The 144,179-nt window shown below is 36.1% G+C and overlaps 2 pseudogenes; one reads left to right on the top strand and one right to left on the bottom strand.

Moving 5' to 3' along the window:
• Positions 1-19,553: 19,553 nt before the first annotated feature.
• On the bottom strand, positions 19,554-111,688 carry LOC119053302 (THO complex subunit 1-like; annotated as a pseudogene).
• On the top strand, positions 91,141-92,425 carry LOC119053318 (keratin, type I cytoskeletal 18-like; annotated as a pseudogene).
• Positions 111,689-144,179: the final 32,491 nt, after the last annotated feature.

The raw sequence follows: 144,179 nt of genomic DNA on the forward strand, positions 1-144,179 counted from the left end.
ATATTTTATTCTGTTTTTGATATGAAGGTATTATTGTTTTTTTGAAGGTATTATTGTTATTAGTATGAAGGTAGTCCCTATTTTCAATTTTCTGGATGATGCATTTTGGGACTATTATTTATTACTCTAATATTTGGTAAAACTCACCCGTAAAGTCATCTGGGATTGGAATAGTCTTGTGGTAAGTTGTCTGATTGTTTTGTTTTTATTAATAATAAATTTTTATAATATTATAGGACAATTTAGGTTATTTCTTCTGAAATAAGCTTTAGTAGTTGTGTTGCTCAATGAATTTGTCCATTTTCTGTAAGTAGCTAAATTTATTGGTATAAATTTCTTTACATTAGACTTTTATTTTATTTTAATATCTGTAGATTTTATAGTGACTTTTCTATACAATTCCATGTTATTAACTTATGTCCTCACTCATTTTTTTACTACTCAGTATAAATAGAAACTTCTCAATTTTATTGATCATCTCAGAAGATTTCAGTTTCATTTATTTTCTTTACTATTTCTCAGAGTTGTGTTTAATTGATTTTGGCTTTTATTTATGTTTTTGCTTTTTTCTGCTTACCTTTTTTCAAGTTTATTGATTTAAGGTCATGGATTTAATATCTTTCTTTTATTTATGAGAGGTTATAAATTTCCAATTAAATAGTTATTTAGTGGCATCCCACAGCTTTGACTTGTATTTTTATTTTTGTTTTCCTTAGTAAATTATTTTTTAAACCATAGTTGATGTATGTGTGTGTTATTTATTTAGCTTAAGAATTTTTGATAGTTCTTCATATATCTGTTATCAATTTTTTAATTTAATTCCATTGTGGTCAGAAAACATACTTTCTATAAATTAAGACTTTTAACATGTATTGAGACTTTTGTTATGTTTCAGAATATGTTCTCTCTTGCTTTTCAAGTCCCAGGTGGACTTGAAAAAATTATGAATTCTACAGTTGTGCAAAGTATTTTATAAATTTCAATTAGGTCAAATTAATTGAAATTGTAATTCAGGTTGTTTGTGTTTTTACTAATTTTCTACTTGTTCTATCAATTTTTTAAGATGGATATTAAAATTGTATAATATTTTTAATAAAATGCTTTTACTTGTTATATTAGTAAATTACAAACTACATACACAATCAGAATAAATTTAAAATGTGTTTTGTTTTGTGAGTGAGCAAACATAATGAGTGGGCATGTGATACAATAAGTAGTTTAACTCTGAAATTTCTATTTTAATAGTATGAGGGGGGTAAAACTTGGTTTTGCTTTTGTTTTTCTACTGCTCTTTACAGTTCTGTAAGGGTTAGTTTCATGTATTGGAAGTTCTGTTAGTATTGCATAAATATTCAGTATTGCTATGATTTCTTGGTAATCACTCAGCACCTTTATTACTCTAAGAGTTCTGTTATCTCAGAATATATTTTTTACTTCAGAATGTACTTTGTATTATATTAATATAGGCACTCAACATTTATTTTATTGGTGCTAAGATGTATCATTCGCATTATTTTATTTTTTAACTTATTTGTATCTCTGTATTACAACTAAATTCCAATGTAAACAGTACTAACTGACCAACCAGAAAATTTCTAGCTCTTAGTTATATTTAATATGATAATCAGTATCAGTGGGAACCTCTCATTTAACTATTTGTTTTATATTTGTTAATCTCTTTTTTGTTTTTCCTCTTTTGGGGTCTTCTTATGGATTTAGTATTTTATTGTTTTAAAGTTCTGTTAACCTATGGACTACAACTCTTAGTGTTTCTCCTTGGAGAGTTACTTTGGAATTTATAATATACATCTTTATCTTATCAATATTGACCTTCAATTAACATGGTATAGATTAAATAAATAGTTAATAACCATACAATAATATACTTCCACGTTTCACCTTCTAGTCTGTATGTTCTTATTTATGCTATTATTGTCATAACTTTTATTCATACATGTGCTATAAACTCAAGTTCATTGTAATTTTTCAAAAAGTCAGTTATATATTTATGTGTCAACTGATCATCATTCGCACCATGGCAACACCAACAGGAATCCCTAATTTGGGTTATGGTGAAGAAGGGAACTTTATTCAGTGGAAAACAGCTCAGCTGTGACATAGCATAGCTATGGAACAGCTCAATCCTGATGCTGCACGGCCTTGAGTGCTGCCAGGATCCTCTGCAACTAGAATTACTTTGCTCTGCTCTGTTTTGATCCTATTTGCATAGCCCTGGTCTGCTCCAATATACACTGTTGTGCTATGGTCTGCATTGATCTATTCCAATCTGTTCCAGAGAGATAACTTTCTGTGCTTCAGCTCAGCCAGGAAAACACCCATGGAAAGGGCACTTTCACAGACAAGGGCGAGCTGGCTTTATATAGCCAGAAATTCCCACCCCTGGTCCCTAATTGGTCTATCTTCATGCAGATGAGGACTCTAAATCCTCACAGTTTGATTGGTCCAAAAGTTACTGTCCAGAACGATCAAAATAGAGCTGTTCTGGTTGGTCAGGGTTGGTCAGTTACTGTATCTGATTGGATAGGGGAAGCTTCAGTCCTATTGGTTGAAATAGGATTCCAATAACTTCTTTAAAGGGCTGACTCAGATGGAAGAAACACAGTGTAGTCAGACAGTTCAGTGTAGAGGCAGGTAGTTCAGTGCAGGTTTTTCTCTGAAGTGCATGTTTAGTAAAAAAAAAAACTGTGTTGAAATAGCTATACCTCCTTTCTTTCTCTCTCACTGTCCACAAAAAGTATTCATCCCCAAAGAAAAAATGATATCATATAAATATTCATATAGTTACCTTTATTCCTGGTACATTTTGTTCCATTTTTCATCTGGTAATGATTTCTCTTTGCCTGAATGACTTTCTTTAATATGCTTTGAAGTGTGAATTTGCTGCTAGCTTTTGTATGTCTGAAAATGTTTCTATTTTGCCTTTTAAGAAAATATTTTTGCAGGGTATAGCCTTACAGGTTTAGGGAGTATTTTTTTAATTCCAACATATTGTTCCACACTATTTTCAATTACTTTTTTGGACAGTATTTCTTTTGCAAAAAGAGGATTTCTTATTTCCAGCCTGACATATAAAGGGCTTGGAAGCCATCACTTTCATTTTCACAATGATAAGAAGAAAAGCTGAAAACTAAAGATCAACAATTTTTCTTAGACCTTTCAGAGAACTGGGGCCACAGAACCAGTGACTGAATCCTGGAGAGACAGGCAAATATGAAGCATTACATCCTAAGCAGAAACCTCCACTGGAGCCAGAGTAAAGTAAAAATACTTGAAGGGTAGTTGACTAACTGCTGGACACTGTGTATGGACTAGCTTGAAAAGTAAAAACTCCTGAATGCCCAACCTTGGTAGCATCCACACACTTTTATGAGTTTAATCTCCAGGTGCTCCAGCAGATTCTCACTGTGAATATTGAGGAATAATTCCTTCTTACTTACAGCAAGAAGAGAGGGAAAACAGCCATTATGAAATAAGTCTGGCTTTCTGTACTCCTTAACAAAAAATGTTCAGCCTCAAGGGAAGCTATTTTGTACAACTGAACCAATATAGAGAAAGGGAGATATTCACCTGCAGCACCTTCTGGATTTCCAGCGAGCTGATGGGTGCAATAGAAAGTTAAAGAGCACTCAGTCACAGCACAGGCAAACAGACTGGGCAAAGCAATGGGATTCAATCACAGAATGCTATTTCTCCCACCATATCTTACCATTGTGACAACAGGAACCCTGTGTAATAACAGGAGATTACAACTGAAAATAATTTCAAGACTCAGATCATATTTAAGCAGTCTCTAGGGAACACACAGATAGTGCAGGAGACAAACACAGCAGGTCACTAGTAGAAATTTTAGCTCTGACACCTGCACCTACAAGAAACAATAAACAGAGCCTAACCACCAGCATATAAACATAAAAACACACAAGAAAGACCTATTTCTCTTGTTTCCTTTGAGTTGCTATATCATGCCTAGCTTTCATCAAAAATTAACAAGTTATACTTAAAAGCAAAAAATAATAGTCTGCAGACACAGTGCATACATCAGAACTAGAGCCAGATATGATATAAATTTTAAATGTATCAAAACAAAACTTAAAATACCTATGACTAATATGTTAAGGGCTCTATCAGAAAAACTGGATAAGGTATAAGACAAATGACTAATGTAAGCAGAGAGAAGGAAATGCTAAGAGAGTATCACAAAAAACTGCTGAAAGTCCAAAATATTGTAACAGAAATAAAGAATGCCTTTTAATGTGTTCATCGGTAGATTGCATTGTATACAGGCCTGGAAAGAATCAGTGAGCTCAAGAATATAACAATAAACACTTCTCAAAGAAAAACACAAAGGGAAAAAAGAATTAAAAAGATGAAATTGAATATTTAAGAACTCTGGATAGTTTTTAAAGAGGTGTAACATACACATAATGAGAATACCAGAAGAAGAAAAATTAGAAAGAAACAGTAGAAATATTTAAAATAATAGTGGCTGAAAACTTTATAAAACTTTTATCATATACAAAGCTAAGAACTCACAGAACAACATGCAGGATAATATAAAAACATCCACAACTAGACATTTCAAAATGAAACTTCAGAACATCAAACACAAAGAGAAATCTTTAAAGAAGCTGGTGGGGAAGGTGGATGGTATACCTTGCCTATGTAGTAAGAAGATTGAGAATTATGTCAGTCTTCTCTTTAGACATTATAGAATAAACGAACAAAAAAGCTAGAATTCTAGATTGAGCAAAAGTTATCCTTCAAAAGTGAAAACAAAAACTTTCTCTGACAAAGAAAATTTGAAAAAAATGTGTTGCCATTAGACCTGACTTGCAAGAAATGTTAAAAGAAGATTTTTAGAGAGAAGGAAAATTGTGTCAGAAACACAGACATACTAAAAGGGAAGAAAGCCATGTGAGAAGAAATAAATGAAGGTAAAATAAACTATTTTTTCTATTATATTTTTGATTTAATCTTTATTGCATTTTTGTTACTATTGAGTCCCTTTATACACTTTTCCCCTCAGAAATTACCTCATTGTTGTCCATGTCCATGAGTCCTTTTTCCTTTTTGCTCAATCCTTCCACCCCCCTGACTTCCCTTCCCCCTTATCTGTCATCCTGCTCTCCAGGATGGACCTGGAGGACATTATGCTAAGTGAAATAAGCCAGTCAGAGAAAAACAGATATATGATTTCACTAATATGTGGAATCTAATGAACAAACTGAACTAACAAGGAAAATGTGAACTCTTTTTATTTTTCTTATTTTTAAATTTTCTAACAGATAGCAATTTCTTCAAAATAATAGCAATAACTCTTTGAATAATTAGTGAAATGTATTGGCAACTATGTTATAATGGATGAGAGGGAGGAATTTTGCATGAGGTAACTGAACTAATGATGAAGTGGTATAGTATTATATAATACTTCTTATTTACAACTAATAGACATTAGTTGTAAATGTCTATCGGAAACTCTATGGCTTCCACTAAAAATTGTTTGTATGTATATTTGATATGCTAAGAAAGGTGAGAAGATTGAGTCTTGAATTCTATAAAATATAAAATTAAAAAAATAAGAGTCAAAAAGAAACAAAGGGCAACAAATACAAAATAGTAACAAATACGGCATTTATTAAAGCAACTTTACAAATAATTAAGTTATTTTAAATATGGGCAGTCTTACCATATGAAGAGAGTCTATCGGAATGTCTTCCAAAAAACAGTGTGTTGTCAACAAGAAACTCATTTTAATTATAAACACAGATAAATTAAAGGTAAAGAGATGGATTCTTTCCTATATTAACATTAATCAAAAGCAAGCTAGAGTAGCTAGATTAATATTGGGCAAAGCAGATTTTAGTGCAAGGAAGTTCAGAAAATAAAGAGGGCCTCACATAAAGATAAAGCAGTCAATTCTTCCAGTAAACATATGGTCCTTAATGTGTATATACCCAGCAATTATAAATCAAAGTAAGTGTCAAATGCAATGATAGAACTGAAGGGAAATATAAACAAATCTACTATTATACTTGGACACTTTAAGCCCTAATATCAGTAACTGACAGATCCTGTAGGAAGAAAATCTAAAGAGCAGCAACATTCAATTGAATCTAATTGACATTTATAAAATACTTCACCCAATAACATTGAAATACATATTCTTTTAAGCTCACATGAAACAGTCCTCAGAATAGACTGTATCTTGAATCATAACACACATCTTCATACATTTAAAATAAATTATATAAAGTACATTCTTAGATGACAATAGAATTAAACTAGGGATCTATAACAGAAAGAAGCTAGATAGCCTCAAAATATTTGGGTATTTGGGTATTAAACAACATACTTTGAAGTAATACATGAGTAAAATAAAAAAACTAAAGGAAATTTTAAAAAATATTTTCAACAAAGTAAAAATAGAAATAAAATTGTTTAAATTTTATTTGGTGCAGCAGAAGTAGTGCTTAGGAAAATTATATAATATTAAATATGTGTATAAAAAGATGAAAACCTACAATTAATTATCCCAGCTTTAACATTAAGAAAAGAAGAAATAGATCAAATTGAATAAAGAAATAATAAAAATCAGACTAGAAATCAACAAAGTTCCAAAAAGAAAATTAAATTGATTTCATGGTCATGAAAATGACAATAAAATAATATTTTGAGCAACTTCTTGACTTAAAATTTTATAATTTAGATGAAATGGACCAAATTCTTGAAAGATATGATCAACCAAAAGAGACACAAACACAAAGAAATGATTCAAGTAGGCCCAAATACATCAGAGGAATTGAACAACAAGTAATAACCTTCCAAAAACAGAAAGAACCAGGCCCAAATTTGTTCACTGCAAATTTTATCTGAAAGGTAAACAAAAATACCAGTTCTCTACAATCTCATCCAGAAAACAGAAGCAGTGAGAGTACTACATGAGATGTTTTATTACTCTAATATCAAATTAAAACTAAGACAGTACTATGGAGAAAAAATATATACCAATATCTCACATAGGCACAGATATAAACATCTCTAATAAATATTAGCAATTAAATCCAACAATGTATAGAAAAAATTATCCACCATGTTCCAGAGGAAACATTCAAAATATGCTAGTCTAGTTTAACACTTGAAAATCCATTTTATAAGCCATCATCTCAATAAGTTAAATCAGAAAAATTGTATGGTCATATCAATGTGCAGAAACCGGCATTTGAGAAGTCTAATACTAACTCATGTTATAAACTTTCAGTGAGCAAAGAATGGATGAACTTCCTCAACTTGATACAGAACATCTGCAAAAGCACCTAGAGCTAACATCATAATTAATGGTAAGGAGCTAGTTATTTTTTGCCTAACATCAGGAGCAAGGTAAGAATATCCTGTCTCTCCACTTCTATTCAACATTATACTGGAAAACTTTGCAATTTCAATAAGACAAGAAAAAGAAGTAAAAGACAAACAGATCAGGAAAGAAGAAATAACTCTTGTCTTTAACCTAGGTGATGGGATTGTTTATGTAGAAAATTCCATAGATGTGGGTAAAAATAAACTCCCAGAACTAATAAGCAATAATACAATAGTTGCAGGATACAAGGTTAATATATAAAATTCAACTGGTATCTTACATGGAAGCAATGAGCAATTTGAATTTGAAATTAAAGACATGTTTAATTAGCAACATCAAAAATAAAGTAGGTAAAAGTATAACAAAATATGCACAGACTGAAGATCCTCATGAGAAAAACCTCAAAATGTTGATGAAATGAAATCAAATATCTAAAAAAATAGAAAGATACTCCATATATAATACATTGCTAAATCCATTGATAGATACGTTGTTAAGATGTAAATTCACCTAACTTGGTATGTAGATTTAATACTATCTCAGTCAAATTCTAGCAAATTTCTTTGTGGATATCAACAAACTAATTTCAAAGCTTACATGAAAAATCAGAAGACCTAAAACAACGAACACAATATTGATTACATGACTTTAAGGCTTGCTATAAAGCTGCAGTGATCAAGACTTTGTGGCAATGGTGAAATAATAGAAAAATAGAAAAAAATAGGGGTCCAGAAATAAGAATCACACACATATCAATTCATCTTTAATGAAGAAAAGGAAATTCTATGGGTAAAGGTTAATATATTCAACAAGTGGTATTAAAACAAGCAAATATGCATTTGTAACAACAATGGCAAAAATATTCTGGATATAGTCTTTACATCTTCACAAAAATTCACATAAATTTGACCATAAAAATAAATAATAAATTAAAAATATACAATTTCTGGTACATAACATAGGAAAAAATCTAGGTGACCTTGAATTGGCAGTGATTTTTTTACATACAATGATTTTTCCATACACTAAAAGTGTGTGATAAATATAAGAAAAAATGATAAAGGCAAACTGGTGTAGCTACTGTGGAAAACAATATAGAATTTCCTTGAAAGTTTAAAAATGGAACTGTCTTTTGACCCAGTAATTCCACTGCTGGAAATATACCCTAAGAAACTCGAAATACCAATTCAGAAGAACTTACCCACTCCTACATTCATAGCAGTACTATTTACAATAGCCAAGTGTTGGAAATAGGCTAAGTATCCATAAGTAGGTGAGTGAATTAAAAAAAAAAAACTGTGGTACACCCTGGCTAGTATAGCTCAGTAGATTGAGCTCAGGCCTGGGAACCAAAGGGTAGCCAGTTAGATTCCCAGTCAAGGCACATGCCTTGTTTGTGAGACAGGTGTCCAGTAGGGGGCATGCAACAGGCAACCACACACTGACGTTTCTTTTCCTCTCTCGTCCCCTTCCTCTCTCTCTAAAAATAAATAAATAAATAATCTTTTAAAAATCCCCCAAGAAACTGTGGTACACTTACACATTGGAATACCTTGCAGCACAAAGAAAGAAGGGAGTCCTACCGTTCACAACAGCATAGATGGAACTGAAGATTATTATTATACTAAGTGAAATAAGCCAGTCAGTGAGGAATCTTATGAGCAAAGAAACTAATGAGCCCTGGAAATAGGGCAACAGAGACATGGAAACAGTAACAGCTGCCAGAAGAAAGGAGGTGGGGAGGGAATGGCAGAAAAAAGAGAAAGGGATTAGTCAAAGAACATGTATGAATGAACTGTGGACATGGACACCAGTGTGGGGATGGATTGTAGGAGTGGGGGTTGGGCTGGATGGAGGAGGGGAAAGGGTGAAAATGGGGACTACTGTAATAGAATTAACAAGAATAAAAATGAATATAATTAAAACAATAGGCAATAGATCGGAACAAACATGTCACCAAAGAAAATATACGGATGGCATATGGTCATATGAAAGTGTGTTTAACATCAGTGTCGTTAGGGAAATTCAAATTAAAACTACATTGAGATACCTATTAGATGGCTAAAATTCAAAATACTGGCAATACCAAATGTTGGTGGTGATGGGGAGGAACAGGAACATTCATTCACTGCTGGTGCTCATGCCAAATGGTATACCCACCTTAGAAGACAGTTTGGAAATTCCTTATAAAACAAAATATTGGCTTATAATATGATCCAGAAATCACATTCTTAGATATTTACCCAAATAAGTTAAAAACTTATGTCCACACAAAAATCTACAGATGAATGTTTATAGCAGCTTTATTCATAATTGGGAAAAACTTGGAAGAAGTGAACTGTAAAGCTTTGAAAAAAAACATGGTGGAAATTTAAATGCTAAGTAAAAGAAGCCAGTCTGGAAAGTGATATACTGTATAATTCCAACTATATGACATTCTGGAAAAGGCAGAACTGTAAATACACTGACATTCACTGGTTCCAGGAGTTCAGAACTAAGAGAGTTGAGAGGAATAAGTAAAGCAAAGGCATTTTTAGTGCAGTGAAACTATTCTCTATTATGCTATCAAGAGAATATTATGCATTTGTCAAAACCCTAAATGTAAATTATGTACTTTATTTACTAATAATATATCAAATTGCGTCATGGAAAGCTACACATGCGTCACACTATGACAATATGTTTAACAATGGAGAAACTGCGTTGGGGGAAGGAGAGAAGCAGTATAGGCAAATCAGTTCTTTTTGTGTGAGATTTTGTACCTAAAAGTGCTCCTTAAAAAAAGCTTAAAATTTTTAAATTATTATTAAAATAAATGAATTTATTAATTACAACAGATGACTTTTTTATTACTTTATGTTACAAAATAAACCTTGTTAATTAGGTTTTTAAAGAGCTGCCTATACAATTTCATGGATAAATTGATAATGTTAAAATCAATTTATGTATGACTTTGCTTGTGTAGCCTGAAGGATAAAGCATACAAAAGCAAAATAAAAATTCTTGTTACTTATGCACGTTATCATTGTACCACATTCTCCCCCTTTGGTCCCCCTATCCTCGCAAATTTTGTTTACTATATTTTATGTACCTAATAGTTGGTAGGTATGTAGCCATCATCTCACCCCCTTTCCAGTAGAAATTCCATTACAATGATGAGTTAATAAAATGTTAGAACAAGTTTTAGCAATAAGGAGGTCAAATGAGTACTTGGAACAAGGATTTGATTAATTTTCAACATCTAATTAATGTGCAATTGTTTGCTTTCTCTTTAAAATCCTTTAAGAATTTAACATTAGAACCCCATAAGATTAAACAAAAATACTATAAATTTTCCAATCAATAGTTTTAAGAGATACCAAAAGAAGAATATTTAAATATTGATTTACTTTTTTCCAATAAGAAAAGACATATTTTGAATATAATTCCAATTCATCATTTAGGTCGGAGATATGGTGATGTCATGTATTGCTCTCATGAAGGGACTTGGACTCCAAAGTTCATGAGAGCAAAACTGGCCTGGGTTGGCGTGTTTGCTGCTCTATAAATAAACTGAACTTCTAGAAGTGGTCCTTAAACTGGTATTAATCTCCCTGGTCCTTAATTCTTGCAGGTGAAGCAGCTACTTGTTTACATTGTATGTGTGAACACAAATGGCTCACCCTGTAGACAAGTAACAGAGTTCAGAGCCTTTGGCATTCAATGTAGTGCTGTATTAAAATAAGCATATTTTAACTCCAAATGTTTAAGCACTAACCCATAAGCAATCAAAATGATAATAATGTCTACTATATATCATGTCTTATGTTTCATAGATTATGTTCACGATTGACATGCATTGTCTCACTTAATAGTCATAAAAATTCCATGGGGTAGATGTCATGGAATTGATTTTTTTTCTATCTGGAACTCTAAGTCTCATGCAGGTTAAAGTCCCACAGGGAATAACAGGCAGAGGAACAAGAATTTGAACATAGATTATTTGACTTATGGTCAGTGCTCACAATCACTACTATAATCAATGAGAGAAAATCCCATTAGAAGAAAGCTATTAAAAATAAATGCATATAATCACATTAGCTATTTTCAAAATAATGCTGCATAATAAAAACTCCACAAAATGTAGCAATATACAACAACAATCACTTCACACATGTGTCTGTGGTCAGCTGGAGTGTAGCTGATTTAAGCAGAGCTGTGCTAGTTTCCAAGCTGTGTGTTGAATCACAATCTGCTTTATGTGACTCTTATCCTCATCAGAGCAGTCCTCATTTGAAGGATGTTCTTCTTATGGTGAAATGCAGGTGCCTGAAAAGCAAGCGCAGCACACATTTTGAGCTTTTGCTTATTCTATATTCCATTTTCTAAAACCCAACATAAAATGCAAAGAAAAGAATGTCTTACACTGCACTCAACTGGGAAGTAGTGAATGTTTGCTATACACTCACTAATCTAATGCACATCACCGCCACCACCACTGCCGCCTTAATCCTATAGGTACACATTGCATATGCATGCCAGTTTCTTTCCAAGCAAAAATTTCTGTCATTGTTCAGCTCAAATCATTCAATCTTCTACTTTCTCTCTGGCATTTACTTGAGTTCTTTGAATTTGTTAGTCCAGTTCCAAAAACAATCAAGTATTTATTTATTCATCTAGTTTTTATTATTATTTCTTTAATCCTCACCAGAGGATATGTTTATTGATTTTAGAGAAAGAGGAAGGGAGAGAGAAAAATATTGATGTAAGAGAGAAACATCAATCAGTTGCTTTCTGTACGCTCTCCGACCAGGGACTGAAACTGCAACCTAGGTATGTGCCCTGACCTGGTGTTGAACCCACAACCTTTTAGTGGATGGGACAACATTCCAACCAACTGAGTCACCGAGCCAGAGCCAAAAACCATCATATTTTTAATTATTTATTTTTAAAGAAATAATTAATGCCTCCTTCTGGTCTTAAGTGCCCACCTATATATTTGAAGGAGAAAAAATTCAATATTGCTGGGGAGATATTAAGACGCTAATGACTTAGTCTTACTACTTGAATGGGAAAAAAAGAAGTGGGGGTGAAGAAAGGTTTGCCCTGGAGTTGGAGTTATTATTTCAAGTCAGATATATGTCATAATATTTTTGACCATTTAGATACCAAACACTTCTGCTCATAAGTACATTTCACAGATAAGAATTGCCATATATGCTAATCTAATAGAGTCTATGAAGTTTGACAATTTGATTATTTCTCTTGCAAGATACTGGCTTTTTGGTATTATGCTAAGAGATTTATGGGTGTGGAGTTATTCAAACCAAGAGGTGATATAGACCTTTACTTATTTAAGGCCTTTAAAATGGACTTTTAAATTAATATATTGTACCACACCTGTACGTGTTCTCAGTACCCTAATCCAGGAGGGGAAGAGGAATTGGAGGAGATTATACATTCAGGGTCATAGCATGGTGAGCAACCTTTCTTCAATAATAAAAATACTTGTTTCATAAAATCATTGAATGATTTTAAAAGTCATGTGGCAAAAAAAATTTGTCTTATGCAAGTGAGAATCAATCTAGAAAAATGTTTGTGCCTTCTTCTCCACCACGTGTTCAGCCTTACAAACTTTTTTTAGTACTCAAAACACACATTTGGGAAGATTCTGAGATTAGGAAACAAATTCTCCTCATTTTGCATGGCTACATTGCCATCTGGATGCAAAATCCAAAGTAGCACCAATTCTTTATAAAAAAAATTCTCGGAAGCAGAGAGCTATGGTTGATTAAATACTTTGTCTGAATTCTAACTAATTTCGTCAGAATTCTAACAAATTTCAGGCAGGTAAAATAGGTATCTATTCCATGATCTCAGAACTCACTCCAAGTTTAGTAATTTTTAACTACATGATATGGTATATATTTAACTTATATATTTTTTTGTCATTCAAGACAAGAAAGTTACTGAGGACACTTGTCACCAGGTCTGCCATTGTCAGGCGCTACTTGTATGTAAGACCATAACAAGAGCACATAAAAATAGAGAATCCTGGAATGAGGTTATTATGATAAAGACTGAAAAGATTTTCACTTAACAACAGACTGAAAACTTGTTACTATTCATTTTGCGAAGGAAACATTAAAGTTTATACAATTATAAAACAAATGAGCATGGATCTAACCTTATCCAAGCCTAAAAAATATGTTAGGGAGTTAGAGAAAGGAATGCATGGCTATTAATGGTTAAAAAATATAGGTCTTATGTAAATTATATGCTCTTACAAAAGGCAGTTACATATTTAACATTTATCATAAAGTAAGTATAGTCTTGTACTGTAAATTTTTAAAAATAGCTTTCATTGGCCTGTAGCTATTTTACAATTTCTATTGTACATTTGTTTCCCTCACATCAAGCTAGATGCTTTAGTATGTATTTCCCATTGGCCCTTTTCTACCCCCATACCACCATACCTGTATCTGTGAAATAGATCAGGTAGTAATAATCTGAAATCCTTATTACGATTGAATATTATACCTTAATCTTTTCTTAATTGACATTACAAACAATTTAATAGTGTTTTCCACTCCATAGACTCTGTACCTGGGGGAGAACCATCAATGTTAAAATGCGTATCTAAGTATCTAAGATACTCCAAACATAAAAGAAAACAGGAAGGTACAAACACAATGTGAATGAATTCATGACTTGGTTGGGAAAAAAGTTATGGGAGTCAGGAAGATGGCAATATAAGGATTTTAACTACCACTCATCCCTCCTAGAAACAAACCCAGTCATCCCTGCACAGAGTGAGGCATGTTTCATGCAATGACACCGCAAAACCCAGCCCCAGGCTTGCACCAGTGCCACCAGCTCCTGTGTTCACCAACTCCCTCTCCACCTCACCATCAGGAAGCCCCCCACCGCCACAGGTCCAGGTCGGTTTCCACAGTCTCAGGTTTCCAGTCTGCCTCAGTGCCAATCAGCAGCTGTGGACTCAGGCTTCCAGCCTTTCTCAATAGCCAGCCTGGCCCACCCTGTAGACCAAGATTCCACACCATCTCCCGAGGCTGCAGGCTCCAGGTCTGCCCCAGTAGCAGGCTATGGTCAATGGTCCCAAACTTCAGGCTGGCTTTAAACAACCCAGTCTCACAGTCTGCCCTTACACCGGCCCCACCTCATGGACCCAGATGCGAGGCCCACCCATGCAGTCCTAGAGTACTATAATCAAAACAGTATGGTACTGGCATAAAGAACAGATACATAGACCACTGGAACAGAAACTGAGGTCTCAGAAACAAACCAATGCACATACACAAGGTCTGTCCAGAAAGTACCCAGCCATGCACTATGAGAAATAGAGACATTTACTGAAGAAGCCACAGATACAAGAAATATTGTACATAGGGCAATGCCACCTCGGTCCCCTTCAAAGTAGGCACCTTGGGACTTCACGCAGTTCTCTTAGGAGTCATCAGCTACCCTGTTGTGTTTTTCTGAATCTTGTCAATGGTCTGAAATCTCCTCCCTTTCAAAGGTGATTTCAGTTGTGGGAAAAGCCAGAAGTTGAAGGACGCCAAATCTGGGCTGTGGCAGAGCTGGGTCGCCTGGGTGGTTTGATGTTTCACCACAAAACTTTACTAAAATGATGCATGAGTCAGCACTTTGTCACAATCACCAGTTGCTCATAGCTGTGGTCTTCTGAATCATCCTAATAGTTTCCACAGAGGAATGATCAAGCTTAATGCAAAGTTTCATAAAGATGTGTTGCTCTACTCACTCACTCATTTTGAATGTGAGGGCCACACAGAACACATGCTCGCTGATTGGTGTCTACTGCCCACACTGGTTAATATAGTGAAATCATCATTGTTCATGCGTGAACATTCCAGTCTGGTCTCCTTGGCCTCCAAGTTACAGTGATATTCTCCTTATATTAACAATGGCTGGAATTTTTCTGGACTATCTCTCTCTCTCTCTCTCTCTCTCTCTCTCTCTCTCTCTCTATATATATATATATATATATATATATATATATAATATATATAGTATATATATTCAATTAATTTTTAACAAAGGAGCTAGGAGTATACAATGGGGAAAGTCTAGTCACTTCAATAAAGGAAAAATATTGAGAAAATTAGATAAGTTCCAAAAAATGAAACTGGGCTCTTATCTTACATCACTTATAAAAATTAACTCAACTTGGATTAAAAACTTAAATGTAGCCTTGGCTGGTGTGGCTCACTGGACTGAGTCCCAGCCTGTGAACCAAACAGTCACTTGTTTGATTCTCAGTCAGGGCACATGACTGGGTTGTAGGCCAGGTCCCCTGTGGGCGTGTACAAGAAGCAACCACACATCAATGTTTCTCTCCCTTTCTTTCTTTCTTTCTCCCTTCTCCTCTCTCTAAATATAAGTAAATAAAAACTTTAACAAAACTTAAATATAAAACCTAGAAATGTAAAACTCCAAGAAGAAAAGTTCTTAATTAGTCTGAGCGACATTTTGGGGGGTGATGCATCACAAAAAAAAACAAGCAAGAAAAGCAAAAATGAACAAATGAGGCTATATCAGACTCAAAGTTTTCTGAACAGCAAAGGAAACAATCAACAGAATTAAGAGGCAATCTACCAAATGAGAGAAAATATTTGCAAACCATATATCTGATAAGAGGTTGATATCCAAAATATATAAGTAACTTACATAAGTCAGTATTAGAAAAAAATAAATTAATCCAATTAAAAATGGGTAGAGCACTTGAATAGACACTTTTTTTCAAAGAAAACATACATTGGACATATGAAAAAGTGCTCATCACTGGTAATTAGGGAAATGCAAATGAAAACCACAATGAAATATCACCTCACACATGTTAGAAAGTCATTATCAAAATAATACGAGATAGCAAATGTTGGAAAGGAAGTGGAGAAAAGAGAACCCTGTTGCACTGTTGTGGAAGTAAATTGTTACAGCCAGTCTAGAAAGAAATATGGGGGTTCCTCAAAAAACTAAATATAGAACTACTATATGATCCAGCAATCCTGCTTCTGGGTATAAATGCAAAAGAAATGAAATCAGAATCTCAGAAAGATGTCTGCACTTCCTTGTTCAATGCAGCACTGTTCACAATATGAAAGATACAGAATTGACCTGAGTGCCCAGGGATGAATGAATGAAAAAAATGTCACACACACACACACACACACACACACGCACAGAGGCACATTTCACATTATGCTGTCATAAAAACAAATAAATATTGCCTTTTTGTGACAATGTGGATGCACCTTGGGGTATTAAACTAAGCAAAATAAGTCAGACAGAGAAAAACAAATACTATTTGACTTTATACATAGAATCTAAAAAAGCTAAACACATAGAAATAGAAAGTGGACTGGTAGTTGTTATGGTCTTATGGGTGGGAAAAATGGGAAGATATTGATAAAAAGGACAAACTTCCAGTTATAAGAGAAATAAGTTCTGGGGATGTAAAGTACAGCATGGTGACTTATTTAATAATGGGGTATTATATACTTGAAGGTTGAAAGTGGCTAAAAGATTATATATTAAATGCTCTCACCCACCAGAAATAAATATTATAAGATTTTAACTAATCTTACTGTGGTGATTATTTCACTATACACACACACACGTATATATGTTATCAAATTATCATGTTGTACAACTTAAATGCATGGAATGTTATATATTAATTATCTTTGTGAAACTGGAAAAACAAAGTTTTGGTGTCCCTATAAGGCATAATCAACTAAAAACATCTGTCTATGGACTTTTTACTAACTCAAAAAATACTAGAAAACTGGACCCTAGATATTTATACCAGCCACTTCAATTTGACCCAAAGAAAATGATTTTCCAAAACAAACACCACTGCATTCTGTATGAAAGTCACAATGGCAAGTTAACTTCCATCTTTCCTAAATATGTGTCCAGTCTCTGAGGTCCTAGACTCTCCTGGTCTTGCCCCAGGGTCAAAAGTGTGAATTACTCACACACATATCAAGGCAAGGCTTGAAATGAAATTGTCATGAGAGAAAATGCTTCATTATTTTTTTCTTTTTTGAGTAATCCTTGTTCAGAATGTCCAATTTTGAGCTACAGAAAATTTTTCTTTCCTTTTCTGTGCTGTCCAGACATCTATTAAGATGGACAAAAGTGGTTTCTGATTAATATTTAAATAATAGACAGTCCTACCATAACATTCCTGGTTCCAACTCAGAGCTCTTAATCTTTCTAAGCATAACTTTCTGGGACTTCCTTCCTCCAAATATTCCTCTCCCATTATTATTTTCATAGCTGCAAAATGAGCCTCTAGCCAATAAATGTTTCCTTACTATGGAATGAATTTCCTGTTCCTGGTGTTTTCTATCAAAGTCTGTCTTTTTCCTTTCTTTTACTTTTTTTCATTTACCAATAGAGGTAGCAGAGAGCTTCCTGAAATTTGAAGAAAAAAACTTGGAGTGACTCTTACACGCTACGCATCCTAAGGAAAACACTTCATGTCTTCTATCTTTTAAGGAGGAGAATACCTGATCATTTTACCTTATAATTTGTTATATGAGTCCAAAGAATTAGCCAACACCATATTTTGCATTTTCTACAGTAACTATTTATTTGTTTGTTTGTTTGTTTGTTTATCCTGAGGATATGCATACATTGATTTTAGAGAGAAAGGGAGGCAGGAAGAGAGACAGAGAAAGACAGACATCAATGTGAGAGAGAAACACTGATTGGCTCCCTCCCATATGTGCCTCGACCAGTGATGGAACCCACCCCTACACATGTGCCCTGACAGGGAATCAAACTGGCAATCTTTAGGTGCCTGGAAGGACGCTGAGCCACGTGGCCAGGCTGCGGTAAGTATTTATTAACTGATGATGAGATAAAGTGTTTGTAAAAACTTGGAGACTAGCTCAAATGCAATCCCCGCTCAGGAGACATCTCTAAACTTTCCAACACATACTTAATCCCAGATATTTCCTCATTGAGATTTGGAGGTTGGATAATTACAAGCACTTAATTCTCTTCAACCCTACATTTTCCTCCTATTCCACAGGACCCACTCCTGGACCCGGGATAAAGAATCCAGTACAGTAAATGGGCATGCAGAACAAAAAGTACACTTGCCTAGTTTAAATGCACCCAAGATGCTTTTTCTGAGTTTTAAGCAGCACTTGTGACTTGGTCCATTCTAGTTTCAGGTTCAAAGGTATCAGGTCAGTCCTGTGTGTTAGCACCAAACATATCCTTAGAAGGTGCTCATTCTCCTCAGACATGTCAGTTACACATTTCTGGGCGACATTCAAGTCATCTGTGGGTTTTCTAGCTGTGTGTCACTATCAGGGGCACTCTCAGCCAGGTCCCCAGCAGTTTCTTCTTGGTCTCAGTCAATAAAAGAGATTCTTTCTATCATTGCCCTGACGAAAACGCCCAGGGAAAAAATGTTGGCTGTGCAGTGTCCCTCCCACATTTCAGGGGCAGTGTAGAAGTCTGAGCCATGAGCTGAGGGCAGCCTCTGTTTATTTACATTCACATTTTTGTTGTTTTGATAGGCCTCTCTGCCTGGCAGCTAAGAAGGAAAGGGGAGAGTGAATGAAGGGTGGCGACAGTGAAGCCCACACTATGGTCCTTGCTTAGTCCAAAGTCTACATCCTACCCCTTGCAACAGCATGGATGCAAGTGGAGAGCATTATGCTAAGTGAAATAAGCAGGTGGTGAACCACAAATACCATATGATCTCAGCTATAAACGGAACCTAATCAACAGAACAAACAAGCAAGCAAAATATAACCACAGACATTGAAATTAAGAATAGACAGTAACCAGAGTGGAGGTGGGAGAGGATAATAAGAGGAAAAGAGGAAAGGGTTTTCAGGAACGACCATAAAGGACACATGGACAAAACCAAGGTGGGGCAGGATCAGGGGTGGGAGGTGGGGATGGCTGGGGTTGGAGGAGATGGGGGGAGGAGAAATGGAGACAACTGTACTTGAACAACACCAAAAGTCTGCATCCTTAAGGATGGCTCTTCCTGAACATTCCTTGATGAGGATACTGTCTGGCTTTAGGTCTCTGTGCACGATGTGGTTTTGTGCAGGAAGGCAGTAGTGCTCCTGAGCTCTAGCATAATGATTTCCCTTGACAGCCAGCTCTGACCTCTGAAATAGGTTGCTCAGACTTCAATCAATCTGACTGAAGTCTCCACTTTAATTGAACTGCGACAAACCAGAGATAGCTGGACTGTTCCACATAACCCAGGATTCTTTTTCCTTTGAGCAAGGTCTCCACCAGGTAAAGCGAAGGAGCTCTTGTGGCTGAGCTTCATGTGCCAGGTTAGCTGGCCAGGCTGCCAGATGCTCTCCTCCAAGTGTGTGACTTTCTGGTGGTGCCACAGAAAGCTGGTCAGGGCCTGGAGTCCCACCAGTGCAGCCCCATGTTCTTTAGAGTCCCCAGATCCTTGACCACCACAGGGCCAGCAACATCCTGCCACTGCCACATTCCGTAGCTGTCGTGCTGGCTCTCTGCCCACAGACTGGGATGCTGCAGCGTAGTCCTGCCTGGCTGCTGCGTCAGGTAGGCCTCTCACTGTTGGCCTCAACTCCACTGGAAGTGAAGTTTCAAGAAAAATGATAAATATGTTAAATTTATGATAAAAGATTTTTGTTTTGAAATGCACCCTTTGTTATTTATAGCTTTCATGAGTGTGAATGCAATTTTAATATGAATTACAAAAATGAGCTGTAGCTCTGCAAAGATAATAAACATGTTTCCATTTGCTTCTATCTATGTCCTGCTGTAACAAGAAGAATCCCACCTGCCTCATTCTCTGTTACTTGAACAGATGGATCATAAACATATGGGCTCGCCCAGGAACATTTAGTCTCATCCCATTACACCTGCTGGCCAAGGAAAAGTCACACAACAGCCGCTCTCCCATCCATATACTTACAGCCATCCAAGAGAATGGTTGTGCAGGCCTTGCTGGCCAACTGGGTTTGTCCTGGCTTGTTACCAATAACAAAAAAAAAGTTAAATCAAAGTAATTGCTGACCATTAGATATCATATGTATGCAGACCTTAAGAACTATATGACTTTAAGAGTAGGTAAAGAAAATGTACCCTTATTACATGCAGAATGTGAGGAATTAATTTTTTTAATTCTTTGTTTGAAGAAATGGGCCTTTTTCAAAGGGCCACCAATAAATGATATCTTTGATGTTGGCACACTCATTTTCAGGAGTCTTCTGTAATGGACCCTGGGGAACATCATATGCATGTGAAAATATGTATTTTTAAGTATGAGAATGGGGGATTACCATTTATCATCAAAATTTGTAACCAAAATTAGTATTTATGATGGACTGCATGAAGAAACTATAAAATCTGCACGCAATGAAAACCTAGATATACATCAATTATAGAGTAAAAGTTATTGAGATGTATGTTTTGTCCATGAAAAGGCATATTATATATTGTATATTATAATACAATTAAGTTGGGATATTTCTACCTTTTCAACTGCAGCTATGTTTAGAATGATTGAATGAAACTTGTACATTGCCTAATTTATTCTTTATCTTTCCACTCATCCAACAGCCAGTTCACTTATTTTCCCTAAATTGTTCAAGCCCATGAGAAAAAAATCAGTCAAAATTATTAATAGTTATTCAAAATAGAAATAATAGAAAAATTTGTCAAACTAAAAATTGGTATAGACTTACATTTCTTTCTCTAGGGTTTCAATGATAGAAAGGGACATAGACATAACCTAACTGTTTTTCCCCCATCAACTGAGAGATTTATCATTCTGCTTTTTATCACTTACATTTTATTTTCCATTTCTATGTTAAAGTTCATATGCAAATGATCATATCTACATATATTTTTTAGCTATTGGATTGCTGGTCTGTAAATTGCCATTTCATTTTTTTTTGTATTTCTTAAAAAATTTTATTTAATTATTTTTCAAGCACAGTGTTCTGTTTGTTTTAATGTGGCCATGAAAATATGTGTTGACACTCACTTGTTTGGAAGCCCCTTTATTCGAGTCAGGTTGTATATGAGACTTCATCCTTGGAGAACCCTCCAAAAGAATATTCAAAGAATATATAGTTTAATCAACTAAAGAGAAGAGAGAGCCATCTGTCCCAGCTGATCTAGAATCTCACCAGTATGCAGCCAAAAAGAAGGACCAGGTAATGTCTTCAGACAACCATTAGCCCAGGTGTGCAGGAATCAAAACCATGTGTTCCATTTGGATTACAGTCATCACAGACCCCTGTTCTTTACCTGAAATATCCCTATTTCACCAGAGTGCACAGTGTAAATTCAAAAGTAAAGGTGAACTAATGAAAGACAATGGCACCTGAAAGTTTAAATGTGACAACAGATTATATGGAACTCATTAAGACCTTACTAAAAGAGTGCTTTTGTTTGCAGTCCTCCACTTAGCAAAATTCTGTCAGAAGTGTCTTTAATCTGTTTTGGCAGGTATGTGGATAACATTATCAGTTTTCTATTAGCATATGTTTTACTCCTTGGATGCCTGTTTATGGGGAAAATTAGTATAGAAAGCAATTTGCAATTAGTTTTTATACTGTTAATAACAGGTTTCCATAAAACACCTTTCACTGAAATATGGAGAGCAATGGCATTAATAAGGCATATAAATGTTTATACTCAGATCTGAAAAAGGAAGCCACTCAACTGAGTTTACTGAAAACAAATTTGAGTCATATGACAGATCTCCAGGAATTTTGTAATGGGTAACCTACTTAGTAATTTGAATATTAAGGAATTATTTATGGCCAAAGTCCTGATATAATTTGGTTTTGGTGGTTAAATAATGATCAAGATACTCATTTTTACTTGTCCATGTGTATATCAGATTATGATGAGTGCTTTAGGTCATATTCTGTTGAAAAACTTCTCTGGACATGGTTTGAAAGAGAAGCAAATGAGTAAAGTATGGTCCTTGCCCTCCAGAGACTGGTTATAGGAATGATTCCAATACATCTATCACTGTACTTTAAAGACACCGAAAAACATTTTCAGAAGTAGAGACTCCCAGGACCCTCCTATCAGGATTTCTTCCATAGGTTGTCACTCATCAACTGGAGTTAAATCTAAGCAGCTGTATATTTTTTAAACTTCCCATATCTGGGGTAACAATTCAGCTAACTAAAAACTGAGAGTGTGCCCTGGCTGGGGTAGCTCAGTGGATTGAGCTCGGGCCTGCAGATCACAGGATCACGGTTCAATTCCCAGTCAGGGCACGTGCCTGGGTTGCAGGCCAGTTCCCAGCAGGGGACTCACGAGAAGCAACCACACATTGATATTTCTCTCCTTCTCTCCTTCCTTTCCTCTCTAAAGATAAATAAATAAAATCTTTATAAAAAGGCAGGAAATACAACTAACTAAAGTAACTTCAAAAAAACTGAGAGTGTACTTTGAGTATATGTTATCTCCATCAGAAATGTTTCCCTCTATTAATTTTCCATAGCATACACAACTTAAAAAATTATGTAACATTTCTCCATGAGACTGTTTATTTCCAAATCTTTGACAATGACTATTATTGATCATTGTCTAATTCTCTGGTGATAAAAAGACAGTATACAAATAATTAGTCCTTTCCATACATTTCTCTATTCTGTGCACTTTATAAAACTGGAACTGCATACAACACATCCTGCTTTATCTGGCTTCTGTCACTGTGCATAAATTTTTAAAGGATCATCCATGTTATAGGATGAGTCAGTACTTTATTCTCCTTTGTAGCTGAATACTATTTTGTGTAGCTGAGTGATAACTCTGTCATATGGATATACCACATGCGTTTAGCCTTTCAGCAGTTGATGAATATTTGTATTGTTTCCTCCTTTTGATTAATAAGCCTAATGCTCCTATGAACATTCAGGTACAAGTTTTTTACGTGGGTGTATGTTCTCAAATCTCAGGTATGTACCTAAGAATAATATTTCTGCTTCATATAGTAACTCCATTTAATCTTTTCAGGAATTATCAGACTGTTTTCCAAAACAGATACATCATCTTACATTCCCACCAGCAGTGTATGGGGTTCTAATTTTTCTACCCCCAAGACCTGTAATGTTTTATCTTTTTGTAATAAACATCCTAATGTTTTTGAAGAAGTTTAACATTGTGGTTTTAATTTTTATTTTCTTAATGACTAATGGCATTGACCACCATTTCATGTGTTCATTTGTCATTTGTATATTTTCTATGAAGAAATTTCTATTCAAATTTAGTATAATTGATTACTTGTTCTTTTATTATTGAGTTGTGACCATTTTTTTACATATTATTGATGCCAGTTCCAAATCTGATATATGACTTCCAAATATCTCTTCAATTTTTAAAGTTGTCTTTTTACTTTCTGACAGTGTCTTTTGAAAAACAAAATGTTTTTATTTTGATTAAGTCCAATTCATAATTTTTTGGTTGGTTCTGTTTTTCATGTCATATTTAAGAAACAGTTGTATAATAGAAATTTATTAAATTATATATCTATGTATTCTAAGAGTTTACCTCTATATATAGCTTGTTGAGCCATTTTTATTTAAATTTAGTGTGTGTTGTATGGAAGGGGTCCAGCTTCATTCTTTTATACGTAGCTATCCAGTTGTCCCAGCACTATTGTTAAAAAAAAACAACTATTTTTCTACATTTAATTGTGTCTTAGTTTGTGCTGTTGTAACTGAGTACCATGGACTCAATGGTTTATAAACAACAGAGATTTATTACTCACAGTGCTGGAGGCTAGGCTAGTAAAAATTAAGGTGCCAGCAGATTCAGTGTCCGCTGATGGCCAGCTTCCTGTAAACTGATATGGTGGAAAAGGCAAAGGAATTCTCTAGAGACTCTTTTTAAGGGCATTAATTCCATTCATTGGGTCTTTGCCCTCAAGGTCTAATCACATCACAAAGGACACCACTTCTAAAGTGGTTCCCATTTTGGATTAGGTTGCAACAAATAAATTTAGGGGCAGGGGGACACAAACATTCAGTCAATAGTAAATTGTCTTGACCTGGTCAGAAACGGATTAAACAAAAACATATGGGTCCATTTCTGGACTTTCAATTCTATTTCATTGATCTATATATCTGTCCCCATTTCCAGTATCACACAGTTTTGATTACTGTAACTTTTTATTTAAGTGTTGGAATAGGGAAGTGTGAGTTCTCTAAATTTGTTCTTTTGAAGATTGTTTTTGTTCTTCTAGGTCTCTTACACATGCATATTAATTTTAAGATAAGTTTATAAATTTGTGCAGAAAGTAACTGGGATTTTAATAGAATTGCACTGAATATGTAAATCAATTCAGGAAATAGATCATCCTAAAAATTAAGGCCTTTGGTCTGTGATTACAGGATGTTTTTCCATTTATTTAGGTCTTCAAATTCTTTTAATAATGCTTGTATTTTTCAGTGTACGAGTTTTGTACTTTTATTGTTACAGATATACATAAATATTTTCTTTATTCATAAATCTTAAGGTGGTAGATTACTTGTTTAAAAGCTTTGTCTCCAAATATAATTGCAGTAAAAGGTGCTGAGGGTTTAGACTTGAGCATGTGAATTTCGAGGTCACATGACAGCCACGACACTACCGTTAGGTGCGCCCTCTTGCTGACTCACAACAGAAATGTATTGTGAACAAAACTTGAATATATTTTTGTGCATATTGAGTGACTAAAATTAAGTGTTTTACTTGTTACAGCATATTCTGGGGAATTCTGAATGCCATATTTCACTGAACAACAATATTCCATACATCGATCTACACAAAATAATAAAAACAGTGAGTTAAAAACCACAATGTCCCTAGCATTTAATGGATTAAATGCTAAACCAAAAATCACTCATACTATTGCATGATGGGTCACATGATTTTGTGTGCTAATCTGGGTTTATAAATTTTGGAAATTCACCCGATCCATGAAATTTAATAATGTATATAATTATAGTAAGACAATCCATATATAGGTCACTAAAAACTAACTGTAAACCACTTTAAAGATATATTTACATTGTTTCCTTTTGTTATACTAAAAATATATTATATATATTCAGAGTTTTATCCATGGTGAAGCTGAGAGGCAGACAGCTCAATTAAATTGTCTAAGGTCACAAAACTAAATAGGGGGGAAATTTAGGCCCCTACAAGGACTTTGTTCCAAAATATGCAAATTAAAAGAAACATTGGCCTTTTTCAGTTTTCATTTGGAATTGACTTTTTTCCATTGCTCCTAAGAAAAGATATAATTATGGGATTATTCTTATAATCCCATTAATCCTATAATTATGAGATTACTTATAACCCTATTAATGTATTTGGATATTCTTTAAGAGATTAGTAGGTTCAGTGTTCAGTTCTGTATTCAGTACTCTATTCAGTATTCAATTACTAGTTTTCCAAAGATTTTGTGCTTACCTGTAACATTTTATACATGATAAATACCAACTAATAAGAAAAGAGCTTGGTAGAATATTGATTCAAAGATCAGTACAGTACAAAGAGTAAATTGTCAATAATATTCTATGAAAGAGATAAAATAGTAAATGAAAAGGCAAATTTTCTGGATATTTGCCCATGCATTAGAAATTCTATGTAGGACATGATAATATTACTATAAAGTTCAGGAAAGAAAAATCATAGTAGATTAATACAGAAATTCCAAATTGCTAATCTTGAGATGGTTCCCCCTAACCCAAAGGAGAATAAACCCATTCTTATCACCAGAGACAGGGAATTTAGAACCAAGAAATCTGAACAAACCAACCTTGTTTCACCCTTATCTTTCAGTTTATGTTTACACCGTGTACTACCCCTAGCCTAAGGCCCCTTGTCCTGTCATTTCTCTTTTTTAGAACAGAAATATCAATCAGTTGCCTCCCAGGGACCAAAACCACAACCCAGGCAAGTGCCTTGACTGGGAATCAACCGGCAAACTTTCTCTTTGAGGAACAAATTTTCTCTTTACCCAGCCAATCTGGGCCACACCAGTCTGAGCTAAATTCTTTGCAAATTTGTTTTCTTTGAGTCTTCATTCTCTTGTGAAGGATACTATGTACATGTACAAATTCAACATAATTTGTATGCTTTTATCCTGTTAATTTATCTTATTTTTTAGTTTTTTTAAAATATATTTTATTGATTATACTGTTACAGTTATCTATTTACCCCCTTTACTCCCCTCCGCCTTACACCCCTCTTTCCACTGGCATTCCCCCCAGCCTTATTTCATGTCCATGGGTTGTACACATAAGATTTTTGGCTTCTATATTTCCTGTACTATTCTTAATCTCCCCCTGTCTATTTTGTACTTACTATTTATGCTTCTTATTCTCTGCACCTTTTCTCCTATTTTCCCACCACTCCCTCCCCACTGATAACCCTCCATATGATCTCCATTTCTGTGATTCTATTCTGTTCCAGTTGTTTGCTTAGTTAGTTTTTGTTTTTTGTGATTTTTTTTTTAGTTTTGATTGCTGGTAATTGTGAGTTTGTTGTCATTTTAGTGTTATGGTTTTTTATCTTCTTCTTTTTCTTAGATAAGTCCCTTTAACATTTCATATAATAAGGGCTTGGTGATAAAGAACTCCTTTAATTTGACCTTATCTGGGAAGCACTTTATCAACCCTTCCATTCTAAATGATAGTTTAGCTGGATAGAGAAATCTTGGATGTAGGTCCTTGCCTTTCATGACTTTGAATACTTCTTTCCAGCCCCTTTTTGCCCGCAAGGTTTCGTTTGAGAAATCAGCTAATGGTCTTATGAGAACTCCTTTGTAAATAACTGTCTCCTTTTCTCTTGCTGCTTTTAAGATTCTCTCCTTATATTTAATCTTGGGTAGTGTAATTATGATGTGCCTTGGTGTGTTATTCCTTGAGTGCAACTTCTTTGGGACTCTCTGAGATTCTTGGGCTTCCTGGAAGTCTGTTTCCTTTGCCAGATTGGGGAAGTTCTCCTTTCTCATTTTTTCAAATAAGTTTTCACTTTCTTGGTCTTCCTCTTCTCTTTCTGGCACCCCTATGATTCAGATGTTGGAACTTTTAAAGATGTCCTGGAGGTTCCTAAGCTTCTTCTCATATTTTTGAATTCTTGTTTCTTCAGTCTGTTCTGGTTGAATGTTTATATCTTTCTACTGGTCCAAACTGTTTATTTGAGTCTTGGTTTCCTTCCAGTCATTGTTGGTTCTCTGTGCATTTTACTTTGATTCAGTTTTCATAGCATTCACTGTTTTCTCTATTTTGTGACCATGCTCAACATTTCTGTGAGCATACTGCATCTCTGCATCTGATAAGTTGTTTTGAACTCTGCATCTGATAAGTTGGCTATCTCTTTATTGCTTAGTTCTATATTTTCTGGGGTTTTGATCTGTTCTTTCCTTTGGGCCATTTTTATTTTTTATTTTTTTGATCTCACACAACCATGATGTAGTAATTGGTGGAATCTTAGGTATTCGCCAGGGTGGGGCAACCGACATCACTGCTGCATTGTGGCTCTGTATAGGGGAGGCGGGCCCAAAAGAGAACAATGCAGCTTGCTGAGCTCTGGGCCAGCTTGCAGTCACTTCCTCTGCTACCCACAATCAAAGTGGGTTCTTCTGCTGCTGATTCCCAGGTGGGTAGTTTTGTGTACATTCTAGGACCCTGTGGTCTCTCTAAGGAACTCTCCTCTGAGGCTGAGAGTTTTTCCCACTGCGGCAAACCACACAGGCTTTTTTAGACAGAGGTTTTGAGGCTCTATTTCCTGGAACCCTGTGTTGAGCAGTCTGTTTTGCTCCCCAGTTGTTTCTCCCAGTTTATCTGCCCATGAATGTGGTACTGCCCACTCCACAGCTGCCACCTGGTCCTACCCAGTCCTCTAGCTGCTGCCTTGCTGCCAGTCCTCTCCGAGCAGCAGCCTGTCTCCACCCCTCTTACCAGTCTGGATGAAAGTTTCTGCTTTTAACTCCTTGGTTGTCAGGCTTCCATACAGTTTGATTTTCTGGCAGTTCTGGGTTTTTTTTTGTTTTTAAATTTGTTGTTCTACTTTTGGTTGTGCAAAGAGGTATAGTGTATCTATCTACTTCTCAATCTTGGACAGAAGTTTATATACTATTCAGATTTATTTATTTATCTTTAGAGGAAGAGGGGAAGGAGAGGGAGAGAAGCATCAATTTCTTTTCCACACCCCAGCCATCTAATTTCTATTATATATGTTTAATTCTTAGGAGTATCCAAAGACCCAAAATTGAGGAGAATTTTTGCTCCTCTACACCACAGACATCCTGGCTTCTGGGACCAGGAGCTGAGCTTCACGTAGGGAAGTAACCAACGCACGCAGGACACCAGGGGCCCAGCACCCCACAGGCAGGTGAGGAAGAGCTAGAAACAAGGTGTCAGACTCTTTTGTTCAGACACATCACATCTAGGGCATTGTGCCATTGCCCCTTATCTCCTTAAAAGTGATCACTTTCAGGACTTTGCTTATTACTCTAGTGCTTTGGTCTGCAATGGTCTCAGACTTCCTGCAGCCATCTGAATCCTTGTTTCCCCTTTTCTGCCTTGGCAGGGGAAAGGGGGAACATGCCTATTGATTTGTGCTAGCCTCTCTCATTCTTCTTTCCTCAAATCTCTGACCTACAAAGGGTATACTCTCCATATACTACAAGTCCTCTCCTGGGTTTTGTTTTTTTCTTTTTTCATATGGCTGAGTTTCTGTGGTGTTAAGTAGACTTCAAATTCAGTATTCTTTCTTTTATTGTGATATGCTGGCATTAAACAAAGAAAGAAACTGTCATCTCCCTAAAAGCAGTCAACTAAGTCAAATAAATAGTAGCATCTTTCTGAGGAACTTCTCTTCTCCTTCCTGGGGAGCTGTCTCAACCTTGGAGTATTAAGGCTCTGGGAGAACTTGATTCAACTGTTAAATGAAAAAAAAAAGAGCAGCATTTAGAGTCATACACAGTGTTATTTTTAAGATGCTAAACAACTTTGGACATATGAAATGATTTTGAACAATTTGTTTATTTAGATTTTGTGCATATAATTCAACAAAGAAGAAATAATGTTTGAAATCATTCCTATAAATATATACATGTATTATATGAGTATGATCTACATGATAGCAGAGTTTAATGGAAAACATACACAACAGAAGGTACGTGACCTGCTTTCTGGGTTTGTTTCTGCTTTGCAATTATTTTAGAGCCTAATCTCTGCTAACTCTAATAGTCGATGAGTCCATAAAACACTTCTTTAAAAAGTCTTAATGTGAACTTAAGTGAATAAAGTTGCTTTTCTTTCATTTACCAAAATGTGTTTCCTCCCCAGTTGCAGTTTTGCATCAGGTATGTTGCATGCAGCATATCGACCACGTGTGGCAGCGAATCAGCAGCTTCATCTGATTATGTGCACTTCGTGTTTTACGATAAGGTGATGAATCTGCTGAAACATGTCACTCTGTTTCCAAAAATCAAGCTTAAATGGGTGTCTGTCAGCAGAAGTCTTGGAAAATCATGTTGGAAAGGAACTAAATAGTGAATTCTGAATAACTATGATGCAGAGAGCAGAATAATGCACACAATCTGTATGCTGCATGGTCAGCATTTGTCTGTCTCCACTCATGTTCCATTAACTTTTTCATAAAATGATTAAAACAAAGGAATATATCCCTAACCAGGGTGAAGGCAGATGGTAACCAAAGCAAGACAGTATGCTGCCTGACACCGAGCATTAGCTAGAAAGGCAGCACAATATCCTAGCACGTCGTCTTCAGTGATTAAGTCATATCTTCATCGATCAGCACGCCATATTTCTGGAATAGATACACTTCTATTGGTATATAGGAAGTAAGCAGGGCAAACATTTCTTTGACCCTCTAAAACTTCAGGGCTCAGTTGCCTAATATTAGCAGCACCATTTCATTATGGAAAGGCATTATGATGGTTGTGTGTAACATAATATATCTCTCTGCAACTTTCATCTTGAGCAAAGTCAGGACTTGAGCAAATCACTTGATCTTGAGCTTCAGTTTCTTTTCCAAAACTCCTTCCCCTGAGTTTACTCTGTTCTAGTTATTGTCATGTTTCACATGGATTATTTGCATTAGAACCTTAAAATATAGGTATATGGTATTTCCTCATTTTGTGGGCAGGTAATCAGGGTAGAGAAAATGTAACTATTGGCTAAAGATGTATAGTAAATAGAAAATCTGGGCATGAAGGCAGGCAGTCTGGATTTCAACTTCATGTATTCAACTTCATAATCAATATACTAGCTTCAAAGATTTTTGCTTGTTTCAATATTCAATTGGACCATGGGTATCAATATTCAGATAACATATTCTATATCTTACTGTAATATAAGAACTGATCAGGTAAATAATCAAGACAGACTTTGTCAATGCCAGGAGACATGCAAAGTATAGTTCTGGGGCCAAATGTGCCCCAACATCTCTCATTGTAAATGAAATTCTATTGGGACACAGCCATGCTTATTTGTTTATGTTTTATCTATGGCTGTCCTTGTGCTATAATTTAGAATGAAGTGGTTGCAACAGAAGTGTGTGAGCTGAAAATATTTACTCTATGGCCCTTTGAGAAACATCATGACCCTTGGTATCAATACACTTTACTGCTCTCTTTTGAATCACTTGAAGATAACTAAACAGATAGCTAAACACCTATACATTAGACTGAACAACATATCTCATTCCAGCTTTCAAATATAGTGAAAAAAATTCCAGCTCCAAGTGCGGTAGTGCATCCCCCAGCAGTTGATACACGCATTGCATCAATATGTATATTTGATAGAATATCCAGGCTAAAGGGAAATGGAAGTGGGAATCTGTAAAGGTGGATTGATTCATACATTTCAACAAACCATTAAGGAATGCCTAATTTGCGAAAAGGTTCACTGTGGGCATTTAGGGTGGAGTGGTTAAGGAGTTTAAAAAAAAATGTCTCTTGCCTTCTTGGCTTAAGAGAGATTCCTGAAAACAAGAAACTGCTGTTTCAGTATCATGTCTAGTGCTGACCATATAAAAATACTTCCACCTTTGATATTGACCTGGTGGAAGCAGTACTGAGTCTTTTCCTTCCTTCTCTACTCCACGTACTGCTTCATTAGGATTATTTCTCTTTACAGGTCCTCTGGGTTCCCCTGTGTCCCCTAGTTTCTCACTGTAATCACTGCCCCCACTCCTCCTGCCTGTTCCCCAAACTACTGCTCCCCGATGTCTGAGCCCAAGATTTCACAAGGAATTTAAGGGGAGTTGGAGGAGGGAACACATCATGCCAGTCAAACTCAGCGAGGTGAAATTATAAGGGTGGTGGCTGAGAGCATTCAGTGGATCCAATATATTGGAGCTAAAGTAAAAAAATAAAATTGACGAAGTGTCTCATAAAGTTTTACATATGATATTTCCCATATGTAAAACTTTGGGCAATTGCTAAAAAAAAGCCCATAGCTGGGCTTGTGTAAATTGGTGGGAGATGGAATACAGATTTTTTTTAGCAGCGTTGTGGGGAAGAGCATGGAAACATGTTTATTGCATACCAAGATTTCAAGGACTATAATATATCTTCACAACTTTCAAGCTCTAGCCCTCCCCTACATAAAAACATCTCATTATTTCTTTGCAGATGCATACAAAAGCTACTGAAGCTCATGAGGACTGCAGGTGGAATTAGACCAGACCCAGTACAAATAAAGCTATTTTTCTCTTTTCTTTCCACACTGTCATGTTAGATACTTCCTCTGCCAGATGTTCAAGGTCATGATATTTTACTACTGGAGATCTCTAAAGTGTCTCTCCCACTCCACATCACCCCACAGCGTGACTCTGTGTTCCCTATCTCCTTTTATTCACTCTATGGACTTGATTGCCCCGCCAAATGTATTCTCAGAATCTCCACCTAACCAGCTGCCCACACCCAATCACTCAATTATGGCCTACGTTAATCTCAGGTTTATTTCCCAAACTTTTTCACTGTCTTTGCTTGTAGGAAAGAGCACATACTTTACCTGGACAAAGGCAACAAATTTGTCTAGATCCCTCATTCTCAAAATCTAGTGAATGTCTGGATTATCTGCAAAGCTTGTTCAAACACTTTGGATCCACCCCAGAGTTTCTGACTCAGGATTTCTGGGGGGGAGACTAAAAATCTGCATTTCTACCAGGACTTCTGGTATGGAAACACATTTGGAGATAGGCTGCTCTAGAACTTTGGGCTCTGTTTCCTTCCTTCCACTTTGCTATCAGAATCTGGTTATTGATTATCCAAAGAAATTCAAAACACCAATTCAAAAAGATACTCACATATGCATCTCTGTGTTTGTTGCAGCATTATTTACAATAGCCAAGATATGGAAGCAACTTAAGTGCTCATCATTAGAAAATTGGATAAAGAATACATGGTACATATACACAATGGAATATTACTTGGCCATAAAATAAAATTGTATCATTTGTGATGACACGGATGGACCTAGAGGATATTATATAAGTGAAATAAGTAAGACTTAGAAAGATAATCCCATATGATTTCACTTATATGTGGAATCTAAAAAACAAAATAAATAAAACAGAAACAAACTCATTAGATACAGAGAACAAAGTGATGGTTGTCAGATGGGAAGGGATGAGGGATGAGTGAAAAAGGTGAAGGAATTAAGAAGTACATATTGGCAGTTACAAGACAGTCATGGGGCTATAAACTACAAAGTAGGAGTTGGGGTCAGTAATTTCATAATATCTGTTTATGGTGTCGGGTGGGTATATATTTATTGGGGGATCACTTCATAAGTTATATAAATGTCTAATCACTATGCTGTATTCCTAAAACTAATATAAAATTGAATATCAACTTTAATTGAATTTCTTAATATGTAAAACAAATAAGTTCTGAATTTTAAGAATGGTAACTCTTGCTTGCAATTCTCAGACAGAATTACAAACAAACTGCTTCCCATGAAGGATCTCTAGTTACCAATCTCAGGTTTTCGTTCCAGCCTTTTGTGCTGTGAAAGCCCTTGGACTCTGCCCACCGTCTACTGTTCACTAGGTACACCCAACAACTTATAAATCTCCAGCGATCCCTTGCCTTCTCTTCCTATTATTGTCTCTGCACATGCTGTTTCCCTTTGTCTTCCTGAAAACTGGCTTGCTGAAAAATTATATAGACAAGGTCACCTCTCCTATAAAGCAGTCTCACTTTCTCTGCAAGTGTTAGACACTTCATTTTCTTTAGATCTTGCATTTACATATGTTAGGGCCCTTGTCCCATTGTGTTGCCATTGCTTTTTGTCTTTCTCTTGGAAGGGATAATATGTTTCTTAGTTGTCAATGTACGACCCCACAGCATCGTGCATGGAACATTGGCACACTTGAGGTGCTCAATATTTTTTTAATAAATGATTCCTCTGTATGACATTCACCCAGGCCTGTGCTGTGAGCTAGATCTTTTCTAAAAAATGTTTTCACCTAATGCTTCCTCTATAAAACTTAAACTAAATAGTACATTGCACTAACACTAGTTCTAAGAGGCAGCATTATTTTCTTCATATCCTTCAAAATCCTATTAGAAGCAGTATATTAGCCTCATTCTGTGCACAGTGAAGCTTAGAATATCAACATGTATGCTTTTGTAATAAGGAGAAAAACAAAATTAACACCCAACATATATTCTATTACCCATAGTTAATTTCTCACTAATCTTCAAAACAATTTGTCAAATGAGTGCTATTATTAGTTTCATATTACAGATGGAGAAAAAAGAAACAAAGTATGTTTTAAATTTCATCGAGAGTGTAAATAGTAGTTGTTGATTTAAGGACTCTAGAAATAAAATATGTTAAAAAACTCCCCTTTGCAGATCAATGATATTTCAATATTCACAAAATTTCTAGAACAACTCTTGAATTTAAAGAACATTCATCTTAAGAAAAATGTGTTCTATGCTTTGTTTGAGGGAGATGAGTTAACCAGATTGTACCTTGGGGTATTTTTTCAGTCCATCTCAAGAGATTTGAGTGTTTGCCCAGGATGACACACCTGTGTGGCAGGACTAGATCCGCAGTTCTGGTTCCTGAGTAGAATTTCTGGTTTTGTTTGAGTGACAGGAGAAGACAACTCCTCCTTTTCTACCAGAACCCCAAAATAGATAAAGGAGCTAAAGCAGGTTTTATGATTTAGAAGTTTCTACAAAGATAAACTAGGCTGAATGTACAAAATAAGATACAGTGGGGGGCACGTGTTCAGAAAAATAGGACAGTGAAATGTAAAATATCCTGCCAGAATGATCTTGATTTAGACACTGGGGCTCACTGGCTTATCCAACAAACTCTGTTTCTTCACAACAAAACTAGAAATGGATCTTATTTTATGTCCTTGTCATCGTTATACTGCATTATCGAATTTTCATTATTTGTATTCTCTTACACAAATTAACAAAGGGCTTGATGATTTTGGCTTATAATGCTATCAGTATTTTTAAAATACTGGCAACATTAGCTTCTTTAATGTAATCAAATTATCCTTAAAAAACTCTTACTTCTATTCATTTAAGCTGATTCCTATAAATATTTGTAGAGTGGGTACTATGTGTGAGACTGTGAACCAAGTACTTACCACAGATACGTGGACTGATAAGACTCTGTCTTATTCTTAAGGACCCTAGAACCTAACAAGGAAGACGGGATTTGATGAACAAAGTTTCTAACCCAGACAGTCAGCTGCCAGAGCCCACCACCTGCATCATTATGCTACTCCCTTCAGTAAGTGGGAAATAGTCCATGAGAAGGACACTGATGTGATTAGAGATGCACATTAGGGAGATTAAACCAGGTGGCAGTGTTTAGGAAAATTTACAGTAGAAGTGTCTGCAGAACGTATGACTTAGAGGAAGTATGGAGCATGTTTAAAAGCTTAGGCTTTTCTTGGTTCAAATCTTAACCTACTTTCTTGCCATGTGAGTTTTGAATAAGTTGTTTAACTATCTGGAGCCTCATTTTTCTCACTGGTAAAATGTGGAAGATACCAATGTTACTGGGACAATTCACAGGCCTAAGAAAAACAAAAGATGTTGCCTATGTTCTAATGATTTTACTGCTAAAGAAAAATCTAACAAATCTTAGCCATTTAGGAGTTTGAACTTCCTTGGGCCAAAGGAAGGAAAGCAGTTTTGGCCAACAGAAATTTTTTTCTTTTCCATTCGTAGAGCTGGTGAACACATTGAAAGGGCTACTGACAAAGCTTAAGATATCTTGCATATAATATCTTGCATTTTCATCGTGCATATGAAATTATATGAAACTGATAAAAGCTACAAATGAACAGATGAGGTAAACTACAGATACTTTCAGTACAAAGAGCAAAAATACGCTTTGACAGAACAAGCAAAATAGACACAGAGAGCAGACTGACAGCTTGGTCGGGGGAGGCTTATAAGGAGGTGGAGAGAAAGAGCAAAAATCTTTAAAAAACAAAGAATAAACAATTAGACACAGACACAGCATGGTGGGGAGGGAGTTTGGGGGACATAGAGGTACAGGGGGGATAAACGATGATGGACCATGACTTGACTTGGAGTGGTGAACACACAATACAGTGTATAGATGATGTGCTGTAGAATTGTGCACCTGAAACCTATATGATTTTGTTAACCAGTGTCAGACAAAAAAATGCAATAAAAAATAATAGAAATGTAAAGAAAATTGGACTCTTCCCTGGCTGGTGTGGCTCAGTGGATTGAGCACTGGCCTTCAAACAAAAGGGTGGCCAGTTCAATTTCCAGTCAATACATATGCCTGGGTTGCGGGCCAGGTCCCCAGTTGGGGACACACAAGAGGTAATCACACACAGATGTTTCTCTCCCTTTATCCCTCCCATTCTCTAAATATAAACAAATAAAATCTTTTAAAAAAGAAAATTGCATTCTGTAAAAATGTCTGTGTAAAGTAGCACAAAGAGAACATTAATTCTTTCCTTGTCTTACATCTATCTTGCTGCTGTCTGATAAATGCACAGGCACCCGCAGACCAATCCTGCAGTCCAGGAAACAGAGGTTATAATTAGCCCACACTGCGATAGTATTTCATTAGAAAATCCTACTTGCCAATTACATTGAGCACTTTAAAAAATGCCTCTGGAGGTCCCTCCTGCATGTCCCATGATAAGGCTACATCTTACCACCCGATCTTTCATGTCATTTTTGTCTCTTTCTTTCATAACCCAGTACTGTGGAGAACCTGTTCTCTGTACCCAGCCAAATGTCTATGTGCCATATTCTCATCCCTTCAAGTTCTTTTCTGTTTGGGGTTCTATATTTAACAAAAATATGCTTTGTTTTCTAAGGATTTTCCTAAGTTGGACCTTGATTCTTTCATCAACTTTTATATTCTAAAAGATGTATTTTATATTTTAAGTATTTAAGAGCTATTTCCCTCACCTTTATTCCCCAAGTTCACCTTAGTTTCTCATTCTGCTCAATTTGGTCTTTTATCACTTTCAAAATGGTCTTCTGAGGCCCATTAAGCAAAAGTGTAATGTCAATATTTAACACTAGAAAGTAGGATTAGATAAAGAAGACTCAAAAACACTTCATATAAATGAAAAGTTTTCCACACCACTGCCCTGATACTAGATTTCCTGGAAACAAAAATCATATTAAGTGGCAAGTCACCACAAAGCCAAAGAAAACAAATTATTAGATATAAAATTTTCCAGGGGCAATAATACTTGAAAATGAATAACAGATCTTCAATTTGGCTGTAGAGAGGGATTGACAAGATTCAAGCCTTTGTACACAAGAGATCTGGATGAATGGTCTACACTGACTGCTAAAGAATTCCTAACATTTAGGGGTTAAGGAGACAGCTCTGACCCAGATATTATTTTGGGGTCCTTGGTAACTACATGTTAGACATGCAGAACAGATTTTTTATTTGGAAATAGGGTGTGAGGGTGTATGTGCATGAGTGTGTGTTCTTGAAGGAGTGTGTAAGCATACCCTTGCAAAGATGGATACAATTTCACTATTACTTTGGCATCATACAAATATGACTCTATTGGTTCTTAAGATGGATATGTTTTTTTCTTCAGAACTCCTACCTTGAAGAAAATATCACAGGCTCAAAATGCTTTTATAATGATAGTACAGCCTTATATGCCATAGTATCATCAAAGGAAATCATTGTTTCAATTTTCCAAAGATTTTAAAGATTGTTGAATTGGAAAAACAACGCATGATCAGAAATTCCAAAGGGATAAATTTGGTATTGGCAACTGGAAAAAAATTAAGGATAAAACTTAAAACCTTTTTAACTCCCTTTCTGCCTTCAAAATAATTGAATAAGCTATAGTTTATGAGAGAATAAGAACACTTTTTAGAAATAGATGACTTTGTTTTGTCATATATTATTGTTTCATATACATCTTCATGATTTTAATATGTTTTTATATCACAGAACTAGTTTTAGCTCTTTATTTTGTGTGGTTTTATAAATTTTATTTTGTAGATATTCATAGCATAGAATTAGAAAAACAATACAATAGATTGTACAATGAATGGGCAAATAACAAATCAAGCAATCACTCATCAAAACAAACAATCTACTCTGTTCACCTCTTTAAAGTAGTGTCTTAATTTTATGGTCTCTGTATTAAAAGTATTACATTGCACCCAAACCCAGAATATGGAGCACGTTTTCAATTTATTTTTGCCAAACTAGCTTTGAAAATATCATTTAACATTTTGTTTAAAATTTCTACATAAAGACTCATGAAAAAGTAATATTTCTTTTCAATAAATGACAAACAAAAGTACAGACTACTGATATAATAGGACAGATTTTCAATGTCTAAAACAAACAAGATATTAATACCTAAAATTTACAGTAAACTCTTAAAATCAACAACAAAGAAAATCAAAACATCACCACAAAATAGGTAAAGAGTATGAATAAAAATACGCAGAGAAAAAAAGAGTCATCATATTTATCATTCACCTTTATTAAAAAGTAATCCCAGAATAAAATTTTATATTTGCATTCTGGAAATGCAAACATAAAGCTGTCTTTTTTTCACAGATGATATGATCATCTATAGAAAAATTTCAAATGAATTGACACAAAACCTCCTGGGATTAATTAGCAATCATAGCAAGTTTGCAAGATACAAAATTAACATACAAGTTAATTGCTTTCCTACATACCAACAATGAACCAGTGGTATTTGAGATTAAAAATACAATACCATTTACATTAGAATTCCCTCCAAAAATAAAATATTTAGTTATAAATATAATGAAATATACGTAAGATCTCTATGAGGAAAGCTAAAAGAACTGATGAATGACATCAAAAAAGAAATAAGTAAATAGATGTTTTATTTTCATGAATAAGAGGACTCAATGTTGTCAAAAAGTCAGTTTGTTCCAACTTGATCCATCGATTCAGTGAAATTACAATCAAAATGCCAGCAAGTCTTTTTGTGGATATTGGCCATTATTTCTTAATTTTATAGGGACAGGCAAAGACCCAGAGCAGCGGCCACAATATTGGAGGACAAGAACAAAATTGGAACACTGATGCCACCCAGCTTTAAGAATTTCTATAAACCTAGAGTAATCAAGACAGTGTGGTACTGGCAAATAGACAAATAGAGTAATAATAGAGCAGAAGAGAAATCCTGGAAATAGACCCCATGAATATAGTTAACTGATTTGTAACAAAGGAGTGAAGGTACTAACAGAGAGCAAAGATAGTTTTTTGAAGAAAGGGTGCTCAAACAACTAGATACCCAAATGCAAAATATAAATATAAATATAAATATATATATATATACATATACATAAACATATATATATACAGATACTGATCTTACACCTTTCCCCAAAATTAACTCAAACTGAATTATTCATCAAAATGTAAAACTTATCTTTATTGATAATTGTCAAAAGTTATAAATAAGTAAACTGTGCTACACTCAGGCAATGGAACATTATTCAACACTAAGAGGAATTAAGATATCAAGCCATAGGAAGACATGGATAAATCTTGAATGTGTATTGCCAGATGAAAGAAGCCAATTTGAAAAGGTTGCTTACTGTGCGATTTTAATATGGCATTCATAAAAAGGCAAAATTATGGAGACAGTGGAAAGATCAGGGGTTTCCAGGGGTGGGGATCAGAAGGGAGAGATGAACTGGCAGAAGATAGAGGATTTAGGGCAATAAAAATACTCTACATGATATTATAATTATGGATATATGTGACTAATATTTTTCCAATCCATACATTGTACAAAACAAAAATAATCCATAGGGTAAACAATGAACTTTGGCTGATATACCATTTTTCATAGTTTCAGCAATGGTAAAAAAATGTACCACTCTGTTGATGCTATGTTGTTAATGGGGGAACCTATGCATGTGTGAGGACAGGGGTTACTTAAGAGATCTCTATACATTCACCTCAGGTGAGTTGCTCTAAAAATAGTCTTAAAATAGTCCTGGGCATGAGGAATATAAAATGTTCAACCTCATTTATTATCAAATAAATGTGAGTTAAAAGGATTATGCAATACCACTGTATACCCACAAGAGACAATATGAGAGCATTTAATAAAGCCAATCATTGGCAAGAACTTGGGGCAAGAGGAATGCTTGCACACAGCTTATTGTAGTAATGTAGTGACCCTTTGTGATGTGACAATGGTGTATCCCCCATGACACAGCAGTCCTACACTTGGATGCATTTCCAGGAGAAACTTTTATAAAATGCAAAAAGGGAAAGATATTGGACTTAATAATGGAAGGCTTCGGAGGCAATCTAAATGTCAGTCACCTGTGGAATAGAACCTAGGATTCAGAAATACAAGGAATGAAATTTTCTAGATCATTCAAAAGAAATGAGGTGGATACACCAAGCAATATACAAGTGATGTGGCATAGACTTGTACATTTGAAACCTGTAGAATTTATCAAGCAATGTCACCCCAATAAATTTAATTTAAAAGTGGTAAAATTTAAAAGAAGAATTGAGGTTGACTGACACAGGACAGCATGGGTACATATTTTAAAAAGGTACTAAAGAATTAAAATGATAAGATAAAAATTTAAAGCGTGTTGTTCTTCCTAGAAAACTAAGCAAACAGGAAAAATAACAACAAAATATGAACACTGAGATAACACTAGTTTCTCCATCCAAAAGCCCTCATGCCCAGGGTAGCACATTGAGTGTATCTGACCTTATTCAGATCTGGGTTTCTTCTCAATGGAGGAAGGGAGAAAGTTATCTCTGGCTATACAGCAAAACCTGACAGAAAAAAAGTTAACTACAAAAAAGACAATGAATTTATACATAAAAATGTGATAGATATTATCTGAAAGACTAGAGCTGATTGATTGCTTGTTTGTGTTTAACAATAAACACCAAGCCCTCTGGAAGCCCCCCCACTTGCCTGCGAGTGGAGAGAACAGAGCAGAGGGTGAGTTTCAAGAAAGGAGATGATTGCAAAGGTTGAGTTGAAGAGATCCCATTCCACCACCTGAAGTCAAATAGACATTGACTGAAAAGAAATTCGGGAAAATAAGATGTATTTTTTACCTTTCATGGTTGGTTAATCACTTGTTTTCTTTTTTTTATAATAGTCTATCCCAGCATTCCCTTGTAGAAACTCTAAAAAGTTATAAAAGAACCAAAAGTTAACATTTTTTGTCTAAGCTGGAGATGCCTGTCTGCAGAATCCTTTTGGGGAAATGAGTCAGGAAGGAGTTACAGGAATAGGAGAAATAGTTGTAAGCGGTGGTGCACAGGATTGAATGCAAATCGTCTAACTTCAAGCTCAGAGCTCTTTCTAATACATTTCAGCTGTGTTTCTAACAGTGCTAACATATTCTGAAGCACTTTGTAAACTGTAAAATACTAAACGAATGGACAGAATTAGTCTGTTGATAAACTAGCTATCAAAAAAATTATTCAGTTCTAAATACTGCATTATGCATTCAGTTTGGTCACTTGGGGGATGTATCAAATTGAAATTCATGGTAGAAAGTATTACAAGAAAACACAGAAACAATGTCGAACTGGAGAAATGTTTTACAAAACACAGAGCCTGACTTAGTTACGTTTAATGAAATGTTATCATCCTTATCTGACAGACATCCCTGAACAGAAAACACTTAGAGACATGGGTCATAGATCAACTACCTCTGATCCCACCTGCTGAAGGTAAGTTTTAGCCTTCATGACCAGTAGTCATGTTGACCTAATCTTTGAAAATAGCTATCAGACACATAACCTACCACCAATCCCATTATGCCCAGGCTGCCAAGACTGCGCAATCGACTTCATGTTCAATAACAATAATTGTATTACTCAAAGTATTCAGCATATTTATATCTCATTTCTATAATCAGATATTAGAACCTAACATTGAAATGTAAGTGGTCTTAGTTTCAATGTCCATATTGTAAGCAAACTCAAAAGCTGTTAAAGGAGGTATTAATTAAAGCTTCAATAAACAACAATTAAATGAATACATATCATTTCAGTCAGAAAGATTTAGGGTGAAAGCAGAGCACTGTCCTGTCTATACTGCAAACGCAGTATTTATAAAAGCACCTGACCTAAGAAGATGTCCAAAGAATAGTTGCAAAAGGAAGATGAAGGATGGGAGGGAAGGAGATAAATATAAACTCAGTTCTAAAATACAGTGTAGCCTTCATACCACTTTACTTTTATCAAGTTTAAGTAGATATCTGTGTCTCGCATATTTTATTTCATTTAATTCTTACTCTAACATACAGGTAGTGATTATGTTTATGTTCTTTATACTAAAGATGAGAAAATTAAGAAGTATCTCCTCCATAGTCGTACATCCAGCAAGGCGCAGAGTCAGGAGTTATCATAGTACCATTTGACCACAAAGCCCTTTAAAAACATTGTTCTGCATCTCCATGACTGTTATTATAACTGGCAGCTTATACTTATTAATTCCTTCTACTTTTTCACCCTCCCCTCACCCTTTCCCTTCTGGTGACCATCAGTTTGTTCTCTGTATCTATGAGTTTGTATCTGTTTTGTTTGTTTATTTATTTTGTTTTTTAGATTCCACATGTAAGTGAAATCATATGGTATGTTTTTCTCTGTCTTATTTCACTTAACATAATGGCCTCTAGGTCCCATTCAGGTTGTTACAAATGGCAAGATTTCATTCTTTTTTATAGCATAGGGAATATAATCAATAATTTGATAATGGCTACATATGATATCCTAGGAGTAATAACTTATTGGAGTGGTCATTTTGTAAGGCATATAAACATCTGATCACTATACTGTACACCTAAAACTAGTGGAATATTATGTGTCAATTGATTGAAAAAATTTAAAAAGAAAAAAATTAATGGAGGTAATTACAAGTCAGAGTAATTAGGGATGCGCTACTGGAGAAAATTACCCCATCTGTGAGGGAGACAGTGAAAGTGTTTTGGCAGGACAACAGTAGTATTTTTTTAAATTTCATTAATTCAGTTTTAGAGAAGGGGAAAGAGAAGGAGAAAGAGAGGGAGAAAAATATCAGTGTGTGGTTGCCTCTCGCGTGCCTCCTACTGGGGACCTGGCCTGCAACCCAGGCATATGCCCTGACTGGGGATTGAACTGGCGACCCTTTAGTTCACAGACTGTGCTCAATCCACTGAGCTACACCACCCAGAGCACAGCAGTAGTATTGATAGAAGCAAACAGGTGTTACTGGGTAGGGGGAGAGGGATGTGACAATAACAACATAAGAGATAACATGCACACCATTTATTACATTGTCCCAAATGTAAGTCATTCAGTTGAGAGATTTTATAATATTGGTGAATAAACTGAGATGTGATTCACTTAATATTTTCTTTACATTTACTCACTTTTTTCCTTGAATAAACTCATTCACAAAGAAAGCATGAGTTCAAGATAGCTGCAGAGTAGCTGGAAGCTCCATCCACTTCCTCCCAGTCACAGACCCGTCTTGCAGCTAAACCGCAGAACAATCAACTAGAAAATTGAGGTGAGTGTGAGTAAGAACAGGCATGAGTGAACACGTCTGTGGATAAATGTGTGGGCATATGTGAGTGTGCAGGAGCTTGCCTGCCTGTAAGGTACTTGGGAGTGGGCAGCCAAGGCTCTCCTGGCAGAACAACTGCTACCACTGATGCCCAGCCTGGCACTTCTGGCCCTGAAGATTTGGGGTGGAAGCCATGTTGAAGAATTTAAAATATCCTCCACAGGAAGAGGCCTCCAGAATGCCCCAAACTCAATGCCCAGCCATGTGTCCGTGCCCTCCACCTTGGGTATGGCCCCACAACTCATTACCACCAAAAGCCAGGGTTCAAGGAGTGAGGTACTTACTGGGAAGATGGCCATCACCTCCCAGGCTCTGGGCATCATGGGAACTGCAAATGGGATACAGTCTGATTGAGGAGGCTATGAATGGGCCCAGGAGGCATGAGCATTGGGGGTGAAGTGGAGCAGCCAGGGCAATGCTGGCTGCAGAGACCACATGAGGAATGCAGCCAGGGTGCAGCCCCAACAGGGGAAGCCCAAGGCTGAGACTCATGGGAGGGAGCGCTGCAAGCACCCCACCACCACCCCATATTATAGTATTGCTGCAGGACTCTTCCCAGCACCATCTGGGAGAGACCCAAGAATAAATCATCTAAAACAGTCACAGGCACCGGCAGGATGTGGTCAACCTTGACTGAGAGAGACTTTGTGCTTTTTGGGGAGGTGGATCATGCAGAGAACAGGTCCCCAAGGGCTTGGTGCTGCAGTGTGGGGGATACATAGAAACTCTTTTAAAAGAGGAGTTGAGGCAGTACTTGAGATTCGGGAGGAACCCTGAGATTGTGTTCATGTGCACATATATGCATCAATTCTGCCAACAAAGAAACCAGAGTGATAGTATCACACTGAAGGGACTGTGTGACCTGAACTATCATGGCTGTTGAACAGGAGGCTGTGCAGAGTTAGGACCAGAGTCTCCTGTAAGAGCAGCAGGCCAGAGACTGGGCAGCCAGGAGCTTACCACCTGAGTTTCCTTGCAGCCAGGCAGGTCCCCTTACAGGCAGGCATGTGCAGCCCCCACCTGTGGGATTACAGACTCTGCAGATCATTGAGGCCAGGCTCAGGAGCCCCTGCTTGCTGCACAGGGGAAAGAAGGAATCTCTGAAAGGGCTTTTTCTGAACTTCTACCAGACACTACAAACTACACTGTTCTTCAGGCTGTAATCCCCTGAAACCAGCAGAGAGACAGATTAGAGACAGGCACAACAAGGGGTGCTGAGGGCCCTACCCAGCCTCAGCTATTAGACAGAGCTGCTATCTGTACCAAGCTGGAAAGAACTGATCGTTTTACACAGATTGGCCCCAACACAGGAAACAGATAACTAATTCACCAGAAACCATACATTATTGGAAAAATCAGGGACAGACCAAGACGTGTGGCAAGGGGGCAGAGATACACTCCTACCATCTTCCCTGAAGACTGAATAACACCTCCCAGGGATGACCTAGGGATTGCACCAGAGACCCCCTATGGAGGCAGGTGGAGGTAGTACTGGCAGTGATCTTGGACCATTAAAGGAACCACTCTTGGGCCCTGGGCTGATGGAAAGCTGGAAGAGCAGAAGAGTGGGGACCAGCCAAGCCTGAAGGAGACACTCATAGACTGTGAATCATATGTAGACTCAAACACATTGCCTAGTGCCAGGGTAGGACACCAACCGACATTACTAGGAGCTGATCCAGAAAGAGAAGACAGTGGCAAACATTAGACTCAGCTGAGATGAATTCCACTGTGGTTTTCTTTGTTATTTGCATTGTTTTTTTCTCCTGCATGGCTTTTTAACATTCATTTCTTTTTCTTCAAATCTATTCCTATTATTTCACTAGTTACTTTTTATTTTAGTTATCTCACAGCTCATATTTTACTCCTCCCATCTCTTATTGCATTTTGCCTTCTTTCTTTCTCTTCTTGTTTTTGTTTTAACTTTTATCTTTTTCTCTTTTAACAGCTTGTTTCTATGGGTACTATTGCTATTTTTCCTCCCTCTAGCCTCTCAAAACCATTTTTCTTGTCATCGGTCATCTCACATTCTCTTTCTCATTCTTAAAATATCTTTATTTCCCCTCCATTTTTATTAATCTTTGCTCATTGGTTGTTGATATGGTAGCTGTTGTTGCATTTCCAAAATTTGATTCTTAGATCTACACTATTTTTGTATTATAAATCTCAGATTTTACTGTTTCCCTCTCCTACTCCATTTTTACCTTCCTCTTGCCCTTTTTCTCTATTATTTTTTGTTTTAAATTTTACTTTTTCCTTCTCTTAGCCTGGTTTCATGCCTCACTGTTATTATTTATTCTCCTTCTATCTTCTCAAAATCACTTTTCTTTCCTCTAGACATCCCATGAGCTTTTCTTTTCATTCGTATTCCTTTTCCACTTATATTAATCTTTGTTCATTTGTCAATGATATTGCTTTGGTGGATGTTTTTCTTCAATTCGGTTACTATTTCTCACTAGTTTTTAATTTTTTAAACCTCATACTATTCCCTTTGTTTACTTTATTTTGCTTACTTGTATGTATGTATATAAGGAAAATCTTGGAAGACTTCAAAAAAGTATTGACAGCAACACATTCCTCATAACAGGTGACAACACCCCACTGTCAGTAATGGATAGATCTTTCAAACAAATAATCAACAAGAAAATTGAGCCATTGAATGACCCTCTAGGTCAAATGGACTTACTTGATATATACAGAACCTTTCACCCCAAAGAAGCAAAAAACACATTCTTCTGAAATAGCATAGAACATTTTCAAATATAGACCACATGTTAGAGCCCAAAACAAGCCTCAATAAATTCAAGAAAATTTATATCAAGCATCTTCTCAGATCACAATGGCTTGAATCTAGAAACTAACCTCAAGAAAAAAACCTGAAACACATTCAAATACATGGAGACTGAATTATGTGTTATTAAATAATGAATGGCTTAACAATGTACAAAGGAAGAAATCAAAAAGTATCTGGAAACAAATGAAAACAAACACACAAAAAACCTATGGGACACTGTAAAGGCAGTCCTGAGAGGGAAGTTTATAGCAATGCAGGCCTACCTACAGAAGATAGAAATATCTCAAATAAGCAACCTCGCCCTACCTCTACAAGAACTGGAGGAACAACAACAAACAAAGCCCAGAGTGAGGAGAAGGAGGAAAAACAATCAAGAGCAGAATTAAATTACTTAGAGAACAAAGGAAAAATTCAAAGCATCAGTGAATCTTGGAGCTGGCTGAAAATATAAACAAAACTGACAAACCTTTACTAAGACTCATAAAAAAACAAGAGGACCCATAAAAATAAAATAAAAAATGAAAGAGGACAAGTTACAACCAATAACACAGAAATACACAGAATTGTAAGAAATTACTATGAACAACTATATGCCAAGGAATTGGACAACCTAGGTAAAATTGACAAATTTCCACAAACATACAATCCTCCAAAACTGAATTTAGAAGAAGCAGAAAGCCTGAATAGGTCAATAACAACTACTGAAATTGAAGCAGTAATCAAAAATCTACCAGCAGAAAAAAGCCCCGTAACAGATGGCTTCACAAATTTTAGTAAACATTAAAGTAGAATTAACTCTTACTTTCTTAAACTATTCCAAAAAAGGCAAGAAGAGGAAAAACTCCCAAAATCTTTTTATGAGGCCAGTATTACCCTAATTCCAAAATGAGGTAAAGACACAGCAAAGAAAGAAACCTACAGACCAATATCTCTAATGATCCTAGATGCTGAAATCCTCCACAAAATATTGTCAATCTAGATCTAGCAATACATTGAAAGATCGTGCACTACGATCAAGTGGAATTCATCACAGGGATGCAAGGATGGTACAATATTTGCAAATAAGTAAATGTAATACATCACATAAACAAAAGCAATGACAAAAATTACATGATCATATCAATAGATGCAGAAAAAGCTTTTGATAAGGTACAACACCCATTTATGATAAAAAAAACACTCAGCAAAGTGGGAATAGAGGGAGCATTCCTCAACATAATAAAGGTCATATATGGAAATACAGCCAACATCATACTCAATCGGCAAAAACTTAAAGTTTTCCCCTTAAGATCAGGAACAAGCTAAGAGTGTCTGCTTTCATAACTCTTATTCAACATAGTACTGGATGGTCTAGCCACAGTGATAAGACAAGAAAAAGAAATAAAGGACATTCAAATGGAAAGGAGGGAGTAAAACTGTCATTATTTGAAGATGACATGATAATGTGCATAGAAAACCCTACAGATTTCACAAAAAAAAACTACCAGTACTAGACCTAATAACTGAATTTGGCAAAAAAAGTGGCATACAATGGTGATATTCAGAAATTGAGGGCATTTTTGCACACAATAATGAAATATAATGAACAGAAACTAGGGGGGAAATCTATTTACTATAGTAACAAAAAATAAAGTACTTAGTAATAAACTTAACTAAGGAGGTAAAACTTCTATTCAGAAAATTATAGAACACTGAAGAAAGAGATTAAAGAAAATATAAAATTGAAGCATGTACTGTGTTCATGGATTGGAAGAATTAAGATCATTAAAATGTCTATACTACTCAAAGCAGTCCATTGATTCAACACAATCCCTTTTAAAGTACTAATGGCAAGTTTCATAGATCTAGAAAAATATTTCAAAAATTTATATGGAACGAAAAACTACCTGGAATAGCCTCAGTAATCTTGAGAAAGACCTAAGTAGGTGGACTCGTAACACCTGATATCAAACTCCACTACACATTCACTGTAACCAGAACAGCCTGGTACTCACATAAAAACAGACACATAGACCAGTGGAACAGGATAGAGAGCCAGGAAATGAGCCCATGTCTCTCTGATCAATTAATATTTGAGAAAGAGGGCAGGAGTAAAAATGGCCTCTTCAGTAATTACTGTTGGGAGAACTGGGCTGGTATATGCAAAAAAATTAAACTAGACCATCAACTTACACCATACACCAAAATAAACTCAAAATGGACCCAACACATCAATATATGTTGTGACACCATAAAAGTACTAGAGGAAAACATAGGTAGTAAAATTTCACATATCCCATGTAGCAATATTTTTGCTGATATATCTCATAGGACAAGGGAAATAAAGCAAAAAAATAAATGGGACTACATCAAATTACAAAGCTTCTGTGTGGCTAAATAAAACAATAGCGAAATTAAAAGGAAACTGACCATATGGGAGAATATATTTGCCAAGGATACCTCAGACAAGGGTTTGATCTCCAAATATATGTAAAGAACTCATACTACCCCATGCCAGAAAGAAAAAAATCCAATTAAAAATGGGCAAAGGATCTGAATAGATACTTCCAATTAGGACATACAGATGGCCCATAGACATATGAAATGAGGCTCAAAGTCACTGGCAACCATTAAGATGCAAATTAAAATCACAATGACATACCAACTACATACCAGTCAGAATGCCCATGATTAATAAATCAACAAGCAACAAGTGCTGGTGAGGATGTGGAGAACACTGGTGCTCTGTTGGTGGGAATGCAGACTGGTGCAGCCACTGTGGAAAACAGTATGGAATTTCCTCAAAGTATTAAAAATAGAACTGCCTTTTGACCCAGTGATTCCACTGCTGGGAACATATCCCAGGAATCCCAAAATACCAATTCAAAAGAATTTATGCACCCCAGTGTTCATAGCAGCACTAAATAGCCAAGTGCTGGAAACAGCCTAAGTGCCCATTAATGAATGAGTGGATCAAAAAACTGTGGTACATCTACAAAAGGGAATACTATGCAACAGAAAGAAAGAAGGAACTCCTACTTTTTGCAACAGCTTGGATGGAACTGAAGAATTTTATGCTAAGTGAAATAAGCCAGGCAATGAAAGACAAATACCATAAGATCTCTCCTATAAATGGAACCTAATGAACAAAATTAACTAATGAGCAAAATAGACCCAGAGGCAAGGAAACAATTAACAGAGCGACAGTGACCAGAGGGGAAGGGGAAAAGGGCACAAGGCTGGAAAGAAATGGAGAGGACTAGTCAAATAACATGTATGAATGAATGATCTATGAACACGGACCACGGGCTGTGGATTGACTGGGGAGCAGGGTGTGCCCTGGGTAGAGGAGGGCAGAGGGGAAAATTTGGGACAACTATAATAGAGTAACAATAAAATAAAAAGAAACAATGTAAGAGATCCACAAACACAAAACGTGCTTCAAGAGTAGGCAACCATAAAATAAACTGAAAGCAAAGCAAGTTCTTGAATTCTAGCAAGATATTGATGCCTGACTGATTGTCTGAGTCTAGAGTCTGCTTTTCTGGTTATTTTAATGGAAAGTAATAAGTATATTAGTACTAGCAAATTGAATTTGAGAATTACTTATGTATGAGTCACTGTTTTCTAAAAATATTCAGTAATTTATGTTGGTTTTTGATACAATGGCCCCGTTTCATCCTGGAAGCCTCTCCTTGAGCCTATTCATTTATTAAAGATAAGCAGCCATAACTTAGAGATTTATTTAGCAAGTGGTCGAGAGATATTGGAGATATCTATAAACTCTTTTTTTGCTCCATCAACAAAAAGAGTTCAAAGAGAATGAGAAAGGAGCTGATACTCTGCCAATGAGATTCAGTATTTTGTCCACATATTTCCTAATATCAGGTGTTACAAGACTATACCTAACCTCTGACTATCTATCTGCTCTATGCCTGGGGGCATTAAGGGAGGGATAGAGGGATTTGTAACACTAAACTTATAACGTCATTGCATTTCTGTGAGTGAGACAATGGCATCTTGTTTGCTGTACAAACTCACTCCTCTGAGTAGGTGGAAAGAAAAGATGAAGGATGACTAGCTTGGGTTGAGTAACTTTACATTTCCATTGATCTCAGATTCACATTTTGCAGGAAGCACCAGGAAATAAAACATAAGGGCACCTGTGAAGTAGAAGGAAACCTCATAGAAGAGAACCTAAAAAGAACTGTGTAAAAATTTTTACAGCAAAAAAATGAGTGTTGGAGAGACAGTTTGACAAGTGAAACGGGAGTTAAATATCAGACAGTCAGATGGGATTTCATCAGTAATTAAGTAGCATGACCCCACCTCCCACTTTTTTAAACTGAAAAACTAGTACCTAGTAAATTTTCTGTTTTAAATGCGGATGTATGCAAAGTATTTGTGTTTCTCTAGGGGTATCACTTGAAAAGATTTATGGAATATTTATAAATCACACATGTCATGAATTGCAAAGATACGAAGTCCAGGTGGCTATGAGCATGTCTGCGTGACACCATACAGTTAGGTTTACTAGTGAGGAAAAGGAATGCATTTAAAAGACTTCACTGCTTCCCTTTCTGCTAATAAAGTAAATTTGCAGTACATTCCAACTCATAATGCCCTGAGTGGTGTTACAGTTTCCATGGAAGAGAAACATATCACAAGATCCATATGAGAGAAGCCATCCTTTCTAGGGAGAAAAAGACAGAAATGAGAATTTCCATTTTCTTAAGAATGGAAATTACTTTCTCTTAAGAATGGAAATTACTTTGGTCTAAGTAATTGGTATTTCTTCACCTGTAATACCAGGTTAATTGTAAAGAAAAGCTTGGTGCCCCCAAAGCCGTTTAGTCTATATGACTTGGTGTACACCAAAATACCCTTTGTCTATAAACCCTCCACAACACTTACACAGTTGGCCCTTTAGGAATTCATTGAGTTTAAAAGTGCCAAAAAAAGCATCATACCACCATGGTGAAGATATACTCTCTAGGTATGAACAGTCAAAGGACAGGGAGGGAAAAATATGGGTGACACAAGGTACTGCTAGTGGGAAAATGTGCGAGCAATTACGATATTTGAAATCCCCAAAAGTACTACTGCAGCAGCTTTGTGGGGAAGACGTGATCACAAAAAGCGACATAGAGCTGTACTAAAAACATTACCCATCCACCTTACGTTAAGTGTAAGTTCTGTATAATGTGTATACAGGCAATTAATTAGTCAGTGAATTCGGCCTACACTTGTAGCAGTCATAGGTAAAATCCAGGCCCTATCGTCCTTTTCTAGCAATAACCTCTGATGAAATTATTTAAACATATGTGTCAGCTAGCAAGGAAAATTATAGAAATGATCATCTTTTATTTATGTAAATGAGCAATGCTCACTTACAGTAATGGCGTATTTCCTCCTAGGATAACTGTTTTTTTTTACTCACCAAGACAAGGCAGCCAAAAGAATAGGCCATATATACATTATTACAAAACATAGGGGGCGCTAGAGATTTGAGTAAATATGGTGCCAGGGAAAATTCACAGTTGAGCCAGTTACACTAAACACAGGAGTCCCTGCTTTTTGAAAGTCTGTATTGTGCCAGTGCACTTTTACAACAGAACTACATTAACACCTATTTTGGCTAACTGAAAGAAAGTTTTGATATTACAAATAAAAGGCAAATAGCAAGCCCTGGCTGGTGTAGCTCAGTGGATTGAGCGCGGGCCTGGGAACCACAAGATCAAGGTTTGATTCCCAGTCAGGGCACATGCCTGGGTTGCAGGCGGGTTCCCTGCAGGCCAGTTCCTAGCAGGGGACGCACAAATGGCAACCATACATTGAAAAAAGAAAAGGCAAATAGCAAAAACAGCACTCAGCGCTTGTTTTACAGTGAGCCATCATAGAGGCAGCATCCACTGGCACAGTGAGAGTGTCACCACCAAGCGCCCTTCCAAGGAACTAGCATCTAGCGTCTGTGCTTTATCTCCATTTACTTTGTGCATCTGTTAGCAAGATGTGTCCTAATGTACCAGAAAACCACTACACTTAGCATAAAACTAGACATAATTAAGTGTATTTGGTATGATTTTATAGGTTACTGTTCAGGTCTGGAAATGATCAATTTTTTTCTTATAAATTAATGATACTAGCTTCTTCACTTTACATGAGTTTGGCTTGTAAAGTTTCACAGGGCCACTCTACTTTTATATAGTGGTGAACACCTGTGTGAAGAATGTGTAGGGAATGGAGCAAGACACACACAGCACACTCTATGGCAACATTATTAAGTAGACATTGGTTGGGGGAAAAAAACAAACGTCAAAAACTTTCCTTTCCTTGCTAGACTGTTTTCTTGATGCATATTCCCACAGCACTTTTTAAAGTCTCTCTTTCTCTCTTCTTAAGCTTCACCTATTAGAGAGCAGACTAAAGCAGAGGAAAAGACAAAACAATATACACGATGAGTCATCTGGGTACCTGTGTTGCTAAGCAACTGCCTCTGACACAGAAAGAGAGGGAATGTTACTTACCAGCAAATGATTGAATCATATCTACCTCTCATAAAAAATGTGTTAGCTTGAGCTGTTCTAGGCAATAAGTGCTGAAAGTCCTGTGAATGTCTTCACAATTGTTCTGCTGATTTAACTTTCTCTAAGAAAGCACAATTGATTTTATGCTAGGAACCAACTATTTGGTTTTCTTAATATACTCATATCTGTAATGAATTCTTACAGAAACACCTTTCATTTTCTTTGCTAGGAAGATATATATTTGTACAAGGGCATGAATATTCCATACAAATTCATTTTTTTCTAACACCTGTTGAAATTCAAAGAAGGAGCGTGCTTTTGAAAACAGTTTTATAAGCCTGGACATTCACATCTAACCATAGTGATTAAACTCACATTTAGGACTTTCCCTAAAGGTCTGTAAATGCTGGTATAAGTTTCATAAGCTGAAATACATTACTGTAAGGTTAAGAGAATATCATTGTTAACGATACTCCTTAGTGCACTTAAAATTTTCTTCTAACAGTTATTGGCTGAGAAGCATTCCCAAGCCATCTGGATATATATTATCTGGTAATAATGGAAACTCCATTGTGAGCTCTGCTATTCTCATATTTTACTGTGGGCTGTTTGGGGGGCACAGAATGTCCTCAGTTTACCTATCTTGAAAAATATCTTCAGAGAGGACCAATGTGGCATGCAAAATCAACTTCCTTCAATGGCATCTTTTCTTGGGAATGATTCTACACTCTGCTTAGATTTAGCTTCCATTTATCCTGGATCATTAGGTCTTTTAAGTGCTATCCTTCAAGACATTTTTACAACTTGGTGCCGGGTGGCTGCCCCTGGAAAATTTTTGGTCCCACTTTACACCTTAATACATAAGTCTCCATCATCAGGTCTCCAAGCAGTAAAAAGAATTTGTGAATCTGGAAAAGGACAAGACTACAATTCCAGGGGCTTTTATCACAGACAAACTCACTTGTACTCTAATGGGACAGTTTGGGGTATTGCAGAAACTGTCCTAATTACTGTTCAAAAATCCCATCAGGTAAATCCTACTATGAACTGGTACTCAAACCCTGCATCCCCCATGGTTCTGCCATGGAACACCCATTCTACAGTACCAGTTATTCTTGACTGACCTAGACTTTGATTCAGTAACATCCAATCAGGCAGTACATAACAACCTTATCACTTATTTTTGTTGGGTATAATTGATGGTTTGTTTAGAAAATTATTTTTTGTTGTTTCTTTTGGGGGGCATGCTCAAACTAAAATATAGTTCTTAACAAAAGTTTACAAATATAAGCATTTTTCAATCTATCAACTGGTAAATAAAAATATATTCAAATATGTGCTTGTGTACCACATTTAATATTCAGGAAGATTAGGTGAATCTTCAAGTCTATAAGGCTAGAATGTGGCAGACAGCATATGAAGACAGGTAAATTATTTATAACTGCAGGAGACCCTCAAGAGCTGTATTATGCACTTTTAGGGAATGTCATATAAAATACAAAATATCACATAAAGTACAATTTTGAAGATAGCTTTGGTATTTGTGTACTATTTCCATCTGCAATCGGTTGCCAACTTCTGTTAACTTACAGCATTTTAGACAGCATTCACTGAAGTAACAAGCATTATAATATGAACTTTGCATTTGTTCTCATGTTTGATCATTTACAAGAGACCTCTCAGATGGGTGGTATTATCCTTGTTATATAGATGAGATCTGAAGATTGAAAAGGCTGAGATTTCTTCTCAAGTCCAGACTATCTGTAAGCTGAGGATCATAGAAATCGGTCATGGTCTGTTTGTCTCTGGAGCCTGAGCTCATCCTATTTTGCCATACCGCCTTGAATTCTAATCTTTTCACTACTTCACATTTTCCATCCTCTTCTCATTCTTTCAAGTTTTTGTTTCTCCTCATTTCTGTGTTATGATCATTGTCCTTTGCAAGAACTCTCTGTATGCAGTGATGCCTTATTGTGAAGCTGCCTGTTCACAATTGTCTGTGCAAACCCTCTGAAACATAAACTTGCTCATGTCTCATTTCCCTGAGCAACATCTTTTCAATGGTTAGTTCATTGATTTTTGATGAATAAAATCTGAAATGTTTATTTTGACATCAAAAGATAATCCCAAAATTAATTTCAAATACTTCTGCTACAATTCTATTTCAACTTGAATTTCCTTCCACTCAAAAGAATGGGCAGATGAGTATCTAATCTGTGCACTCCCTGTGTATTTTATTGACGTCACATGTTCTTGTTCTGACTTTCTTCCAAATCTGATTAATGACAAACCATTCGTGATTAAAATATCAGTGTTAATGCTTTCCCATTTGTGTTACTGAAACTGGCAACTCTCTGCCCTCTCTTAATTCCCTTAACACTTGTTCAGTTTCTCAGTTATGGAATGGATTATTGTTTACTATGCAAAGCTCTGTACGTGTATTATCTACTTAATTAGCTTAATGGATTCTCAATGACTAAGACCTTTTACTCTCTTGTCTTCACTTCCATCTGTGAATCTGGCCCATCCCAAGACCTGGTTCTCCTTTTTTCTATCTCCAAGTCTTGCACACTTGACTCTTTTTGTCTCATTCAGTTCTGCCAATTCTGGGTACTGATTGCTAAGACTTTAGTCCTCTGAACTATGCTAGAGTGACATATCATCTTGTCTTGTCTGGAACTGTCTGAATTTTCCTGCAATCATCCCACTTTCAGAACTCCATTACCTATATCTGGGGAAATTTTCTCAGTAACAGGGAAACCAGATGGTTTCTCATTAATGTACCCTCTGATAATGATGCTCCTTCTCCCTTTTGACTATTAATCAGGAGAGAGCATACCAAGTTCTGTCTGATTATGGCAATATACCTATTTTCTAGACTAATCATAGCATTCTGTACTCTACCCTCTGCAGATATAAACTGTTGAGACTTCCTTAGAGCCTTGTCATTTTTTCTCTTCCACAAGAATATCCTTGCTTCCTATCTTATTCTTTATTCCCAAGGCTTACACATACTTTTTGTGTTATGTTGACTTGTTTACTTTTTTCAGTGTTTTAGTATTTTAATAAGATTGTTATTTCTGGTATTATGGAGATAATTTAACTATGTGCAGAGTAGTCAGTCTATAATCTTATTTCTAGGGTTTAGAGTTACAACTCTAGTTTGTTTAATCCCATCAATTTTATTTTCCTCTTAAGAAAGGCTGCCATGTCAGAGACTTTTTTTCAAAAATCAGGCTTCTGATGGGTTGGTAAATGTTTGTGAATTTTAAATTCTTCATCTGTAAAATGTAAAGATAATTTTTTATTGGCTTCTTTGAGAGAATTAACAAGGTGGAAAAACATAACAGCAACATCTCAATATCTCGTGTGTTATAAATGTTCAACAAATCATAATTTATCATTAGGAACTACAAAGGGGTAAGGGTGTCATTAACAAAAAGAGGAAATGCCTAGCATCTCAGTGACACTAACTTCATGCCACCTTACAGGGCCTTAAAGCACTAGCTATAGGCTACAAAGGAGTCACACCTAAGATAACGAAAGTAAAGCTCTCATTTAGAAGAGTTTATCGTTTTGGTTAGGGTAAACTAATTCCACTCCTATTCTGTTATAGATTCTTGTCATCTCAATTCTTGTTACTAATTTGACAGAATATACTGAGGTGAAGTTCATGTATTATAAGGTAACACTAAAATAAAATCTCTGAATCTGACTCCAAAAATATCTCCCACAGGGCCAGGGCTATCCTGATATTGAGGACTAGGGTAAGGCAAGGGAGCCATTTGTCCAACCCCCCCCGCCCCCCACCCTTTCTCCTTCATCCCCCTTTTTTTTTTCTTTTTTTTTTTTTTTTTTTTCCCCTACTGGGAGTCAGGAGCATATTTTAAAGAGATTTTTATAAAATCAGTAGTTGAAATAATAATGCTTAACATATTTTTAAAAATTTATTGATTTTAGAGAAGGAGATGAACAAAGAGACAGAAGGAAACATGGGTTTGTTTTTTCACTTATTCATGGATTCATTGGTTGTTTCTTTTTTTCTTTTAAATATATTTTATTGACTGGCCCTAGCTGGTGTGGCTCAGGGGATTGAGCACTGGCCTGTGAATCAAAGGGTTGTGGGTTCGATTCCCAGTCGGGGCACATGCTTGGGTTGCAAGCCAGGTCCTTAGTAGGGGGCACACAAGAGGCGACCACACACTGATGTTTCTCTTTCTCTCTCCCTCCCTTCCCATCTGTCTAAAAAAAATAAAATAATATCTTAAATATATTTTATTGATTGTGCTATTACAATTTTTCCATTTTTCCCCCATTAATTCCCCTCTGCCCTGCATCCCCCTCCCACCTGTGTTCTCCCCACTTTGTTCATGTCCATGGTTCATACATATAAGTTCTTTGGCTTCTACGGATCCCATACTATTCTTTTTTTTTTAATATTTATTTTTTTATTTATCTATAGAGGGGAAGGAGAGGGGGGAGAAACATCAATGTACGGTTGCCTCTAGTGCATCCCCTGCTGGGAACTGGCCTGCAGGGAACTGGCTTGCAACCCAGGCATGTGCCCTGACTGGGAATGAACCGCAATCCTCTAGTTCGCAGACCTGGGCTCAATCCACTGAGCTACACCAGCCAGGGCTTGATCCCGTACTATTCTTAACCTCCCTCTGTCCATTTTGTACCTACTATGTATGCTTCTTATTCTGTATACCTTCTTCCCCATTTTCCCCACTCCGTCTCCCCACTGATAACTCTCCATGTGATCTCCATTTCTCTGATTTTGTTCCAGTTCTAGTTGTTTGCTTAGTTCATTTTCATTATTGTTTTTTAGGCTTGATTGTTGATAATTGTGAGTTTGTCATTATTTTACTGTTTGTATTTTTTATCTTCTTCTTAGATAAATTCCTTTAACATTTCATATAATAAGGGCTTGATAATGATGAACTCTTTTAACTTGACCTTATCTGGAAAGCCCTAAATGATACCTTTGCTAGATAGAGTAATCTTGGATGCAGGTTCTTGTCTTTCATGACTTTGAATACTTCTTTGCAGCACCTTCTTGCCTGCAAGGTTTCTTTTGAGAAATCAGCTGATACTCTTATGGGAACTCCTTTGTACTATCTCCTTTTCTCTTGCTGCTTTTAAGATTTTCTCCTTATCTTTAATCTTGGATAATGTAATTATGATGTGCCTTGGTGTGTGCTTCCTTGGGTCCAACTTTTCAGGGACTCTGAGCTTCTTGGACTTCCTAAAAGTCTATTTCCTTTGCCAGATTGGGCAAGTTCTCCTTCCTTATTCTTTCAAATAAGTTTTCACTTTCTTGCTCTTCCTGTTCTCTTTCTGGCACCCATATAATTTGGATGTTAGAACATTTAAAGTTGTCTTGGTGGTTCCTAAGCCTCTCCTCATATTTTGAATTCTTGTTTCTTCATTTTGTTCTGGTTGAAAGTTTATATCTTCCTTCTGGTCCAAATTGTTTATTTGAGTCCCAGTTTCCTTTCCATCACGGTTGGTTCCCTGTGCATTTTTCTTTGATTAACTTTTCATAGTCTTCACTTTTTCCTCTATTTTGCCATCATACATAAACAAATTACCTGAGCATCCTTATTATCGGTGTTTTGAACTGTGTATCTGCTAAGTTAGCTATCTCTTCATCACTTAGTTGTTTTTTCTGGAGCTTTGATCTGTTCTTTCATTGGGGCCATTTTTTTTTTTGTCTCATTGCATCTGTTGCATATTAATGGGCAGAACCTTAGGTGTTCACCAGGGTGGGGAAATCCACATCATTGCATGGTGGCACTGTATTTGGGGGAGTGGTCATAGAGGGAACTGTACCACTTGTTCAGCTCTTGACCAGCTTTCAGTCACTTCCTCCACTGCCCACAAGCAAATTGGCCCTTCTGGTGATGATTCCCGGGTGGATGGGTTTGTGTATGTTCTAGGACCCTGTGGGTCTCACCAGTAAACTCTGCTATGAGTCTGGGAGTTTCTCCTGCAGACTCAACCTCCACAAGTTTTTTTTTTTCAGTCACAGGTTTTGAGTCTTTATATCCTCTCACTGGAAGCCTGGGTTGCTTGGTCTGTCTCACTCCTCAGTTTTCCCTCCCAGTTTATCTGTACACAAATGTGGGACTGCCCTCTCCACCAACCACTGACTTGGCTGCAAGTCCTTTCTGCCCCAGCTGCCCATCTTTGCCCTTCCTACCAGTCTGGATTAATGTTTCTTGTTTATCTCCTTGGTTGTCCAACTTCTATACAGTTCGATTTTCTGTCACTTCTGATTCTTTTTTTGTTTTTAAATTTGCCATTGTCCTTATTTTGTTTGTGTGAGGAGGTACAGTGTGTCTACCTACCCACTGGTTGCTTCTTATATGTGTCCTGACTGGGGGGTGGAACCTGAAACTATGCCATTTCAGAACAGTGTTCCAACCAGCTGAGCTACATGACCAGGACAATAGGTTGTTTTTTATAATCAAAATTATTTCAAAGAACATGATAAAAATGAATCAAAATTTAAATGGAGATATAATGGTATTGCTATTTTTTGCTTTTGCTCTAGGCTCCAATATGTCTCCTCATACCACCAACCTTCCAATATAAACAAACAAAAATATAAAAGAATCTAGATTAATAAAATATATTAAGATATTTTTATATTAAGTATAAGGATGAGAAGTATTCCCAGGATGAAGTCAAATCAGAATTTTAATATATATTTGGTTTCTAGGAGCCAAAATAATAAAAATATTTTGGTAGGCCTTACACTGATTATTGTCTCAGAATTACATAGCAACAAGACATTTGCATTAAGGGGAAGTGAGGATTCTAACATCCACCTTGGATGTATTATGAATAAAGAGTTCCAATTATATGATTTTATCTAATTTTCATAGCAATTTATTACTATTTTTAGACATCAGGAAACTGAAGTTCATGGAAGCAAACAGATTTCCCAAATGGTAAATGTCTTAACTTATTAAGATTTTTCTAACTTCTAAGTGGCATCCTTTCTACCTTTATTTAGATTGTTCTACCATGGCTTCAAGTAGAGTGGAACTGATAATGTCTTCATGGACCAACAGTCTTATCTTACTATTCTCCCTCTCAACTTTTCATCTCTCATCTCTTTCTCTCTCTCTCTCTCTCTCTCTCTCAACTGACATAACTGGATTACAGGCCTTAGCAAATAGCAGTCTCTCTCCCACTATGTCTTCCTCACCATCTTCCATCTTATAACTTGATTTTTCCAGGTGCCCCATTAAGCATACATTTTTAAATTGTAGAGCATGTATATTTATATTCCTTGACCTATAATTGAATAATTTCATAGAAATTATTTTGTATTTCTTTCTAAAAATCCTTTCTAAATAGTATCCTTGCTAAGTAAATATCCTTGCTAAGTAATTTAAAATAACTCTTGACAGGCAAGAAATCAGTGTCACACTAATTTATTAATACCCTCCTTTTGTATTTAATGCAGTGCTATAGAAGGCACTCTATAAGTTTGATTTAGGGAATAAATTATTTAAGAAATCATGTATTTAATATTTATACGATCATATTTTGGTACTTCCTTTAGATATTTAAAAAATAAATTTTGTCTTATTATAGAATTCTGTGTAGATAATTATACTATTTTTAATGCATTCTAGCCAATCTGTCTTAGTATATTTATCTTGCCGAATGAAGAATTAGTTGGTCCCTGGGATAAATCTCATCATGACCAGAAATTGTCAGCAGACTTGCCAAGTGACCTCAACTAGCTAAAAGGATGTGCCCTTGGCCCTTTGCCACAATGCAATGATGACATTATTACTTTGAGAGAATTGTGAAGTAAATGAAGGATCCCAGGATGTCATTTTGCAAATTACATTCTGTAGTGTACAGCTCTTCCCTATAAAGGTCTGAAAGGGTTGAGCTGTCTTTGGTTAATGACAGATTGTTGCCTTAGGACAAATTATTCAACAGTGATAACATTGAACAAGAGGGTAGACAACATGGAAAATAAATGATTATTGAATAAATAGCAATGATGGGAATTTTGGCCTGTCTTTTATAGGAGAGATTTAGTAAAACCATCCCAAAGATTTTTTAATATTACAGTAAAAGAACTGGGCACCCTCCTCCAATAGAAATGTTAAAGAACAAGACACTTCTCTCAGATTTTCACAACTATCTGCTCCCCCATAATAGTTTTCTGCACTACAAATATTTAATAACAATTCAAAAAGATTTAAAGAATTTAATTTTAATGTGTCTCTCAACAAGTTGTAAAGTCTATGTTGGTTTTGTTACATCTCCTTTATAATTTTTTTATTTGCCATTGTTATTTGAATAATCACAAAACCCTAATCCTCCACATATACCTGCACACAAACTGAGCATTTAACTACCACTTAGAAAATGAACTATCATGAAATTAGAGTCAGGTGAGGAACTGTAGTAGACCACTCTGCCTGATTTTAGGAATTGTATCTCTACCCCTGTGGCTAAGGGCAAGGGACAACCTTTGGAATGCGAGCCAAAGGAGACAAAGCTTGTCTCTGGTAGCAAACGCTGCCTCAGTTCCTCTCCCTGCCCCCAGGGCTTGGTCAGAAGTCAATGACAGGTAAGACCCTTCACAGCTGGGGGCAGCCTAAGCCAGACTCAATCACTTGGGAGGCCTTCATGGAAGAACTCGGGGGGCTGCAACAAAGAGCAATGGACTCTCACCCCCCAGCTTTGTCAAAGTCTGAGTCCCCATGTTCTCTGGGAGAAGCGCTTCCTGGCTCTAATCCCCTTAAGCCTGAATACCTGATGGGGAGAATTGCAGCTCCTTGCCTGGCCAGCACGTGCCCTGGGGAAAATCTGGCACCACAAAGACTTGCTGATTAACCTGTGAAATCTGCTAAAAGTGCTTTCATTCATATGATAAGGGTTCGAGAGGAAATGAGTTTGTCTCCCAAAGTTTCTGCAACTCTCTTCCTGACAGACACTGACTCATTCTCTGAAGCCCTCAGATCTCTTTGAAATGTTATCTACTATTTGATCCTTGCCACCCTGTATTCTTGTGTATTACAACCCAATAAAAGGCTATAGAAGAGGGCGCTTGGGGCCTTTTTCTCCTTGGAGAAACTGGCCGCTGCTGGCCTTTGTCTCCCCTGAGAAAGTGGCCACAGCCCACTCCTCCTCCCCAAACAGATCTCATCTTGTCTCGGCCATATTTACTCATTCACACGTGTCTGTGGCACCGGGGTAGAGGTGGGGGACCTCGAGAAAGGAACTATTACAAGGAACTATTAGTAACTTCCATTCAGGTATTTTACTGAAGGTATGGTTAACTTCTACTGTAATAAGGAAGCCAGGGCTATAATTTCTGTCTTGTGTGGGATTCTTAAAACTTGGCTAATGATTTAATTACCTCTGACACTTTCTCAAGTTCTCCTCCATTCATCTCATACAAAGTTCTTCAAACTTCCCCAGTAGTTTCTCACTATATATTTTATAAAATAAAATTATTTAGTCAGTTTAGTCAAAAGGAATACAGATTATTACATATGAGGCTTGTCTGGAAAAAGTCCAGCCATTGTTAATATAATGAGATTGGTTTGCATAACATCGATGTGACCTGGCAACCAAGAGCCAAGGAGAGTGGACTGGAATGTACATGGATGAACAATGATGACTTTACTGTGCTAGTCAGTGGAGGTGGTAGACCCTGTTGAGTGAGTATATGTACTGTGTGGCTGTCACATTTGAAATGACTGGGCAAGTAGAGCAACAAATCTGCATCAAATTTTGTGTTAAGCTTTAACATTCTTCCACAGACATTATTCAAATGATTCAGAAGGACACAGCTATGGGCAACTGGTGATTGGCAGCTTCATCATGACAACATATCTGCTCAAGCATCATGTACATCTTGTATAGTTTTTTGGTGAAACATCAAATCACCCAGCTGACTCAGCTCCACTACTGACTCAGACCAGATTTAGTGCCCTGTGACTCCTGGATTTTCCTAAAGCTAAAATCACCTTTGAAATGGGAGATTTCAGACCATTGATGAGATTCAGGAAAATACAATGGGGCAGCTGATAGCAATTGCAAAAACTGTGTGAGGTCCCAAGGTGCTTACTTTGAAGGGGACTGAGATGTCATTGTCCTATATACAATATTTCCTGTTTGTATCTAAAAAGATACAAAAATAGATGTTTCTATTTTTCATATTGCATGGCTGGATACCTTCTGGACAGATCTCATACTTAGTCTTCAAATGTAGGTATTGATGATTTTGAAGTCTGTGGGTATCCTCTGATGTAATTTACCTTTTCCACTCTGCCTTAGCCCCAGTCTTGTCAATAAAATCTGACATTAACTTTGAAAGTAAAATATACAATGGAATACAAAATAAATAAATAAATAAATAAATAAATAGGCATAGCCTTACCATTAGGTTGGAAGAAAACTTAGAGATAAACTGTTCCTACTTTTGCAGGTGATTCTGATGGTGATGGTAAAGGACAACTACAAAATCTAAAAGATTAAGGAGGCTGATTCCACAGTTACTAGCTTGAGTTGTGAGAGCAAGCAGTCATACTGATGCGTATGACTGAGTTTCAGGCCTAAGCAAGGCAGGCAAGATGGAAAACTCTGATCTGGGAGCAATATAGCAGGCTGGATGTCAGTTCCAGGGTATTGGAGGACTCCAGATCTAATTGGCAGCAAAAGAACTTCAAAAACAAAGTGATGCTGGAAAAATAATTCATTTATCTATCCATTTATTTTTTCAGCAATGTTTATTGATCACTTACCTGCACTAAATCTATTCTCAGCTTGAGTAATAAGTTAGACAAGTAGTTGAGTTCTTTTTTAAAAATATATTTTATTGATTATTCCATTACGATTGTTCTATTCCCCCCTTCATTCCCCTCCACCCTGCACACCCCCTCCCCCACCATTCCCCCCTTTAGTTTATGACCATGTGTCTCAAGTTCTTTAGATTCTATATTTCCCATACTAATCTTGCCCTCTCCCCCATCTATTTTCTATCTACTGTCTATGCTACTTATTTTCTGTACCTTCTCCCCCCTTCTCCTTCTTCCACTCCCCTGTTGCTAACCCTCCATGTGATCTTTATTTCTATGGTTCTGCTCCTGATCTAGCTGTCCTCTTAGTTTGCTTTTGTTTTAGGTTTGGTTGTTAATCACTGTGAGTTTGCTGTCTTTTCACTGTTCATCTTTTTTATCTTCTTTTTCTTGGGTAAGTCCCTTTAACATTTCATATAGTAAGAGCTTGGTGATGATGAACTCCTTGAATTTGATCTTATCTGAGAAGCACTTTATCTGCCCTTCCATTCTAAATGAAAGCTTTGCTGGATAGATCAATCTTGGTTGTAGGTCTTTGGATTTCATGAGTTGGGATACTTCTTTCCAGCCCCTTCTTGTCTGTAAGGTCTCTTTTGAGAAATCCGGTGACAGTCTGATGGGAACTCCTTTGTAGGTCAATGTCCTCTTATCTCTTGCTGCTTCTAGGATTCTCTCCTTCATTCGGATCTTGGCTAATATAATGATGATGTGCCTTGGTGTGTTCCTTCTTGGATCCAAGTTCTTTGGGACTCTCTGAGCTTCCTGGATTTCCTGGAAGTCTATTTTCTTTGCCAGATTGGGGAAGTTCTCCCTTATTATTTGTTCAAATAAGTTTTCCACTCACGGCTGCTCCTCTTCCCCTTCTGGTACCCCTATAATTTCAATGTTGGAACGTTTAAAGATGCCCTGCAGGTTCCTATGCCTCTCCTCATTTTTTTGAGTTCTTGTTTTTTTATATTTTTCTGTTTGGTAATTTTTTTCTTCCTTCTGGTCCACTCCTTTGATTTGAGTCCCAGTTTCCTTCCCATCACTATTGGTTTCTTGTGCATTTCCCTTCATTTCAATTAGTTTAGCCTTCATATGTTCCTCTAATTTGTGACTAAAATCAACCAGTTCTGTGAGCATCCTGATCACCAGTGTTTTGAACTGTGCATCTGAAAATTTGGCTATTTCTTTGTCACTTAGAGTTATGGGCTCTGGGGCTTTGAGTTCTACTTGAGCCATAATGTTTTGTTCAGTTCACACCTGTTACATATGAGGAGCGGAGCCTTAGGTGTTCAAGTAGTTGAGTTCTAAGTTCTATACAGTGAGAGGCTGAGGCTGTACTGCAATTCTTTGTCAAGACTGGCTTCCATACAGAACGGGGCCTAGGTACTGGTCTTTAATAACTTGGCTAAGAAATAAAGAATGTAGAGGTGACAGAGAACATGATCAGGGATGAGACAATATGGGCAGGGCAGAAATGAGCCTTTTAAATAGTCTGCCAATTGCTGAGAAGAATTTTCTCTAAATATTGGGTTGGCCAGAAAGTGCACTCATTTTTTTCATTATATAAAAAACACATTTTTATTTCTACCAATAACTTTATTTGAGCATGCTGGCTATCCCCCAATGTAGTATAGCATTGACTGTTCTCAACTAATGTCTCAATTCCATCACTATCAACTTCAACTGATCCACCTAACTGTGGAACATTGTTCAGCAACAAATCTCCAGCAAGAAAATTTGCAAATCACTTTTGACACATTTGATCAGTCACAGCATGTTCTCCAAACTCTGTTCAGACCTTTTTTGTTTCATCTGAGTTCTTACCTTTCTTAAAATAATAAAGCATAATACGCTAAAAATGTTGCATAAGTTCTTCCACCTTCAATATGAAAATGGCTACACAAAAATTCACCAATTTTGATTTTTCTTAATGCATGCTGATATGACAGCTGTCACAATACAATCTAACAAAATTTTTTCAAGTGAAGTTAAGGACAACTAAGCACTACTAGAGCCATCTTATGGGAAAAAAAAACCCACACTTCTTAGCCAACCCAATATTACTATGATTCTAAAGAAGACGACTTTGGGTTTTTTGGTGCTTGCATTTTTAATTTTTTATTTTAATTGGTGTTCAAGTACAGTTCTTTTACTCCCATCCCAGCCCACCCCCCAAGTGCTTCCCACCCCCTCCCATTTCCACCCCTGCTAGTTATTATTCATGTGTCCTTTATACTTGTTCCTGTGAATCCTTCCCCCTTTCCCTTGAAATTCCCTCCCCTCTCCCCTCTGGTCCCTGTCAGCCTGTTCTCTATTTCAGTGTCTTTGGTTATATTTTGCTTGCTTGTTTGTTTTGTTGTTTAGGTTTTTGTTAAAGGTGAGATCATATGGTATTTGTCTTTCACTGCCTGGCTTATTTAGCTCTGAATAATGCTTAAAGAAGAAGACTTTGAATAAAAATGTCTTAATAAACTGCAGATGTTATTACATCTTTTGGCTGTTTCTTATCCAAATATTCTGTCAATAAGTTGTGTTTGTTTGTCTGCCTTCACTTATCCCAAATACTCATTTTTCTCTTTCTCAACAAGATTTAATAATTGTTTTGCTTAAAATCTGTACATTAGATTAAATTTTAGTTTTCATCTCTCTATATATCAAAAATAGGTCATTTTCTAAATATTCTTTTTATACTCTTTAGGGCATTTATGAACTAGTTTTATAGTTATATTATCTGTTATGCATAGGTATCTGCAACTTGAAATATAATATTTAATACTACTGAATATAGCAAATTAAAACAAACTCCTAAAATTTGTGATGTGGATTTCAGACAAATGAAGGGGAAATTTATGACACACAACCTGATTGAGGGTTTTCCTTTATAAACAAATGTTTAATGACAATATTCTATTGGCCAGCAAACTCAATACCTCTCATATTGAGAACTTTTAATGGATTTTGAATATGAACTGGAATATCATAGTCTCATCTAATAGTCTGATTCTACTTTGACCTCATTTTGAAGAAAAATATAAGATTTCCCTGAAATCCTCAGCCCACATTTCACTTGCTATTAAAACTGTCACCACTATTTGGTAATTAAGAACTTTAGTGTGTCACTAAAATGGTGACATTTTGATAACAAAATGGTGTGTCACCAAAATGGTGTGATTTAAAGGAATTAGTAAATTTCTTCTAATAGAAATCATCTTATCTGATGTCAGAATCTTAATCATTGAATATCCAATTTCTTTCTCAGTAAAACATATAGACCCTCATAGTATAATCTTATATAACCATATGATTTCATTTTTATGTGGCATATAAACTAGGAAGCAACAAACAAAAAACTCATTGACACCACAATAATACGGTGGTTACCAGAAGGATATATGGGTTTGAAGAGCATAAAGGGAGTCAAATATATGGTATGGAAGGACACTAAGCTTTAGGTGGTGAGCACACAATGCACTACACAGATGACATAGTATAGAATCATACACTTGAGACCTTTTTTAAGTTATTGACACATGTCACCTGAATAAATGCAATAAAAATAATAATGTAGTTATAGTTTCTATTAGATAATGTCATCAACAAATATTAATTCTACTTCCTCTTAGAGAAATTGAAGACAAATATTTAAGTGGATTCACAGTAATTTTTTTAATTTTAAGAAATGGTTTGATTATCCGAGCTTTAATATATGTTATCTATTTTTTATTAAACCCCTAAAAAGAAAATTTTTCTTCTTAGAGAACATTGTTATTCAAAATTTAGTTCAGTGGTTTTGCCTTGGGAAACTCCACATGTCACAAATCAGAATGTGTATTTTAACAAGGTCTCCAAGTGATTTTACATTCACAAGAAAGTCTGACATGTACCATGTGAGAGGGTCTTATAGGTGTCCCCAAGTTTATCTTCTTAATGGAAGCTCTAAAGAAAAATCAGATTGTACCCACTCAAGACCAGCATTGTTGAGATCAAAGTTTCTGGTTTGATCTCATTTGATAACACTTTTTCAGGATGACTGCCAAGAATGATTGCTTTCCAGGGTTCATTACTTTCTGATCAATTTAGTCCACATCTCTGCCAGACTTTCAAGGTCCTGTATTGGTGCCCACCAACATTAGCTCAGGTGATTTCTCTCAAATCCTTCGGAAGCATTACTGCTCCTCAGGCCCTGCTGCATGGGATGGGTACTGTCTGCATGTTCTGCCTCTGGCTCTCAACACTCACTACTTCCCTAATTCATTCGAACACTCTCCTCCATACGACTTTTGGGACTCTTTAGTTTTTTAAAAAATTTCCAGAAGACTTTTTGAAGGGGCGGGGAATTGAGATAAATAACAGAAAAAAAGGAGAGCCAAAAATGATCACTTAAAATAAAGAGTAACCATTTAAACAGTGTGAAACATTAAACTGTAATCATTCAACAGTGAAACAAGATTAGAACAGAATTTTTTAAAGTTGAATTTATGGTATACTCTAAGACATGAAAACTGGTGAAAGTAAAAGTAACAAGACAGATGTTTCCTTCTGTCAATATTCTCAATGTATATCTATATCTATATCTATATCTATATCTATATCTATATCTATATCTATATATATATATTACTGCAATGGAAGAGAATAGCAAAATTTAGGACATCTGTGAATGTCATAAAAATTTTCCCTCTTGGCTTGGCTGGTGTGGTCCAGTGGATTGAGTGCTGGCTCGAAAACCAAAAGGCTGCTGGTTCCATCCTCAGTCAGGGCACATGTCTGGGTTGCAGGTCAGGCCCCCAGCTGGGGGTGTGCAAGAGGCAACTGACTGATGTTTGTTTCGTAGCAATGTTTTGTTTTGCATAGCAATGTTTCTCTTCCTTTCTCCTTCACTCCCAACCTCTCTAAAAATAAATAAATAAAATCTTTTTGAAAAACCTTCACATTTATTAAAAAATAATTCCCTCTTATTACACTTGGTCATTCACTATGCTATTTTATTGTTCAGGCAAATAACACCAATTTTCTGCTTGTGTTATCCTACAACACACACATACACATACACATCTCAATACACTCATGCTATAATATTTAAAATATATTTATCCTTACAATCACTACCCATCCTTTTTGCAGTTTTGTTTATTTCTACATGGATTTGTACCTCATAATTGTTTAAAGAATAGTCACCTTGTAGTGTATTCCCTTTAGGGATAAATTCTGATGTTCTGGAGTGTGCTGAGAAGCACAGACTGGTTATAACCTCTATGTAACTCTTGGATCAGTGAGTGATAAATCGCTGTTCTTTGGTCTCCACAAAGCCGCTTTGCTGGCTGCTGTATATTTAGCTTGGTGGGTACTGCTAAGCCTAAAATATTTTGCAATTGTTGGAAAGTTAGACACCTCATTTCAGAACAGAAATGAGTCTTTAAAAAAACTTTATAACATATATATGTCATATTCCCATCAGTAATTTTCTCTTTTGCCTTCAAACTCTTCTTTCTGAAAAGCTTGTCCTGGGAAGCTGAGAGTTGAAGTGTAGATTTCAGGGTGTGGCTCTGCTGCTTAAAAACTTTCTGTCTGCAGCCCACTGTGCTCCACCCTGATGCTCAAAAGGGTCCACGAGTAAATGATGAATGAACAATAGACAATAAGCAACTAATTATTTGACTTGATGATTATATAATAAATATTGTCAGGCACTAGATTACATTCTATTGGCATTTACTGTCCCATTCTATTTTTTGGATCAGAGATGGCAAAATTTGTTAGAAAGGGAAAGAACGTACATATGCAGCTCTTAAAGTACATGTTTAGTAAGGTTCATCTTAGCTGACATTAGAAACACACATTTTATTTATTTATTAATCTTGCAATTTGACTACTAGTTATGTCAAAGCTTCCAAATATGATAAACGATCACACTATAGTAATCCCCAGAGCTAGATGTTGAATTAGTTCAGCAGAGAAAGCTCAAAAAATTTGTGATGTTGTGTCCGGTGCACTAGGCAACTGCAGTGCACATCACTAAAACGTAAAAAGTAGGACAAGTGGCCAGAGATGACACTGGTCACACAGTGCTTGTATAATTTTTTAGGATCTATGTCTATATATACATAACACTTCCATATAAATGGAAAATAACTCTTTTTCCTATTTATTCATTCTTTCATTTATCTATTTTTTTTCATTTGTTCATTCTTTTCAAAAGCTTACTCTTTGAAAAGTTTGATATGCTGGGGACCATGGCCTAATAAAAGCTGAAATCAATATGCAATAGGATCTCAGAGTACTTACAATTATTTTAGCAAAATGTCATATAATGAGAAAATTATAAGAAAGGGCATATGATAGGAAGAAGCCTAACTCTACTGTGAGTGTCCTGAGAAATCAGAGAAGCCTAAGAGGTAAGCTGCCAGGGCTCCTAATGGAGTCCTAATTGAGCTTCACTAAGCTGTGCAAGATTGTCACGGTCTCTGCACCTCAGTTGCCTTCGTTATAAAACAGGAGGTGATAGTACTTCCCTGACTGTGTTGTTACGGGGCCGGGTGAGGTAAACTATGCTGAGTACAGTCCTTAAAATAAAGTTTATGTTACAGGGCTCAATATATACTAGGGTCCGTCCCATTTAAGATAAAAAAGGTTAGGTAGTGTTCATATATGAGAATGAATTTCAATAATTGGAAACATTGTTTTCTCTAGTTAAAAATATATTTAAAAATTTCATCCTATATATTGTGGTGTAAGAATGGCTGTCTTGACTTATACTCAGATTGAGCTACTAGTTATTATAAGTTATTCTGTGAATTTTAACCTTTTTTGCATGATTTTCAGCCTTTAATAGAATAATAGATGCTGCAGAGTGAGAAATTTATTCAAAATACTACGTATTTGGTGGATTTAATAGGTAATCACACTCATGCAATCGCACTGACGAATAGTAAGTATAGATATGAGCAATGAATTGACTGCAGTGACCCAAAGCACTGTTTTTGTTGGCATTAGGCAGGTCAATTCAGGGTCTCCAATACATTAAGAACTGATTTTAGAGGGCCACTGATGCAGGAATTTACTGGAACTAAGAGTGTAGAACAGATTTTATTGTTTATATGACATCTGTACATATAAAAAACATAAGCAGCAATTTCTAAAAATTGGGTATGTTTATTTAATATCAAAATATTCCTATTCCATATGCTCATTGTTACTTGCTAAGTTAAAAATATTTTATTTCATAGTGTAAGATGCTACTTAAAATGTCAGTCCTAGAAGTGGCAATGGACTGGGACCTACATCCCTTCGAAGTTGTAAGTGATGCATACTCAAATCTTTTTCTGAAAGCAGATCTCCAAAAGATAAGGAGCTACAGAACATATGAGGTATGCCACCTTAGTAGGGAGGAACAGAGACCACATAAGTAAAAAAAAAGTGCTATACTAGCTCATCTGAGTGAAAAGAGCTAGAGCAGAAGATCCAAGATGGTGGCAGAGTAGGCGGAAGACACGCTCATCTCCTCTGAAAGCCAAACAGGAATGACAACTAAAATCTAAAACCATCAGCCTCAGTAATCTACTGAAGACTAGTTAATCACAAATCTTATAACCAAGGATTTATCAAAAAAGCCACATTGAGATTCCAGAGGAATATCTCAGCTTCAAAGGCTCTTCATGAGGAGTATTGGGGTCTCAACCCCATGGCAGATATCCTGCCCAGAGTGCCAGGTATTCATATAACTATTGGCTGTGAAAATCAGCAAGGATTCCACCTGCCAGGGATAGATGGGAGTTTGCTACACACACACACCCTCTTAAAGGCTAATGGAAAAAATTCTTATTTGTGGTCACTGATTCAGGGCTCCAGTGGAAACAAGACAGAGTGAACTAGAGTCATGTAGGGACAAACTGGGGCTTTTTTTGCTATGAGAAAAGAGCTGAAGGGAGTAGCAGCCAGGATCCCTGCATTGAGTTGCTCTCCCACAATGCAAATGCCACCTTACTTTGGTGGAGAACTCCCTTTTTTATCACATCATTCTGGGTGAATACACACTGTCACCTAACCAGCAGAGCTTGTACTCTACTGAGGTGTCAGCTGCCTGGACTAGAATATAGAGGTCTGAGCAGACTCAGGGTATATCAGTGTCTGAGTTGTGTGGCTTTAGAATGGGAACCACTATATTTACCTTCCCCCAAGCCTGACTAGCACCTCCTTCTTCCAGGAGATCCACCAGCTTCATCCTCCTGACTCCAAGCTTTACTTCCCTGCCGAGCTCAGGTGTCAAGCAGAATCTGAGACAGAGTAAGTTGTGTGTCTATAAGATGAGGGCCATTTTTCCCTTGCACACCTGACTGGTGCAGAGCCTTCCTTTCACATATCCAAATTTTGGGCAGTTTGGGTAGTTTGGGCCAGGCCACACTGCTGGCCTCAACTTGACTAATCCCTGACACCTTTCCCTTCCACAAGGGTCTTCAGGCACCCTATGAAGAGCAGCTAGACTTGGTGTACCTTGGGACTTTTTCTGAGTGGCCTCAGACACAGCACTGACACTGAGTTTGAACTTGTATCACTCTGGTGAAAAACATTTACACTTACCACGTGATTCACTAAGAACCTACTTTGTACAACTCAAGTACCACCAGAAGCTCTTTCAGTGACTGAGTCTAACAAGCATCTGGCAGGGGAAGCAAGAGGAGGCAGATCTCCAGGATTCCTGGAGCTTTTCCTGGCCTGCCCCCAAGCTCAGTGCCTCCATCAGCACAAGCTTGGTGCTCAGCTTGGTTCTTCTCATGCATACCAGGGCCAGTCAAAGCCAGCCACAAATGTGGCTCCAAACAAGCTGCCCTGGGTCAGTAATAGGCAGTATCTGACACTGACTTGCACCAGAGTATCACTCTAAAGACCCCAGAACAGAAACACCCAGGGGCCAGCTTCAGAAATCAAAAGATACCTTGAAACAATGAAAACACAACAACCCAAATCTATATAACAAATGAAAGGTATCTTAAAAGGGAAATTCATAGCATTAAAGACCTACCTCAAAAAATTAGAGAAAACTCAAATGAAAAAAGTCAACTTTACACTTAAAGGAACTAGGGAAAGGACAACAAACAAAGCCCAAAGTAAGTAGAAAAAGAAAATAACAAAAATCAGAGCAGAAAGATATGAAATAAAGTGTAAAGAAATACAAAAGATTAATGAAAGCAAGAGCTTCTTCTTTGGGTTTTTTAAAAGATTTTATTTATTTATTTTTAGAGAGAGGGGAAGGGAAAAAGAAAGAGAGTTAGAGAAATATCAATGTGTGTTTGCCTCTCATGTGGCCCCTAATGGGACCCTGGCCTGCAACCCAGGTATGTGCCCTGACTGGGAATCTAACCAGTAACCCTTTGGTTGGCAAACTGCACTCAATCCACTGGGCTACACCAGTCAGGGCTCAAGAGCTACTTCTTTGAAAAGATAAAAAGATTAATAGAAGTTTAACCAGGCCTATCAACAAAAGAAAAGAGAAAGAGGACCCAAATCAATAAAATCAGAAGCGAAAGAGAAGTAACAACTGACATCAAAAAAGTACAAAAGATTGTAAGAAAATATTAGATATAACTATATGCTGAGAAAATGGAAAATCTCAGCAAAATGGATAAATTCCTGGAAGCATGCAGTCATTCAAAACTGAATTACAAGAACCAGAACATCTGAAGAGACCAGCTAGCACTAGTGAAATTGAAGCAATAATAAAAAAACTCCCAACAAACAAAATAAAGGTCCGAGTAGGATTCACAAGGGAGTTTTATCAAATAATCAAAGAAGAAATAACTATGTTTCTCAAACTATTCTAAAAAATTCCAGAGGAGAGATGATCCCAAGCACATATTATGAGACCAACATTATTCTATTTCCAAAATCATATGAATACATTACAAAAAAGAAAGTTATAGGCTAATATTTCTGAAGAACATAGATGCTAAAACCCTCAACAGTATATTAGCAAAGTAGATCCAGCCCTACATTAAAGAATCATGCACCATGATCAAGTGGGATTTATTTTGGAAATGCTAAATTGGTACAATATCTGCAACTCAATGACCATGATATACCACATAAACTAAATGAAGGATAAAAATTACATGCTCATATCAATAGATACAGAGAAAGCATTTGATAAAAATCCAGAACCCATTTATGATAAACAATACTTTCAGCAAAGTGAATATAGAGGAAACATACCTCAACATAATAAAAGCCATATGTTACAAACCCAAAGTTAACATCATACTCAATGGGCAGAAACTAAAAGTGTTTCCCTTATCAGCAACAAGACAGGGATTTCTATTTTCACTACTATTGATCAACATAGCAAAGGAAATTCTAGGCACAGCAATCAGGCAAGAAGAAGAAATAAAAGGCATCCAAATTGTAAAGGAGGAAGTAAAACTGTCATTATACTATTTGTATTATATATAAAAGGGACTGGCTGTGGAGCAGAGGGTTGGCAGCATGGGGAGAGCAATGTGGGGGAAATTGGGACAACTGTATTTGAACGACAATAAAAAATTAAATTAAAAAAGAAAACTAAAAGAATTCCACAAACACACAAAAAAACCCTACTAGAACTTATAAATGAATGCAGTAAGTAGCAGGTTACAAAATAAATATCCAGAAATTAGTTGAATATTTATGCACCAATAATAAACATCAGAAAAGGAAATTTAAAAAATCTCATTAACAATTACATAAAAAATACCTAAGAATAAATTTAACCAAGGATGTAAAAAATTGTATTCAGATGATTATTAAGACAACAAAAACAAATACTAAACATACAACTAGAACAGGAGTAGAATCAGAGAAATGGAGATTACATGGAGGGTTTTCAGTGGGAAAGAGGAGGGGAAGAATGGGGGGAAAGGTACAGGGAACAAGAAGCATAATTGGTAGGCATAAAATAGATGGGGAGAGGTTAAGAATGGCATAAGAAACAGAGAAGGCCAAGAACATTTATGTACAACCCTTAAACATGAACTAAGGGGCAGGGAATGCTAGAGGGTTAGGAGGTGCAGATCAGAGGGGGGATAAAGGGGGTAAAACCAGAAAACTTTAATAGCATAATCAATAAGATATAATTTTTAAAAAGAAGCTTTAAAAAAGGACAATGAAAAAGAAATAGAAGCTATTAATAAGTGGAAGTGTATATAGTGTTCATGGATGGAAAGACTTGACAACTTCAAAATGTTTAAAAATCAATGTACAGATTCAGTGAAATTCTTATGAAAATATCAATGGGCTATTTCACAAAACTAAAGTAAATATTTCAAAAATGTATAGGAAACCACAAAAAAATTCTGAATAGCCACAATAATCTGGAGAAAGAAGAAAAAGTTGGGAGAATCACACTATTTGATATTAAACTATACTATAAGGACATGATAATTGAGTAGCATGGTCTTGGCATAACAAACATATCAATCAATGGAACACAATAGAGAGCCCAGAAATACATCGACAACTCTATTTTCAATTAATATTTGACAAAGGACACAAGAACATACAATGGGGTAAAGACAGTCTATTCAATAAATAGTGTTGGGAAAATTGGGCAGATACATGCCAAAAAATGAAATGCAAACATCTTCTCTAACACCCTACAGAAGAATAAAATAAAAAGGGATAAAAACCTTAAATGTAAGATTTGAAAACCCTAGAAGAAAACATGAGCAGTAAAATTTTGGACATCTCTTGTAGCAATATTTTTTCTGATATATCTCTTTAGGCAACAGGAACAAAAGAAAAAATAAACACATGGGGCTATATCAAACTAAAAGTTATTTCACAGCAAAAGAAACCACAACAAAAAGAAAAGGCAACCCACTGAATGAGAAAACATGTTCAGTAATGATGCATCTGATAAGGGGTTAATATCCAAAATTTATAAATAATTTATACAACAATGTCAAAAACCAAACAATCCAGTTTAAAAAAAGGGGGCAGAGGACCTGAATAAAAAATTCCCCCCAAAAGACATAAAGACAGCCAAAAGATATGTGAAAACCTACTTAATGTCACTAATCATCAGAAATAAAAATTAAAACCACAATTAAGATATCGTCTCACACATGCATTAATGCCTATCATCAATAAAACTAGAGAACGTGGAGAAAAATGAACCCCCCTCTACTGTTGGTGGGAATGAAAATTGGTGCAGACACTGTGGAGAGCAAAATGAAATTTCTTCAAGAAAATTGATAATGAAACTGCCTAATGGCCTAGGAATTTCACCTCTAGGAATGTATACTAAGAAACCCGAAACACTGATTTGAAGAAATATATGCACCCCTATGTCTACTGCAGCATTATTTACAATAGCCAAAGTTGGGAGGCAAATTAAGTGTCCATCAGTATATGAGTGAATAAAAAACTGTGGTACATTAACACAATGAAATACAACTTGGTTATGATAAAGAAGAAAATTTTATCTTTTGCAACAGCATCAATGGACCCGGACAGAATTGTACTAAGTGCAATAATCAAGTCAGAGAAAAACAAATACCATATGATTTCACTTATATGTGGAATCTAATGAACAAAACAAACAAAAAAAAACGAAATTGAAATAGACTTATAGATACAGAAAACAAACTGACGATTGTCAGAAGGGAGGGTGGTTTATGGCCTGGGGAAAAAAGGTAAAGGAATCAAGCAAAACGACAACGAACAACAACAACTCAGACACAGATGACAATGTGGTGATTACCAGAGGGCAACAGGGGTACAGGGAGGCGGAAGAGGGGCATAAATAGTGTTGGAAAAAGTATTGGAAATAGTGTTGGTAAAGGGGGCATAAATAGTGTTGGAAAAAGACTTGACCTGGGGTCATGAACACATAATACCATATACAGATGATGAATGATAGCACTGTACTTCTAAACCTACATAATTTTATTAACCAATGTCGCCCCAATAAAGTAAATAAAAATTAAAAAGTAAAAAAAATATATGAGAGTGAAAAGACAAGAAAAAATTCATTGTCTGCCATTACTTATTCAGTGGTTACAAACAAGCATCTACTTTAGAACAAATTTTATGCAACCAGCGTACCCTAGAAAACATGGTGAAAATGGCAGCTGAGGAAAGGAGAATAGTCTATGTCCTTATTATATATAACCATAAATTCTTAGGCAGAATATTAACTTTGAATTACATTATAGATAAGCAGAACACAGTCACACATCACTTAACAACATTTCCATCAACAATGAACTGTGTATGCGGTGGCAGTTCCACAGGTTACAATGGAGCCTAAAAAGCCCCGTGCCAGCTGACGTCAGCCGTCTTAACATTGTTACAACGTATTTGTGTTGTAGGCTATGTGTTATCACAGCAGAATAAAAAGTTAAAAACAAATTTTAAAGTTTAAAAAAATAAGAATGTTTAAAATGATATAGTAAGCAAAGTTTAATTTATTATTGAAGAAAAATACATATTTATAAATTTAATGTAGCCCAAGTGTATGGTGTTTACAAAGTAGAGTATAGTAAAACCCTAGGTCTTCACTTTCACTCACCACTCAGTGACTCACCCAAAGCAACTCCCAGTTTTGAAATCTCTACTCTGGTCAGTACCTTATATGACTGTTTTAGTCTTTTGCATGATATTTTTACTGTACCTTTTCTCTAATTAGTACAGTTCGGATATGACAATTTATATCATTGCATTACAATTACTTACCATATTCAGTACAATAATTTGCTGTATAGGTTTGTGGCCTAGGAGCAATGGGCTGTATCACACAGCCAAGGTGTGTAGTGGGCTATACCATCTAGGATTGGTTAAGTGCATTCTATGATGTTCAATGGCAAAATCACCTAACACATTTCTCAGAACCTATCCCTGTAATAGTGACCCATCATTATAAAATACTATGTAAATAGAAGTTTATTGTATACTTGTTTTCATTACTAAAAGATTAGTTGATGTAATAAAAATACAAAACTATATTTTACAGAAAATACCACAGATCCAAATGATGTCACCTCTGCTAAAGTCAAACCTATATTTAATACCTGACCTAATTGCTATTTCAGCTTCTCCCAGAAACATAATTTTAATCAACCAGTCTGAGGTAACACAAATGAGGTAATTTGTCATGTCTTCCCTCTCCATCTCCCCTCTCCAATAGAAACAAGAGACACTCTACATGATTTTAAAAAATCTGTGGTTTTCCTTCCCTCCAAAAGATGCCCTGATCTAAAAATAACCCTCTCCCCTCCCCTCCCCCTCCCCTGTCCTCTTCCCTTCCCTCCCCCCTCCGCCCCCTTCCCTCCTCTCCTCTCCTCTCCTCTCCTCTCCAGCTCCCTTACCCTCAGACTCATAGATCAAGATAATAGACTGACAGCTGGCACAAGGGATGGGGATTAGGGAGCTGGGTGAAAAAAATAAAGTGATCAAGAAAAAAACAACCAAACAAATGAAAAAATACAAAACCCACCCTAGACACAGACAACAATATGGTGATTACCAGAGGGAAGGGGAGCTGCAAAGGAGAATAAAGGATGGATAAAGGATAATAGGTGATTTGACTTTAGGTGGTTAACACACAGTACAATGGACAGATGATATATTATAGAATTGCACATTTGAAACCGATGTAATTGTATTAACCAATGTCACTGCAATAAATTCAATTTTTGAAAAAGAAGCCCTGGCTGGTGTAGCTCAGTGGATTGAGTGTGGGCTTGTAAAACAAAGGGTCACCGGTTTGGTTCCCAGTCAGGGCACATGCCTGGGTTGCAGGCCAGGTCCCTAGTAGGAGACACAAGAGAGGCAACCACACATTGATGTTTCTCTCCCATTCTTTCTCCTTCCTGTCTTCTCTCTCTAAAAATAAGTAAAACATTTTAAAATAAAGAGATAGAGAGAGAAGGAAAGAGCTAGAGTTAACTGGAATTCAGGCTCTAGGTTACAATTCTAGGGTCAGAAAACCAGTAGATGATATTATGTGAGTGAATGCCAGACCAAGAGTCAATTAAAGACAGCTAGAGAGCTGCAAAAGGCTTGTAGTGAGATATATAAGTAATTATTTTTTAGAGTTTGACTAAATGAACTATGTATTTGAATCAGACTCTAAACAGGGGAATACATTTGACTAAATCAGGCAGCCTGAATTCCACCCTTGCTATTTAAACCCAGGAAGTACCTTGGTATTTGTAAATCAGAGCCCTGATGGAGCAGATTTGTCAAGGTCACCTGGCTCAGGAAAGGCATCTTAGAAATTAGTTAAAAGCCATGGTTGTTAAATTTTATATGCATAAAACCACCTAGGGAGCTATTTTAAAAAGTGCTTCTTAACCTTAGCTGTGCATTATCTTCATCTGTGGAGTGTTTAAAAAGAACCAATGTCCAAGTCACACTCCAGACCAATTAAACCTCAGTCTCTTGGATTAGGACCCAGATATCACTATTTTTAAGTCTCTGTAGACAAATGTATAGCTTTGGATGCTACCCAGTATTTTAAAATGGAAAGAACCCTGGAGTGTTTGATTTAAAAAACTGTAGGAAGGACAAGTACCTTGCCATTTAACAAGTGTAACAGTCATTCCCCTTACAGAGGGTATAAGGATCCATTTTTAGAAATCTGCTTTTAAAAACATGGTATCATTTCAGGGGAAATTCTTAGAAATAATTCTACACAGACTGTTTGAATCTGCATATCCCAACAGCCCTAGTGCAAGTCTTAAACAGTTGAAGCAGCCTATTCAAGGGATCGTATGTTGTTACGAACAAGTTTCAATGTTCTCTACTTAGTATGCGCCTTTCTATATGCACACCTAGTAAGCATATGCTTTTTCTCGTGTAGGTCATATATACCTCATACTGAGTTTCCTCCTTTCTTCATGTTAAACTAATATAATACAGTTCTTACAATTGTTGTGATAATTAACAAACCAATATGGATACACTATGATTAACTGTACCATAGAATTCAGCTTTTCCTGGTTTTTACCCACTCTCCTTTTTCGTTTGTTCCAGGATCCATCCAGGCACATGACACTTAGTTGTGTCATATCCTCAGGCTCCTTTTCACTGACACAGTTTCTCAGATTTTGTTTCTGATAAGTTTCCAGGAGCATGGATCCCACATTTTGTAGGATATTCCTCTGTTGAAGTTTGACTGTTTTTTTTAATTAGAGTAGGGGATATAGGATTTGGGGAAGAAGACTGCAAAGATCAAGGGCCATTTCTGTCATAGCACAGCAAGGGTATTATATACAGTCAACGTGATGCATCTTGATCACTTGACTGAGGTGGTGTTGTCACATTTTTCCATTGCAAAGTTGCTCTTTTCCCCCCTTTCCATGCCGTGCTTCCACTGTGTACTCACTGGAAAGAAGTCACTATGCACACCTGTACTGAGGGGTGGGGAATTATGCTCCCCTTCCTTGAAACTACAGTACTTACATACATTATTTGTAATTTTCCCACCCAGATTTGTCTCTTCTTCTTTATTTGTTTCTGTATCTGATCATTTACCTGTATTAGTATGGAGTCCTGTATATTTATTTTGTATTTTAATTTATAACCCAATACTATTTCATTTTGTTTCTCACACTTTTTTAACTTTGGCTATTGGGAGCACTTTCAGTTGGCTTTTCTGTCCCTTTAACATACCCCTATCAATGTGGGGCTGTTTTCCTTTTCAGCACTCCCCTCCTTTCTGGCACTACAAAATGCTTCAGATGGATCCTGTGTATTTCCTGCATTAACACTAGCATCAGCTATTTTCCAAGGAGGCTTTACGTTCATTGGAGGATGCAGTATTAGAAATCAAGATCTAGAGGCTACCGATGCTCATTATGATTGGAATGTTGTTTATAGACTTCTTCAGGTGAAACATCAAGCAAATGTATGATGTGTAAATATTAACCCATGTAAACACAAATATATAAACATTTCTATATATAATTGTGTGTTATTATACGAAACTAATCATGAGTTTATACTAATCTCTCCAAATTTAACACCACATGAATCATTCTAGCCTTATCCCGGACCTATTCCAACTCCCATTCCAACAGGGAGGATCCTGGCTTCCAACATCTGACATTCATGTACTTAATTTTCAATCCCCCATGCATGAATTAAATGCAATGCTTTCAGAATTGTCAGTCCATACCTTATACAAAATAATTTTGTGAATTGGATTACCTTGCTTAAGTACATTTCCATTTGTTTTTAGTTTTAGATCCCACTCATTTCCAAAGTTAATTAAGTCAGCACCTTATTTTTATCCCTTTAGTGATATTTCATACATTTATTTATTTATTTATAAAAATTTTATTTAATTATTTTTCAAGTACAGTTTTCTGTCTCTTTCTCCCATCCCAGCCCAACCTGCCCTGTGCTCCCCACCTCCCTCCCATTTCCACCCCTCTTAGTTCTTGTCCCTGTGTCCTTCATACTTGTTCCTCAAAATCCCTCCCCTTTTTTCCCCCTAAATTTCTTCCCCTCTCCCCTCTGGTCACTGTCCCTCTCTTCTCTATTTCAGTCTCTTTTGTTTTTATTCTGCTTGCTTGTTTATTTTGCTGTTTAGCTTCCCGTTAAAGGTGAGATCACATGGTATTTGTCTTTCAACACCTGGCCTATTTCACTCAGCATAATGCTTTCCAGTTCCATCCATGTTGTTGCAAAAGGTAGTAGCTCCTTCTTTCTCTCTGCTGCATAGAATTCCATTGTGTATATGTACCACAATTTTTTGATCCATTCATTTACTGATGGGCACCTAAGTTGCTTCCAACTCTTGGCTATTGTAAATTGTGCTGCTATGAACATTGTGGTACATAGGTTCATTGTGGTGAAATTGATGTTTTAGGATTCTTAGGATATAATCCTAGCAGTGGAATTGCTGGGTCAAAAGGCAGGTCGATTTTTATTTTTCTGAGAAAATTCCATACTGTTTTCCATAATGGTTGTACCAGTCTGCAATCCCACCAACAGTGAACTAGGGTCCCCTTTTCCCTACCACCTCTCCATCATTTGTTTATTGCTTTGTTTATGACAGCCATCCTGACCGGTGTAAAGTGGTATCTCATTGTGGTTTTAATTTGCATCTCTCTGATGGCTAGCAATATTGAGCATCTTTTCATGTGTCTCTGGATCCTCTATATGTCCCCCTTGTAGAATTATCTGTTCAAGTCCTTTTCTCATCTTTTAATTGGGTTATTTGTCTTCTTAGAGTGGAGTCGTATAACTTCTTTGTATATTTTGGAGATTAAATTTTTGTCTGTGGTATCATTGGCAAATATATTTTCCCATACAATTGGTTGTTTTGCTAATTTAATACTGTTTTCTTTAGCCATGTAGAAGCTTTTTATTTTGATGAGATCCCATTTGTTTATTCTTTACTTTATATTCCTTGCTCTAGGGGACATATCAGTAAAAATGTTGCTGTGTGAAATAACTGAGATTTTCCTGCCTATGTTCTCCTCTAGGGCTTTAATGGTGTCACAGCTTATATTTAAGTCTTTTGTCCACCTTGAATTTATTTTGGTGTATGGTGTAAGTCTGTGCTCAAGTTTCATTTTTTTGCATGTAGCTGTCCAGTTCTCCCAACACCATTTGTTAAAGAGGCTATCTTTACTCTTTTATGTTACTGCCCCCTTTGTCGAATATTAATTGACTGTAGAGAATTGGGATGATTTCTGGACTCTTTGTTCTGTTCCATTGGTCTATGTGCCTGTTTTTATGCCAGTACCAGGGTGTTTTGATTACAGTGGCCTTGTAATACAGTTTGATATCAGGTATTGTGATCCCTCCTACTTTGTTCTTCTTTCTCAAAAGTGCAGCAGCTATTCGGGGTCGTTTATGGTTCCATATAAATTTTTGAAGTGTTTGTTCTATGTCTGTGAAATATGCCATTGGTACTTTCATAGGTATTGCATTGAATCTGTATATTGCTTTGGGTAGTATGGACATTTTGATGATGTTAATTCTTCCAATCCATGAACAAGGTATATGTTTCCATTTGTTTGTGTCTTCACTGATTTCTTTCTTCAGTGCTGTGTAGTTTTCTGCATACACATTTTCTACCTCCTTAGTTAGGTTTATTCTCAGATATTTTATTTTTGTTTTTGCTATATGGAATGGGATTTTTTCCTTGATTTCTGCTTCTGCTGATTCATTGTTAGTATACAAAAATGCCTTTGATTTCTGGATATTGACTTTGTAACATGCTGTTTTGCCAAATTCATTAATTAGTTCGAGCAGTTTTTGGGTAGAGTCTATAGGATTTTCCATGTACACTATCATGTCATCTGCAAACAGTGACAATTTTGTTTCCTTCTTTCCGGCGTGGATGCCTTTTATTTCTTGCCTGATCGCTGTGGCTAAAACTTCCAATACTATATTGAATAGAAGTGGTGAAAGTGGACATCCTTGTCTTGTTCCTGATCTTAGTGGAAAAGCTTTTAATTTTTTCCCATTGAGTATGATGTTGGCTGTAGGTCTCTCATATATGGCCTTTATTATACTGAGGAATGCTCCCTCTATTCCCATTTTGCTGACTGTTTTTATCATAAATTGGTGTTGTACCTTATCAAAAGCTTTTTCCATGTCTATTGATATGATCATGTGATTTTTGTCTTTGCTTTTGTTTGTGTGATGTATTACATTTACTGATTTGTGAATATTGAACCATCCTTGCATCCTTGTGATAAATCCCACTTGGTCATGGTGTATGATCTTTTGGATATATTGTTGGATGAAATTTTCCAATATTTTATTGAGGATTTTAGTATCTATGTTCATCAGGTATATTGGCCTGAAGTTTTCTTTCTTTGTTGTGTCTCTATTTGGTTTTTGAATTAGGATGATGCTGGCTTCATAAAAAGAGTTTGGGAGTTTTCCTCCCTTTTGGATTTTTTGGAATAATCTCTGAAGAATAGGGGTTAGCGCTTCCTTAAATACTTTGTAGAATTCTCCTGTGAATTCATTTGGTCCAGGGCTTTTGTGTGATGGGAGATTTTTAATTACTGCTTCAATTTCATCTGTTGCTATTGATTTGTTCAGGCTTTCTGCTTCTTTTTCATTGAGTTTTGGAAGATTATATTTTTCTAGAAATGTTTCCATTTCCCCTAGGTTCTCAAATTTCTTGGCATACAGTTCTTCATAGTAATTTCTTACAATCCTTTCTATTTCTGTGGTATCAGTTGTAATCTCTCCCCTTTCATTCCTGATTGTGTTTATTTGAGTCCTCTCTCTTCTTTTCTTGATGAGCCTACTTAAAGGCTTGTCTATTTTGTTTATCTTTTCAAAAAATAACTCCTGGATTCATTGATCCTTAGAACTGTGCTTTTAGTTTCTATGTCATTTAGTTCTGCTCTGATCTTGGTTATTTCCTTCCTTCTACTTGCTCTGGGCTGTCTTTGCTGTTGTTCCTGGAGTTCTTGCAGGCATAGGGTTAGGTTGTTTGTTTGAAATGGTTCTATCTTCTTTAGGTAGGCCTGTATTGCTATAAACTTCCCTCTGAGGACTGCCTTCGCTGTGTCCCATAAGTTTTGGGTTGTTGTGAGTTCATTTTCATTTGTTTCCAGGAACTTTTTTATTTCTTCCCTAATATCATTCTTGACCCATTCATTGTTTAATAGAATACCATTCAGTCTCCATGACTCTGGGCGTTTTGGGTTTTTTCCTTTGGGGTTGGTTTCCAATTTCAATCCCTTGTGGTCAGAGAAAATGCTTGGTATTGTTGAGATCTGGGAAATTGAGAACATAGCCTGACCACAGCAAAACAGGCTGATTGTAATCTGCTTAGCTTTGAATTTTGAAACCCCTTCTGTTCCCGCACACGGTCTCTTTCAGCAAACAGCTAACTGCCACGTCTGCTTCTGTTCAACGCTTTCTTGCTCGCCCCTATATAAGGACTTAGCTGTAAGTGCTCGGCGCAACTCCCATCTGCAGCCCTCTGGGCACCGTGTCTCAGGACACTCCAAGAGTTCACCCCTGTGCAGGTTAAGCTTGGCCAATAAAATTAGATCAAAACTCTGAAAGGTCTTCGAAAGTTAGTCTCACATCTGGTGGATATAACAGTATGATTTCAATTTTCTTGAATTTTTTGAGGCTCATTTTGTGTCCTATCATATGGTCTATCTTTGAAAATGTTCCATGTGCATTTGAAAAAATGTGTATTTAGCTTATTTGGGGTGAAGGGCTCTGTATATATCAGGTCCATTTTATCAAGGGTGTTGTTTAATGCCGCAATGTCTTTGTTGATATTTTGTTTGGAAGATCTGTCCAATTTTGATAGTGGGGTGTTAAAAATCCCCTACTATAATTGTGTTGCTGTCTATATCTTTCTTGAGTTCCTCTAAGATTTTCTTTATATATTTTGGTGCTCCTATGTTGGGTGCATATATATTTACGATGTTAATGTCTTCTTGGTGGATTCTTCCCTTGAGTATTATGAAGTGACCTTCTGGGTCTCTCTTTATGGCCCTTTTTTTGAAGTCTATTTTGTCTGATATGAGAATTGCTACCCCAGCTTTTTTTTCTTGTCCATTTGCTTGAAAAATTTGTTTCCACCCTTTGACCTTCAGTCTGTGGTGATCTTTTGTCCTGAGGTGGGTCTCTTGTAGGCAGCATATGTGTGGGTCATGCTTTCTTATCCATTCAGCTATTCTATATCTTTTGATTGGAGCATTTAATCCATTTATGTTTAAGGTTATTATTGATAGGTGCTTATTAATTGCCATTTTTGTACCTGTGTTTCTGTCTCTCTCTTTTCCTTCCTTTCCTTAAAGCAGTCCTTTTAGTATTTCTTGTAGAGCTGGCTTGGTGGCAGCATATTCTTTTAGACTTCGTTTGTCTTGGAAGCTCTTTATTTGGCCTTCTATCTTAATTGAGAGTCTTGCTGGGTAAAGTAGCCTTGGTTGTAGGCCTCTGTTTCTCATTACTTGGAATATTTCTTGCCATTCTCTTCTTGCTTGGAGTGTTTGCATTGAGAAGTCAGTAGCTAACCTTATCAGGGCTCCCTTGTATGTTACTTCTTTTTTCTCCCTTGCTGCCTTTAAGATTCTCTCTTTGTCTTGGGATTTTGCCATTTTAATGATGATGTGTCTTGAAGTGGGCCTCCTTGAGTTCCTCTTGATTGGGACTCTCTGTGTTTCCTGGATTTGTGTGACTTTTTCTCTCATCAAATTAGGGAAATTTTCTCTCATTACTCTTTCAAATACATTTTCTATCCCTTGTTCTTATTCTTCTCCTTCTAGTATTCCTATTATTCAGATGTTATTACGTTTCATATTGTCTTGCATTTCTCTTAATCCCTCTTCATTCTTTCTGAGCCTCTTTTCTTTTTTCTTTCTGCCAGATGATTTCTACTTTGTCCTCCAACTCGCTGATCCTATCTTCTGCTTCATTGATTCTATTTTTGAAACTTTCTACTGTGTTCTTCAATTCAGAAATTGCATTCTTCATTTCTTCTTGTCCCTTGCTGATAGTTTCTATCTCCTTTTTCTTGTTGGTATAGTTTGTGGAGAGTTCGTTGTAGCTCCCCTGTAGTTTCTGGTAGCTCATTGTGAGCTCTTTGAACTTCCTGATAACCAGTGCTTTGAATTCAATATCTGATAGTTGATTTGCCTCTATTTCATCTAACATTCTTTCTGAGGGCTCCATCTTTTCTTTCATTTGGGGATTGTTTCTTTGTGTTCCCATTGTTTGAGACCCTTCTTGTTAGCCTCAGCTTCTAAAATTGGTCTGTTCTGACTCCCTGGGTTTATGGTGTGAACTTCCATGGTAGAATACCTGTGAATTTCAGTGGTACAGGCTCTTGCAGGTATCTCGATGTTCTCCATTTCCACCTACTCCTTTTTTTCGTGTGTGTAATCAGTTGGAGGGGGAGAGCAAATGGTTTATGACAGCAGAAGAGTATATTATGATAGTTACAATCACATCTGGTAGGGAAGAAATAGATGATCTTTAGGCTATATATAATGTTAGCCATAATCTTCAACCCAACTTGCCACTTTTACAAAAGGATGGACAAAAGATAAACTTCTTTTGGGGGAAGAAAGGCTTTTGAGTTGGGACTAGAAAGCAATGAGGTTGCAGACGGTCAGATTTTGAGGTAAGGTGAGAGTAAGGAATAGTAGATAGGTGTATTGTGTGAGCAAATAGAGTTAATTACTCCAGTAATAGAATTCAGAAACTTATAAAGTGGGCTAAGATCTGGGAGATTTGTTGTGAAGTATTTACAGTTGTATAGAACAGCTATTATTTACAATAGTATTAGAGCAACAATCATATGACTGACTCCATGAGATCTGTCTGAATAGGGGATGTAGAGCTTCAGGTAGTGTGCTAAAGGAAAACAAGAGGCGTAAGGTATAGAAAATTAGAAATACATTGTGGAGGAAAGAACAGAGGAGACCTGTCAGATAGCACAATATAACCCGCCAAGACTAAGAAGCCTATACAGGAGGAGGAGGAGGAATACAGAGATACTATTAGAATATAAGATAAGTGGGAATAATGAAAAAAATAATAATACAAGTATGCAGCAACAAACAAATAAAAGAAAACAGCACAGAAAAGGCAGGAGAAGGGAGGAAAAAGCGATAAGTTTTGGAAGAAGGACTAAAACAGGAAAAAAGTGTGTGTAACATCGAGATACCTGCAGGAGCCTGTACCACTGAAATTCACAGGTATTCTACCATGGAAGTTCACACCATAAACCCAGGGAGTCAGAACAGACCAATTTTAGAAGCTGAGGCTAACAAGAAGGGTCTCAAACAATGGGAAGACAAAGCATTGAAAGATAAAGCAATAATAAAATTCCAACTAAATGAAATTACAAAAAAAACCCCACAAAACAAAATTAAAAAACTTCCCTTGTTGGTTTTAAACTGTGCAAACCGGTTTTTCTGGTTGCAGCGGGACCTCTCTGTAGGCTGTGTTGCCAGTGGTTGCCAGCCAGGCTACCAGACTGGGATGTAGGCGCCCGCTCTCCCACCAGGCTGCCTGGTCCCCTTGCTCTCTGGCACAATACTTCCTCACTGCCAGGCTGGGTGGTAAGCAAGCCAAGCCGTCGCAGGAGAGCACCTCAGTCCACTTTCAAAAAAATATAATAATAATAAAAAAGCCTCCCTAGACAGCCTGCCTCTCAGCCCAGGCCAATCCCCAGCCAGACTGGTGGCAATAATGTGTCTCTCATTTCTCCAGGGCTGACAACCACAGTGTCCTCTCAGTTCTTCCAGGCTGGCAACCACAGAGTCCACAGATGAACACGGCCCTTTGTTTTTGTTGCTCTCTGCTCTCTGTGTAAACTCAATTGCACAGGCCTCTGCCTGTGTTGCCCAGACGGGAGAGGGGGGAGAAAACTGCTGACCCGCACTGGTCACCTACCGGGGCCGCTTGGTACCCCCGCTCCTGAGAGGGAGGCCTCCTGCGCTGGTCCCAGCCCCACTGCGGCAGCCCAGCACCAGGGCCGCCCAGCTGAGGGCGCCACTCCTGTCTCCACTGGACTCCCCTATGCACCACTAAGCTGCCCCGCTGACGGGAATCTCAACGTCTGTCACAAGTGCTGCTCTCCCAACTTCATAAATGCTGTGGATCTATTACTTAATTACACTGTTTCTCAGTAGCTCAGCCAGGCTTTTCACCCACGTGTGCGAAAGCTGGAGTACGTTCCTTCCTACTCCATCACCATCTTCCTCCCCCCTCCTCATACATTTATAATATATTTAGAATCATCTGTCATATCTGCATTACACTGTAGGGTCCTTAGATCTCTTAATTTTTTAAATTTGTATACATACAAATGGTACTCTGTGCTGCTAGTTCTGTAGGTTTTGACAAATGTTTAATATCTTATATTTATAATTATGGTATCATCCAGTAAAGTTTTATCACCGTATAAAGTTTCTGTGTTTCAGTATTTAACCTGCCAACTCTCACCTCTGCTGAATTTCTGACTACCACTGATTTGTTAACCTCATATATAGTTTTGCCTTTTCAGAATGGCATATACTTGAATCATACAATGTATAGCTTTTTAAGACTGGCTTCTATTACTTACTGATACGCAAACGATATTGTTATTATAGACTAATAAATAGTTCAATGAAAGGATGAACCATCCACTAACCATTGAAGTACATTTGGGTTACTTCTAGTAATTGGAACTTAACAATAAAGGTGTTATAAACATTCACATTTTTGTGGACATTGTATATCATACAACATGGCATATAATACATATATATGTCACACACATGTATATGTATGTGCGTGAGTGTGTATACACTGGATAAAATACCTAGTACTGTGATTAATATATCATATGGTAAGACAGATTTTATTTTCTTAAAGAAACTACTAAATGATTGCCTGCAATGTATGTATCACTTAACAATTCTACCAACACCAAAAAAGAGAGAGTTCAATGAGACACCATATCCTTTCCAGCAGTTAAAATGATCAATTTGTGTATTTGAATATTATAATGTGTAGTGGTATATCATTGTTTTAACTAGCACTTCTCTAATGGCAAGTGATGTTAATCGTTTTTATAAGCTTACTTGCCGTGCTTGCAGCTCCTTTGCAGAGGTGCCTCTTCAGAACTTTAACCCATTCATTTAATTTTTTTGTTTTGTTATTATTGAGGTTTAAGTATGTGTATATTTAGATTAAAATATTTTATCAGGTGTGTGTTTTGTCAATATTTTCTCCCAGGTTATGGCTTATATTTTCATTGTCTTAATTGTTTCTTCTGAAGAATGAACTTTGTTTTAATAAATTTTGACATTGATTTTTTATTTCATAAATTATTTTGTCATTTCATTTTAAACTTATCTCCAAACATAAGGTGACACAGATTTTCTCCTATATTCTAGAGGTTCTATAGTTTTATATTTATATTTAAGTCTATGATACATTTTGAGCTAACTTGGAGAGATGTTGTTTTCTATTCTGGTCCACAGATTTATATGCCTGTCTATTCATCAATTCCATTCTGCCTTGATTCCTGGGACACCAAGAAGTCTTGAAGTCAAATAGTGTCAGTTCTCAGCCAGTGATTTTCTTCTTTGGTATTGTGTGGGCTATTCTTGGTCCTTTTCTTGCTATACATAAAGGGTGAGAAAAGGTGGGTTTACAGTTGTGAGTACACAAAACATAGAATTAATTCTTGTATTATTCTTGATTGATTATTTTATTTTTATGTGTATTACAAACATAAACCTACTTTTGCCCACCCCTGTATTTGAGAATCAGTATATTGATATTGACAAAACAGCTTGCTAGAATTTTTTTACTGTTCTAAAAATGCGTACTGTTTATTACAACCAGTGTATCTCTTATCAAAAGCTGCTTGGCAACAAAATCTGATTATGGTTTTAATAAATAAAAATAAGAAGCTCACTATTTGTACCCCTGTCATTAGTTAGACTTTCTTCAAGGTCACCTCATCCAAATTTATTCAGTACATTGTAATAAGATTCTCAGGCATTCATGTATGCTTGATCTTGCCAGGCAGCAAGTAGCTGCTAGTGCAAATCTTCTGTGTCTCTGCTGTCACACTCAATCTGTCTAATTTGTTCATTTCCGAGTAGGTAGCAAGTATTTCCCATTGTTCACACAATCTGTTGGTATTAATAAATATCTCAATTTGTTCCTGTTGCAGGTTTCTCTCACCAAACATCAGAACTTTATTTTCATTCAGTAAAGCATCATTATCTTCATCTTCAAGCTCACTTGTTTTTAGTTCTTCAGAAGGAGGTGGGTGGTAATTCCTTGGCATGCTTTATTACCATATTTTCAAAATATTCTGCAAACTTTTAAGCTGCTGGTTGACTGACTAGAAGAAATTAGGTAATAGTCTCTCTCTGATAATAGTCTCAGGGCTCTCCAACCACAGTCTGAATTGTTCATAACCTTATATTCATTTCCAATCATGTTTTCAATGTCTGCATGTTCAATGGCTTCATCAAAGAATTCCTCCAAAGTTGCCAGATGTTTCCTTGTCTCTGATTTACAGGCTTCCATATTATCAAGACAGAGATTCCATAGCCTTGTTAACTCCTCATTCTCCACCAGAATCTTTCTGTTGTGTTCTTTACCTAGAAGTCCTCTGGTGCTATTCTATTCTGTACTACTCTCATTGGCTTGGTATCTGATTTTATTTTCTTTTACAAAACCTAGGAAGCCTTTATTTTTTCATGAGTTCCAGGCTTCTTTAGTGTTTACTATATGTTCTATCATCTTTGAAAATCTGTCTACATCAGGTGGATCTTTAGATAGTAACTGGTAAACTAATTTTGTAGTATCTGTAATCCAGAGTGGTTGCTGTTTAGTTAAAACATAGGTTGAGCTTTTGAATTTAACCTGTCCCTCCAGATATTGAAATAAAATGAAATACTATAATAACAAAGTTGCTGTCACACAATTGTAAATACATCAACTTTTCACTTGATAAATTTTGCAAAATATAGCAGCTCCATACTGAGTCTCAGCTTCCCACTTTCCTCCCTGAACAACATGAGCTTCAGCACATGCTCCAGATTCTCCACAAGCTACCTGACCCTGGGCTCTGTGCAGTCACCCAGTTATCAGGTCAGACTGGGCAGCAGTGTGGCTAGAGTCTATGCAGGGGGCTTGGACTCCTGGATCTCAGTGTTCCACTCCATGAGTGTGTAGGGCAGCTGGGGATCCCAGGCCCTGGCTGCAGGGATGGCAGGAGGCGGGATCTGGTGGGCATAGGGGACATCCAGAGTGAGAAGGAGACTATGCAGTGCCTGGATGACTGCCTGGCCTTCTATTTAGAGAAGGTGAGAAGCTAGGAGGCTGATAATTGGAGACTGGAAATCAAAATTTAGGAAAACCTAGAGAAGAAAGGACTCCAGGTCAAAGACTGGTGGCATTATTTCAAGATTATTGAAGACTCGAGGGATCAGATCTTTGCAAATTCTGTGGACAATGCCCACATTGATCTGCAGATTGACAATGCCCACCTTGCTGCTGATAACTTCAGAGTCAGTTATGAGATGGAGTTGGCCATGCACCAGTCAGTGGAGATCGACATCAATGGGTTCCAGAAGGTCACTGATGACACCAGTATCACTTGGTTGCAGCTGGAGACAAAGATCAAAGCTCTCAAGGAGAAGCTGCTTTTCATGAAGAAGCAAAGTACCAAGAGAAGGAAGTAAGTGGTCTACAAAACCAGATTGCCAATTCTGGATTGACCATGGAGTTGAATGCCCCCAAATCTCAGGACCTCAGCAAATCATGGCAGACCTCTGGGCTCAGTATGATGAACTGGCTTGGAAGAAGAGAGGAACTAGACAAGTATTGGTTCCACCAGACTGAAGAAAGCACCACATTGGTCACCTCACAAACTGCTGAGATTGATGCTGCTGAGATGACACTAATGGAGCTGAGACATATGGTCCAGTCATTGGAGACTGACCTGGACTCAGTGAGGAATCTTAAGGTCAGTTTGGAGAACAGCCTGAGGGAGGTGGAGATGCACTACACCATGCAGATGGAGCAGCTCAATGGAATCCTGGAGTCAGAGTTGTCCCAGACTCAAGCAGAGGGGAAGTGCCAGGCCCAGGAGTATGAGGCCCTACTGAACATCAAGGTCAAGCTGGAGGCTGAGATTGCCACCTACCACAGCCTACTGAAAGAAGGGGAGGACTTCAGTCTCGTTGATGGCCTAGACAAGAGCACCTCCTTACAAACCATCCAAGAGACCAGGACTGACAGGACTGTGGACAGCAGAGTAGAGTCTGAGGTCAATGACAGCAGAGTTTTGAGGCATTAAAGGTTTGGCAGGGCAGGAGGTCAATAAAAAGTTCAGAGTCAAAAAAATTTGCAAAATATACATGTTCTCCTCCAGTTTTTAATTCTTCCATCTTTTTTCTTGAAGCCTGGGTGTCATCCAATTTATACCTTTTGAAAACAGCTAGAACTTCTTCTGGACACTAGAGAAAAGTTTTCCATGACGTCTTCTCATGCATTGCAGGATTCCTGAAGTAATCCTGAAGTGACCAGAATTTTCAGTATAGGTTGTAATTAATTAGAATGGAGCAAGTTGTTGGTGCTTCCTCATCTCCTATTTCACTTTCTTCTATATCCATCCCTTCTTCTCTATCTTCAGTGTACTTCTGACCCAAGTGCTTTCCTGCTCATTTGTATCAAAAACAGGGACATATTTCATATTAAACTGACTCTGTAAGTTAAAACCTGATTACTTAGATAAAGGGAAAAGCCTAACCAAAAAGAGTTGAATTCATCCACAAAAGACTGTATTCTGTGATTTTGATCATCTTAAGATATCAATGCACATGCATGGTAAATTTTTTTCCAGTAGAATAGAATGTATTTTATTTCCAAGTAGCAATTATTTTTTCCACAAAAGCAAATATTTTGTCACACTGATCCAAAGGAAGAAATTCAGAGCATTTTCCAACAATGCAAGGATGTAGATATGGTACAAACACCTTCCGTTACACCCCCAATAGAGAGAGAGAATAACTAAACAGTTTTCACATGATAAATGACTTATAATTTCTTCTTCTAGAACACCTCTGGAAGCTTAGTAAAGGGGACTTTTTTCTCATTTTCATTGCTTGGTAACTGTCTGAAAGTACTCAACAATGGCTTGATATTTTTGTCATTCAGAACCTCTCTGGCAGACTTCATAAACTGCCACCACACTTTGAGTAAACTGAAGAGTAGCGTTGTCAGAAACACCTCAGCTAAGGGTGCCCCTCACTAGAATTCTTTATTAGTGTCACGTTGAAGCTATAGATCATGTTGGGAAAAAATGGTGTCAACTTTGAGCCTTCCAATCCACGAACATGTAAAATCTCTCTATTTTTTCTAGAGTATCTTTGATTTATTTCCTTAGTTTCACAGTTTTCTGCATTATATCCTGTATATGCTTTGTTAGGTTTATACTGAAATATTTCTTGATGGAATTTTGGTGTTATTAAAATGGTATAATATTTTTATTTTACATTGCAATTGTTTATTGCTGGCATCTACAAAAGCAATTAACATCTGAATATTAATTTGCATCCTGCAACTTTGCTATAATCAATTGTAAGTTCCAGGAGGGTTTTTTCTTTGTTATATTTTTTTACATAGATAACCATGTTTTTTGCCATCAAAGGTAGTTTTATTTATTCTTAACAAATATATAATTTTTTCTCCTTCTTGACTTATTACACTAGTTAGAAATTTCTATAAGAAATTAGCAGTGGTGAGAGGGGATATATTCTCCATTCAAACTGTTCCCAAACTGGGGAAAAGACTTCAGTTTCTTACCATTAATTATTATATTAAATGTACATATTTTAGATGTTCTTTATTAAGTTGAGAAAGTTCCCTCTATTTGTAGTTCACTGAGTGTTTTTAAGCATGAAGTGTGTTGGAGTTCGTCAAATCTGTATCAAATTGGTATAATCATGTTTTTTTTTAGTTTGTTAAATGTAGACTATTCATTGATTGATGTTCACAAGTTGAAACAGACTACATCCATGAAATAAATCCCACATGGCTGTGATAGACACTTTTTAAATATATTTTTGGATTTGACTAACTAACATTGTGTTGGAAGTATTTCCATTTGTGTTCATCAGAGATAGTATCCATAGTTTTACTTTCTTGTATGGTCTTTATCTGATTTATGTGTTAATTCTGGCCTCAGAATAAATTGTGAAGTGTTATCTCTGCTTCTATTTTCTTGAAATCATTATAGAAAATGGGCAATATGAATTTAATACATGCATTCAGTGATACTCATTTCCTTCTATGTGCAGAATTTGTTGTATTCTCCAAATTTGATAAGTTGTATTTTTATATCCATTTCATTTAAACTTTGTTTTAAATTTTAGTTGGTGTTTCTTTTTGTCTTATTTGTTATTTAGAAGTGTGTTGTGTAATCTCTAAAATTTTTGCATATCTCCAGCTATCTTCCTGTTATCATAGCTAGTTTAATTTCATTATGGTTTGAGGGTATATTTTATATTATTTCTATTCTTTTAAATTTACTAAAGTATTTTTATGGCCTAGAATGTGGTCTTTGTAAATGCTCTAAGTAAGCTTGAGAATTTGTATTTTGCCGTTGCTGAATTCAGTATTTCATAAGCAGCAATTAAATCAAGTTGATTGATCTTGTTCAACTCAACTACACTCTCACCGATGTTTTGCTTTCTTTATCTACCAGTTATTGAAAGAAGGATGTTGAATTATCTAACCATAATAGTGGATTTGTATCTACATTTTTGCTGTTCTACTAGTTATTGTCTCATATTTTGAATCTTTTCAGATGTAATAAATTTGTAAACTTAGAAAAAGCACAACTGAAGAAAACTAACACAAGAAAAAATAGAAATTCTAAACATTTATATGTGTAGAATTAAAGTAATTAAATTTATAATTAATTTTTTTACACAGAGCACTTTAGGTACACATAAATCAGTGAATTCTGCCAAATATTTAAGGAATATATTTTTATACCAACTTTTTAATAGGGAAAAAGGGAAATGTTCAGTTTCCTAATGAGACATGAAATTTCATGTTTCCAAAACCAATGTGATTCTGAGAAATTAAACTTATATATCGATTGCTTCTGTAAATACATATGCAATCATTATTTTTAAAAGTAACATAATATTTCAAAAGGATATACGTTATGACAAAATTCTATTTACTTCAAACTTTATGGTTGGTTTACTTTGAAAAGCACTCAATTATTTGATCATTATTAAAAAACATTACAAAAAGGACCTAAAGGGGTAGTTCCCTTTGTAGGAGAATAGGATTGAGGGTCGGAGGTGGGGATGGCCGAGGTGGAGGGAGTGGTGGGGGGGAATGGAGACAACTATACTTGAACAACAATGAAAAAAGAAAAAAGAAAAAATACTTGAAGGAATTCATAAAATTGCTTTTAATAAAATTCAATATTTATTTATGATTTCTCTTTCTGGTAGTTTGTTATTATTTTATAGAAACATAACTTATTTTGCATATTAATTTTGTATAATACAACTTTACTGAATAACTTAGTTCTAACACTTTTGGTTGAGTCATCAGGATTTTCCATACAAGATTATGTCTTCTGCAAATAGAGACAATTTTAATTATTCCTTTCTAATTTAAACACCTTATAATTATTAACCTTGTGTAATTACTCTAGCTAGGACTTCCAATTATATGGAGAATAGGAGTTGTCACATTGGGCACGTTTGATTGGCTCCTGATCTAAGAGAAAAAGTTTCAGACACTCACTATTGAATATGATACTCTGTGCTTTTTATGAATCACCTTTATTATTTTGAGGTATGACCCTCTATACACAAGTCATTAAAGATTTTACCATGAATGGATGTTGAATTTTCCATACACTGTTTTGCATCCACTGAAGTTATCATTTTTTTAAATTTTTATTCTATAAATGTATAAATTGAACAATCCTTGAATCACAGTGGTAAATCCCACTTGGCCATTTTGTGTGATCCCTAATGTATGCTGTTGAATTCAGTTGGCTAGTATTTTATATCTATATTCATCAGGAATGTAGACCTCTAGTTGGCTTTCCTTGGCATGTCTGTATTTGGCCTTGGTATCAGGGTGATGATGGTCTTGTAAATTGAATTAAGAGTCTTCTCTTCAATTTTTCTGTAAAAGTTTGATAATGATTGCTGTTAATTCTTATTTAACTGTTTGGTAGAATTCACCTGTAAAACAATATGGTACTAGGTTCTTACTTTGGGAGAGGGTTTTTTAAAGATTTTATTTATTTACTCTTAGAGAGAGGGGAAGGAAAGGAGACAGAGAGAGAAACATCAATGCGTGGTTGCCTCTCATGTGATCCCCACTGGGGACCTGGCCCACAGCCCAAGCATGTGCCCTGACTTGGAATCAAAGCAACCCTTTGATTTGCAAACCTATGCTCAATCTATTGAACTACACCAATCAGGGATTGGAGGGGGGCATTACACATTTAATCTCTTTATTATTAATATTTTGGTTAGATTTTATATTTCATCATGATTCTTAGTAAGTCATATATTTTTAGGAATTTCTCCATTTCTTCTAGGTTGTCCTATTTGATAGCTTGTAATTATTCTAATAGCCTCTTATGGTCCTTTGTATTCCTTTGGTATCAGATATGTCTCTTTTCTCACACAAAATTTTTATTTGGGTCATCTCTTTCTTCTTTTCCTGCTTAGTCTTGCTAAAATTGTATTAATTTGCTTATCTTTTCGAAGAACAAATTCTTGGTTTTGTTAATCTCTGCCAATTTTTTCCTAGTCTCCATTTTATTTAATTGGGCTATAAGCTTTATCACTTTATTTCTGTTCCTAAATTTGAGCTTAGTTTGTTTTTATTTTAGTCTTTTGAGGTATAAAGCCAGGTTGTTAATTTGAGGTCCTTTTATTCCTTGTATATGTATTTATTACTATAAACTTCCCTGTTAGGATTACTTTTGATGCATTCTATAACTTTTGTATTTTGTTTTTCCATCTTTATTTTTCTCAAGATATTTTTAAAATTTCCATTTTAATTTATTTTGTTATTTAACTTGTTTCATTGGTTGTTTAATTACATATATTTATGAATTTTTCAGCTTTCTTTCTGTTACTGATTTTTATTTCATTTCATTGTGCTTGAATATGCAAAAAAATATTTTGTGGCTCTATATATGATCTAGCCAAGAAAATGTTCTGTATGCTCTTAAGTCCGTATATACTGCTGCTGTTGCCCTTTGATAAGGCAGGGACACAGAGAGTGTCCCAGAGTCGGGCAGGTTGCAGGTTGAGCTTCACTGTTAAGGTAGTTGCTGGCTCCACTGTTGGGCAAGGCTGCTGGTCTGGCTCTTTGGTTAGGATGAGCCTGCAGCTGTATCACACAGTTTGGCGGGTCTATAGATTATACTCTTTGGTTGAGTGGGGCTCCCTGTCTAGGCTCCCTTGTTAGGTGAGACTGCAGGCTATTCTTTATGATTACACTGAATTATTGATTGGACTCCCTGTGTGGGGGAGGCTGCAGTCTACGTTTAGCAATCAGGTAAAGTTGTAGGCTGAGCTTTGCTGTTGACAGTGCAGGTAAAGTTGTAGGCTGAGCTTTGCTGTTGACAGTGTTGTAGGATGGGTTCCATAGCTGGACAAGACTGGTGGCTATATTCTGGGGCTTCTTAGTGTCATTGTTAAGGCTCCCTGGTTATGGTGGGTCAGAGGCTATACCAGTTAGGCAAAACTGTTGGTTTGAATCCCTTTCCAAGCAGGGTTATAAAGGATGGGATCCAGGGTGATCTGGTTTTTCTGGTAAGGCTTTTTGGTTGGTGAACCATAAGCAATACTAAGCAGTTGGGCGAAGCTTCATATTTTCTTCCCAGACAGAGCTATAGAACATGTTCATGGCTGGTGTGGCTTGCTAGCAGGGGACCTGAATAAGGCAGCACTACCCACCAAACCCCTTGGCCAAAGAGGATTACCAGCTCAGCTATAAGATGAGCAAAACTCCTGGCTGGGAGCAAAACTCCACTGCAAGCAAGGTTGAAAGATGAGCCAGATAGCTCCTTGGTTCTATGTTTAGGCTTCCTGGTTGGGCAGGACTAGAGGCTATATCCAGCAGTTTATGGGGGTTCAATTTTATTTTTCTGAGTCATTGGAGCCATAGAATAAGCTTCATGCTTGGTAAAACATGATGGTTCATGATGTGGAATGGGCCAAGCTACCCTCTGAGCTCCCCAGTCAATAGGACCACAAATTCAACTCTAGATGGGCAGAGATGCTGGCAAGGATTTCAACTTAGGCATTATAGTTGAGATGAGGAATGAGGTCTCCCAAGACCTGAGAGCTAGTTCTCGTATGCCCTACCTGCCTTCTTAGTCTCTATTTGATTCTCAGTTGTCAAGGCCACAGATTTCTCCAACGATCTCTGTGAGGAGGACTTGAGTGGGCCTTTTGGAAAGCACTCTACATTTCTAGGTGAGGTAGAGGTTCATTATGGGCTTCTTTTTCACCCACTGGAAAACCTATGGGCCCAAGGGTGCCTTCTCAGTGTGGCACTGTGCTGGTGTAGGGGAGGGGTAATGTAGTCAGAGAGTAACCACCCCTCTTATCCTTCTCATGTGGTCTCTATGATCTCTATGGCCCAGCGGTTTGCTTCAGCCTTACTCCTGGTTACTGGGATTTTCATAATGCTTTTTTTCCCTATGGATAGTTGCTAATTGGTCTTCCTGTGAAGGAAACTGAATTGAGAACAATTTGTGTCATCATCTTGATGATGTCTCAACTACTTTTTAATATCATTCCTAAAATTTATGACACCTAATGTTGGCCTCCAGCTATCTAGCATCACCTCCCAGGACAATATCAATACACTCTGATTTTGTGGTTTTTGCTTCCTGTGTTCTGATAACCAGATGACCAAAAAAGGGTTAGCCCTCAGTATTTACTTGTTGTCTCAGATTAACTGACAAGGCAGCTAAGAGGACCTTGAGTGAAGGAAACATCATATTCATCAGGTTTGAGTAAAACAAACAACAAAAAAGCAAAACACACCAGATAGGACTTAAGACTTGATACAGAAAATGTATATCTATATTGGGGAAAGTAATTGACCAACTCTAAGCAACAAGAGTTAGATGATATCGACACAAATAGATGAGAGAAAGAGAGAGATGGAGAGAGGTAAAACTTGAAATTGTGGAAAATCGAGATAGATGCTAACATTGAGTGAGAAGAAGCCCTACAAGGTACAATCATTGCATAACTATATGAAAATGTTAGAGTATAAACTGTAAGTAAATTTTTGTTCTAACCACAAATTTTCTCTTAAGAACTTGTACATTCTTAAATTGTGTAGTACTTTATATTTTGCCAATATTTAATTCTTAGAAAAACTCATTGGAAAATATAGGTTGTCTTATTGTCACTAATATTATGAATGGGAAAATCAAAGCTCAGAAAAATAAATTTGGTGCCTAAGCCACAAAAATGACATACGATTGATCTGGAAACTAGACTTTGAACTTCAATTTCAGTGATTTTTTCAGAATTTTGTGATTCTTGGGAGAAATGAAGAGTAGACTAGAAGGAGCAATAGCAGAAAGTCCTTGAAGTACAGAATCATTAACTACTAACTTCCCTATTAGTATTATAAGCAGTAAAATAAATTTGAAAAAATTAGGAATGTTGAGGATACTTAATATTAACTGAGGATACAAATAGAAGTATTTACAATCACACTTTGCTGCTTTTCTTTTTTTTTTAATAAAAAATCAAATAGGTCATGGAAGTAAAATAAAATTTTCTAGATCTTCCAGTGGGAAAATGATGAAACCAGGATTTGAATGAGTCCAATTCGAAGGATTGAAATTTTAGAAACTAGGCTGTAATAGTTCTACTGTCATCAAATTCCTCTGTGTTTAGTTTCCCAAAGTGTAAAATGGGAGAAAGGTTTTGTTTGACATGTGACAGGAGGGTGCCATGGACATTCATTTCTCAGAGGCCAGGGGAATTCTGGTCCAGTTGATTTCTAAATTCCTTCTTGGCTCTAGCTACCTAGGATTGGTTTTTAATATAGTATCTGAAAACAGTAAGGATTTAGAGAGCATTTACAAAAATGAAACATGTAAGCTCCATGAAACATCTTGCTTTGCTAAGCAAAATTTTTTAGGTTTCAGTTGTTAAGGGATTTTTTAGCACATTTCTGATTAATTTTTACTTACCTTATTTTCCACTCTCAACACATTATACCTGCTTCCTGCATCACCACATGTTACTATATTGTTGTTTCAAGAGCTAGTCACATTTCTTTCTCTCTCTTTTTGTTTTTTGTTTGTTTGTTTGTTTGCTCTGTTTTTCTTTTTAAGTAGTGGGCCACGTGTGAATAAGGTGCTTGTAAGGGCAGTGGTTACAGGTGTCTTCTTCAGACCCTCTAGAAATTGACATGAGCTTTATAAATGACATTTAGCTGCCTTCAGCCAAGACAGACAGAAGACATGGCAACTGATGTCTCCCACTCTGTGATCAGCTATCAGTGTAATTTGCATCGCTGTCAACATCTAATGGAATGATTGGCATCTTTGTCTGAAAGGGTCACCAAAGTCTGAGAAATCCTAAACACAGAGAACTGCCAGTAGGTAAAGGTTTCTGTTTAACCTCTTTAGTTAAACTGGTACTGAGCATCATAAGGGTTTTCCCAAATGACACTGAAGTGATTCCCCAGGAGTTTTCTCCTCTTTTACAGGTAATCAATGATGCATTATCTATCTAGTAAACCCATTTTCACACTACATTAGACATGCTTCAGAGCAAACCAGACTGCACCAAAATGAAGGAATCTAGGGGAGATTTTATGGCTCTTCTTTGCTTTCTGTCTCACATAATGATTTACAACAATGTATTGGTATTTCCTTGAGCTCATATTATATTTGTGCTATATATTATTTTGTTAATTTTCTACTCCTGAAAACAATAACAAAATTCTTTCATCTCTGTAGAGCAATAACTACTGCCTTACTGTATATAGCACTGGATCAAATTGTATCACTACATTTTGGAATTTTTAATTTGGGGTACCTTACTCTGGAAAAACATATTACAAATGCTGAAGTGCCACAGATTTAAATGCAATGTTACAATACTTGGAGTAGTGTGTTTTCTGCTGAAGAAATCTCATATTTATTTTTAAAAATACCATAATCTCAGATATTGATAAAATCTATGGCCAATTCTGACATTTTCTTATATTAATGTCCTTACAAATAGTACAATTTAACTTGACTAATTATTTTAAGGGGAAAGGAAGCAGTAAGAAGAAGTCTATGGAACAAGTGATTTGGCTCCTTTTTTATGTGAGAGTGGTGTTTTGTGGTCTTTCTTCTTACCCCTTTTGGAAAATTTATTTTCTGTGATGGAGTTTGGTGTCAATTGATAGTTCCTATAGATGTCAATGAAGAAGGATCACCATGGAGGGCATCTCCCACAAGGGGAAGCACCATCAGCACAGGAAGCATTATGCCTTACATGTTCCCACTCCTCTCCCTCCTAAAGCACAAGTCCTTCCTCCTGACTCCTTCCAGGTTCACCCCAGGTGGTTACTTTTGTCTTCCAACCATCATTTAGGGGAAAACTGAAGTAGTTAGACATGTATAATAGTAATTGTTTTGATGAAAGTGTGGGAATTCTATCACATATGTTGACAAACAATAGCTCAGAGGTCAAATCTAGCCTACTGTCTGTTTTTGTATGGCTCATGAACTAAGAATTAATTTTACAAATGAATATCTGTAATCAATTTAATAATAGAGAACACTAATTTTTAAGTCTGATTGAGTAAAATGTGTTTGCCAAAAAAAGAGTTTTAATCTCCTCATTTTAAACTTATATCACCAAAAAGAACAACGTACACATATGACTAATTGTTATCATTATACTTTGAATGCATATTACAAACTTGACAACTTAAATCAACCCAAATTTAGTACCCTGCTGTTCTTTAGGCCAGAAGCCTGGGTATACTCAGCCAAGTTAGAGTTCTCTGCTCAGGGTCTCACAGAGCCGTAACCAAGATGTTCGCTAGGATTCTTACCTAGAAACTCTGAAGATGAATCCACTTTTAATATTTTTTCAGGTTATTGGCCAAAATCAATTGCTTTTGGTTGTAGGACTAAGGTGCCTAAGGGTCCTGGAGGGCTGTAAGCCAGGAGCCTCTCAGATCCTGGAATCAGTACATACAGTTTCTTGCTAGTCTTTCTCTATTTCATCATCGAAGCTTAGCCCCTTTGTCAAATTCTTATCCTTCTCCTGGCTTCTCTGACTTCTTATTCCACTACCAGCTCTAGAAAACTGTTTTACATCACTCATGTGATTTCATATATCTCACGTAGATGATTTCCCTTTCTTAAGAACAACAAATTGATAACTTCAAACATATCTGTAAAATTCTTTTTTCCATGCAATTTAACATAATCATGGGAGTAATACCAGGTTGTGAGGAGCCTGAAGAATCTTGTTTTCCACAGCTGGATAATAGAGTTTACCTATTTTCAAATTTATTATGTAATTCCAATTTATTTTCTAATATAACTTTTTAATTTTTACATTAAAATTTTAATTAAAGTTGAAATACAATATTATATTAGTTTCAGGTATACACCCTAGTGATTAGACATTATGTAACTTACTAAGCAATCATCCCAATTTGTCTCATGCCCATCTGAGACCATACTTATGATTTAAACAATGTATATATCCACCATCAGTATATGAGACTTCCTACTGCTATCATTAATTTGACATGATTATACTTTTTAATCATTGCCGGTTTGACAGGTACATATTATATATTTTTGGCATTGTCTCAGACTTCATTTTTATTTAGAATGTTTTCGAACACCCAGAAAAGTTGGGAGACTAGTAAAACATCTTTTCTGCTTTGAACTATTCAAGCATATATTGTTAACCTAATGACCACCATCTCCAAGTCATTTAATATTTTCTATAACCAAGAATACTATCTTACATAACCAGTATACAATGATCCAAATGAAATTAACATTGACATGTACAGGCAGGTAATCTTCATACTATATACAGACTTTACCAATTGTCCAAATAATATTCTTTATAAGAAAGAGACCCAATGCAGAATTAAAAAGTTACATTTCACTGTTGTGCTTATTTAGCCTCCCTCAATTTGGAACAGTTTTCAATCTTTATGTGACTTGGTTATTGACACTTTTGAAGATGGCAGGTAAGTTATTTTGTAGAATGTTTCTCAGTTTGACTTTGTTTGATTTTTTTTTCATGTTTAGATTCAGATAATACAGTTTTGGCAAGAATATTCCAGAAGTGTTGTTATGCTCTTCTCCTTGCATCCTATTGGATGCTATGCAATTTTGATTTGCCCACTACCTAGTGATGTTAACTTTACTGATCTTACACAAATGGTATTCCCCAGGTTCTCAACTGTAAAATTACTCTTCTTTCACCTTTTTAACTGAAATGCAAAGTGTTGGGAGGTACTTTGAGACTAAGAAAATTCCTATTCTTCATAAACTTTCACCCAGTAATTTTTACCTTCATTGAGGTTTTTTGGTTGAATTAATTTTTTACTATAATTGTCAATAAATTGTGACTTTCTAATTCTGATATTTCTTCTTGATTTACTATTTAGCACTTTATTAAAGAGAAAAACTTCTGGCATTTTTCTATTTGTCATCATCAAATATCTATTGGTATGTATTAATCATTTCAATTTTATTCAAAACATAACCCATTAGTATTGCTTCACGTTTTTTTGAGTAAGTGCCCCCTTAAGCTAGTTCTTGTGTCTGTTTGTCATGTCCCCATCATTCTTAGGGCACTTTTTTATTTTCTAACAAACAAAATCTCCCAGACTCTTTAAGCTGGTGATGTACATCTTCATCTGAGTGTTGTTACTCTTAATTTTAGTTTAAAAAATTTAGAGAATGGACACACATATCTATATTTATTTATATACCTTTGTATATTAAAAATTATGAAAAAACTCTGATATAATTTCAATTCAAAACCAGAGTTCATTCTACTTTTCTCTTTTCCACATGTGCGGCTCTTTTCTCTGACAATGAACCACTTGGCTTCCATCTTCCTCCAAATACTTACCTATTGGTTACCTCTTCCTGTAAGTAGTCAACTGCCTATCACTTCTACCACGTCTTCCTACCTTGGAAGGAAGGAACATGATCTCTCTTTGTTCAGGATCTGACAAGACGCACAGGGTTGCCCACTGTTGTCACCCACACAGATATTCCTTTCTACTCTCTTGCTCTTAGACACCCTTTGCTAACCTGCTGCTGCTGCTGTCATTACCAGATGGATGTCCTTCTGCCCCACATAGAATCATTCACCTACCCCAAGCTGCCACTTCCAACTCCTTGCACGTACCTTTCTTTGTCACATTCAGACCTAGACACTTTGAGGAAGATAGCCTTCTACCCTACTCCCATTCCCAATACACACAGATGCCTACCTCACTTAGACTTACCTAATGATTTATATTAAATCATTCAGAAAGAGAAGCAGAGAGGGAGGAAAAGAGGGATAGTGGAATGAGAGAAAAGGAACACATTGATATAATTAGTGTTACAGAAAACAACTCAGCCGCTTTAAGGTGTATGGAGTGGAAGTTTATTTTATGCATGGACCCAGAGGAGTCAGTTTCCAAATTCTGGGCCTTGAACAAAGGGAAAGCAGTTATTTTATAGAGTGGGGGGGATAGAAAGGGGGAGGCCTGTCCTTCAGACCAAAGCAGGAGACAATTTGCAGAAGCAGAAAGCAGAGCGTTTCACTATCTCTGGTATGTAGTCGATAAGCTAGAAGAAACAAGGCAAATCACTGGGCTGTTAAACACCTGGGCTGTAAAAACAGTCCCCTAATTGCTGTGCTATATTTTAAAATAGCTATCAATTTCCCCCAACATTAGAACTTCCACAACTGTAATGAGATTGAAACATTTTCATGTATATTGGCTATAGAATTTTTCCTTTTGAGTAGTTTATGTTATCTATTTTATCCATTTGTGAGTGTTATATACCTACTCATGATAATGTGTAGGAGTAATTTATATAATTTTAATACTAATAAGTTATATTTTCTATGTATTTTTGCACTTCCTAGCTTTATTTCACTTGCAATGTATATAGATGTTCAATTTTCCCATGACCATTTAATATATGATTTAGCCTTCTTTCATAAACCTGCAGTGTGCAATGGTCCCTGCCACATGTCAAATATGAATAAAGCATGAGCTTGTTTCTGGGGTCCTCATGTTGTATTAGGTTTTTTTTTTACCTGTAAACTAATATTATATGTGGTATTATTATATCCTGGTACAATAATTTCCCCCTTTTTTCCTTAATAGTGGTTATTCAAGGAGCTTTGCATATACTCATATGTATGAATTTTAATGTCAAATAGAATGTTTAAATAAACTTTGTGCTGCAATTATTATTTGAATTGTATTAAACCTCCGCATCAGTTTGAATCCTTAAATCTATGACCATCAAATACATTTCTTATTTTATGCAAGTATTCTTTAATGACTTTCAGTACAGATTTTTAAAAGATGTTTTACTGATTTTAGAGAAAGAGAAAAGGGGAGAGAAGAAGAGAGAGAGAAGCACTGATTTGTTATTCCATTTATTTATGCATTCATTGGTTGATTCTTATATGTATCCTAACTGGGTATCAAACTTGTAACTTTGGCATTATTGGGGAGACAATCTAAATGACTGAATGACAACACAGATTTTTTTTATTCATTAACATCATGCACCAACCAGGTTGATAGATTTTTGTCACCCACATTTTAATAAAGCCTATAATAAAAGCTACTAAAAAATAAAAGTACTATATTTAAAATTTTAGTTTAATTCTATTTTTCTATTGCCAGAACATTAAAATATACTTGATTTTTACCTATTAATTTTGCACTTAGTGACTTTATTCATTTTGTAGGTTTTTTTCTATTCTCTACATATAGAATTATATAATTTTTTATTTTAAAAAATTTTAGTTATTTCCAGAGAGGTGAAAGAAGGAAGAATGAGAGGAAGAAAAACATCAATGTTGGTTGCCTCTAGTGAGACTCCCACTGGGGACCTGGCCCAAAATCCAGGTATGTGATTTGACTGGGAATCAAACCAGGGACCTTTTGGTTCACAGGCCAGCACTCAATCCACTGAGCCATACCAGCCAGGCCTAGAATTATATTATTTCTTAATAATTATTTTATTCATTATTAAACAACCTTATTTGGGGATGGAATTAATTAATATATTTAAATTTATTTATTTTTGCCTTATTTGATTGGTTACAACTACTAGAAAGTTATATAAAATTAATAGTAGATAGCATCTTTATCTTTTACTGATGCTAAGGTAATCAATTAATATTTCAGTATTAATTATGATGCTATAAATTTATCATGATAATCCTTTATCAGATTAAGGATGACTCCTTCTTACTCCAAGTTTCAAAAATATTTTAATTAGAACTTTATTTTCTTAAGATTTAGGTTCACAGAGAAGCTGAGAGGAATGAACAGAGAATTCGCAAATGTCCCCCCATCCCCTCACTTGCATAGCATTTCCCATTATAACATCTACCAACACAGTAGTACATTTATTACAAGCAAATGAAACTACATTGACATATCATGAGCATTCAAAGCCCATAGTATATATTATATTTCACTCTTAATGCTGTACATTCTGTAGGTCTGGCTAAATGCATAACAACATCTATTTATCATTATGATATCTTACCGAGTATTTTCACAGCCATAAAATTCATCTGTCTCTGCTTATTTATTCCTCCCCAACTGGGGCTACTATGGGCTGATTGTATATTTATTGAAAAAAAAATCCACAAACAAGTGGCCTACAGTTCAACCCCATGTTGCTCAAGGGTTAAATGTGGTTGGAACCATATAATATGTACGCAGTCTCTTCAGATGTGCCTCTTTCACTTGATAATATGAATTTAAGGTTACCCATGTCTTCTGGTGGCCTGATACCTTATTTCTTTTTAGTGCTGAATATTACATTTTTCTGGATATATTATACTTATTCATTCATCTACTAAAGAACATCTTGGTTGCATGAAAATTTGGGCAATTATAAATGAAGCTGCTATAAACATCCAAGAGCAAGTCTTTGTGTAGACATAAATTTTCAATTCCTTTGAGAAAAAGACAAGAGTTTCTCTCTTTTTTTCTCCCCCTTAGGTGGGTCAGGAGGGCTAGAGTTGGGTGGAGTTGGGTATTTCCCTTCCCCAATTGGGTATTGTCAGTTAGGCTCTGACAATACTTCAGTTGGTTAAACTCTGGTTAATTAGTTTTTCCTGAGGGCAGGGCTTGTCAAGGACACAATGCTCTGGTATATTTCAAAATAGTTTCTTTTCATTTTTCTCCTGTTGGAAGTATGAGGAATTTTTTTCTGATGTGTACAGTGGGGACATGGTTGAGCCCCTGGAAGTAAATCTCACAATATTGTTGGGGTATGCTTGTAACTGGATCTCCATGAGGTTTTTAATTTCCAGACTCATCCACAGTGAGCCTCCAACAGCCATTCACGAATCGCAGTGACAGCAGTAGCTCCCCTGACAGTTTCTGCTTGTGGGTCTGTTCCAGGAGGCTGCGACTCCAGTCTCAGGGGCAGTGGCTTGCTCTGCATCCTTTCCTCTTATGGATACAACAGTTGATTGTTCAGTCTGTTTATCTTTTTACTTATTTTTATCCTCACCCAAGGCCACGCTTATTTTTTTAATAGTTTATTTTTTATTGCACAGGGTCTGGCAGAAGTTAACACCTGCTTAAGTGCAGTTGGTAAGGTAGGTAAGGTATGTGGATGTCTTGCACGAGAAGGACAGCAATTTGAACATTTCACCCAAGATATCATATGGCATGCTGGAGTGTGATATCGTTATGTTACTGAATTACATGCTTAAGATTTTTTTATAAAATTGTTTCTAATAAAAGAGGGGCATTATTTGTGCCAGACCCAGTATTTTTTTCATTAACATTTATTCCCCTTATATTCTTTCTGATCTCCACCTACCCCTCTCCCCTCAAAAGTCACCACACTGTCGTCAGTGATCATGAGTTCTTTTTTTTGTTGCTCAATCCCCCCACCCCTCAATTTCCCTACCCAGTGCTGTCAGCTCCTATTTTGCTTATTAGTTCAGTTCATTCATTAGATTCCATATATGAGTGAAATCATATGGTATTTGTCTTTCTCTGACTGGCTTATTTCACTTAGCATAATGTTCTCCAGGTCCACCCATGCTGTCATAAAGGGCAATTTTTTCTTCTTTTTATGGCCAAGTAGTATTCCATCGTGTAAAATATACCATAGTTATTTTATCCACTCATCTACTGATGGACAAAGACTGCTTCCAAATCCTGGTGGTTGCAAATAACACAGCAGTGAACATACGAGTGCTTATATTCTTTCAAATTAGCATTTCAGATTTCTTCATATAAATTCCAGCAGAGGAACTGTTGGGACATAAGACAGTTCCATTTTTATTTTATTGAGATATCTCCATACTACTTTCCACAGTAACTGCACCAGTCTGCATTCCCACCAACAGTGAAAAAGAGTTCCCCTTTCTCCACATCCTGGCCAGCACTTGTTGTTCATTGATTTAGTGATGATACCACCAAAACAAACAAACAATCAAATTAAAAAATGGACAAAGGACTTGAACAGACACTTCTCCCAAGAGGACACACAGATGGCCGATAGACACATGAAAATATGCTCAACGTCACTAATCATCAGAAAAATGCAAATTAAAATCACAATGAGATATCACCTCTCACCTATAAGAGGCCATGCTTATCGATTTATTTTATTATTTTTTATAGTGAGGGGCAGGGAAGGAGAAAGGACAGAAACATTCATGGGTTACTTGTCATATAGGTCCTGTCTGGGGACTGAACCTGCAACCCAGGCATTTGACTGAAGGGGAATTGAACCCGTGACCTTTTGGCTTATAGGACTATGCTCCAACCAGCTGAGCCACATCAGCCATGGCAGCTTTTTACATGACTTTAAGGACAGTGTGACAAGTTTCAAGCTTCTTACACAAAGACATGGAAACCTGGGGGGGGTTGCCTTAAAGTATGTTGAATTTTATCAATAGCTATTTTTTCTAAATTAATTTTATCATATGAAAATATACCTTTGCTAAAGAACAAATGAAACTGAGTACATTTTAAAATCTAGTAGGCTTTATTAAGTTATGGATGAAAAAGAGACCACATACTAAACCTGACGAGCTCACCAGAAGCCTGCATGACGACCTTATAAACTTGGAGACCTAAAGTAACCACATAGGATGGCCTGAAGCCAGTCACAGAAGTAACATCCTAGCCCAGAATCTTCCCTGACAGAGGTCAGTCTTTACCTTAACTGAGATTATCTATTGTTTTTTGCATCGACAATAACCTACCTTTGGGGTGTCAGAATAATCCTTTTTTACCCAGACCCCTCAGGGTATAACTCATTGTTGTTATCTCTACGAACTGTGAGTGTACTTTTTAACTAGCCTGTACCCACCAATATAAAAGAAGTGTTTGTTCCTCTGCCTTACTCTTTAGTCAGTCCCAGAGATTTCCCCGCTTGGCTTTTTCCCACCTACCTAATCTATTATCAATGAATTTCATGTAACCTCTTGAGGTCTCCTCCTTTTATTCTGATGTATAAAATAAACTTCAAAATTGCCACTCTCTGTAGAATTTTCTCAATCCATTGAGAATGTTCTACCCAGCAACTCTCATCAACCTGGCACAAATAAACTCATAAACTCTTAAAGGTTTGGACAATATTTAAGATTGACAAAGTGGTTTAGATATCTGGCAGAGTCCCATCAGGCAACTACAAGGGTACTCTGAAGGGTTGTACAAAATGAAAGGTTTTTAAAGGAAGAAGGGTGGCATATGAGAGCTATTTAAAAAATGAAAGAAAGGGTTATTTTGAGATATTACTTATATTAGATCATTGTACTTTGCTTCTTTTTATGACCAATAAAAAGCAAATATCTATTAATTTAATCATCTTTTAATATCTCAATTTCTGGCTTTCTTATTCCTTTCTATTATTTAATTATGTATGCTTTTGACTTTGATTATTCTCTACATAACCTGAGAGACACTACTAAAAGGAGTGATTTAGAACAATGAACTACCTATCACAGAATAAACTAACAAAGCTGTTCTAATTTTGAGAGGATGATTAGAAATGGGGTTAGTCTTTAAGCAATATTTTTTTGCTGCTATAATGCTGCCTTTTAATAGGGAAATACTAAGGAAAAGGAGAATTAGATCCTGAAGTTTTAGACAGCATAAGGAGTTACACCGACAAGAAATTTTTGGTAAATGATCTGGAAATTTCATTTCACAACAGCAAAGTACTAACTGTCTATGTAATGCATTAAGCAAAGGCTTGCACTTTTTGTGTGATTACTGATAAGTGCAAAGGGGCAGGATTTGGGCACGAGGTGAGAGCTAAAAGATAAAGCGCTAAATGAACTGGAGCAGTCAAGGGTGGGGGTGCTGATGCACAGCTAATCTTATGAATACAAAATTTGATCTGACACAAAGGTGCTAATTAGAGTAAGGAAACTTCTTCATTAACAATGCATCATTTCCATATATTGGATCTCAAGAATTGATGGCACAGAATGCTGCTAGCAAAACTCTGGTGACCAATTGAATGCACATATTTAGGGCCATGCAATTGGAAATGGATGCAGTGTAGTTGTAGAAAATGATGGTGTGAGAGAGACCTTAGTTAAGAGGCAAAAGGCAGCAAAGCTGCATAGGAATATGTAGCTCATCAGGGGGTTATGAAACATGACTTTGTCAGCATGCATGCTGTGAAAGGCAAAAAGTGATCAGAAAGTCAGAGACTAATGAATACCATAGATCACATAGTACCAAAAAAGAAAGAAAGGGAGGAAAATGAGATAGGCAGTCTGAAGAGTATTACCATAAAGAGGTGATTATAGGAGGTCTGGGAAAGAGAAGGTGGTTAAAATCTAGAGATTTCCGCCAATATCACATGCTATTTAGCCATCATTAATTCAGAGAGGCAAAAAATCAGCATGAATGGTAGGTATTTTATGATTTGGAGCTGTAATATAGAATTTAAAAGTACTATACATGTTCTATGGACTTGCTTATTTTCTACCTCAGGCATTTGTATTGAAGCAAAAGGTTGATATTGATTTCCCCATTTTGGGAGACAGACACTGAGAAATTTGTGAAGGCTGTTTGAGGTAAAAGTACAAATTTGGCTCAGCAGCTTAATTCCACTGTTCAAAGGTTATAGCACTCTTCCATCACAGTCTGTAATACAAAGATCTAAGGGTCCTAGATAAAGTGGTGGCAAATCCCTGAAGATGAGCGTGTGATAGTGAAGAAGTAAGGGGCTAGCAACACTGGATGTAATGACAGCAATATGGCGACTGCTGCAAATTCTTTCAATGGATAACATGACACTAGCCATTGACATTATGCCGGGGAGAGAATGAGGCACTAAAAAGCCTAAAAGAATCGGTGTCAGAATCCAGGTAATGAGAAATCCAAGATCTAAAGATCTGGGATCTGGAATTCTGGCACAGATAATGTCATAATGGTATGATAAAGGTATGATAACGATATGATAACCAAGCTTAAGGGAAACACTGATGTCAGCATTAGAATAACAAACATGGGCATATTTAATATTAAGCCCCATCATAGTTGAACTAAATGGACTAAGAGTGACTAAAATACATAATTTTTGGTTATATTCAGAAATGCTGTGGAAAGCATATCGAAAATAAGAAACATCAATGGATCCAACTGACAATGGTAGAGAAAATGTAAAGATAGAAGCCTAAAAAGCAACAACAATAAAAGCCCAATAAATTTATATGGCTTGTCTTTCTTGCCAGTTCTGATTACTATTTGTTTATACAAGCAACACTCATAGTCTAAATATTATGCTGTCTGTTTAATAAAGTAATTAAGCTGTTTGATTGATTAGTGTTATCATTTCTTAGCAAAACTTGTTCTTTCCCCAATCTTTTCCTTCAAATGACTTTCCTATATAATTTGGTGCATCATCAATTGTACCCACTATGACAACTGATCCCAAAGTTTTTCTCTTTTAGTCTCTTACTGGAGAACTTGTCTCACAATTATAAAATGCCCAGAAAAACTTATCCTAGAATTTTAAATATGTCAAGATGAAACCCATTGACTTCTCCCCAAATTGTTTCCTGTTCCAGATTCTTCATATGCAACCTATTTACTGGATTCCATGTCTGTGATTTTATCTACCCTCTAAAATTTGTTTGTAGCCCCCAAATCAATACCCATAGCACTTTCACAGTTATTTAGAGACATTTGCAGAGTGGGAAAAAATCTTTGAGTCACCCAGTACACGTTTCTTGCTAAGACAGGTGCGGGTGAAGAAAGGCAATGTCCTTCCTTGTTTGGGCTCTCATACTGTAAACAAGTTCTCCACAATCTATTTAGTGTCATGTTTTTGCAATTTTGTTCTTTTGTGGGGGGTGATTTTACTTTTAAAATGCCCCCCAATTGTTGTGCTGAAGTGCTTTCTGGTATTCTCAAGTACAAGAAGGCTGTAACCTGTCTTATAGAGAAAATATGTCTTCGATAAGTTTTAAGTGTGAGTAACAATGCTGTTGGCTGTGGGTCCAATGTTGGTAAATCAAAATAAACATATTAAACCAGGTGTTTCTAAATAGTAATGCACATAAGTCAAGTTTATATACTGATTGGTGACCAAAGGCTCACAGGAGCCTAACTCTGTTTTTCCTCGAGGTAATGGTTCAGTATTCAATGATTCAATGTTTATGATGACTTTATAGAACATACTAGAGCAAAATATAAAAATTAACTGTATATCAGCAACTACATTGTTCTTAACATCACTTAACATCACGTTTGTATCTTAGGTTTTGGTCTTCCTTATTCATATGACTAGGGCAGAGGTAAATTTGGATTTAAGCTAGGAAAAAAATCTGGCAAGGAAGGTACAAGATCAGAAAGTCAGTAATGTGATGCCAAGTTATTTAAAGATGAGCAGGCAAATATGAAAACAGAATCATGTAAAAATGATTCAGAAAAGGGAAGTCGGGTGTAAGAAACAGTTCTCCCAATACCACAGGGGCTTCCATATCATGTTGTGGAAGGGTGGAAGGTGATTCTGCCAACATGTGCACCCTGCATGTGACACATTGTCCTGCCTTCCTGGCACTTGGTGGCTCCACATCACTCCTGATGTCCTTCGAACTGTATCTATTCAGAACACTGGTGTTTGCTTGAATGTCAGTAGGTATATACTCTGATGTTTTAAACTTTTCTTCCCACCAAGTGTTGTCTCCTCTAATGGGTTTCTATTAAAATATTTCACCTTAACACAGCCAACAAAACTCTTGCAATTTCAATCTTGAGCACTCCCTGGAAGAAATCAACTTTGGTAAACAACCCTGACCATCATTTCCTCCATCTATGAATAGAGATAATATGAATAACAGCTGTTCATAACTAGCCAGAAAAGCTGTGAAGATATTACGCACAAGTGAGAAAATATTTCTATTAATTTGAGGAGTCTCAGAGCCTTTCACTCCTCCTAATCTTTTGGAGCTTCCTGATTACCTGTTAACAGCATTTTCCAGAAAATGGGTAGAAGTCAAAGCCAATTATTAATTATTGCCAAAGAAAGGTGCCCCCTACCGCTGTGAAGTGAGTTCTGTATTCAAAGGAAGTAGCTGGAGAAAGTCCATTAATATGTGAAATTCAAGAGGTCCAGTAAAGCCTAAAGCATGAGAACCAAAAGCTGCTAGGTAGCAAAAGCATAAGGATCAGTGTTTTAAAGATCTTTTAAATTGTACATCTCAGTACTAAGCTAGTTTCTCACCTACTGAGAATGTTACAAACAAATACAATTAATCTTAGAGCTTGGTCTGCATTACAACAAATGCACGTGGAACTTCCTAGTGTTAAATTGTGACACTCTGTAAGTATAACAGAGTTAAGCATCAGAAGGCTCATACATTTCGATAATAATAGGCGTTCTCATGGAATTGATGGGACTGCTGTTCCTGTCTGAATGAGTAAATATTAGTTCTATGGATGGGAGGAAAAAGGTAATATTAGGTTTGCAATCAGAGTGGACACAGACAGAGTGTAGTAGAAAAAGTATTGACTAAATGCAGCAAAATGGCTTCCTGGGGGAAAAATGGGATGTGAGCACGGGGGCTGATGCACAAGGTAACTACAGGAATTATTAGTTGATTTAAGAAGTATTCTACTTTTTCTAGTACATAAAAAAGAAATGTGTTGGGCAAAATAAGCAGGACAGATTAGAAACGTCTGGAAAAATACTAAAAACAAAGTGGAAAGCTAGAAAACCATTTCAGGTACCTGGGCTGGAGGCAAAGGCACCCTGCTCCAATAGTCTCATTGGCTGGAATATAATTTTCCTCCTGGGACTGTTACTGAAAAAAAAAGGCATGAAAGGGGACAGATATTTGGTTGTTCCTAGATTCCATGGCCAGTAAAACCAGCTTGAAAATACCCATTTAATCACTTCTAATTCTTCTTACTAAAGTAACCTCCTTAATAGTTTTCCCACTGTAAACTGCATATCAAAATTATCTCCTGAAAACCCAAATTAGGTGCTGTTACATCTCAGATTATTTATTATTATTACTATTTTTTAACGCAGCTTTATGTCCTCTTAAATAAAGCTCATAACCTTAAATATGACCTATGAGAATATTTACTACCTATCTTTTGCATTTATATCCCATCTCTTCTTGGTAAGAATTCTATGTTGAACATCCCAAACTAGTGTCTTACCTGATTCTGTTATGTTATGCATGATGTCTGCCTTTCTAATTTTCATTTGCTTTGTTTGTAATACCTTCCTACATTCCCCAATGCCTTTAAAATTTCAGATATAGTTACCTTTTTCTGATGATTTTATTTATTTATTTATTTATTTATTTATTTATTTATTTATTTATTTATTTATTTTAGGCAGGTGGGAAAGGAGGGAGAAAAAGAGCAAGAGAAACACTGATGTGATAGAGAAACATTGATCCACTGGCCCTCATACAGGTCCCTACCAGGGACCAAACCTGACACCCAGATGTGCGCCCTTCCCCAGGAATGGAACCGGCAACCTTCTGCTTTGTGGGAGGACACCAAACCAAGTGAACCACACTGGTCAGGGAATGTTACTTCCTTTGTAAAATCCTGATTTCCTCAAGTTGAACCAGTTTATACTCAGGGGAAGCAGACATGGTTAAAAATAACGGAATTTATATCTGGACAGACTGTATAAGAACATATTCCACTTAGCACTTCTGGGAGTTGGCCACATTAGTTTCTGGTTCTACACGTTACAAGTACCTCATTATCTGTAAAGCATAGATGAAATCTATATATTATGTGGTTTGTGAGAATTAAGTGAGATAAAATATGAAATTCAGGGTAATAGGAAGGCTTCGTTAAATAAAAGTTATAAATTACATTAAGCAACCATCTCACTGTATTGTAATTAGTTCTTAATAACTCTCCTTCTGTCCTGTACTATAAAATTCTATAGAAGAAAAAGCATTTTATTTATGTTTTCATATCTGCTAATTCTATTGCAATGCTTACAACATAATAGGCATCCAGCAGTTGTTTTATATACATCAATATGTAAAGTTCATAAAGGCACACTAAAGTTAGAGTGACTAGTTTTGTTAATAAAGTTAAAGTACATTTACAACTGGAAAATAAAACTTTTGAGGCTTGGTTTTCTGTTATTTCTTCTTTAGCAGAATTTTTCAACATGCAGTTTAAGTAATCTGAGTCCTATGACTAAGAAATAGAGATCAATGATCAAATAACATGTTAGACAAAGCACAACACATCCTGTTTTTAATGGTATACGGTTTTATCTTAAAGCTTCAGATGTGTCTTTGGTAACCAACAAATAATTCTCTAGTGCATGCAAAATGCCTGTTTTCATCCACAGAAATGTTTTCAATGATACAGTCATTGGAAATTCATCTGCAAGATGAATCCTTTTCCAGACCAAACCTTTTATAGTTGAATCATCTCTATTTTACATGTAGATCTTATTAAATTTTTATTCAGTGAAAAAAGCTCCTGGTATATTCAGATATATACATTTACAGCCTATGCACAGGGCTACCAAGTATGTGTCTTTGCTAGTAGTATTTGAGCTTCTGTACTTGTCACAATTATATTTTGTAGTTGTTAATTCAAAAAAATCCTGTGAACACCTATGGCATAAAGCAAATTAGCACCTAAATAAATAGAATATTATATAAAAAGAGCTAAGAAAAATTTATTCATCTTGGGTACAAAATCTAAAAACTAAGCAAAAACTGATAATATCTCAGAAATCTGTACAAATATTGTTGTGTTTTTCTCTTGAAGGAAAAAGAGACAGAAATAAAGACAAAACAAAACTTTCTCCTTACCTTTCATTTGTGATTCGTGGACATTTGCCCTATAGGAGAGTTACATGTTGGAAAGAACAACAGAGCAAAAATGGCAATGACCTTGGAATAAAGCACTTTCAGTTCTCAAAATATTTATTTTCCCTTTGATATATTTTGAAGAAAGGAGAGAAACAAGACTCTACTTGTCCTATTTATTCATAGAGAAAGACTGAAAACTTGTTTGAAACTCAAGTTATTTCTCAAAATACCATTAAAGGAATATTTTGCATGGAGAAGTATACTTGGAGCAGACACACACTATACGTTGGAAGTTGCTCATTCTTCTAAGATACGTTCATGAATTGTGCTTCCAAATTCCAGATAATAGAGAGCTAACATTGCCAAGTTTTTTGTTTGTTTGTACTGCAAGTGACAAGATCTAAAGAGGTAAATTTGGTAAATTAGAGAGTGATTTCCATTTGAGGAACTGAGGGAATCTAGACTGCCCAGCACATGTGACCCACATGGTATGTTAGAAATGCATTACCTGCAGTTGTGAACTTAAATGTAGTTGTGTTGTTAGAACATGAAACTACCAAAAAGAAAAGTTAATTATGATTGTGTATGTTCATTACAGTTTACCAATCAGTCATTTTATTATTTGATCACCTGTGGTAACATATTGATGAACTACAAATATTTCATCATATTGATGAACTACAAGTACTAACATATTAGACACTGGTGTATGCCATATATTCATTTCTAATTTAAATTGATCCACATATTGTTACTAGGTGACTTCAATTTTGCTAAATATCAAAACCAGAATTTCTAAAATATAGAATGAGACAAGATAGGTGCCTTCTTTTACCACCAATCCATTAACTGTCTCCAAGTAAGTATCTTTAGCTAAATGAAGACCAGTCTTTTCAGGTGACAAAACCTAAGAAATAGTTAGATTGCAGTTTTTCAAGGTGACCACACTCAAGTAATTTAATAAAATATATTTAGAATGGTTCTTTAAAGAAAAACTAAAATAAATCCAAATAACTGTAAAAGATAAATTCTTGCAAGCTCATAAAAGTATAACCACACAAAATGCATACAATTCCCATCATCAGCCTAGTACTCCTACCATACTTTTTCTTCACAGTAATGTCATATATATTTTCCTTCAAAAATCCATAATGAATTTAATGAATGACATTATATCAAATGATATAATCATTCATATGATTGTGAGTAATATTTTAAAAAACATTATGAGGTAGTCATTTTCTATTTGATTTGTTAACTAACAACTTTACTAGGATTTTAATCCCTAGACACAAGATTAAGGTGCATAAAGTATGTGTTGTAGTATTTATTTTCAGTTTTTGAAGAAAAATAATTTTAAGACTGTTCTCAAAACTGATTTCCCATGCTACTCTTTTAAACTGGAAATTATTTAGCTTGAATCCCAAAAGTCTCAGGCAAAGCACTAATCCTATGACTGCCCTCATGTTAGAATGACCCCAGAACATAATCACAGTTTACACAATGAGGAGGCAACCACATCGTTTGTAGCTTGTACTTTTGACTCCCAGGTTACACACAGAGGGAAACTGTGAGCCAGTGAATTTACCACAGTAGCGCTCAAGCCTCTGTCAACTCTAGAAATAACTAGCTTTCTTCTGTCCTTTTGAGTACTCCCTAAAATATCTATAAATAGACCGAACTGGTCTTTAGCTCTTCTTTTATACTGCTGTTTTGGTACTTTACTTTGTATAAGAATATTTACCAATATACTTAAATCATACTTCTAACTTATCCAAATCACAACCATCCCTCCAGGCCCAGCCCATTTCTACTTCTCTTCAAAATCACATTTAAACATTCCATCCAGTGGTGATTTCTCCCTTGTTTAAACTTTGACAATCTACCCCGACTGGTGTGGCTCAGTAGATTGAGTGCTGACCTGAGAATCAAAAGGGTTGCTGGTTTAATTCCCAGTCGGGCACATGCCTGGGCTGTGGGCCAGATTCCCCAGTGTGGGGTGTGCGAGAGGCAACCAAACATTGATGTTTCTCTGCCTCTCTTTCTCCCTCCCTTCCCCTTTGTATAAAAATAAATAAAATATTAAAAAATAAATGTTGATAATTGTGTATCTTTCATAATAGAACGTATTTATTGAGGCCTTACTCTGTCTTCACAAATGTTTTTTTTTATGTGTTCTCACATAATGTTTCTGGTATTGTCATTTCATAGTTATATTAATTTTTGTTCTATGACATTTGAAAGGCCTATTCCATCTATAAATCTAGACTGTAAAGTCCTTGAGGGAAAAGGCTGGGGTCCATGTAACACAATGTTTTCAGGATATAGCATATTATTTTACACAGGTAATGCATATGTATTATGAAACTGGTTACTGACACATGAACTGTCAAATAAATAAATATGTAACCCTGTCTGTCTTGTTTTTAACCAAATGTCTATCCACTCTCATGTTAGTTTTGATTTTGAGAACATAGAGTAAACTGAACCTCTTCTTGATATGTTGATAAAAATTATCTAAGGGGAAACTCCAATAACCACAGGAATCACTTGGGCCTTCCTAAATCCTCTTTTCAGCCTGACATTGAGCCATTTTTGAGTTTTTTTTTCTTCATTCTCATCGCTTTATTTTTCACAGCATGTGTTCTAGCATTTGTTAAGATAAAAACAGAATAAACAAAACATATTTACATCTTCATGATTTTATTAATTTTTATAGAATACTTCCTTTCCTGTATCTTGCTCATTTACTTTAGTATGTTCTTATACCTTTTACATGTATAGGAAAGCTTGAATAACACTATTTTCTAGCAATAACTCTAAAGGTTAACAATATTTGGTATCTGCTAACTTCAGGAAGAGTTTCACAAAATGCATATTACTCAGTGGTAATAATTAGCAGATTCAGCCTTACCATACAAATAAATAAACAGATAAAATAGTTTAAAAATATTTTTAAAAATCACATCACATTAATGTGGAGAGAAAACTGCACTTGAACAACACTTAAAATAAAAAAGATTTTAGAGACAAAAAAAGTAATAATAAATGTTATTCATAATCCATTTACATTTGTTATTTCCACAATTATGTTATGTATGTGTGCCTGTGTGTTAAGTTCACTGACAGAAAGAATTGATAATATTTTAAAGATTGAAGTATGTTCTTTCTTAATTCTGATTAATATTCATTATTTTCTTCTTTGCCTTTGTTGATGTATACTTAAATAATCCAAAATTAAAAAAAGGAAAGTCTTTGTAAGACTATGAAAGTGCTAAAAAATATCTTACTCCATAGAATGAAAGCTTTGTAGGACAATAGAACCTCATAATTGGCGAGGTTTTTTGAAGCTTATTACTTGATAAAGAAAGCTATGCTACCCGTGCATATATTCAACTTCCTCTTTAACACATTCAGACATGGTGGTCTAACTAATTCATGGGCAGTCAAGAGACAATAAACCAACCTGGATTTCAGGAATCTGAGACTTCTTTCAAAACTCAGTATTTTTATGTGACATTGAAAACCTTTTGGCAGAGAATGCTCCCTCAGTCCTCCTGGAAATGTGACCAGGTAGAATGCTAATCACCACAGCTAAGCTGACTTGAGGAATTGAAAATGACAAGCGATATCTGAATGCTGAATGATTCCTTCACCACATGAATACATTTTTCCTCTTGATTTCCACCAACAAAGACTTGTATAATGAAAGGCTCTGCGATGTATGGTACTTCTCAGGCATTAAATTATGCCTTTTACCTCAGGACTTATCATGCATAGAACATATAACATACCTAGAAGGTCCTTCCAGTGAACAACACTGCTTGCTAATGCTGAACCAAATTAAAATCTGTCTAGACTCACAGTGAAATTGCTTGTTCACCTGGTTGTTTTATTCAACTAATGATTTTGCAATATCACATTCAATTGAATAATTATACAAGTAGAGATGCTGAATGCCCATCTTTTCTAGATTAGAATAATTTATAAACGCAGTTTTTCTATTCCATTAAGCAGTACCACCTTTTAATGAGCCAAACACAACAACGTAGGCATAATGATATGTAACGAACAAGAGAAGGAAAATACAATTTGAGTGGACAGAAATTGTAGTGTAATAGCCGTTAGGAAAAGCCATTTTTATTTATCATCACAGAGTAATATACCTGGAAGAGACTCCAGGATAGCCTTAACATGAACCACACACACACACATGCATTTATATTTAAAAATATATAGAAAACTAGGGAATTGACATGTCTCTAACTTTTCATGGATGATTAATAGCAGAGCCAGGTCCCAACTTTTTTATAGCAGTGCGTATTTTCCCCCTGAAATAGCTGACCCTGTTCTCAGAGTGTGGGTAATATGTGTGCTTACTTCTCTCTTGAGAATTTTAGGGAAAAATTGTTTTGTCTCCCTTTTTATTTTCCTGATGCCCATGTCCTCAGCATGTTCTCTGGTTTTTGCCATACTGCCTCTGTTAAAATGTAGTTTAAATCTGACAGTCCAGTGCTATATATGAAGGCCCATTGGGATAACAGATGGCAGGACTATTCATCTCTCCTGTGGGTGCTGGCCATGGGCCATAGGTTATTCATTTTTAGTTTTAGTTCAACTGTGAAATGAGAGTTGGTTAGAACATGCTGCTTTGGAAATAGCAGAACCTCATTTTAAAATGGCCTTAAAAAAGTATATCTGTATAATTAAGTGTAAAAATAAAAATATAGTTTACATTGTTTAACGAAATATTTACATTTAAAAAAGATTCTTCTTCAAAAAAATCTGGGCATTCTTGGAGGTTTTAAAAATGTTTTTTTACTTTGTTTTTGTATCGGGACTTTAAGCACAAAACAATTCCAGAGCCATATTAATAATATATTTAAATCAAGTAACCAGGTACATACTGTCTTTATATAGAGAGAGCACTATATCAAAAAGCAGTTATAAGGATCATGTCCTTAATTCAGATGAATACCATTTAGCTGCATGCAGAGAGACACATTATTTTATAAAACAGGTTTTACCAAAGTGGTCTGAGGAGGATAATTTTGGAAAGGGGTCTTCACAGCCACTTTGAAATTATATCTCGAAAACTAATATCGAGTATGTATAAATGACACCCATTTTCTTCTCTGCAATAAGCAGATATAGAATTATTAATTGATTAAGAATTCTTCCTGCCATGACCATTTTCATCTACATATGCATATTTTAGGGTACTTCTTGAGATTTTTATCATTGAATCATATTATTTCTGATATTTAGAAATTTGGCAGTAGCTTAATGGATTTCTGTAGGATTCATTTCCAAAACATGGAATTTGTTAAATGTTAAAATATGTTAATTCATTTTAGAAAATGAACACTCTGGTGTTGAGATTGTATAGTTATATCAGAAATGTCACAGAGGGGGGCATGTTCCTGTAATACATCACTTTTCCATTTAGATTGAAAGTGATGAAGAGGGCAAGGCAAAATAATAGATGATATGCCTCATTCGTAATGCTTTTTTACTCTAAAAAAAAACATAACCATCTGTTATGTATATGTCAGGTTGCTGCAAGTGAGTGACATTTTTTCTTTTTTATTTGAGAAGAAAATTATGGAAATTCTGAACAAAGTTAATTTCAAAACATATGGTGATATTAATGAAGCACCTATGTAACTACTAAATCTTCATTACCTTTTGCATACATGGGCTTAAACTAGGTTTAGCTGTATTATGGAAGTTCCAGAACAAGCCTTACTAGTTAAAGTAAGGTAGAGATTTAGACTGTGTCTATGCAGGCAATATAAGATAAAAATTTTATCAACTCTTTAAATAATTCTAAGACATTAATCATATTCTTCTACAATCTTAAATAATTAAGCTTAAAATATAATCATTTATGATTTTAGACATGTATTTCTTTCAAGTTTCTAGTTCTTGTGTTTGTGTGTTTGTAACCTTAATTTCTTTAAAACTTGATACACAATCATAAACATACATTGAGGAAAAGAATACATATACAGCTAGGGAAGAAGAAGCATTCCCTCTATTCAGGTTAAACCTGAGTTATTCCAGAAGGATCAACTTGATAAGTGAATGATTTGGAGATTAAGAAAGACAATGCATTCATTCCCAGTGTCACTAGGCTATGACTGTGTAGTACCGTGTTATATTTTCTTATTAAAGAAGAGAAGCTGCTTAAATTAACTGAATATAAATTCCTTTGGTTACACATAATCCAGTTTTTTCCAACCCTTGTTTAGACAGTAATCAACATTGATTTATATGTGAGCAGAATAGTAGCTAGTTTGTGAGATATTATTTTAGAATTTCTATGAAACACGTATATAGACAGATTTGCTTAGCAATGCCAGAAATTTTTATAATTGGGACAATTCACTTTTTACTGGAATTTGAATTACTGTTGTAATAGTATAAGAATAGGAAATCAGTGACTCATGTGAGGTGAAATATTATATATCATGTAATACTACTAATGTTGCTATGATTATACTCACAAGAAGGGGTAAATGACTATTAAATTAGATGATATCTGAGCTCAAATTTTGTAGAATGTGTGGGAAGAAAGCGTGGGGCTCATTAGAACTCTGAAGAGGGGGAAGGAGAGGATGGGAATATAGGAGGGAACACAGAATGGGAGGGTAGATGAAGTACTAATAGGTTTTGCTTAGTCTAGTCATGAATGCAAGCTTTTTAAAGGGAGCAAAAATCAACAATGTGTGCCAAGACAATTTTTAAGTAAATTCCCATATACTAATCCAGCTTCGTCCTGTACAATACGATTTTCATCAGCATTGTGTGATTTATGAGGCAGTCAAAGAATTTTTTGGCAACTGTGTTCTGCTATCTCATCAAGTAAATGTCCCAGCCCTAGAGGTTAACGTTTCAACTACAATAGACATTTTACCAAATTGGAGATTTTGTACAATTGCAGTTGATCGGGGGTTGTTTTTTTGTTGTTGTTGCTGCTATTATTGTTTTGAGAGTAAAACGATGGTAATGACAGTGTTTAGTCATTACCAGAAGTTTAATGTCTCGTAGGTAGCAAGAAGGCTCATTGGTTTAAGAAAGAAGATGGAAGCACAGAAAGGTGGGAGAGAGCTTCCAAAAAATAGCCACTCTTTCGAATTTGCTTCATTTGAGATTTATCTCAAAATAACATTCTCAACACACCCAAGGCTGAATTTTGCCATTGAACTATAACATTTTGAGAAATAAAACAGCAAGTACAAAGTCTACAATGTCAAGGTTAGATGTATAATTTCTCTCTTATCACTTTTACTACATATGTGATAATGAAAATACTTAAATACTTTCTATGCGATCTGGCTCTTGTGAGGATTGATAGACATGAGCTCAGTGCATGTCAGTTAGTATGTTTCCAAGTGTCAGTTTCTTCTATATCTTGAATAGATAATTTGAGAGATTTTGTTTACTATTTTCTATTATTTTTAACAAAAGACAGAGAAAAAGAAACACTGAATAAGTTACAATCTAAGTGAAATTGATGGCTTTCTGTAACAGAGAGACACAATACTGAGCGATGAAAAGCACTTGGATGTTCTCCATTTGGTGATATAAGCAGCATAGTTTTAAGAGTTAGAAAAATAACCTTTTTAAAAAGATTTATTTATTTATTTTTAGAGAGAGGGGAAGGGAGGGAAAAAGAGAGGGAGAGAAACATGTAAGTGAGAGAGAAGCTTGGTTTCCTCTTGTACGCACCCTAACCAGACCCAAACCTGCAACCCAGACATGTGCCCTGACCAGGAGTCGAAGTGGTCACACTTTGCTTTGTGGATCAGCATCCAACCATCTGAGCTACACTGTTTAGGGCTTTTTCATTTTTTTAAGATTTCATTTACTTATTTTTAAAGGGAGGGGAAAGGATGGAAAAGGAGAAGAAGAGAACTAAAAAGTAATCTTTACTTTTCAGTTCTCCCACCTCCTCTGTGACTTCTGGTGAAGAATGTGTTTCTTCTGACTTTCGGGGCCATGATCTGTGAACTGAAGAAAACAATTCCTACCTTATAGGTATGTTAATGGATAAAAGTTACTAATGATTCTAAACCTTTAATGTGCTAACATAAAGCTCTCTCCTTTGTTCATTTGGGGAATTGGAAAAATGGAGATATGAACCTTTTTAAAACACATTGCTTAATTTCCAACAATTTACTTAATCCTTTAGGGTTTAATTTTTATTCCTTAAAACACTGACGTTTGCAATAGCTCCTGTTCTTCCTGCATCACGATATTGGATTTGAATTAATGAGGCAGCAGATGCAAATGACTTTTGAAAAGTACATTGTTCTAACCTGTAGGGAAAGTGGTTTACAAAATTTTATTTTTTACTGACCTTTGGCTCCAACTGAATCACCAAATCTACTGACATCATAAAAATAATAGTATTCTCACCTTAAAAACTTTCATGCTGAAGTATGTAGGTTTGAAATATCATGACATCTGAAACTTTTATCTTTTCAAAATTTATTGAGATATAATTGATAAACAATATTCTTTGACTTTACAGTACACAACATGATGATTGAATATATATTTAATGAAATGATTACCACATTCAGGTTAAGTAACACATTTCATCATCTCACATAGTTGCCATTTTTTTGTGATGAGAATATTTAAGATCTACTCTAGGAGCAAATTTCAAGTGTATAGTAGAGTATGATTAACTATATTCACCATGCTGTGCTATGGAGCCCAAGAACCGACTGACTTTAGCTCCTGGTACCCATCAATCTATGCTCTGTTCCTATGTGTTCAAGCTTTTCTCATTCTACATATCTTTCGGCTATGTCACAAATGACAAGATATCCTTCCTTTTAAATGCTGAATAATAGACTATTGTGAGTATGTGTGTGAGTGTCACATTTTCTTCAACTATTCATTCATCTATTGACAAACAGCTAGGTTGTACCCCAGTTTTGGCTATGGGGAATAATAGCGCAATACTTGGCAGTGCAGACATCTCCTCAATATGCTAACTTTATTTTGTATATATACCCAGAAGTGGAAGTGCTGGATGATAGTTCTACTTTTAATTTTTAAAGGAATCTCCCAGTGTTCTCCATAATGGCTGTAACTAGTTTATATTCCTACCAGCATACCACATACACAAATACATGCAAAATATTTTTACAGTTTTGTTACAGTTTAATTGCCATATTTTTTCTTAGTATATATAAAATGATGGTATGACATAACGCATAACATCTGAGGTTATGCAAAAAAAAGTACCAGTACCATTGTGGTTCAGTGTTTTCAACGTGCTTACTTCAGTCCTTTCTCATTGTTATTTGTGAGTCTTTTTGTTTAATGGCTTCAATGAAATATACCTTACCTGACATAAACTTCCATTCTTACTTTTTGTCTTTTAAGATTTCATTTATTCATTTTAGAGAGAGGGAAACGGAGGGAGAAAGAGTGGGAGAGAAACATTAATGTGAGAGAGGAATATCGATCGGTTTCCTCTCATATGCGTGCTGACCGGGGACCAAACTTGCAACTCAAGCATGTGCCCTGACAGGGAATTGAACAGGGGAACTTCCGTTTTGCTGGATGACATCCAACCAACTAAGCCACACCAGTGAGAGCTAAACTTCCCTTTTCAAATGTGCACATTTTAATGTAGTAAATTTTGAATTATTGTGCAAATATCACCACAGTCCATTTTATTGCTCCCAAAAGAACCCTTGTATCTATTTGCAGTCTATTCCCATTCCCATGACCTTTCCCATGCCCTAGGAGCCTGCTATTATAGCTATGTTTTTTCTGTTTAATTCCCATAAGTCAAATCACACAATATATGGTCTTTTATGTATGAACTCTTTCCTTTAGCATAATATTAAGGTTGATCCATTTTGTAGTTTGCATCAAATCAGTAGGAATGCAGAATAAATGGACATCTCCCAACTGGTATGATTAGAATCAAACCATTCCTGAGACAGGATGTCATTTTTATATGCCCCATGACCAGGTGGGAGTACCATAGGCATCGCAATCATGAATAACTGCATTTGAATTATGGCCCCTGTAAAATGTTCTTTCCCTAAAAAAAAATCTTTGGTTTCTTCATTAGCAATATGGAGAAAATCATTCCTGACTTTCAAGGCTGTTGTGATGATTAAACAAATTAAGCCTTAAGCTGCTCCTAAGTAATGGGAGTTATAGCTATTATCATCATCTTCAGAGCTGGTGATGAATAGAAGTTCTTTATGCTTGAATTATCTGCCAGGAAGAACAAAATAATAAAATAAAAAATGCAGTAAGCAATTACAACAGCAATTTCTCTTCTTCTGCCTCTATTTATATCTTCCTTAGTTTCTATCATTTTCCTTTTCATTTTCAAAAAATTAAAATTTCTGCTACTGGCATAGTCTCTGTTGTTAGAGAGGGTGGGGGAGAGAGAACGTGACAGAGAAAGAGGGGGGGAGATTTCAGTGTTTTTTTCTTAAGTTTTAGGAAGTTTTAAAAAAATGGAAGTTCTCTTTGAACAGGTATGAGTTACACTTAGTTAAGTGAAGAAAGGCTGAATAATGTAGCAATGTTTATTTATGTTAAAGGAGAAGTGAGGCATAGGGAACACACAGCTGTCTCTGGTTTTACATGAAGGGCTGTTTCAGAAGAGGAAACTTATACTTATTTTCCTTTATCCTAATATCAGTGAGATTATAGAATAGTAGTTTTCATCTCAGTAGTATGGAAAAATACTTTGCAGCACTTAAAACACATTTACTCTGCTCTCCAAAGATCAAGAATGTCTAACAGCCAGATCAGGCTACCTGAGGACACAGCGGACTCACTGGAGGTCAGGGGTAAAGAGTGGCTGAGCATTAAAAAAAGACTACTTCTTAAATGGCTTGCTTGAGAGGTAGAGTTAATGACCCTGTACATTCCTTCCATCATAAAGTTTCAATTCTATGGGGCTTTTGTAAGGGATATTTGTTTAATGGCTAATACAATGAAGTTACAGATGGTAAAATGTTAGGTTGGCAGGAAAAATATTTTGGAGCATGAATGGTTCCAGCCAACTGCTCCTTTAAAAACTTTTTCCTTGGCAAAACTATCAAAATATGACACTCGCACTTCCAGAGATGTGTTTATTTTACAGCTAACAAAAGGGAAGGCAACTGTTTATGAAAGTGACTTTTGCTTCAAGAATTTGATTCTAAATGTATGTATCTCAAGGGAAATGGAGAAAAGCTATATGATATGGACAGCTGTTTCATTTTATGTTTTCCACATCATACCTTGCCTCTTTTCAAAATAAAATACTTATTAACTTACGTGGAATTTACCATTTCCATTCTATGTAGTTCTGGACTGTCTCCTGGTTATAGAAGTAAGAACGTGGCCTGATAATGCCTAACGTTATACCCAAGCCCCCAACTCCTTTAAATAGTGATTTGTCAAAAAAGGGCTCGTTACCCACAGACTCCCCTAAATGTCCTTCCTTTTCTTTGGGCTTATGAAATTCATATAATTTAAGTCTTTATTTCTCTGTAGCCAAGGCCCCCCCTTTAAAAAAGATTTTATTTATTTATTTTTAGAGAGAGGGGAAAGGAAGGAGAAAGATAGGGAGGGAAGCATCAATGTGTGAGCGCCTCCCGCATACCCCACAGTGGGGATCTGGCCTATAATCCAGGCATGTGCCCCGACCAGGAATCCAACCAGCAATGCTTTGGTTCACAGGCCCACATTCAATCCGCTGAGCTACACCAGCCAGGGTGCCAAGGCTGCCTTAGAGAAGAGGAAGAAGAAGAAGGAAAAAAAAGAAAGGGAAGGGGAAGAGGAAGAAGGAGGAGGAGGAGGAGAAGAGGAAGAAGAAGGGGAGGGGGAACAGAGGAAGAAAACAAGGACAAAATATTCAGGGCATCTTGGAGATAAAGAAATAGAAATTGAAAAATTATATATTTTGAATTTCTGAAGTTTCAGAGGTACACTCAGCCTCTGGGTGCCTCAGATAAGTGAGCTAATACATTTTCATTAATCTCTCTTAAGCTTGTTTGAACTGGATCACTATGTTTCCCACCTTGAACCCTGAATATTGATGAATGTTCCCAGTGAAAACTTTTAATATACAGAATTGGCTGAGTTGAGGTAGCATAGTAAGTAGTGAAGACTCCTTTATCCATGATTAGGAAATAATAATAATAATAATAATAATAATAATAATAATGCTTTTATTAAATCACATTTAAACTCTCAGCTCCAGAGTCTTCAAAGGCATTGTTAAAGATGCTTACTTAAGTTTTGAAAGTTTGATAGGAAAAAAATCAGAAACTTCGGTTTTGTGTAGGCTGCTTCTAATATAACATTTAAAGATTCTACATAAAAGAAAAATCCTTCTAAGCTAACAACTTTAGGAGCAAATAAAAAAGCAGGCTAGAGTTTTGACAAGAGGTGGAAACTGAAGGAGCACAAGAAAAGAAGACCCATTTCCTAGTATTCTCCCAAATACCCCCTGCTGAGCACCAAATGACCTGAAATGGTCGAGATGCCACTGTGAAGTCCATTTCCCTGAGGGCAGCCAAGTAGCAAAGAGGCAAATTGTTCATGCCTTAGCGTTCCAGCCGAACACAGTAGCTTTTCCATGGTTTCACTTTTCGCAATTTCAGTTACCTATAGTCAACTATGGTCCATAAATATTAAATGTAAAATTTTATAAACAAACAAGGCACAAGCTTCAGATTGCACACCATTCTGAGTAGCATGATTAGATCTCATGCTGTCCCATTGTGTCCTGCCTGGAATGTGAATCTTCCCTTTCTCCAGTGTCTCTGTGCAGTACACCCTACCTGTCCATTAGTAGTTAGTAGCCCTCTGGGTTATCACATCCACTGTCCCGATATCTCAGAGCTTGTGTTCAAGTAATCTTCACTTTACTTAATAATGTCCCTAAAGGAAAAAAAAAGTAGTGGTGCTGCAAATTTGAATAGGCCAAATAAAAGCTCTGAAGCACTTCCTTCAAGTAAAAAGGTATGCATAGGAAATATGCATAGTATATATAGTACTATCCATGATTTTAGGCATCTACTGGGTTTCTTGGAATGTATCCCCCATGGGTAAGGAGAACAACTTCAACTCACTTTGCTCAGATACTAAACACAAGCACAAATGCATTTAGTTAGGTCTAAGCCACCTGACAGTGAAAAAAGACCAATTAAAGTATATGGTGAAGGACAATTTCTCAATAGGACTCCTGTGTATTTATTACTGGAGAAACCTAGAATGGAGACATAATGTAGCCACCAGTGTTTTCAAGGTTGTATTGACAGAAAAAAATCCAGGCTTGCCAATGGTAACAGCACTTCAAATCAGACAAATGAGAGCCTAGTGTCTTTACCACACAACATAAAAAAGGCTGTAGAGAAGATGTGTTTCGGCTACCTTTTCTTTTGCTTCTGTTATTACCTACCACAAATTTTGTAGTGATTGCAATGATCATTGATTGAAAAGTATCAAGGTAACATCCTTATAGAGGATGTCTGGATTTGCGTCTTATTGCCAGATGCAGTAAGTTGACACCACCCTGCATATCTCAGCATTGGTTTGAGTGTATTTTGTTCTCGTATTCAGAAACTTTGCATTATAGTAGGAGAGGAAATTCTTTAAAATATATTTATGTGAAAACTGATGAAGATTCTCTGTTTGATCAAGTTCAACACAGGCTCTTCTTAGCTCTTCTTCATGCAGGCCTTGACTTTCAGATTTTTTTATTTGCCTCTTAATATTGTTCAGTTTTAACAATAATCCTGACAAGATGGTTTAGCCAGAACTCTCCTCATCCCTGATATTTCCTCTTGGAAATTTTCCATTGTTGGGGAAGACAAACTTCCCTCTACCTTATAAAGTTTCTTTTGATAGGTACAATGATCAAATTGGCATGAGATAGATTAACAGGAGAAAAACAAATTTAATCTCATATGTACAGGAACTTATGCACATGAGAAGTTTGAACACAGGAAGGTAGCATGCAGTAGAAATGCTATCTTGATCCAAAGAACCGGATGGAGGTCTGAGGCTTCAGAGAAAAGGGGGGTAACATATAAGACAATAAGAGCAGATGTTCGGGAATTGACTATTTGTTCTGCTATAAAGATGAGCATGGAAATTTATTTCTCATAATAACTCATTAGGGACAAGACCCTCAAATAAAATTCTTTAAGGGAGAGTTAAAGTTTCTCTTCAGCCTATAGAGTATCAATTGCTATTAGCTCAAATAATCTTCATAGCAAAGAAGCACATCTTAGGGAGGCCTGTCCTGGACCCCTTCCACATCTCTGACCCCCATATTGTTCCTTTATACAAGTCCCCAATTTTTCTTCTCATATTCAGAGTCAAATCCCATCCCTCTCTCCTACTGTAAAATTTCATTGTAGTAACACTTATATACCTATTTCAACAGTTCCCCTTTAATACAATTTTTCTTTTTATTATTGATCAAATGTCCTACATAATTTTCTATTTAACAAAAGAAATAGAAAATCTACTCTGAGTCCAGATTTTATTTAATATCCTCAAAGAGTCATTTGCATTTTTGGAGTGTTTTCACTAAATGCTAGTAAATTAATCTTTATTTAGGGGATTTCGAGCATCAGTTGCAAAGGTACTTCACTGCAGAGAACTTGTGTGATTTCCCTTAAAGATCACACAATTTGGCAACAATTACTCCATCGGCAAATAAAAGTCAAGTTGTGTTTTCCAACAAAAATGCAAAAACACATTATGACTTCAGACATGCAGTTTTTGTTTTTGCAATGCTGTTATGGAAAATGCACACACTGTCTTGGGGTATATGATTAAAGGCAAAAGAAATAAGACCAGTGAGAAAAGGACAGACATTTCTGGAAAAAATATATATATAAAGAATTTTCCTGTTTGTGGCAAGAAAAACATTTTTTTTGAAAAACCATTGCATGTTAATTGCTAGAAACAGTAGAAAAGGATGCCAATGAACTCACCAAACTGCTGTTATTTTCTGTTTTCATTTGGTTTTTAAATTATCACTTTTATTCTACTCACCATCCCTCTTGGCTAGAATTTCATTACCTGCTTTTTTTTTGGTGTGAAATCATAGCTCAAATTCAAAGGCCTAATTAAGAAAAAGAAATTTGAGCAACTTTGACAATTTCTTTTCAATGCAAAATTTCATTGAGCAATTCAATCTATTCAAGAGCGGCTACAGTACAGCTTTCCCTTAATGATCCATCTTGTTCTCCATTGAGGCTCTGACCTTATCAAGGTAGTTAGTCCTGTGGGTTTGTTTGGTAACTTACTCCCAAATGAATCTTTGAATTTAAAATTATTTGCTGCCTAAAGGCATAATATTTCTGCCAGTTAGCATTATTATTTATATAGCAAATCTAGAACAATAGCTGAGATTCAAGCTTAGCATAGAAATTCAAAAAATGTAATAAAGAAAAGAAAGGGAAAGAAAAAGTAAAAAAGAGGAGAGAAGAAATCAGAAGCAGTGAATTCTCTATGTTGACATAAGAATATCCAAGCCTATAGAAAATTTCATGAGTTTATTAGACTTTATTTGAGCCAAACTGAGAACACACCCAGAAGCAAGATCTCAACGGACTGAGAAAATGCATCCAGAAAATGGCAGTTGTGCAGTTCTTTTTATGAATTTGGAATCAAAGGAGGGAAAATAAGGAAGATGACATAAAATCAGTTGGTGGTAGAGTAAGAAGACACAAGAAAGTCAGCTGGGAAATACCTATGATTAAATAAAGTAAAGTGAAGAGATTTAGACTTCTTTTACATTTGTTGGTGCAGGATAATTAACACTTACAGTAAAGGAGGATGGTAAGCAACAAGATGCTCCAGAACACTGGACAGGGCTTGCTTAAGGCAAAGATAAACCTTTTACTAAGGACTTCATAGCCTGGGCCATGACTACCCACCATGACCTGTCCAGTTAGGATTTTAGGATCATCCTCTGAGGATACTTTGGTCCTTAAGATTGTGAGATTTACTACCTGCTTTGTTCACATGTATGTAAGAATAATTCTGGGAGGTCATCCTACTTGCCATTTGCTTTTGTCCCTGACACCATTTTGCCCCACTTCTGACTGTCATACTAACAAACTTCCTGTGACCAAACTTTAGTCAGGCTTCTCGGAGCTCCTTATTTCATGAAGTCTTTGTGTTTGCATCACTCAGCTTTATCAAGAACCCTGCTAAACTTCCTTCCATGTCTGATGAAATTACTCATCCCCTACCCATGGTATTTGATCACTTTGGCCTGTCTTCGGAAAGGATCCTGTCATGTTAGTTTAACCAAAATTAACTCCCCTCCATATTTTGTGTTTACACATAATGACCTCATCATATATAAAACTTGTTTATATCTAATGACTTCAGATGTATTTTCCTTTATTGTGATAGTTCCTGAATAAAATTTGTTTTTACCACTTTAACTACTGTCCAGCTCTGGTTTCCTTTCCCAGTTATAGAACCCTTTCTTTTTCCCCTGGTCAGTTAAAATAAAGTGACCCTCATATCATGCACCATCTTTTTAAAATTTTCCCCTCTGCTTCCAAACTTAACTTTCAAATCTTTATTCTTAAAGACAGTAAAAGTTCCCAAATAAAGCAGTATAGCATAAATGTATGTATTAGGTGGAAGGAATTCAAGTTCCTGTAATTCTTTACTGCCTACAGAAGTACAGCTTCCCAAAAGAATTCAGTTGTCATAAATCTCCTCTCAACAAACAAGATTAATCCTCCCAGAAAAGAATTCTGTACCACACTCAGACATTGTTACAAAACTGCCACACTTCACATCTGTTCTCCTACAGGCCTATGTATATTTCCCAAAAGTCATTTGTTTTTTCCTGAAGTGTTCTTTCTCCTTTCTTCGAAAAAGCCTTTTTTTAAAACCTAGAAGTATGCTATATCTCTCCCTTTTACCTCTTAAGATAGTTTAGAAACCTCAAATTTAAATGCTTCTTTGTCTACACTTCTTTGTGTACATAATCAAACCTCTTTTTCTCAGGATAATCTGCCTTTTGTCAGTTTAATTCATAGACCCCCTAATCAAAAATCTAAAAAGGGTAGAAAACAAGTTTTTCCTTCACTACAATAAATTTCAGAATTAAATTCCTTACTGCTAAATATCTACTGATCTACATCCAACCAAGCTGCCATTTTATGATGGATGTAACTTTATCTTATTACACTTACATGACACAAAACCATGTTTTTCGTCTTTGAATAAACTATGAGTTCCTAAGCATACGAGTATTTCATGTTCATCTTTAAAATTTCTTTATAACTTACATAGTATAAAAAAGTATGGTTAATAAAGATCAATTGAATGAATGAGTAGACTATACAAACAGATGTGTTAATGGTCCCGATGGGAGATAGTCAGCAGTCAGAGTGCCGTCCCAGACATTTCCCAAGTGCCCTGGTTTTACATCTGAGATTCAGCAACTCACTACCTCATCAATAAAACACGATGTCTGAAACTTGTAACAACCACAACACTCTCTTAAGGATTGGATTAGACAGTCATATGAACTAGGTTATTTATCACATCCAGAATGGGGCTAAGAACATGATTATATGGTTAATGATTTACCATATCAAATAGGATTGATGTTAAAAGTTGTTTTTCCTTATTTTTCTTTTCTTCAACTTAATAATATTCCAAGTCTTATTTTCTTCATGATATCAAAGATAAATCATATATCCATATTTTGTCTACTGAAGTGCTTTCTGCTTGCCCCTTTTTTGTCTAAAATGTAAAGTGCACTAAGGCAGTAACAGACCTATCTTTTATTACTATATTCTAACAGGGCACATAATAGCTACAGCATTAACACACACACAGCCTTAAAAATAGGGAATAAATGAGCACCATTATTATTGTTGTTGATTAAAAGTTATCCTACATGACATTCACTTCTCTCAATCCTATTATCTTCCATTATTTCTCCCACGTGTTCCTATAGACATCCAAATTCTTGAGTTCTTGTGTTACATAATCTTTTTATCCAATGGCAACGGTATCTGATGGCATCTAACACGTATCAGGAAAATAATTAACAGTTATTTAGGGCCTACTATTTCTCTGCCATATTGCCTGGAGCAGTTTATTTCATTTCACAAGAATGCTACTGGGTAGGGATTTCTAATTTCATAGGAGCAAACTGAAGACCATATATCAGAACTTGTTTAAGATTACACATTCAATAAATCTCACATATGAAATTCAACATTTTAAATGCTAGTTTGCATTTTTAAGCAGTTTGGTTTAAGTCCCCCTACCCCCATAGATTGTGCATTTTTTTATTCTGTAGTAATAATAACTAATTAAAGAGATTTTCTATTTAAGAATGGGAGAGGTGAGAAAAACTGTCAGATTGCAGCTTAAACTCAAATTAGTTTACCAGCTGATTTTTTGGACTGAGAGTTCAGTTCAGCAAAATAAGGAAATTTAGTTTCAAGTTAAGAGCATCCCAGTGTGATTAAACTTGAGAAACTATTTCAGGGAATAACTATTTTACATGAGTATATCTGCCAAGGGATGTATCCGTCAGACTCATTGCAGCCCAAGCAGATCCCTCCTCATGATGAAATATAAATCAGTGATGAAGGAAGCAGAGTAAACAAGGGTCCAATGAATTAAGCAGCTATTCAGGAGCCGTCCTGGTTTATTATCTCTACTGGAGTACAATAAAAAGACAGAGAAAGGAAGGGAAAGAAAACAGGAGTGTTTCTTAGTAAGAAATTATATAAGATAATTTCAGACAGGTTAGAAACAACTATGAAATATGGGGCATCCTGTAAGGATCCTCATTAAAGAAAAGGATGCATAACCGCAGGGAGGGGAGGACTGGTCCAACAAGCACATTACACTATAGACAAGGGACTGTTAACTAGCCCAATGGAAATATTAAGTTGGAAAAAACTAGACACACTGCAAGGAACTTTTTAAAGGCTTGCACTAAAATATGGCTACAGTTTCTATTTGTGTCCTTTAAAAGTTATTTTCTCAAATAGTCCATGAAGACAAAAGAGTATCTAATTTCACTGAAACCCAAAGAAATGACATTTGAAGAATTCTTTTTAAAAGTGGCATTTATGTTTTCCTAAATTTTAAAGTAATGACCACTAAGAAAAAAATACTGCTCATTAGAGCTGGTTATTTTTGATATATGGTTTTTATTTACAAATTTCTACCCACACATTCCTGTTTAATTACAATACCACTATTTATAAGTTTAATTATATTATGTTTTCTCTTGACAACATTCAATCATCATTCTCTCAAGCTATTAATATCTTTATATATAAACATAACTTTTGAAATCTATTACTTCAATGTACAAATGTGTGTAAATTATATAAATATTTCTCTTGCGATTGGTATTTCAGACTTTCTCTCTACAACAAATGCACTTTTGCAAAATTCTGCAGGCGTGCCAAATAATTTTACTCTAGCTAAATGCTCAAAATGACTGACTTCAAAAGATGCATATTTAAACATCATATACATATCTCCAATGCCTTACTAGTACAACTGGCTTTTACCACACCGTGTAAATGGCTGGGCTGGGCTTTATTAAATTGACCCACACAGGATATATGATTGCTTTGTGCTCATTTGAAATGATCTAAGACAAAATTATTAATAAACCATAGGACTGCTGGTGCTGAGGTGCAGACGGCACCAATCATTTCTGCTTTCCTGTTGCACCCTCACAACCTCTGGTTCAAGTGTTTCTGGTACCAGCTCTTGGTCAGTGGCCAGGCTCTGGTTGGTACAACTTCATTCTGAATTTGGGGACAAAGGATGCAGGAGAGCATCTGAGGGCTGAAGAGAGTTTTGAATTTTTTAAGCTGGAAGCAGGGACAGCTGTGTAATTTCCTTGCTGTTATTTGAGAAGCTCCTCAGTCACACGGGGCTGTCAAATTAATGGGAAATTTGTTGGAAAGTTTTGTATGGTTTCCACTTCAAGCCAAGGCTGTAAAGGGACATTGCTTAGCAAGTGGCAGCCTCTGTAGCATTAGTCTTCATGACAGAAAGTTGGAGCAAAAGGATGCCTACCAGTGGATGAAACTGTTCTACAGAACTGTCCTGGAGTTATTGTAACATGCAATGCTGCCCCTGGATTCAGCTTACCTTTCCCTGAATACAAGACTGAATATCAGCATTTTGCTTTGGTTCTGGTTACTGTTCCCCTTCCCCCAATCTAGGTAATTTGGCATTTGCAGAAAAAAAGAAAGAATTCATATTGTGTAGGTAACCAACATAACCCATTTAGAAAACATTTGGCACATAGTCAATTAATAGGTGCTAATATTGCTAAATATTATATAGCAAAGCAAGACAGATACAGCATTTTTCAGAAAAGTGAAAGTTGCAATATTTCTTATTTTCTTCTGAATGCTGTGAGTGTGTGTATGAGTAGGTCCCTTGCTCACCTTTAGACATATGACTATACCCTAGGTTCCTAGTTGCCCAACACATTAAAATGTGAGAGTTTTGTCTCAGCTCCAGGTCCCCATGCACCTCCTGTTTCTGAAATACAATGACGGGAAATTCGAGAGGGAAGAAACCATCTTTCAGACAGAGTTCTACTGGAATTTTTCTCAAGGGATTGCAATAGGTATCAAACCCTGTCCCCAAACTCCTTTAAATATGGAAGTTAGTGGCTAAAATTTCCCATGTGAGGACTAGCTGTTGCATTAAAGCATTGATCAATATAATCCTGAAAATTTTCCTCCACTTCAAGAACTCCCTTGTACATAGAAATTCTCTCTCTTTTTTTAACATTTGCAACATGTAGCACAGCCTCTCTAACAAACTATAAGATGAGTAAATGGAAATTCAGGCCCCATTAAGAGAAAGTACCTCTTTATGTAAAAAAAGAATCTGTGATTAATTATTTTGGAAATGAGAATAGATTTCTGTGCGTATATATTTGTTCTTTATGGAAAAGATTTTAGCAGTTTTGCAATCTGAAATTTTATATTTTACTTTTTGCTGATAAAAAGCAAACATTCATGTTATTCCATGTTTTTCATGAGAGAGTTTTGTATTTTGTTAACAGTGGAATTTTTTAAGAGTCAGGTTTGGATGACTGCAAATATCTTATTTAAAATAGTGGGAAAATATTTTTTTAAATAAAGCAGTAGGAAACTATTCTGAGTCATACAAAAATTGAGTGAAAATAGATCATGAAGATATAAAACTAGCTCTCCAAAGATTAAAGGCTGATAAGCAAAAACAATAAGTCACAATTTTAACAAAACGAGATTTTTTTATTCTGTTACCTACCGATACCTACTACATATCGCATATCAGTTAAGAGGGTGTTCTCATTAAAGGAAATCCAGTAGGAGTTATATTTCATCCAGGTTCATTATACTTTTATTATTGTAAAGACTGTTAAGTGGTCAATGATTCAGACCTTAGTAGAATTTACACACTGCTGCTTATTCTTGCCAGAGCTGTTTGTCTTGCCTTCCTTACATTTATCCATGTCTTCTTATTCTTGTGAAGGCAGTTGCTTTATCTGCCTTCACCATGACAAATTTGAATAAGAAAGGATGGATAAATAATCAGATTGTTCTGTTCCAGTCTTCACCTGAAAGCTTAAAAACATTTTTATAGTAACAAAAACTACAAGAAACAAGAGACCGGATTTAAAGCATTTCTTTGCAAATCTGTTAAAAGTACTACCATTAGATTTTATTTTTTTGGTTACATTTCCTTTGCACCAGCCAGAGGTAAGATTCATTATTTGGACCTTATTTTAGATGAATTTCAACACGAAAAGTGGAGTGAAGCTCTGGAAAGGACCCTGGATTGCTCTACCCCCTTCCCCGTCCCACACTCAGCCCATTCCACGTGCTAAACTGACCTTTGCTCTCACCATTCCATCTCCCGTAAGTTATTGCAAAATAAATACATTTCCTTTAGTTTCTTGTTTTTCCTAAATTTGCTCCATACTTGGGTATTTTGCAAGTTGTTTCCTTAGTTTAGAACAGTTTGAAAGCAGCATTTTAAATCGTAAAGTCCTGCCTGACCTTCAAGTTTCAAAACTGTCATTCAAGAGTGAGGCCCTTCCTAATCAACTAAGCTATGAGGAAATCTCCCATTCAAGTCATTATCATATCACCTTATTGTTATGTCTTCATAGAAAAGATACTAGCAAAAATATCACATTCAATTATTTGTATTGAGAGTTTTAAAATAGAATTATAGTACAAAACTATAGAAATAAACTATAGAATTTTTATGTCATAAAATCCATGCAACCCTTTTTTAATGAACTATTGAACTTTACCCTACTAAAAAAATATTGCAATGTAGATGCTTCAACTAATATTTCTTTTCATTTCAGTTGTTTTCTTAACAGAGTTGATACTCTGTTTATTCATATCGGCTCTCAGGTAAACAGAGTTTTGAGTCATCTAGTCTGTCTAGTAAATTCTCAGACACGCCCTGTTCTGCACCCAAAGCCCTACCACCTAACAGTATGGGGTCATAGTGGACAACAGTGTTCATTCTGTCATTGTGGCATTAGAACCATCTTGTTTTCTGGAGTGAAACACTGATGACATTTGTTTCCAGACACACAGAGAAGTGATCAATGTTTCTGGACTTTGAAATAAGAACTGGAATCAACCATTGGGAACTATGGTTCTCATTATTATCTTAAATATTTCTCCACATGTTGGCATCTTTGGCCTTTGCTCTGGTGTAGGATGATCTGTGTGTCTATCAAAACTGTCACAAGTTCTTGCAAGGTGTACAGAACTGTGCACCTGTATTCACAAGGAAACAGATGCACAAGCATATACGCCCCTATCTCATTTATTTTATCTGCCATCTTTCCTGCACTACATTGGTTATGGAATGCATGCTTCTTTTCTGAAGATTAGGTCACTACTTCTGATATACTCAGGCTTGCACTTTCCATTACTTTCTATCCAGATACTGAGTCTGAGGGTGTGCCAGTCAACAGGTAACACCAAGACTGACACTGCTATCCTTAGAAAAACCTGCTTGCAAAATAATCCTTTGGCAACAGCTAACTATGCAAATGGTTCACTGTTCTTAGACTCTTTGTGGAAACAATATGATTATAATGAACATTTGCTTTCCTTCTGGGAATCTGAGATTTTGATAAATAGCAGGCAGAAGGCTCTTTGTAATCAACCCTCAATACATACATTGGGCACTGAATCTCTAATGAGCTTTAAACTCATGTCTCATTTAGTTGCTGTTTGAGAGATTATACTTAATGAGAACCCTCATATGAAAGAGAGAACATAAGGAAGCCTATATGTGGATTTCTCCAGATACTACCTATGTCTTGTCTCCTTATCATCTGCTCATATATCCTTAAAACAGCAGTGCAGTAAGTCTTCGCTGTCAGAACTATGTGCCAAACCCTGTGAACACTCCTAGTGAATATCCAAATGAGGGGGTGATCTTAAGGGCCTCTAAGAGGGGTCATGTGAGGAATAAATAAACAACAATGACAACAAAAATGGTTTCTTCTTGCTTTCATCACTTTGCTGTATTTTCTCCTGTCCTACAATCTTCTGGGATTTGTACCCAAGGGGATATATATTTATCCCCTCTTTGTAAAAAAAGAAAAAAAAACATGATTTTTTAAAAGCATTTACAACTAGCCAGGTACACAGGGATGATTTTGAAGGAATGTTTGCCTATTTAAATTATTGGCATTTTTTCAGTAGGAAAAAGTATGTTTGTGAAAGAGTTCGGTCAAAAAGACCACGTGGAACTTCAATGAAAGAGCATGTAGCAGACTGCATTAAGTTGATAGGGAGGCATTTGGCATTTAAAATGCTGACCTGATACAATAGTTTAGGAAGAAAGAGGCCTGAAATAAGATACTTGTTGTTGAAAATAGTTTAAAAATGTTTTAAAAGGTTGAGTTTATGTACCTACACAACAAACACAACACATCAGTTGCACACTGAGAGGACTCATCTAAATGTTCTTTTTCTTACCTGCCTTCCACTGGGGATAATAAAATGTATGTGCCCAGGAGAAAGAAAATTAGACTCACTATCTAACTTTATGTTGGCCATTGAATACAGTATAAAGTCAACGACTTTTTTCTGAGATTTCTTCTTATTTGAATTTTATCCAGTGAATTCTGCTGGAACCCAGGCCATTTTGTCCCATTACTCGCATAAACTTTCCTGTTTTTCCACAATGCAACTTTGAACTTCTGAATACCATTAAAAACAAAATGAATTGCTGAATGTGTTGCCATTTCTCAGATATGAGAGAAAAGAGAATACTGAAGCATCCTACCTACTCCAGTCCCTGAGGCTAATTTTCTCCCCCCTCTCTTGCATTTCCCTCTAGCCGCACATTTTGTTAAATGCTGCAATTACATTTAGCCAAAATAAATAAGAATGAGGGAGAATACTCCCTGATCACATAGTAATGGGGACTTGAGTAATGACATGAATCAAGAGCCATGTTCAGTTTTTAATGAAGAAATAAACATTTAAAAAATTATTTTGAACAAGGCCACATCTCAGAAATCATGAAACTGCATGAGGTTTTATGACCAACCCACATTCTAACAGTTGATAAGTAGCAGAGTCAGATCTAGTTACTATATCCTATATGGCTTCAGGGAATATATGCATCACAAAAAGACAACACAGCTTCATTCCTAATTGATTCTATGGACCTCATTATATGTTATTCAAATACAATATCAGGTATAGGTGTGACTCCTCAATGTTCTTGCCCTTAGTTATTTAGTACACAAAGAGTAGACTGCTTTCTGTCCCTACGATGGGTCAGCATGTTACCTCACCGTGAATATTCCCCATTATTGCTTCTGCGTTGAATCTATAATCTCTGCTGATCTGAATACAATGTGGAAGCTTTCTTCTGCTAATTTTGGAAGAAATAGTTAAAGTCCCCATTTAGCTTAGAAAGCTATCCCCAAGTTTGTATCCCAGTAACCTAGATAGTACAGGTTGTGTGGGGTCAATTTCGACACAGGCTGCATATTATTGAAGGAAGTGTAATCCAACAGCTTTACATTGATGGCAATCTGTGAACTAATTGGAGGATGTTTTGAGAGATTCTGGGAGGGAATTTAAGCAGCTTGCAACAGCCACTTTAGAGATTACTGTATAGCCCTGAAACTCGAGTTAATGATAGAGAACACAAATGATTAACAGAAAAATCCCACACTTTCTCATGATTGTCTGCAATAATCCTTTAAATACAATATGGGAAAAGGAATCAAACATTGTCAATTCATCTGAGTATCAGTTTGGCAATATGACTATAAATGAAGACCAAAGTTGGAAGTGTGGGGAGATCTAGTGAAGAACTGCTGACATGACAGACCAGGGTATGTCTCTGACTGATGGAAGTAGCAAATAGTGTGGTTTGACTGTACACATGGGAGAACCAGAGGCCAAAACATGGGTGAAGAGCAACTAAGATAAGAGCCAGGAAACAAGAAAGAAATAATAGCCCTGCCGTAGGAAGAATTTCCAACTTAGTATGAATGACCTTAGTGTGACCACTTTTGTGGGTAACAGTAAAGTAAATTCTGGCTTTGTCAGGGTATAGCACCTTGAAACTCTAAGAAATCACAATGATGCTAAGTAATTGAATAAAGGTAAAATACTGATAAATGTAACAAAAGTTAAATACCCTCTACCTGAGGTTCTCTCCCCTCCTTCCTTTCCCCTCTAAAGATAAATAAATAAAATCTTTAAAAAAAAAAAAAGATTGTTGAAAATGTTGGAAGGTAATGGTAATAAAATATTGAAGTTTCATTCTTTTTGGCCCTCAGTTATCCTCAATATTTCTTCTTATATAGTATTCAGTATTTTAAACTCTAATTGTTTATGTCTCTTTCCACACAAGAATATGAGCTCTTCAGGGGCAGAGAATACATCTTATCTTCCTTCTTATCTGGCATGTACCTAACACGCATTTGTAAGATGCATGATTGGGTGTATGGGTAGAAGGATGGATGGATGAATATGGTGGGGAAGGTATGATACATGGCAAAGATATGGATTGTACAGGAAAATGTTACTGACATACAGGGTATAATGGTATAAACATTGCAAAGTCCAGTGTGTAGGAAAGGTTCTCATTATTTTTTTCTTGGTAGAAGAAAATAATTTTCCCTTTAACCTTTTCAAGATCTTCAGACTGGTCTAATAAGCATATGGACAAGAGACTGGAGGATGGAAGAAAATAATTAAGTTAATAATATATGTACACAAGGGGACACATATAATAAGAACAGAGGACCCAGGGGACAAACTAGGCAGTTAAGGATTCTGTGCCTTTATGGACTAAGGAGAAGGAGGCGGGGATAAAGGACTTCAAAGAGAAATTTGGCAATCATTTCAGGGAAATAAGAAGAGCAAAGAGTGGATAAAAAAAATTCTTGCTGGGCCACCCAGAAACAATGGAACAGAGAGGAGTCACACTTAGTTTATATTTAGCTAAGGTGAGAGATCCCTTCCTTTAAGCAGGTTTTTCTGTCTGAATTTCTCCAGGCAGGTAAAGGAGAGGGTCAATGTTTCTTTCTGAGTCTTTTGTTATTTTAAAATGACCACCTTAACATATCTCAGAAAAGGCATATTAGGGATGGCAAATTCTGCTTCCCCCAATTTTATGAGTTAAAAATGATAAAATAAATATCTTCTATTAAGAAGAAGTACTTTTCCTAGGAAAGGGGTGTTAAATGAGGAACAGTAGAAGTTGAAATTAGTACTCACATATAAATTAGAAATAAAGGTCATCATAGAAGGAAGATAAGGAATATAGTTGAGTTAGATTGTCATAAGTTTTTATATGTGCTACTGTAGGTAGTTAACTACTTATTCATTGAAAAGGAAGCAAAAGGAATTAGACATCGAGTTTCATAAACTGAGGAGCATGGGCCTCTTTGCTTCAACAGGAAGTGACAGCTTCACACCACTGGGGATCGTAGCATTGCTTCCCCAAGGGGCTTAACACTCCTCCACGCCCTCTCCAGTCAGTACTGGATTGTAGAGGGGCACAGGGGATGTGCTTGACCATAGAAGCCTGTCAATCTAACTAAGGGGTGAATCTATCAAAAAGCCTGCAGAAACATGGGAAATTGATTGGCTATTTTTAAAAAGCACCTGCTCTGTCCCAAAGCCAAGCTAATGTAATCCCAGGGGAACAAAGAAGTACTCTGGCTCTCTCTCTCTCTCTTCCTCTCTCTCTCATGACCCACACTCACCCCATTCACTCACATATTCTCCCTTCTGGACGCAGGCAACCATGCAGGTGTAGCAGCTCCCAGGGCCCACAACATTCTGCATCATCTCCAAAGACTAAGATTTAATATGAAGCAAAAACTCTAAACACTTGTTTTTGTTTTGTCCTTGCTAATGACACGGTTGACCTTTTCCCATAGTAAGATGGAAGGTGATGGGA

This window comes from Artibeus jamaicensis, unplaced genomic scaffold (assembly GCF_021234435.1).
Source record: "Artibeus jamaicensis isolate MK-2021 breed Jamaican fruit bat unplaced genomic scaffold, CSHL_Jam_final contig_384, whole genome shotgun sequence".
In the NCBI taxonomy this organism is placed as follows: Eukaryota; Metazoa; Chordata; class Mammalia; order Chiroptera; family Phyllostomidae; genus Artibeus; species Artibeus jamaicensis.